General features: G+C 40.5%; 11 protein-coding genes, 2 long non-coding RNA genes and 2 pseudogenes across 20 annotated transcripts in view; 6 read left to right on the top strand and 9 right to left on the bottom strand.

Annotated features, from left to right (window-relative positions):
- Positions 1–1,793, bottom strand: part of LOC116306979 (uncharacterized) — a 9,461-nt gene extending 7,668 nt beyond the window's left edge. The window contains exons 1-2 of one of the 2 annotated variants that reach the window (XM_089025306.1): positions 1,653–1,793; positions 1,337–1,366 (exon numbers count right to left, since the gene is read on the bottom strand). In XM_089025306.1, coding sequence (XP_088881432.1) covers positions 1,337–1,366; positions 1,653–1,658 — 36 coding nt within the window. In that variant the 5' untranslated portion in view covers positions 1,659–1,793. The remainder of the gene's footprint in view (positions 1–1,336; positions 1,367–1,652) is intronic. The other variant, XM_089025307.1, reaches the window with a different exon arrangement.
- A 15-nt stretch (positions 1,794–1,808) lies between these two features.
- LOC148904658 (uncharacterized) lies at positions 1,809–3,664 on the bottom strand. 2 transcript variants are annotated; one of them, XM_089025314.1, is made up of 4 exons: positions 3,439–3,664; positions 2,355–2,537; positions 2,075–2,273; positions 1,809–1,985 (listed from the first exon to the last, which is right to left on the bottom strand). In XM_089025314.1, exons 1-4 carry the CDS (start codon positions 3,453–3,455, stop codon positions 1,809–1,811), a joined length of 576 nt encoding a protein of 191 aa, XP_088881440.1. In that variant the 5' UTR covers positions 3,456–3,664. The 2 variants fall into 2 exon arrangements, with proteins under 2 accessions (XP_088881440.1, XP_088881441.1); XM_089025315.1 differs by lacking the exon at positions 3,439–3,664 and adding an exon at positions 2,747–2,866.
- Positions 3,665–7,854: 4,190 nt separating this feature from the next.
- Positions 7,855–9,191, top strand: LOC148904657 (uncharacterized; annotated as a pseudogene).
- A 30,669-nt stretch (positions 9,192–39,860) lies between these two features.
- Positions 39,861–47,803, top strand: LOC148904656 (uncharacterized; annotated as a pseudogene).
- A 1,366-nt stretch (positions 47,804–49,169) lies between these two features.
- Positions 49,170–51,338, top strand: LOC148904655 (uncharacterized). Its single transcript, XM_089024462.1, has 4 exons — positions 49,170–49,301; positions 49,679–49,754; positions 49,902–50,136; positions 50,625–51,338. The coding sequence occupies exons 1-4, from the start codon at positions 49,170–49,172 to the stop codon at positions 50,638–50,640; spliced, it is 459 nt and encodes a 152-aa protein (XP_088880588.1). The 3' UTR covers positions 50,641–51,338.
- Positions 51,339–53,711: 2,373 nt separating this feature from the next.
- On the bottom strand, positions 53,712–56,927 carry LOC148904654 (uncharacterized). The gene is made up of 3 exons (XM_089024460.1): positions 56,817–56,927; positions 55,518–56,004; positions 53,712–54,713 (listed from the first exon to the last, which is right to left on the bottom strand). The coding sequence occupies exons 1-3, from the start codon at positions 56,925–56,927 to the stop codon at positions 54,187–54,189; spliced, it is 1,125 nt and encodes a 374-aa protein (XP_088880586.1). The 3' UTR covers positions 53,712–54,186.
- Positions 56,928–57,214: 287 nt separating this feature from the next.
- LOC148904653 (uncharacterized) lies at positions 57,215–60,778 on the top strand. Its single transcript, XM_089025305.1, has 5 exons — positions 57,215–57,588; positions 58,054–58,379; positions 58,725–58,872; positions 59,144–59,348; positions 59,862–60,778. The coding sequence occupies exons 1-5, from the start codon at positions 57,373–57,375 to the stop codon at positions 60,182–60,184; spliced, it is 1,218 nt and encodes a 405-aa protein (XP_088881431.1). The 5' UTR covers positions 57,215–57,372; the 3' UTR covers positions 60,185–60,778.
- Positions 60,779–68,676: 7,898 nt separating this feature from the next.
- On the bottom strand, positions 68,677–73,145 carry LOC148904652 (uncharacterized). Of its 2 annotated transcripts, XM_089025304.1 has the most exons (4): positions 72,587–73,145; positions 72,193–72,386; positions 71,901–72,064; positions 68,677–71,709 (listed from the first exon to the last, which is right to left on the bottom strand). In XM_089025304.1, exons 1-4 carry the CDS (start codon positions 72,600–72,602, stop codon positions 70,854–70,856), a joined length of 1,230 nt encoding a protein of 409 aa, XP_088881430.1. In that variant the 5' UTR covers positions 72,603–73,145; the 3' UTR covers positions 68,677–70,853. The 2 variants fall into 2 exon arrangements, with proteins under 2 accessions (XP_088881430.1, XP_088881429.1); XM_089025303.1 differs by having other exon boundaries at positions 72,193–73,145.
- Positions 73,146–74,523: 1,378 nt separating this feature from the next.
- On the bottom strand, positions 74,524–102,470 carry LOC116291449 (uncharacterized). 3 transcript variants are annotated; one of them, XM_089025309.1, is made up of 4 exons: positions 98,079–98,278; positions 79,704–79,972; positions 77,382–78,126; positions 74,524–76,525 (listed from the first exon to the last, which is right to left on the bottom strand). In XM_089025309.1, the coding sequence occupies exons 3-4, from the start codon at positions 78,085–78,087 to the stop codon at positions 76,137–76,139; spliced, it is 1,095 nt and encodes a 364-aa protein (XP_088881435.1). In that variant the 5' UTR covers positions 78,088–78,126; positions 79,704–79,972; positions 98,079–98,278; the 3' UTR covers positions 74,524–76,136. The 3 variants fall into 3 exon arrangements, with proteins under 3 accessions (XP_088881435.1, XP_088881436.1, XP_088881434.1); XM_089025310.1 differs by lacking the exons at positions 79,704–79,972; positions 98,079–98,278 and adding an exon at positions 102,139–102,470; XM_089025308.1 differs by lacking the exon at positions 79,704–79,972.
- Positions 102,471–106,906: 4,436 nt separating this feature from the next.
- On the bottom strand, positions 106,907–113,380 carry LOC116290168 (uncharacterized). The gene is made up of 2 exons (XM_031697162.2): positions 113,246–113,380; positions 106,907–108,901 (listed from the first exon to the last, which is right to left on the bottom strand). The coding sequence occupies exon 2, from the start codon at positions 107,932–107,934 to the stop codon at positions 107,011–107,013; it is 924 nt and encodes a 307-aa protein (XP_031553022.2). The 5' UTR covers positions 107,935–108,901; positions 113,246–113,380; the 3' UTR covers positions 106,907–107,010.
- A 75-nt stretch (positions 113,381–113,455) lies between these two features.
- On the top strand, positions 113,456–115,151 carry LOC116290170 (uncharacterized). Of its 2 annotated transcripts, XM_089025317.1 has the most exons (3): positions 113,456–114,440; positions 114,525–114,628; positions 114,789–115,149. In XM_089025317.1, exon 1 carries the CDS (start codon positions 113,894–113,896, stop codon positions 114,413–114,415), a length of 522 nt encoding a protein of 173 aa, XP_088881443.1. In that variant the 5' UTR covers positions 113,456–113,893; the 3' UTR covers positions 114,416–114,440; positions 114,525–114,628; positions 114,789–115,149. The 2 variants fall into 2 exon arrangements, with proteins under 2 accessions (XP_088881443.1, XP_088881442.1); XM_089025316.1 differs by having other exon boundaries at positions 113,456–114,628; positions 114,789–115,151.
- A 2,469-nt stretch (positions 115,152–117,620) lies between these two features.
- LOC148904651 (uncharacterized) lies at positions 117,621–118,806 on the bottom strand. The gene has a single exon (XM_089025287.1). It carries the CDS (start codon positions 118,801–118,803, stop codon positions 117,874–117,876), a length of 930 nt encoding a protein of 309 aa, XP_088881413.1. The 5' UTR covers positions 118,804–118,806; the 3' UTR covers positions 117,621–117,873.
- A 22-nt stretch (positions 118,807–118,828) lies between these two features.
- Positions 118,829–119,126, bottom strand: LOC148904650 (uncharacterized). The gene is made up of 2 exons (XR_016118915.1): positions 118,982–119,126; positions 118,829–118,873 (listed from the first exon to the last, which is right to left on the bottom strand). It is a non-coding gene; the product is annotated as an uncharacterized LOC148904650 (long non-coding RNA).
- Position 119,127: 1 nt separating this feature from the next.
- LOC148904649 (uncharacterized protein KIAA1958-like) lies at positions 119,128–120,372 on the top strand (the record flags this gene model as incomplete). Its single annotated transcript, XM_089024459.1, has 1 exon — positions 119,128–120,372. A coding segment is annotated over one exon (1,215 nt), but the record flags the coding sequence as incomplete, so codon positions are not given.
- A 3,356-nt stretch (positions 120,373–123,728) lies between these two features.
- Positions 123,729–126,700, bottom strand: LOC148904648 (uncharacterized). 2 transcript variants are annotated; one of them, XR_016118774.1, is made up of 2 exons: positions 126,131–126,700; positions 123,729–124,209 (listed from the first exon to the last, which is right to left on the bottom strand). It is a non-coding gene; the product is annotated as an uncharacterized LOC148904648 (long non-coding RNA). The 2 variants fall into 2 exon arrangements; XR_016118773.1 differs by lacking the exon at positions 126,131–126,700 and adding an exon at positions 124,385–125,103.
- Positions 126,701–142,966: the final 16,266 nt, after the last annotated feature.

Genomic DNA, 142,966 nt, shown 5'->3' with positions numbered 1-142,966 from the left:
TGAACTTAGCGAACACATCTAGACTCATCAAGCTCTGCCTACAAAAGCTCCAGCAAAAGATGTAATCTTTGCCTCAAAGAAAAATTTCTAATAACTCCACCGACCTGAACTCTCATCATTAGATAAACGAAATAAACTTGTATCTTCATGCCAACACAGAAACAAAGTGTTGCTAAGTCGCAACAGCTAATCTATTTATTATCTAATTAATTAATTATGTATATTTTTCCTATATGAACGATAGTCATGAATTTTCTTATCACTAAATCCCCTGAAGAGTGAAGTGATTCACGAAACAGGCTTGCCGGGAAAAATGTAGTCTTGACTTTTTCTTCTCACACATATATATATTCTGCTCTACTTCTATGTATTGAGCACTGTTTTATGGGAAAATCGATTCACAGACTTCTTATATATAAGTATATATATATATAAACTTGAATATAGATGGTAGATCAACGATGAACTTCCAGTAGAATATAATATAGAATATAATAGTAGAATTCCAGTAGCATATATATATGTATATTATATGTATATATAGAGAGAGAGAGAAGAGTGATACATAAATCATTAATAATAAAAAAGAATGAATGAAAGAGAAATAAAATAGAAGAAGAAAACACAAAAAAAAAGGAGAAAAAAAGTTGAAAAAGTTATAATTCCAATAAGTAGAAATTGAAGGAAAATGAAAGAAGAGAAAAGAAAAATTAGAATTACAATAATTTTTTGCCACCGACATTTTAAAAATACTTAAGTTGACTTTTCATTGTGTTCAGCGTCATGTGATGGTCTCGCGATTTGACGTCATATCCTGACGGTGTTCATTGATCTCGCGAGAGATTGCAAAATTGATGGCGCAATCGTATTTCCCCCAAAAAAATACGAATTGACAAAGATTTATATTCTTTGAAAAGAAATCCATCATCTTTTATGCATATAAATGTTTCAAAGTACAAAATTATGGGTATACGTAGAAAAATTTGAGAGCCTAGTTGAAAAGTACGTTAGTATTAACAGCTGACTCAGTGGTATTTACGTTTCCCGCGCGAACTTACTTAACTGAAACATATATCGACTTGAATTTTATTATGAATTATGAATTTATTATGAATTTTATCCTTTAACGGAAAAATCACTTAAATCATCTTAAATTCTTTGCTAAAAGAGTTTTTCAAAGCAAGAATTGTACGACATTGGTCATTTGTGATTCGAAAATTTAGGGAGATCGGTTGTATTGTCATAATAATACTACGCAACACGGATTTGCTCTACTTCACGTCATGAGGTTACCATAACACCTAAAAGTATTTGACTTTATTAACGCTCTACTCACCACTTTAGTGGAAGTAATATTCCAGATTGTCTGTAAAGAAAAAGAAAAAGAAATCAGTTTTTAATTTTAATACTGAGGGATGCAAACGTTTTCTTTTGGCGAAGTCGTATTTTCTAACTGGTTTGTGTTGCCCTTTACATACCCAAGAAATCGCATAACAGCATTTGAATAGCCTGCGTAGCCCGGCAGGCTACATTTGAATGGCAATGATGACCAGAAAAGAGCAAAAAATGCCGCCTAAACAAGTGAAACCTCAATTTATTTTCAAATACGTAGTTAGAATACAGTTGAAATTCCACTAGACGACTAAGCTTACCTTCATATTTCGCTTAAATCCAGCGCAACTAACTCGAAATATATTCTTGTCTTCAAGGCTTGCGGAATTTGTGACAGATTAAGAGCTTCCCAATTTTATTCGCCAAATATCTTCTTATGTGGCTAGAAAACTCTTTGTACTGACCAACACGCATTGCTACACTTCCGACGCTAGTATGAATGAGTAAGCATAGAACGCCGTGATTTGTTGCCAGCATTGTTCAAGTGGTGCTCCTTTATCATATATAACTTGTGAAAAGAGTTGTGTGTCAAGCCAAATGAGGTCAAGGGATTCAAGCAGATGCTTGAAGCGATCATAAATGTCGTCCAATACCTATAGAAAAAGGAAAGAAAAATAATATACAAAATTGCAGATTAACAAATTAAGGATGCTGACCAGTAGGTATGTGTTTAGAAACTTGCTTTGTTAAATATGAGACTAAGTTCAGACTCGGGTCTTCCAAATATTGGGACAAGATCACACCATCTATTCGGGTATGCTAGCCTTCGTAGCAAGATCATGAGTGCTTCCATCCCAGTTGCTTTAGTTCTTTGGCTGCAGACGAAATGTTCGGGAATCTGTAAGCAGTCCAAAAGGTGTTCCATGTCGTTCTTCTGAAACCTACGGAATATTTTGCGACATTTTATAAGAGAATGATTGGATGAACGAGAAAGACAAAATAAAACTTAATTAAAATCCTACCTAAACATCGTTTCACAGTCGGCATCGGTGATGTCTTGAAAATTCAATCTGGGAACGTCTTTATTCGTTTGGGGTGGAAACAGAGATTCAACTAAAAGTAAGTCAAGATCGTCTTCATCGCTACTGGAGTTATCACTGCTATCGTCGAATAGCAAAACCGTAATGATATCGTCAAAATTTCGCCTAAATAAACCCATATAAAATACACGTTTTCAATATATGAACATAGTTAATAGAGGGAAATGGTTAGGAAACCCTTTTGTTATAAGTCTTTGTTCACTTTTTTCAAGCGTGACCGTGCACAATCCTTTGTTTTACAATTGTTTTACCATTGTTGGCAATGGCTGAGTGAACAGACCAAAATCTTTCTCTTGGCTGCTAGTTCAAAATACCTTAAAGTGCACATGAACCCTTCGACAATACTTTCAGTACTGATTCTACACGAAGTAAATAGTTGAATGGTAAAATATTTCTTGATTTGAGTGATGCGTTTCTAAGTTATGAAGGTTTATACTTCCAATATGCTAATGATGTGACGTCTATTAAGGCTTAATCAAATATACAAAATCGAACTGGTTCATAGAAACAGTATTTAAAAAGCATCATTATTTTACTCATGGTTTACATGAAAGCTATTTACAATTTTTTTTTTTCAAAATGGCCAGCATTTAGTATTACTAGTTACAACAAAAACACTCAAATACCTTACCTGACGTCATCATCATTAACATATTGGAAGTATAAACCTTCATAACTTAAAGACGCATCACTCAAATCAAGAAATATTTTACCAATCAACTATTTACTTTATGCAGAATCAGTACTGAAAGTATTGTCGAAGGGTTCATGTGCACTTTAAAGATTTATAAGAGATATTTGAATATTCCTTACAATAATCCCATAGACGAAGTTTATGTTTACTTATTTTGCAATTTCGGATGAGCATAAATCAAACATTGTGCACGGTCAAGACCGGTTCAACATCAAAAGCGAACAAAGACCTGATAACAATAGGTTTCCTAACCATTCCCCTCTATTAACTATGATATGAACGATGAAAAATCTAGATTTATGTGATACCAACCTTGCAGCAGCGGCCATTTTGAGTGAAATATCCCATAATTCACTTGTTTTCTATGCAACCTCTGGGACCGTCAAGCTAAATCGATAAACAGGATCATACCTCTAACGACAAACGGCTAACGTCAAACCGCGGTTTGCCGTTTGCGGTTTCAGGAAAAAACGTGATGCTAAAGGTCTCTATTGCATTTCCGACGCCTTGCTGCTGTGTCGTCCGGGGATTCCCCTAATAAACAAAGCAGCACACAGGCAGCCCAAACAAGGTTCCTGTGTATGTGTACATTAATTCTGCATTCTGATTGGCCGAACGTGATACCAATCTCGAAACAAATTCCCCTTCCCCGACAGACTTGGGTTTGTTGCCAACATAGTTATGCCAATCAGAATGCAGTATGTAACGTGACCCGCTCAGGCTTTACAACGGCCATTTGAACACCATCGATCACACGCTGTAGAAGAAATCAAATATTACAGTTCGCGACCCATTTTTATTTGAATGAAACTGTGTCAGTTATTTAGAGTACCCAAGGGGCTATCTAAAAACGTGAAAAAATTTGGGGGTCCCCACGCATCCAAGTGAGATAATTGTCATTAAAGACCCGATGACGTGAGCTCATTTTGAAGCACTTCAAAAAATCACATATCCCTTGTGTTTGGCTAAAGTACATCGAAATTTTGCCTAAAATAATCTTAAACATAAATATTTTTCATATTAATAAAAAGATTTGAAGTTGCAAAGATGAAAGTACATTTTTTATCTGCTTTTGGGCAAAAGTAGGTGAAATTTCAATTTTGGACAAAAACACAAAATCAAAAAAGAAACCACTCAAAACTATTTTTATCTTTGAAATAGCGCATTCAAAATTATCTTAAGTGTTTACAAAACATACCAAGAAAATAAAAAACTGGGGTCACCATGCGTTTTTCGGAGTTATAATTTTTTGAATATCAGATCTCAAGCTTTTTTCCAGCGATGGTTACAAATTTACTCCACCCCTCCCCTGAGAGACGTGGTTGAGCATTGCATTATGGGATGGTAAACATGGCGGACTACTGCAAGAGCTACTGGATCAAAAATACGGTCACTAAATGTCCTGGAGAATGCAATAAGAAAACCTTGTAGGGATAACTGAGAATTGAACAAAGCCCCAAGATTTTCATAGAAGAAACTAAGTGGTTTATAGTAGGTGAAATTTCAGTTTAAAACTCCGAATTCGCATTGAATGTAAAACAAACTACCAAGAGTCCAAACTTTTTTTCGTCGATCAATTCATGAAGTTTAAGTGCCTCTTTACATTCACTACACTCACTTTTTAACTGCTCCATCAGGTAATCTAACTCAATAATTCGCTCTCCTTCAATAATATTTTGTGTTCGTTTTCAAGTTTTTCTCTCTTGATCTTTTCGTCTAGTTTTTGTCGCTTCACCGGTACTCTATTTCTGACAAATCTACCATCTAATCGTCGTTTTCTCCTTTTCACAACTTTGACTTTTATTTTTACAGTACTATTTAACTATCCTATATAGACACACATGAAGAAATTGCTATTAAAAAATAATAAAAAAATGATGACAATAATGATCACGCATTTATTTCGTTTTGTTGTTGTTGATATTTTTGAAAACATTGGAGTTCCTGTGGATTACGTAATGTGCGCAGTAAAAGTGCGCGCTGACAACTGTACCCACCATCCTTAAGCCAGGATTTTTGTGGAAATATTTGGCGTGGTGGCATTCAGAATACATGTTATGATAGAGAAATTATCGTTCCTTTGACATGTTGCATTTTTATTGCGGTTCAAGGGGAGAGAGAGAGTTTTTTTTGGATTTTCTAGCGTGATGTAGTCGATATCGGGTGCTAAGTCTCCAGCCTTCCCATTATTTTAGGTAGAGAAGAGCGGATTTTGAAAAAACCCACTAAACGGGCTCAAATCGCGCTGAAACTTCACCAGAAGACTGAACAAAGTAAAAGCAACAACTGCAGCAAGTTTTGAGGCTTTATTTCACGTTTCAATGATTTTATTGAAATTTTTGATGAATCTCCATACATTTCCTTATAGCAGGACACCACAGAAACCAAGCTTGGGCTACCTGTGGTAAAACCGGATTTTTTTTTTTTTTTTTTTTGTATGTGAGAAGCAAAACGTGATACGTCATGCCGTAACACCGAAATGGCTTTCCATGAGAATGGTTATTGTAACCTCTGATTGACTAGCGACATCAGCAAGACACAAGCATAAACATAAGGATCACAACGTTTCCGTTTTCTTATGCTTGGGCTTATATGTCACTGAATTTCACAGTGAGGACATACACTCTCGTATGCTTGTGCTTATGCTTATGGACTAGCGAGGACCGAAACCGGTTTTACTGTACCGGATGCAAAGGAATTTGCAACGAATGCATTTTCCTAGAGGTATATTGCTTCATATTGTGAAACTTCTATACACCACGTAATATTGATACTAGTTTAATACTAGTGCGGGACTGAACATGAGAAGGTTTCGGGGTCATGAATGATCTCTAAATATAGTCGCGAATGAAAAATGATGCCAGAATTCTGCTTTACTTTAACAACATTTGACACGTCAAGTTTATTCAATGTTAGCAAATCAGGTTTGAGCTAGTTCTAATAGTATAGATGCCTGCAAAATGCTGGCCAATCAGAGTTGGAGGTGTATAATGGCATCCATCGGCGAGATGACGCAATTACCGGATGATGCAAAAGTATGCGAACATTTCTTCATACACTCGGAATTCTTTTACTAGTAAAACTGTAGCGGAATGTAAATCAAAACGGCTTAATATTATAATAAGCTTTCTCGATTTTTAAAATGACATAACTAAATAATGAAAGACAAAACGTTTACCTACCTTTTCTACAGCGCTGCTGTCCGAATCAAAGCTGGAAAGGATGGGATGTGCGGTTTTTTTCCTTCATTCCTTCCTTTTTTCGCTTGACCGAGGTTTTTTTTTTGCGGGACTTACATGTTTGCAAATTTTGCAATTTTCTTTAACACTACTAATAAAAAAAGTTCGCAATTTTCTTGATACCGTATAAACATAATTAAAAACTATGTCATATATTTATTCATATAACCTGTCATATATTGCAAATTTATTAAATTCCATAATTCGCGAATTCTGGTACCGTATTGTGTCATATATTAGTCTTTTAATTTCATGTAGATGATGGCTAGTAAACACTAGCGTGGACTGCGTCGGTGTTTCTAATAAAACAGTTATCGTAGAATGATAAGTTATACACCGTAGTGAAAATAGTAACTGACGTTTCGGACGTTAGTCCTTCGTCGGAGTCAATAGAAAGTAAGAGTAAGAGAGATGTTTATATAGTAGAGGAGAGAGAAAACAAACCAATAAGAAAAAAGCAAGCCATTTAACAAAGGAAAACAAAAGGATCGAAAACAACAATAGGTGGGAAATAACTTAATTATAAGCGAAGCGTTCGTTCATCCCGTAGGGATTAACGGTGCCAAGTGAATGAATTAAGCGCATTTCTTTTGTTTTACGATGATTGTTGCTGCAGTGGGTTAAACACAGACCAAAAACAATAGCATTAAGCTCAGAGTGATTAGCAGAGTTAAAGTGCCGAGCAACTGGTTTAGATAAATCCTTCTTGCGAATGTCGTAAAGGTGGTCTCTAAAACGATCACCTAATCGGCGGCCAGTTTCTCCAACATAGAGCATGTTACAGCGTGAACATTGAATGCAGTAGATGACGTTAGAAGAAGTACAATCAAAATGATCTGTAATATTAAAGGTGGATTTGGGACCTTTAATAGAAGTATGTAAAGCAACAAAGGGGCAAGTGTAGCAACGTTTGCGAGAACAGCGAAAAGAGGAAGCTTTACGCCAACTCTCGGACACCAATTTTTACCTTGAAATCAACAAAGACCTCACACCTACCTACCAGCAAACTGTCAAAGACACTATTAACTCTTTTATTTCTGACGGCAGTCTTCCAGCTACTGCCAACAATCTTATCATTAACACTTCCCGCACCTCTCATGTTTACTTTTTACCTAAAATTCACAAACCTAATAATCCTGGCCGTCCTATTGTATCAGCTTGTAGTTGTCCCACCGAACTTATTTCTAGCTTTCTTGACTCTCTTATGTCACCTATCGTTCAGACTCTACCCACCTACATTAAAGACACTAATCACGCCCTCAGGATTTTTAATGACTTTCATTTTCAAAATTCTCAATCCAAGTTTTTATTTACCATGGATGTTAAATCTTTATATACCGTCATTCCTAATGATGAAGGTCTCAATGTTCTCAAACATTTTTTTGATCTTCGCACCGTTTTAGAACCTAGCACTCCTACTTTATTGCGTTTAGCTGAACTTGTTCTCACCCTTAATTGTTTTTCCTTTGGCGACCGCTTTTTTCGACAGATTAACGGTGTAGCTATGGGCACCAAAATGGGACCTATAGCTATGCTAATTTATTCGTTGGCTACATCGAGCAACAGATTTTTGATCTCTATCCAGGCATTAAACCTGAGCTTTTTGGTCGCTACATTGACGATTGTATTGGTGCTACTTCTTGTTCAAAACAAGACCTAGATTCTTTTATTCTCTATGTCAATTCTTTTCACCCAGCTCTTGAATTCACTTGGGACATTAGTGAAACTTCTGTCACATTTCTTGACATTTCTGTGAGTATTTCTGCTAATCATCTCAATACCACTATTCATTATAAGCCCACAGACTCTCATTCATATTTACTTTATTCCTCCTCACACCCTAAACACACTCTCAATTCTATTCCTTTTTCGCAATTCTTACGTTTGCGCCGTCTTTGCAGTGACGACACTGATTTTTCTCACAAATGTCAAGAAATGCGTTCCTTTTTTCTTAATCGTGGTTACCCTATTACCATCATCGACCGTGCTATGTTTAAAGCTTCTTCCATAGATCGTAACACTGCTCTCACCCCTAAATCACGCAATTCTAACCTTAACCGCATTCCATTCACTATCACTTACCATCCTATTAACAACTCTATCAAACCTGTCATTAATCGTAACTTCAATTTACTCAACTCTGATCCCACCACGTCCAACATTTTCAAAGAACGCCCTCTTTTTTCGTTCAAAAGGGACCGTAATTTACGCTCTTTCTTAGTTAAAGGTGTACTTCCTTCTAATAAAGAACCCGGTACTTTTCGCTGTTCTCGCAAACGTTGCTACACTTGCCCCTTTGTTGCTTCACATACTTCTATTAAAGGTCCCAAATCCACCTTTAATATTACAGATCATTTTGATTGTACTTCTTCTAACGTCATCTACTGCATTCAATGTTCACGCTGTAACATGCTCTATGTTGGAGAAACTGGCCGCCGATTAGGTGATCGTTTTAGAGACCACCTTTACGACATTCGCAAGAAGGATTTATCTAAACCAGTTGCTCGGCACTTTAACTCTGCTAATCACTCTGAGCTTAATGCTATTGTTTTTGGTCTGTGTTTAACCCACTGCAGCAACAATCATCGTAAAACAAAAGAAATGCGCTTAATTCATTCACTTGGCACCGTTAATCCCTACGGGATGAACGAACGCTTCGCTTATAATTAAGTTATTTCCCACCTATTGTTGTTTTCGATCCTTTTGTTTTCCTTTGTTAAATGGCTTGCTTTTTTCTTATTGGTTTGTTTTCTCTCTCCTCTACTATATAAACATCTCTCTTACTCTTACTTTCTATTGACTCCGACGAAGGACTAACGTCCGAAACGTCAGTTACTATTTTCACTACGGTGTATAACTTATCATTCTACGATAACTGTTTTAATTTCATGGTTGAGATTAGGGCAATACAGGGCATTTAGTATTGAGAAATTTAAAGATTGACAAGAATTGAAACTGAGAATGTGAAACAATTTAAATGCAAGGAATCCCTCCCCCCCCCCCTCCCCTCCCCACAAGAGTTTGCTGATAGACACAGAAAAACAAGTATCAAAATCCTGACCATGCAGTTTTCCAACTTTGGCAATTATTTACATAAAAGGATCAATCCTCTGACACGGAGAAAGAAATTCTTTTGCTTTGTCACCAGATTGGAAATTTAAGTGAAGAGGAACTTAAGTTTACATTTTTATTGCTTTTTGCATTGAATGCCATTTTCCAAAATCAAGTTCCTGTATCATTTTAGAGATGAGGGCAAAACAATTGTCATCTCACTGAACACGATTTAGGGGGGAGGGGTGGTGTTACCCGGTACCCACAACCTCTTGAAGTGAAATCTTAGATTTTGTCTCCATATATCTCCAAAACTAAAAGCCAAATCACAGAAATGAATGGACTGTCTGTCTGCATGTATGCTAAAATCATATTTGTGTATAGAAATTGCCACTGCAGACCCCCAGCATTTGAACAGGTCTCTGAGGGGGGAGGGGGTATAATAATAATAATAATAATAATAATAATAATAATAATAATAATAATAATAATAATAATAATAATAGTAATAGTAATAATAATAATAATAATAATAATAATAATAATAATAATAATAATAATAACCAGTGGAAATGAGCTGTCCGTGGGTTAACAACCGAGAAAAGAAAGACAAAGAGAAGACGAAGAAGTATGGAGCACTTAGACTTGAGCTCACAAAACAACACCCAGGATACACGATCTTGCAAGTGAACCTCATTTTGGACGCTCTTGGAGGATGGTCTAAAGAGATGGAGCCTGAGATGAAGAATATCTTTGGAGCAAGATACAAAGATGTATTACTCAGAATGCAGAAAGCGGTATAAAGCTGCACAGTGAACATTGCAAGAACATTCAAATTAATCACATCTTAAGGACATTTCAAACATTCCAAGTATTTAAACTGCATCTTAAGAACATTAATAATTGGTTTTAAGTGATTGTATATATTATTAATCCTGTCATGCTGGTAGGTTACGAAATTACGCCCTATCTAGCTTACCTAATTAGCATTCAAACGTGTTTACTGCTGATAATAATGTTATATTTATAACGCGCATATTTCATGTGGATATGTTCATATGCGCAGAAATTAACTATGCCATTCAATTAAATAAATTGGATAAAAAGAAATATAGATATAACATAATATAGTATAGTATAGAATAATATAAATATATAAAATAAATAAAACATATAGTAAATAGCAATAAAGATGTATAAAATTCTAAGTAAAAGCTAATTTAAAAAGGTATGTCTTAACAAGTGATTTAAATTTCCTGATACACAGTTCATTCCTGATTTCAACAGAAAGAGCGTTCCACAGTTTAGGGGCCGCAGATTGAAAAGCCCTGTCACCTAAAGTTTTTTTACATTTCCCACTAGCTGGATTTAGCAGAGTGCCCTTATGATTCCGGAGGTTATACCTAGAAACCTTACTTACTGAAACTAAATCAGACAAATATTGTGGTGCTAGCCCACGTAAACATTTAAATGTTAACAGTAGTATCTTAAAATGAATACGATATCTAATAGGTAACCAGTTTAAATCAAAAAGAACTGGTGTGATGTGGCAAAAACGAGGAAGCCCTACAACAACCCTGGCAGCAGAATTTTGCACTCTTTGTAACTTATTTACATGAATATCAGGAAGCCCATACAATAAACTATTACAGTAATCAAGTTTACTCACTATAAAAGCATGGACCAAAGTCTCGGTAGAACCACGTGAAAGGTATTTCCTAATTCTTCTAATATTGTATAGATGGTAAAACGATGAACTACAAGTTTTCTTAATTTGTTCATGCATATTCAAGTGGGAATCAAACCAGGCTCCCAAGTTTTTTACAACAGAAAATTGGTTAATCTTGGATTCTCCAACTTGTAGATTGGTGACGTTCACTTTCTCCAGCTGTTGTTGGGTACCGATCACCAAGAATTCTGTTTTACCAGGATTCAGCTTCAGTTTGTCAGATAGCATCCATTGTTTAATGTCTGAAATACACGCTTCCATAGCACTCACAGCCAACCTCTCATCAGTATCGTCGCCAGGCTTGAAGGCCAGGTACAGTTGTGTATCATCCGCATATGCGTGGGCTTGAGGCAGATGACTTTCAATAATTCTGAATAGCTTGCTTGAATACAATATAAACAGCAGAGGACCGAGGCAACTGCCTTGTGGAACACCGTATTCCAGATCAAACGAATCAGAAACAACACCCTCAATGGTGACACGTTGACTTCTGTTTGACAGATATGACTCAAACCAGCTTAAGGCCATCCCTGATATGCCAAAATCAAATGAGGGGCTGTTAAGTAGAACGTTGTGGTCTACTGTATCGAAGGCAGCACTGAGGTCAAGTAGGACCAACAAGGTTACGCATTGTTTATCCATGTTCATTAGTAGGTCATTCTTAACCTTAAGTAAGGCAGTTTCAGTACTGTATCCTGGTCGATAGGCTGATTGAAGATCAGGTATCAAGCCATATTCAATCATGTAAGTATACAGTTGATCAGCCACTGCTCGTTGAGCAAGCTTTGATACAAACTGCAAGTTGCTGATTGGGCGATAGTTCATGAAAACTGTGTCAAGTCCATTCCGCTTCAAAGTTGGGTACACAAGAGCATCTTTCCATGAGTCAGGGAATTCACCAGTTTGCAGTGATGAATTCAGCATTTCAGTCGTAGGTGGTAAAAGTTCTTCCAAACAGTCCTTCAGTAAAGACGTAGGTGAAGGATCAAGAGGGCAGGACTTCGTAGATGCTTTAGTTACAAGCTTTCTCACAGCATCCATATCAAGGACACTAAACTGAGAGAAAGTTGCATTCATTCCGAGAGAATCAGAAACAGGAGGCAAAGTCTGTTGAGCTGCACAGGTCATATCAAGCTCATCTCGGATGTCAGATATTTTCTTCACAAAGTAAGCTCCCATGTCATTTGCAAGAGACTGTTTATCACTATGCAGCGGGAATTGCATCTCATATTGTTGACCCAGCAACTTCTTTGTAGCAGAAAACAGTTTCCTCTGATCATCAGAATTATCGTTGACGAAATCAGTGTAAAATTCACGACGAACACTGTTCATAACATACGTTGTCGTGTTCTTTAGAGCTTTAAATGCAGCTAAGTCAGTATCAAGTTTTGTTCTTCTCCACTTACATTCAGCACGTCTACGTTGCCTCTTTATAGCACGGATCTCATCAGTGAGCCATGGTACACGAGGGCGTATGACGACAGAACGGGTTAAAAGAGGAGCATGCTTGTCAAGCAAAGATGACAATGTCTTGTTGTAGGAGCTAACCAAGTCATCCAGCTGAGAAGGTGTCTGTACAATGAGTTTAGAAGCACGTAGATCATCTTTGAGAGCTTCTAGATCAATTGATTTCAATTTCCTGTAAGATACTGTGTTAGTAGTAAATTTTGCTTTGCACAGCAATAGACCACAAAGAACTGTTGCATGATCAGAAAGAAAACTGTCTGATATAGGTGAATCCAAGATAATGTTATCAGAGACTTTTGTAATGATTAAGTCAAGACAATGGCCATGGATTTGGGTAGAGGTGCGTACATGTTGCTTCAGGGCCATCGTTTCAAGCAAGTCAGATAATGCAGTTGCGTAAGGATCAGATGGGTCATCGATGTGTATATTGAAATCACCACAAATAATTTGTTCAACAAGAAAGGAGAATTGCTTGTAAATTTTAGCAAAAAAGCCAAAGAAAACAAGCATTTAACTGCTAGAAGAAATGAAAATTCAAATACTGAAGAGTTGAAGAGAGACTGAAAAATTTATTGATCTTCAAAATTGGAAGAAAGCTAGCAGTGCAGTACTTGGAAATCTTGTTTTTTATGTTCACCCTGAACTATAGTAGTGTAGGTAGTATTTTGTAATCGTAGTCTCGGGCTATTGGAAAACAAATTACGGTAAAAAATTACCGTAAATTAGCGTAAAATTGACGATGCTAGTTTGTAAAGTAAGCTTAAGTTTCTTACAATAGATTTGTTCATTCCTGTTAGACTATGAAAAAAATTTGAATTTTTTTGGACTTCTCTAACACCATCACGAGCAAGCAAAAAGCTTCTAGTTTAGCGAAATAAGGTCGCTTTACTCATCGAAATGTAGTACCAATCAAATGTGCTTCAAAACGACATATTTTCCTTCATTAGAGGAAAGATATAATTCTTGATAAAAATAAATGAATATTTTAAATTTGAAATTTGAAAATGCTTTAATAAATTGAAAAGCCGAATTCCTGTGACGTCATTTCTATGTTTAATCTTGTATAGAAAGCATAGTTTTGACGTCATATCTATCATCTATGCTCTGATAAAACATAGCTTTTCAGCCAATCAGAGCGCGCGTTTGTGAAAATCTATTATAAAAATTGTAATCCTCTACGTTCGTATTTTGGAAGATAAAATTCTATTCGCCGAATTAAATCAAGCGAGTTCTCTTCTTGGTCTCATGGCAAAACAAAATTCATATGCAAAATTTTTCTACGTGTCTAGTACGCAATACTGGTGAGTTTCTTCTTGCCCACCTATTTCGAGCGAGAACTTCCTGCACATTCGCCATAAAACATTTTTCTTCATTCAAAAAATCAGGAGGATATTTCTTTCGGGATAAACAGTTAACAATATTATCATACTGTGAAACTTTCATGTTTTTTGAATTCGTTTGTAGAATTTAGATTTGAAGAAAATTCTAGGATTTAGCCGGTTTGTAATTTCCCGCAAGAGTCATTTATTGACCTGAGGGAGAGAACCAAGTCGTCCATTTTGAAGGGAACACGTATCACTGAATTGCTATTTTGGAGCTTCACTACCAATCAAACAATATTAAAATAGTTCCCAAATAGGAGTACAAGTATTTATTGAAGGGGGAGGGGGTAGGCGTGATTTAGCAGAGAAAAAATGGGATTCTTTGAAATTTTTACAGTGATCGAAATAAACAGGGGGGATCCTGAAAAACATTTGGTTGGAGGGGAAAAAATATGTAATTTTTCCATTTTCTCACCCAACGGCCAGTCTATAATTTTCCCCAAGACTCCATTATTATTGATGTCAAATATTTAGAGTAAACAAACAATCAGATATGGATTTTTCAAAAGTTTATTTCTTGTAGACTTCTAGTTATATTATCCAGTTTTATTATGTTATGTTATATTTATTACACGATTATCTATATTATGATATCATATATATATACCTGTCACACTTGTTGCTTTCAAAATCAGCTGAATATGTAATCTTAGGTCATTGATCTGGGGAGGCATTTGTACGATTCCCAAATAAGCACGATTCACCAGATAAAACCTTAAACTTTATTCCATGTAGATTTCAGTTGCAAGAAGCTTGACAAGAAATTATCCTCTGAATTTTATCTTTTGGATAACTATTCATAGGCCTTAAAGTTACTATTATATGCTGGATCTAGTGTTAAATTTAATGATGTTAAATTCATAATAGTTTGTTTTATCAACCATTAATTCAATAAATATGTTCCGAGCTTTCGGCCTACTCGGCCATCCTCAGGGAAATGAAAAACGTTTAAAAAAAAACGTTATCATTTCCCCGAGGATGGCAGAGTAGCCCGAAAGCTCGGAACATATTTATTGAATTAATGGTTGATAAAACAAACTATTATGCACTACTGGCTGAGAACATGTGAAAATCCTGTGAAAAACCTGTGAAAACACAGGTAACATCAAAATGGCCTGTGAAAAAACCTGTGAATTTTACACGGCCAATTTGATATCGATTTTTGAAAAAATCTTAATAATACGAAAATAAAATAAAACCTGCTCCATACTACCAGGATGCAGTACAATATTAGTTTAGTTTCCCAGAAATGTGTGGCAACATATACATATTTGTCAGTTTAAAGACCACCAAAACCCACTTTATTGTCACAATATATGATGGCAAATTTACAAAATAAAATCTGAAATGTGCCTTTCCAGAAATAATTTATTATCTTTGCCCCCCACCCCATGCCATGGGGGAATTTGGAATTTCCGAGGGGGATTTGTCTTTAATTAAGCTTGGTCTTCCTCTAGCTTGGTTATCATTACTGCATATGGGCATGCATATTAACAGGCCTGCAGAATGCAATGCTTGTCAGTCATCATTAATATGTAATTTAAATACATGTAGTTCTTTGGCTAGTTTTTTTGAGTGTGCATGCATGCAATTAGCCATATATTACAGCTATCAGTTGTCTTTGAAAATTACAATAACCAGTATTGGTTATTTGGTTAAAAAACTACATCCAAGTTTGTGTATATACAAAGCTATTCCTTAAAGAACCTGTAAAGCAAAATATTTACCTATCCAATCTTTATGCTATTGCGGGACACTGTGCTTAATAGCGAAGAATTAGGAGTTTTCTATTTCTCGAAATCTTGTGCAAGTTAGGCAACTAATGATGTCATTATATATAATATTGTGCTCAGATTCCTGAGCAAATAAACAAAGGAAAAGTAACTTTTCAAGATCAGATTCCATTGAAACTTTGCATGATTTATAGTACTGACCATGTGTATTACTAATCAATGTTTAAAAATGGCATTGCTATGGAAACGAGTTTGGTTCCAGACCTCCCCTTTATGAAAATCAAGACCCCTCATTTTTTTCTTTTTACATAAAAAGTTGCAGATTGCAAATTAACACATGTGACTTTTTTTTCACATGTAAACAATATTATTATATGGGTTTTTGAATTGGCAGATTTTTAAACATTCAAATGCAAAAAACGAGGGGTGCCAATTTCCATAAGGGGAAGGTCTAAAACAATAATACAAAATGCCCAGTTTTAGTGCAAGTACTCAAACATTAAACAGGTTGTGCATTGGTTATTCCTTGAGATTCTCCAACTCTGCATGTTTGCATTGCAGTGTTCAATTGTTTATCATAGTAATCCTTTATCATTTTAGCAATGTCCTTTCTCCCCAGATTTTCAAGGACCTTAACAAATTCAGTAAGTGTCAAATCTGGCTTCCAAGCAGCAGTATGGGGGACTCGCGGAGGGGGTACCGGGGGAGCCGGGTATTACCCCCGCCAAGTACCATTGGGCCCCCGCGGGTATTATTCGCGTTGGCCTTCTGGGTATTGCTCGCGCAATTTAAGTCAAAAAGCTGCGTATGGGTTTTATTGGTGCCCCGTATTACTAAGAGTTAAGATATTTGTTCTTAGTGTCACAAACGAGGGTTAAAATATTTCCTAGATATAGATGGACGACATCAGAAGCATTCGAAACAAAACTGTACGCAGGCTGCGAACCCAGGTGCTGAATCGTTTGGACGCCGACTTCGCCTTCACGACGTTTATGGAGGGAGATACGGACGAGACTATGGACGACGCAAGGGCTGAAAAGATAATCGACTTGATGCCCGAAGGCAACTACCGCTTAGAATTAACGTTCATAAAGTACCTAGACGGCGACTGGGTAATAGAAAGAGGCCGAAATCCTATCCGAGCGTCTGGTAAGCAGAACCTGTTTGTCCTAAACAAGAATACCAGGCCTGGAGCGCTGGTGGGAATCGACATGCTGTTCTACGAAGTTGCTTACCCTGTTACCGTCGTTATCTACGGTGCCTACAAGATTAAAGAACCAGACGTTAAGAAGCTCAAACCAATGCGACATCCTGGCAACTGCGTAGGAAAGTTGGTAAGAGAGTTCTTTGAGGATTCCTCCCGGGGCGGCAAGCTCACCCTAAAGAGGAAAGAAGCCATAAGGAAATGGGAGCATGCTACTCGCAAGGCTGGAGCCACGATAGACAACATCAAAAAACTAGAAGTCCTCTTAGAAAGGCGCATACACGTGAAAGACATCACAGACGGGTACATTTACCCTGGGACACATAAATACGGCGGCAGAGGTGCTCCTATAGTCATCTACCAGCATAACGGACACGCTTGGCGAGAACTTCGATTCCCGCGAAAGAAAGAAACCAAGGTCTACGAAACCTCCCCGTTGGTGGACTTGATTCATGAGAACTCAATATGGTTGATGGATTCGGAAGGAAGCCAGTTTATGACTCAAGAAGGCACTCCGTATCGCCCGGAAATTGAACACCAGCGCATCCAAAGCGCCTGTGAAACCCTTGGGGAAGACTTCTCAGACGAAGTCCTCAGCTCTCGCAGCTTGGACTTCTTAGCCGCGAAAAAGAGAAACGGCTGGAAACCCACCCCTAAAGAGTTCAAAGACATAGCCAAGGCCTGCGTAGAGCACGGCCACGGCGGTCTTTGGAACATGGAGTACGACGAAGAAGAATACGTTTCCCTAGACATGAAGCACTGCTATCCTGCGTCATTCAAAGGCCTTGGTGACTGTAAGGAATACTACGACCGTTACGGCCACCCTGATTCACAGTTCTTTCGCGTGTCCTTAAACGGCCACTACGACGCCCCAGCTACAGGATTCGTAAGGCTGACCAGTTGGAAGTTAGCAAAGGGCTTACACCCCATAATTTACTCTTGGTATGGTAAGCATCTGCAGGAGAAAGAATGGATACCCGTACCATTGTTAAAGTTCCTTGAAGAGCGTCAATTACTCCATTATACCGCCCATGAAGCCATACTTTGCCACAGCGCCTTCACGAAATGGCTGCCAGAACACAACCCAACCGCAAGAATCGTCATAGGAAAGTTCACGCAGGGTTCTAAGGAGGGCGAAAAACATATGCAGCGACGCCTAATAACGGACGAAGGCGAGCTAAGCTTCCTCATCAAGCGCGCCCATGAACAAGGAACAATGGTGTCTGTGGAGAAATGGGACTATTTCATAGAAGCCGAGCAGAGTGAACGTAAGTGGAATGCTTTGTGTTACTACCAGGACCATCGACCGCAGTATTACCATCTGCGTACCAGTATGCTCGCATATGCGCATATCAACCTCTTAGCAATGCTCCTACGGTTTGACAAAGAGGACGTTCCGCGCGTAGCTACGGATTCCTTGTACGTGAAACCGCACGTCTTAGAGAAGATGAAAGAATTCTACACAGAAGACGAGTTAGCGGAAAGTGGACAATGGCGCGTCAAAGATGAGGAGATCAAAGCTTGGAGAGGCCGCGTAGAATATCACGGAGAACACACCCGTGGTTCCGTAACCCCCACTGCGGACCACCTACCTTCAGTTGCGGACCCAATCTCTTACCAACGCTTCTCTTACCTCTACGGTACGGGAGGCAGCGGTAAGACGACGCGTGTGTTAGAACTCTTTCCTAAGATAAAGGTGCTAACGCCAACGCACCGCTTGGAAAGAGAACTCCGCGAAATGGGCCACGACGCACAAACCTACCACAGCTTCTTTCGCTGGAATGGTCAAAAGTGGGTACCGGAAGCTATCCACGACATACCACCGGTAATACTTTGGGATGAGATTTGCACCGTTCCTTTAGAAATCCTCAAAGAATTCGTAGAATTCCTAAGAGGAAAATGTCAAGTAATATTCGTCGGAGATCCCTGCCAGCCTCCTCCAATAGCCGGAGAGATGCCCCACGAATGGCTGAAAGATTTCGTAGAACACTCCGAAGAAATTAACACCGACTACCGCAGCAAAGATCAAGTAAGAAACCTGAAAGCAGAACTGCGGGGTCTTAGTGACGCCGACCAATGCAAGACACTGCGCAAACGCGTACGAGCGAAGAAATACGAGGACTTTCTATACGCCTGTCATCCTAAAGATCTGGTGCTGAGCAGCAAACGCGCAGCACAATCTCGCATACAGAAAGACTTACTAAAAATACACCAAGAGCGCTTCCCTACGCATCCCGTGCCCGTTTGCTACAAGCCCCACGACACCCGTATGCAGCGCCGCGACGTTTGCGTACCCGGTACCGACATCCAACTGCAGAACGCAGTAACGCACGATAAAGCCTGGGTACCCATAGAAAAGGTGGAAAAAATAACCTCCCATCCAGACTGGCGCTTGGGCTATTGCATGACAGTCCACAGCGCGCAGGGGCTTACCATAAAGGAAACCTTATGGATCATAGACCAGCGGCTGTGTTGGAGCAACCTTATCTACACCGCCGTAAGCCGTGTAGAATTTGCCAAGCAACTAAAAAGAGCCTGGGGTCCGCAACTGCGTTATGACCGCACCCCCGAAGACGTAGCTAAGGATAACATTGCTAAGAAACTCCTTCGCTACAAGCGGCACGACGAAGAAAGGGGGGTCAAATTCGACCTATGCGTGGACGACGTCTATAAGAAAGGGGCGCGGTGTGCCAAGTGTTACATACCGCTACTATGGAGGTTTGACCCGAATGACGATCAGCAGTTCTCCGTGGATCGTATAAATAATAAGCGCGGGCATTGCAGAGGCAATGTAAGACTGACATACCTAGAGTGTAATCGTGCGCGTGGAGCAGCACTACTCTGAGTCTTTGGGAACTATGAGCAGCTCTTCCTTGACGAATCCGCGACTTGGGCCATTTAGGTAATACAACACGGGTTGCCCTTCCTTGGTGACGGACTTCGAAATCTCATACGTTTCCAGGGACCAGTTAGGATCCGTGGCTCTCTTACTGCCACCTTCGAGTTCTCCCGGCTGATAGAGGTATCTGACCACTATGTCGCGGGGGAGCTTTTTTTCCTTCAGTCCGACCGCCCTCGAACTTCTGACGTAGGACTTGTGTTCCACGTGTTTCTTTTTTATGGCATCCTTGGGTTTCATTCCCGTAGCCCTGGCCGCCTCGTTGTTTAAAGCCGCGATGACCTGGGGGAGCCTCTGAGTCCATTCCCTGTTGCGTTTGGAGGGATCTTCCAGCTCTTTCCAATACTGGTATCCAAAGAGGCGCTCGGCCAGGGTCTTATTAAATCTTTCGACAATGCTTTGACCCCTGTGGTACTCTGCTTCGGCTCTCCTAATCTTAGTGTCGTGGTCTTTCAGGGTCTTGGTAACCACGCCCATGAACTCTGTTCCCGCATCCACTTGCAGCAGCTTAGGCCATTTCAAGACGCGCTTATAAATCCTACCTAGGGCTTCTGCGACTTCCCCAGAGTCCTTGCTGGTTATGGGTTCGGCGTCCTTATGTCTGCTTGCGATATCAACTACGGTCAAAGCGTACCTATAGGTCTTTCTTCTCACCTTGTCGTGCGGTAAGAAAAGCAAGTCCGCCTGATGAACTTCGTTGGGGGCATTTACGGTAAAGCTGGGCCTGGGAATGTACTTGGGCACGGGAAGATAAACCTGCCAGAGGGTTTGCTTTTTTAACCAGGCCTTAGCCGTTTCTTCTGATACCCTGGCCGCGGTGGCGAGTTTCTTGATAGCTGACGCTCCTCTCCAATAGCCTTCAGGTCCATAGTAAATCCTTTTAAGTTTGTCCTCAATTCGACCCATTATATGAATAGAATCGCGCTTCGCTTGATTCAAGCGAAGGATAGGACGAGATTGATCTTTCGCCCGTTAAAATCCACCGTGTCTCCGTCCACTTTAATGGTGATGTTTATGCTTTCTACCAATTCGCAAGGCAAGTCATAGTTTAAAGAAATGGGAGTGTATTCTACCAGGTCAAATGGATTACCTTTGGGCAGAAACTTGGACATAAGAGAAAACTTTTTTCCATTGCTGTAGCTATGGACCAAGTCGCAATAGACTTCGTAAGAGGATGCGACTTTCCATTTCACGGGTATGGCTGTGTCGGTAATCGTCTTGCCCGAGGCACATAATAAAGATCACAATGCGTCAAACTTTCCAAAAGTCATTGAATAGTTTGGCATATTGTGTTTGAGGGTCATTTCGTGCGGCAATCCCGTGGTAAGAGTATAACCGCGCTTGGCGAGCTCCTTAGCAAGGGTGATTGGCGTGTAATGTCCATTGGGCAGCATTACGGCTTGATAGTTAGATCCTCCTGTATGCTCAGTGACTATGCCCCCAATCAGGTTATACCAAGAATTGTACAAAGAGCAACTTATGAGCCGAACCTTATGTGCTTTAATGGGGGGATTCAAGTAAGTGGTAAAGTCATTCTTGTCGCTTTCCAAAAAGACGATCATATATCCCAGGCAACAAAGTTACCTTCTAGAGGCTAAGCGTAGCTTAGACTAAATACGCCAAAGCCACGCCTCCCGCCAGCCCTGCAACTCCTACGAATACCAGCTCATTGTCTTTTTGTTTCTTAGAAGGCTGGTAGTAATTCTTAAACTGAGGCCTTTTCAATCCCGTTAATGCCGCGGGGTGTGCTTGCGCATAAAGTTTAAAGGCGTAGTCTGTATTTTCGAAGTTCTTATCCGCCTGCATCTTGTCTTGGTAATTCTTGTCCAACCGATCCCTGTAAGCTTGTCTTTTTTCATTCCAAGCCGCCACGTCCCTTTGATACTTTTCCAGCGCTAAGTCGTGTCTCTTCCTTTCAGCGGCGCCGCTTTTGTCACCTCTGACTAATCTATCCAAATATTGACCACCATAATTAGCTCCAGTAAATGCTAAAGCTGCAATAACTCCACCTGCAACCAAGCTAGCCATTTATACATTAGGGAGGTACTTTTCCTTCCGTAGGTAATCCTTTACCATGATAGCCCCGCCTACGGCAGCGGTCATCTTAGCAAAGTTAGCGAAGCTCTTGCTTGGGTCTTCAGTAAAGTCTTCTTTGAGCACTTTCTTACCTACCCAACCAATGCCCGCAACGATGGAAGTAATAATAGCTGCCTCTTCAACAGTTTTCAATAACGCGGTTGACATTATATTACAGAGCGAGAAGGTTATTCCATTACGGGTATTTTGCTTCTCTTAGGGGGCTCCTGCGGTACGTGCACGGGCTCTACCTTTGGCTTCGTAGCCCGCCATTGTAAGTAGAGGCTGCCTGCTGCTATAGCAACTCCCAACGCGCCGATGACGTACCCAGGATTAATAAAGGATTCCTCTTCTTTCTCTTCCACCTTTTCCTCCTTCTTTGCTTTGTTCTTCCTGTTCATCTCTGCGAGCTTCTTTCCGGCAGCGACTCTGCCTGGGGACTTGGCCTTGGTGATCTTTTGCTCTGGGGTTTCCTCCACCTTTGGTTCGGCTTCACTCATTTATATCTAAGGACTTGAAGGATTTGATAAGTAACTTAATAGGACCTGAGCAAGTACTTAAGGACGACTTGACTAAGTACTTGAGGCGACCTGGCTAATTCCTGAGGATGACTTAAGTAAGTACTTAAGAAGGACTTGAGGCGACTTGATCAGGTACCTCAGCAAGTGCCGCCTGGAAGACCTTTTCAACGTCTCTGTCCTTCTTAAAGTCCTTCCAAGACATCGTAAGTTCCTTCAAGTCGACATGCTGAGCTACGCGAAGTGCCGCGGAGGCGACTGCCATTAACTTACTGCACTTCAAAGACAACCACCCACAGGTTATCTTAAGTTCTTGAGATATGACATAGTCATCTCTTATGTCCTTCCGTAGTTGCTCCACGTCGTCTATGGGCAGCGCAAGTCCAAGCAATTTAGTCGCGAACTTAATAGCGGAGTCTGCTACGGCGTCTGTGGTCTTACTTGCAAGGGCGGCCTCATAACTCTTATGGAACTTCTTAACCTCCTCCTCTGACAACTTATTAACCTGCTCATGGGTAAGTTCCTTGCCTATCATTTCCTTGCACTTCCCAGAAGACACCAGGATGTTAAGTTGTTCCTTGAGGTTACTTTCATCTAACTGCGTGGGGACTTCTATCAACTGCTCAATCTCCATATATGTTAGGAATCAAAGATTCCAACTGTGTAGGGAAACCTCAAAGAAAAGATCATCTTGGAATGTTGGTGCGTCTTTAGATGCCGCATGTATTCATGCAACTGTTCCTTGGATATCTCACCGCCGTAGTCGCTTAAAATGGTTTCCAGATCAGACTTGCTCGGAGTATAAAATACTACGAGAGATCCTATGTTTTCCCTAAAAGGCTTAGAGACGCTGGTAAGCTGCTGCGAGAGCAACCAAACGCTGATATTGTCGTGCCTGCCGCTAAAGGCGAGCTTAACGAGCTCTGATGTGCGTCTTTTTACGTCGTCCCCACAGGCAATGTCATCCAGTATGAGGAGTGTCTGTGTATCCTTAGGGAATTGTTTGTGCCAAAACTTCAAATGCCCCGATAGCTCGTTAGGGTCCAAAATATCCACAAAGAAGTCGTCATCTTTCACTCCTATGCCCGTCCAGGTGCGGTTATTCACGTAGGTAGGGCAGAGCAGCACTATGTAGTCAAATCAGTATCTAAAGGGTCCTAATAGCTGCTCTACCACGAACTGGGTCTTTCCGCAGCCGGTGGGGCCTACTATCAGAGCCTTACAAGGCATGCGATCTGGGTTCATATATTTCAGGCAACAAGTTGCCTTCTAGAAGCAAATTTATTGCCTGGTATATATGGAGCCCGTGGAAGCAGTCAAAGCAATGGTTAACGTCGTCAAAGAAAAGTCAGACCTGGAGAGGACGGTCGAAATGCAAAGGGAGGAGATAGACCGGTTGAATGGACGCGTAAAGGAGCTATATGAGGAAATGTGCGGTCTGAAGCGCGCAGAACGGTTTGGCGCGCTGATAACGATGGCAACGTGGGCCAAGGAGTCCGTCGTGGACTTTATGAAATACCCTTCGTGATTCTAATAAGGCTTATTAAATTCTTATTATATATGGAGTGCGCACACTGCAACAAGGAGTTCAGCTCCAAGCAAATGTTAAAATACCATGTTGAAAAGAAAGTCTGTAGAAAGCCGCGGGAGAAGCGCTGCGAACATTGTGATCGTCTGTTCAGCAGCAAGCAGATGTTAAAGTACCATGTGGAAAACAGGGTGTGTCTGAAGAACATTTGCGTGCGCTGCGAGGAGGATAAAGAAGAGGATTGGCATCGTTTACGCTGCTTAACGCGGTATGAATTAGACGGCGTAGCGTGTGAGTACCACGGCGATATCGTGGCGCGCTGCTGTCCTGAGGAAACGAAGGTGGAGTTAATACGTCGAAAGAAGAAGATTGACATGCGCTTTGCTATGTTTGACCGCGCAGAAGGTGTGCGCTGGGAAGACAGAGAATATTGGGAGGCAGACTGCGAACGCTGTGGATGTAGGAGGGACGGTCAACATATTTGGCAGTGTTTGTACGTGCGCGCCGAGCCAATTGCGTTCAAAGAATACATGGAGCGCATTAAGGAATGGCATGCTGATGCTGTGGAAGGTCGTCTGAGCAACTAGGGAAACTATTTCAATAAATGCCTCATTATTATTAAGATCTTATTACGGCCCCCGGAAACTATTTCAAGGAGGGGCTTATTTTTATTTATTATTTATTAGGGTTGGTCGGAAACTATTTTAAGGATGGGCTTATTATTATTTATTACTTATTAAGGGGGATAATAGTATTTTAATAATAATAAAGGATTTCCCGAAATACTTTCCAAATCCGCTTGTAGGTATGTATCATGGTAGGGCGGGGATGATCTACCATCGCTTCAAGGATGATCCAGCCCCCCCTGGTACATACATACAAACGAGTTTGGAAAGTTTTTTGAGAATCTTCCTTATTATTATTTAATTATTATTGGGGCCCTTAATAAATAATAAATAATAATAAGCCCATCCTTAAAATAGTTTCCAACCCTCCTTAATAAATAATGAATAAAAATAAGGGATGTCCTAAAATAGTTTCCGGGGTCCCTTAATAAATAATGAATAATAACAAGCCCATCCTTGAAATAGTTTCTGATATATGATAGCCCATCTAGCCGCGTTCCTGGGAGGATTCCTAATAACCCTTTCAATATATGGACTGTATTACGTGCGAACCCCCTGCAGACTGCATCGTTAAAAAAGTGTCGCCGAGCAGAAATACGACTGCCGACGACCCTATTTTGAATGCGCCTAACCACATAGAGGCGAAGGAAGGACGCACTTTGCGACGTCAAACGCCCAGCGGCCATCCTTCTTACCATACGACCTCAGATGCGTGAACTCCTGTCCTTCGATGACGTATCGGACGCGATCCGGCGCCCACAGGCTGTACGTGACACCCTCATGCGCCAATAACAACCGTAGCCTGTCAATATCTTCAAAGGCTACCTAATTTTTTATTTCATACGTAACACCCTCCTTTAAGTCTCTCCAGTGTATCTGCCTTACAGCCTCAAACGTCATATATTCTATGAAATATCTTTAAATGCGTTCCCAGAGTCTGCGTGCTTTTAAAGCGCTTGCAGCACCACCTACATGGTAAACGCATTCCTTGTGCATACTCCGCGATGGCTCTGCAGATATCGTCGTAATCGTTGCTGATCATTACTTTATAACCATTCTGCTCATACTGCTGCAGCAGCAGGCGTTGATCCTCAGATAATACCCCATTGCCTTTTGGAGTCTTCAGTTCGACGCAGAAACCACGGTATCGCACGTGTGCATTAAGGATTAACAAGTCGGGTTGACCGCGTTGATATCCTTTCTGCCAGCACTTTATGCGTTTGCCGTCGCTGTCCTGCAGTTCGCCTAGACCAGGGGCCACGAGCAATTGGGGGTAATACTTACGGATGTAATCCACTACCTTTTTATGTAGGTCGAATTCATTTTCGATCTTGAATACCAGCTTGTTCGCTGTATCAAAGCGCCGTTCTATTGCGTACTTACCAGTCTTTCTTAGCGTGGGTAGAACTTCCTCAAATACCCAATCGCGGAACTCTACGGCCTTGGGTAGTTTGGAGCTGAATATCAGTTCATACAACCCAGGCTCGGTTACGTACAAGGAATGTGGGTGCGTAGTAGAAGGGGAACGAATCGTTACCCTTAGCTCACCCAACCTTTTCTTGTGTTTCTCCGAGACGTGGTCACTAATAGCCTTATTGGTGTTTTCGTAGCCCAATGCGGCAGCTATTTCCTTCGCTTTAAAGTACAGCTCGTCGCCTTGCACTATGCATTGCAGTTTGGTGTTGTTGTTTTCGAAGAAGCGTAACATGGTATATTAGGAGGATATTCTTATGCTTTTTAGGATGAGGGAGCGCAGCGAGCGAATCAATATGCAACGCTTTTTAATTGGTTCATTTCTACGCTTAGCTGCGCGTCAGACACCACGAAGACGTAGCAGTTTACCTTAGTAGAATCGCTGGTATGTTTGGTGCGCTTGATTTCCAAAGTAATGCCGTCTTGAGTGTTTACCAGCCGCAGACCCTGACCGTGCATGGATTCATCGTTGGTAGTGCGCATGTCGGTCCATAACGCGTATTTGTCCGTGAAGAACTCCTTTGGGGCAATTTGGTCGCCAAACTTGCGTGCGACTTCCCTGTACATATCCGCGGGCTTTATTCCCTGGGAGTAGACCTTGTTAGGCACTCCGTTAATACTAACGCCTACGTTGGTAATGTTAGGATTAAAGAATATCTCAGAGTCACGCAATCCTGCGGTGTATGTCTTTGCGAACAGCAACATTAACCCCGTAAGGCTGCGTCGTGGTATGTTAATGCTTTGGTTAATAACCTCTTCGACGTTGTTCGTAAAGCTGAACGTCTTGTACATCACCACGTGGTCGTAAAGGAATGCCTTCCCTGCACTGTATTCCATGCCAGCGCTACGGGCCAGCTCTTCGCTGTATACCGTTTCGTACTGCAGCTCTAAGTTAGTAACGGAGTATGGGTGGACGGCTGAGGAACTTACGTCCTTTCCCTGCAGGATGTTCGTAGTGTCTGCTAGGGTCACTTCGAACTGCAGTTCACTTAGCTGCCTTGGGTAATACGCGCCATGGTTTGTGATAACTTCGAAGTCCAACGGGATAACATATTTAGTGCCGTAGGCCGCCTTTATCTCGTCTTCTCCTGAGGCGCCAGAGGCTGCGCTTCTTACCTTACGTATGGCATCACTGGCGATTCCCTGTTCTATCCTTTGCGCGCGGTCAAACGCAGTCAGCCATAAGTCTTTGTACGTGGTGTACAGATCGTACCTGTTCAAGTCCAAAAGGGATTCCCCGGCAAACTTGATTCGTTATTGACGACATGACGCGCGTCTGCGGTATCTGGCTGCACCGCTAGGTCAAACCTTAACACCAGCGTGCCAGGAACCAATACTAGGTTATCCGTTAGGCGGGGTACGCCCACGTACAAGGTTTCTCCTGGCTTTGCGCTGCTGGGGGTAAAGGTGACCCGGTGAAAGGTGCGTTCTGCTTTTAGTCCGCCAACCTGCTTAGGTAATACGTTGGGGTTTAACTTTGAGCTTATCATATATAATGGAAGTAGAAGGAACGGATTTTGACCCCCTTACCGAAGAAGGCCAGGTGGACATTAACGATGAAGAATTCGACGCATGGACCCAAGGTGCGGAAACCGACCCCCTAATGTACGACGCAGCTTTATATCACAAATATGGCGACAAATGGAGAAGCTTCAAGGCCGCCCTAAGACGCATGTGGCAATCAAAGAACCGCGGCAGCCCCATCCCTGAGTACTTGGAACTTTGAAACGTGGACCAGCCGGAGGAGGCAGCCGCGCGGGAAACCGTAGAGTGGGCAGCGCAAGAACTAAGGGAAGCCTATCCCCGTTTCGAGACCGACGACATAAGGCTCACGGAACGCAGAAACAAAGTCCTAATAAGCGTTAGGGATATGAGATATCCCTACGCCGACCGTTGGACCAAGCCACAACTTCTATTTGACGAAAATGGAGCTGTCATGGTCAACGTTGCAAGGTTAAGGGGCTTTCAGGCGGCTACTAGGAGTGACTTAGAGCGATTGGAAGCCCTAAACGATAGGATTAAACAGCAAAGATTCACCGAAGGGCTACGCAAAGCGTTGGAAGAAAGTGATGCTGATTACATAAGGCAAAGCCAAATACTCCACGATGCTCATTTAAAAGAAATGGCTAACAAGGACGAGCGCATCCTCGAATTAAGGGAGGAAATGGCCAATATTAAACGCCAAAAAGACCAGGCTGAAAAGGCCTTTGATCTTGCCCTGCGCGACGTGGACATGAGTAAGGAAGAAGCCAAGAACCTACGAACCACAATAGCTGCCTCCGTAGAGGAACGGCGGCAGTTGGTTGCCGAAATTAACACCAAGGAAGAGCAAATTCGGCAAATGAGCCAGGCCATTGAAGACCTGGAGAGGCAAATAGAACGGCAGCAGGAAATAATCAACGACCAGGCTCGTCCCGAAGAGGAAAGGGAGGCAGCCCAAAGGGAATTAGAGACCCTTCAGGTAAGACTTGCGGAATTACAGGCGCAAAGAGAAGTCGCCGAAAGGCGGTTGGGTTTAACCACCAAAGAAAAGATAAAGAGAGCCCTTGTGAAGTATGGCGTGCCGCTGGCGTTCGCGGTGGGCATTTCCAGCGTAGTAGGAGTAATCCTTAACGCACTTAAGGCTACGGGCGCAGGCGTAAAGGGGTTAGGCAAGGGCTTGACGAACTTGGGGAAAAAGATGGCAGCCAGCATTCCGGGGCTGCTTGGTGCTGTCATCTCCTTCGTGCTTAGAACCGGCGGAGAACTATTGAAGTTCGTGGGGAATAACATTTGGATCTTGGTAGTAGCTATTGGGGTGGTTCTTTTGAAGAAGGTAAAGGGATAAATTTGGTGAGTCCTCCTGAAGAAGGTGGAGGGTTAATCTTATCCGAATGTTTTTGTTTCAAGACGTGTTCGTGTTGGTGGGGAAATAGTTATGCGTATTTAATCAAACAATCACTTCTCTAAGTATCTAATTACAACTGCGTAAGCTAATATTGTAACATCTCCCCTTTTATAATGTTTGAAATACATGGCTGGGATGATATAGAAAGATTTTAAAGATTTAAAAAATAAATGACCAAACAAAATGGCTGACTAAACTACGAAATGATTATATGGATATTAAAGTTCAACTGTAACAAAATCAATGTCCTATAAATGTTCGGTAGTCAAGTAAACCGATCAGGTTTCTTAACCACTCTCTGACTTCTTCGCAGTACAGGTGGATTGACCGCGGGTTCTGACGCAGGTAGAACTTGAGGTGTCCTTGCACTGTCTGCCTCTGGTGATGCTTGTGTGTCACTAGCTGGTTCTTTCGGTGCTTCGTCGACGGGCTTTAAAAGCTGTCTGTTTCGGCGAAGTAACTCTCCGTTCGACTCGACTAGATATGACCTGTCTGAGAGTTTCTCTTTACAGTTCCCTACTTCCCAGGGCTTGCCTCTCTGGTTTGGCGCTACTCTTACCTCTTGGCCTATTTCTAGGTCTGGTAGGACCTTTACATGTCTGTCGTAGTGACTTTTGGCTTTCTGGCGCTTAAGGTGGATTTTGGTTGTCACACCTTCCGCTACTTTGGGATACAGAAGGTTAGTTGCTATGGGGACTAGTGTCTTTGTTCTCCTAGACATCAAGCGCTGTACTGGGCTGCTCTGCATTCCTTGAGTGGGGGTATTTCGATAATCTAGCAAGGCTAACCACGGATCTTTACGGTCGTGCATGGCTTTCTTGAGCAGGCTCTTGGCTACTTTCACTGCTGATTCCGCCTTTCCATTTGACTTTGGGTGGTATGGCGATGAGGTGACATGTTTGAACTCCCAGTCTCTTGCGAATTCAGCAAACTCATTGCTGACGTATTGAGGCCCGTTGTCGGATACCAGCACATCGGGTATCCCATGTCGACTGAACTGTTCCTTCAGAAACTTGGTAATGGATGCTGAGGTTGTATCTTTCAGAGGACTTATTTCTATGTAGTCTGAGTAGTAATCTACCAAGACTATATAGTCTCTGTTCTGCAGCGTGAAAAGATCTGTGCCTAGTCTGCTCCAAGGTCTGTCGGGTATTTCGTGCGACTGCATTGGCATGCTGGGGTTACTTGGTTGATATTCTGAGCACACATGACAAGCCTTTACTGCATTTTCGATGTCGTGGTTCATTGCTGGCCAGTAAACGCGATCTCGTGCTTTCCTTGCACACGCCTCGATTCCTTGATGACTTGAGTGTAACCTCGCGACTACTTCAGATCTGAGGGCTCGAGGTATGATGATGCGTTGATTCTTGAATAAGATGCCGTTGTGGAGTGTCAGTTCCTCTCGGAAATGCCAGTAGTCTCTGATAGCTACTGGTACTTTGTCACGTACGTCAGGCCATCCTATTAGTATAGTATTCTTAAGTGACTGCATTGTAGGGTCTTGCTCTGTGGCTTTTTGTAGTTGCGCTAACCTTTCACTTGTGACCTTTACATTGTCGAGGGGGTTGATTCCTTCTAGTTCTAGCGCAAACACTTGGAACTCGTCTCCTGGTTCTCCTTGGTCTGCGAGGAAGGCTCGTGAGAGGTGATCTGCCACGTACATTTGTTGTCCTGGCTTGTAAGTTACGTTCAGGTTGTATCGCTGTAGGCGTAATATCATCCTCTGTAACCTGCTGGGTGCTGCTAACAACGATTTCTTGAAGATCACTTGCAAAGGTTTGTGGTCTGATTCTACTGTTATCAGCTCTCTCCGTGTGATGTACTGGCTGAACTTTGCACAAGCGAAGACGATTGCAAGACATTCTTTTTCGATTTGTGCGTAGCGTTGCTCAACTGGTGTGAGAGTTCGGGATGCAAACGCTACTGGTTGGCCGTTTTGAAGCAAGGTTGCTCCGAGGCCTTTCTCACTAGCATCACATTGGATAGTGACTTCTTCGCTCATGTCATAGTACTTGAGTACTGGATGCGCAATCACGAGTTGTTTAACTTCTGAGAAGGCTTTGTCGTGCTGGCGTGACCACACAAATCTTGCATTCTTTGTGGTTAGTTCACGAAGAGGCAGTGCGACTTCTGATAGTCGAGGGAGAAACTTGGAGAGATAATTTACAAAGCCTAGTAGGCTGAGTGTCTCTTGCTTGTTGGTAGGCTTTGGCATTTCGGTCACTGCTTTGACCTTATCTGGATCTGGCTTGAGTCCGGTGGATGACAAGATGTGTCCCATGAACTTCACTTCTTTTCTCCGCATGATGAGCTTCTTGCTGTTCAGCTTTAAGTTGATCTGTCTTGCTCTCTTGAGCAGACGTAGCAGATTTTCGTCATGGTTTTTGTTGGCTTCTGCTAATGTGTCACCGTAACCGACCACTAACATATCGTCGCGGAGCACTTCCACGCCTTCTAGGTCTCCCAGTCGCTCGTGTAGGGTGCTTTCGAATTCCTCTGGGGCTGAGCTGACGCCAAAGGGCATGCGTAGATATCTGTAACGGCCAAATGGGGTCCAAAAGGTTGTAAGCTTACTGCTAGCTTCGTCCAAACCGATTTGGTAGAACCCATCCTTTGCGTCTAACGTTGTGAAGACTTTGGCCTTGCCGAGTCTGGGTAGCATCTCATCCATCGTAGGCATTTGGTATTTGGGTCGTTTGATCGCTTTGTTTAGATCTTTGGGATCCAAACAGATTCGTATCTTTCCAGGTTTGGCTACAACGACCATGCTGCTGATCCATTCGGTGGGTTCTGTCTCTTTGACAATGATTTTCTTTTTCTCGAGTTCAGCTAACTTTGTTTTGACTTCCTGGCGAAGCGTAACTGCGATTCTTCTAGGCGCGTGTTGAACTGGCGTGACATCTGGGTCAACTGCGATTGTAGCGTTACCAATGTTTCCCAATCCTTCGAAGACGTCTCGAAAATCTTTTAAGATACTTTCTTTAGTTAGGGGCAGAGTTCCGGTTTCTTGAACCGCGTGGACTTGATGATCGATGTTTAACTTGATTAGATCTAATTGTTGGCATGTCTCGGCTGATAAAATTGGTTTGTGGTTTCCGTTGACAACCTGAAATTTGAAGCAATGTTTTTCGTTGACCTTAAGTGTCACTTCACCTAATGTTTCCATGATTGATCCATCAAACAATCGTAGTTTGACATTGCTTTGCTTGAGCGTCGGATTACCGTCTTGGTTGATGATTGCTACATCCTTGTGGCTGATTACGTTACAGGTCGCTCCTGTGTCTAGTTGGCAGTCCAAATCCGTTTTATAACTGGAATTGGTGTTCATAAACTCAAGCTTTGCAAAAAGCTGCTTGCCCTTCGTTTTCACCGAACCAACTTCTTCAATCTTCAACGTGAATTCGTCGGATGAGTATTCTCCTTCTTCTGATTCTCCTGATTCAGCTGTCATCGCTTTGACATTGCTTGACCTCGATTTACACACAGACGCGAAATGGTTTTGTTTCTTGCACGTTTTGCATTCACGGCCATAGGCGGGGCAGTCTTCTAACTTGTGTTTCTGAGAACCACCACAGCGGTAGCACTTGTAACTGCTCGTTCGTTGACTTGTAGTTCGTTTACTGTCCTCGCTTGGCGTTCTGTGGGAACGTCTGTTGTTGTACTTGTCACTTGGCTTGCTTGGAGATTTAGGCTTCCGTTCTCGTATTTCATTGATTTCTTCGTTATTTGTCTTATCCACTAGACTCATGGCTTTTAACTGACTGCTAGCTAATTCACTTGAGCGGCAAATGTTGAGGGCTTTGTTGAGATCTAGACTGTCCTCTTTTAAAAGACGTAGTTTTGTTGCGTGTTCTCGTATACCAAGAACGAGTCGATCCCTGATAAGCTCTTCCGTTAACGGACCAAACTGACATGATGAAGCGCATTTTCTAAGGCGATTTACGTAGCCATCTACGGTTTCTTCTGGGCCTTGAGTACAGCTGTTGAACAGATATCGTTCGTACACCACGTTGCGCTTTGGTTTGAAGTAGGCTTCTAGCGCGTTTAAGCATGTGTTTACGTCGTTCTTTTCTTCGTCACTTAACTTGAGATTAAGGAATATTTGCAGACATTCCTTCCCCATTACAGAGCGAAACGTTGCTAGTCGTATCTTTGGGTCTTGCTGGTACAGTCCGGTTGCGACTTCGTAGTCCTCCCACTGTTGTTTAAAGAAGTCCCAATTGTTTACTTGATCTCCTTTGGTATTCATCGGCGTTGGTACCGGAAAATGCGACGTGAATATTGGTCCTCGTGGACCGCTGCTGGTCGAAGCTTCCTCCTTACTTGACATATTACTTCTTCAATGCCTCGGCAGTAGGAACTTGACGGTTTTTTTCAGCTACTTTGGAAGCGTTATTTCCAATTTATTTCTGACACCATGTTTCAAGACGTGTTCGTGTTGGTGGGGAAATAGTTATGCGTATTTAATCAAACAATCACTTCTCTAAGTATCTAATTACAACTGCGTAAGCTAATATTGTAACAGTTTTGTTGGGGACTTGTCATCAGGCTGCCTAGGCGTCTTGGAATAAGTGAAGACGGTGTTAGCTCCACCTTGGTAATTCGGCATTAGTGGCAGCACGCTCATGGTGCTAATGGTCTTATGATTCCAAATAGCATCCGCCACGGCACCGGATCTCGAATAGGCGGTATTTATCCCAACGAAACCTGGATACTGGGAGGGATCCGAGGGGTCAGCATCGCTGGGGCAAACTTGAAGCTTCGCATATTGACAATTGGCTATCATGTGAAAAGTCACCGACGTTAGGTTCTCCGCGCTCGCGGGCGTGGGCTCAAACGTGAAATGAGCCGGAGCCCTGTTATTCGTCTTTTTCCTGTAAGGCAATAATGGGGTGTTGGTCTCGTCAATGATCCTAAACCCGGCATTGCAGTTATTCCACCCGCTAATGGTAATGGTGCACATAATCAATCCCAAACCCCCGACGTTCAGCCACATCCCAGTGTCGCGCCAACTGTCACCCTTTCCATACCCCTCCTCCTCCAAATAATAAAGAAACCAATCTTCCTTCGCGTGTGGGTTATTCATATATTTCAGCAAACATAGTTTGCTTCTAGAGGCTAAGCACCGTAAGAGTGCTAATACTTTTGTGGTTATAAGCTGTATCTCTTTGATTTTCTATGCTATTTACCGTAACCTTTCCGGTATCGTCTACGCGCATTTGCAGCTTTACCTTTCCATGACAATCGGCAACCATGTGGAAAGTCCAAACGGAGTGATTCTCGGAGCTGCCAGGGTTCGGCTCTACGGAGAAATGCGCTGGTTCCCTGTTGTTTGTCTTCGCACGCATAGGCTGCAGTATGCCATTGTCATCCAGGAGCCTAAAGCCCACGTTGGCATGGCTGCTCGTGCCAAGGCAAATACTGCATATTATCAGCTTCTTTCCTGAGTAGTTCAAGTCTACGGACATCCCCATGACATCGACCCAAGATGCTTGGGTGTACTTTTTCTCACCTGCGTAAGTCGTATAGACACAATCTACTCCAGCTACGTAGGGGTTGTTCATCGCCATATATAATAGCTCAGACCAATGCTTGCGGTGGCTAGGCCGGCTTTTAGTAAGTTATGGTCATATTCCTCGGGTATTGTAGGCAGGACCTTCTTTGGTACCTTCTTTGATGGTTTTTCTACGTGTTCCTTTTTTGGCTTCTCTAAGAAGTGAGGAATGCCTTTGGTCATGTCAGAGTTCACGTCATTCACCCCAAACTTCATATCCTTAGTAGCTCGTTGAAGTTTGTTGTTGTATCCTACTACAGAACCAGTATTTATAGATAAATTACTAGGCATTAACCAACAACCCGGGGCTACTGCATAGTCCAACCTTGCCTTAGAATTATGTATAGCTAGTTGGTAACGCTGTACGCCCTTGCTAATGTCACCCTCCAAAATCGAACTTTCGAATAAGATCAAGGCTTCGGCTCGCGTCTCTTCTGCGGCACCAGTATTTCCAATCATACTTGATCGGGTATTTACCTGAGCTCCAAGGATAGAATACACGTAAGCTTCTATGCTGCGGTTCAAACGGGCAAGGCCAGCTCTAGTTAGTCCTTTGCCTACTTTGGGTATGAAATTAAGATATTGCTTTGTTTGCTCGTCGTTGGTAATCTTAATGATCAATGGATTGGCCCCTGCATACTTACCACCCTCGTCTTTGAACAGAGGGCCGTCTCTAACTGCCTTAGTGGTTTTAGCATTTGGTTCGAAGAAGGTGCCGCTGTCGTGGGTTTCCTTGTGATACCCAGTGTTCCATCGTAGCTGCAATGCATGAACTTCCTTATCGCTTAGCTCGTGTCCACCAATACCCCAATAAGCCCAAATATGTCCCAGACCATTGTTAGCACCGGCAGTACATCTAAAGTCTTTTCCCACAACGCCGAACTCCTTGCAAAGTCTGTCATAGGCTGGAACATCGTATCTGTTATCTCTAGGATAAAACGCAGAATCTCCTGGCAATGCAGTAACTCCCATCTCATGCAGTATTCTCCTAACCGTGAAGTGAAAATGAAACATAAATATCGAATTCTTCATCAAGTTCGCACTTACACCGCAGCCGCCAGTGGCGCACCATACTGCAAAGTTTAGTTGCTGTGGCCAGTATCGCATGTTAGGACCTACCAACCATTCGTGAGACTCCTTAGCGGTGGTATGAATAATGGGTACGTTTTTGAAGATATCTCGCACCTTTAACGGAAAGGAATGGTTGTTAGAGACCCGCATATTCAATGTTAGCCCCAAGCTTGGGTGTTCATCAAATGGAACCGCGGGTATCGGATAAGTACTGGTACCAAGCAATAATTCCTTTGACCAACTGGGTTTAGGTTCGACATGCGCGGGCTTATGTTCAACATAACCAGGCGGTAAAATCTTAGGATGCTTTAGCTGATCGTCTATCTGATCGACCAGCGTAGGTTTCAAATCCTCATTGCTGTACATTCTGGAGCCGTTGAAGTAAATCCCATCGGGTCTACGCTCAAACTTACTGTGGTCTGCATGTGGAAACATCTTCCTAAAGGCCCTCCAATTCCAGTGGTCCCGGTTGTCATGATGTGGCTGCTCCTCAATATCATTCCCAAAAGCGTCGTACATTAGTATATATAATGGATGTTATACCATCAGCACCTCCACTTTATCCTGAACTTCCTAAGGATGCCGAAAACTTCAGACTTAACAAAGCAAACTTAATCCTGGCTTACTTGGAAGGGCAGACGAAACACTACGAAAAAGTCCGAAAAAAGTACGTCAGAGCCCGTAGTACGCTACATAAGATTGCGATAACTTCGGGGTCCATATCTGTTGTGTTAACGGGCTCCGACGTTGCTACTTCGCTTACTGGACCGGGAATAATTGTTGGAGTTCCTTTGGCCGGCGTTGGGGCAGCCTGTGGTATCATTTCGGCTGTTGCTACGGGCATTATGAAACAGTTGTCAAGCAAAATATCCAAGCATGACACGACAATAGCTCTGTCAAGGGCTAAAGTAAATACAATTACCGATCTTGTCTCAAAGGCTTTGCGTGACAGAAAGATAGACGACGTAGAATTCTCGCTTATCTTAGCCGAAGAGGAAAAGTACGAGAAATTAAAGTCGGACATAAGAAACAAAAAAACAGTCGTAAAAGATCTTTCCGAGGAATCTCGCAAAAAGATCTACCAGGAGGCAAAAGAAGAGCTTCAAAGAAAACTCGCTCAGTAAACATTTGCTTTGAAAAAAGCAAGACAAGATTTTGTTTACATATTGAACGCCGGCTGTCTGGTTCATATGCAAATTAATTTCACAAATCTATTTCACAAATGTGAAACGTTTTCACAAATGTGAAAGAAAATTGTGAAGGTTTTGATTGGCTGAGAACATGTGACGTAATCGTCTTATGCCATAAGATTCACTATCTTCTTGGAATCCATCCCAACAGGGGGTGGTTGGGGTCTATTTTGTGAAATATTTCATAGATTACGTCAGGGTAATAAGGAATATCCTTATCCAACCGACAAAACATCCACTCGGCTCTGCTCATATCAGAAACCTCGGGAATAGGGTCGCCGGTAATTTCAGACAAAAGATAGGGAATAGCTTTGTAATATTTCCCTAGCTTTAATTTTTTCAGCGTTTTCCGTAGACTTTGCGGGGTTGGCTCTTCTAAGTGGTCTATGATTTTCTTCTTTACTTCGTTGTCTAAATATACCGGTCGATAACCTTGGATATGACTCATCCAGTCCCTAAAGTATTTTATTCTCTTATAAGGTGTTTTCTTACGACCTCCATTGGCATAATACTGCTCTCTGGTAGCATTTGGTACGGCATTACGAATATTCTTACCACACTCGTAACACTGTGCTGACGTGTCATCTTCTATTTGCATTTTTTTACCACAACAAACAAGCTTCCTTGGTGGTTGGGGCACAAACTTGGGTTTCAAGCACTTTACACAGAAGTCATAAACAAACTCTTTACATTCATGCATCGTATATGAGACAAATATTTTAACTTTTAGTAATACGGGGGCACCAATAAAACCCATACGCAGCTTTTCGACTTAAATTTCGCGAGCAATACCCAGAAGGCCAACACGAATAATACCCGCGGGGGCCCCTCGTACGTGAGGGCGGGGAATACCCATGTAATTCCGGGGGGTGACTGCGAGTCCCCCTACCTGCTGCTCTTCCAAGACCCAAGCTTTAAGAATAACTGAAGACCCTGATTTGTACCTTTCTTTTGACCAGCAATATCAATTGCTTGTAATTCATTTGGACTTAATTCCATCACTTCTCCAATAGCAGGCCAGTAATTGACAACTGTTGATTCGTTACTAATTAGGTTGGCGATATCATTAAGTAGGGTGCATGGAATATCTTTAAGGCGAAGGTCATTTGGCCATGGGACTTTGGAATATATAAAAGAAAACATTTATTTGTTGTGTTTTACACATAAGAAAAATTATTTGAAAGCTACTGAAATCTGACAATTATTATGAGTCTAGCTAGTAGGGGTGCCAAATGGTACAAAGGAGACATTTGCAAGACATTAATTCCCAAGCAATGAGAACATGATCAACAAAAAAAGTGAGGCTTACAAGACCCTGCTATTTCCCAGGACCAATTGATTGGCACCCCTTCTAGTACAATAAGCTGTCTGATATTAATGTACCAATTTCTTGAGAAGTTCTTGGAGATTCTCTACTGGTCAATGCCACTTTCTCATCTTCATTCCTGCCATTATCACGGTGAAAGCAGGAAAATGGCCTTAATTTCTTAATAATGCAGTACAGAAAATAACACTACTGCTGTGCTAATCAGTGTTAGCATGATTATCTTATTATCCCTGGAATGATCTTTGCTGTTTGACTGCCCATCTCTCCCAGACTTGTCAGAATGGATATTTGACTTTGTGGTTACATTTGAATCTCTTTGGTCTTTTTTGACTTCCGTTGGGGTAATGCTAGTTGTATTCTTGTGGATGGTTGTAGTCCCAGGCAATTGGGTGGTCAGTTTTATCTGTCGAGAAGTGGTCTTAAATGAGGGGTCCAGAACACATTCCTCTACAGCATGGTTCATGATGTATCCTACTCTGCACTTGGTACTACAGATGGTATCGCTGTTGGGTGTGCACTTGTGTAGGGTTTCTCTGCCACCACACTGATGACATAGCTGACAGGAGGCGATGCTGTGTTCCTTAGAATAGCTAACACCATTGGGGCAGGCTTCGCACTTAATGTTGGTGCCATTCCAGTATTTTCCACCACATTGGTGAGTTGGCCCAAATCCTTTTGGGCATGATATGCACATCTTGCAAAAACAGCCCATTAGTGGGTCACTTGAACAAAACTCTTCTTCCCCTGCCATACATTTTCCACTTGCTGGCATGATGGCACAAAGTGCCAGCACGAGAACTATATATACATCCTATGAATAAAAATGACATTTTTTTTAGTGAAAAAAATTTCAAAAATTTCAAAAACTCGCGAAAAGGAAGGAAGAAGAAAAATACTAAAAAAAAAAAAAAAAACCCAAAGGAAAGAGAAAAGGAAAAAAAAGTTGCAATAATTATTAAATAGTAATAATAATAACTAAAATAACTATAATTATGACAATGATAATTAAGAATAATTTCATAAACAATCTAATGATATGTGCCTTTGAGTATATATGTATATATATATATACATAGGAAAGGGTGACACATAAATCATTGATAATAAAAAAGAATGAATGAAAGAGAAAGAAATTAGAAGAAAACACAATAACAAAGGAGAAGAAAAGTAGAAAAAGTTATAGTTTCAATAAGAAGAAATGTAAAGAAAATGAAAGAAGGGAAAAGAAAAAGGATAATCACCATAATTATTTGCTACCGACATTTTTTAAATAGTTAAGTTGACATTTCATTGTGCTGTCATGTTCTCGTGATATTATGGGTATGGCAGGGGTCGCACTAGGCGAAAAAGTGTTTTTTTAAGTGCCGATTCTGTCATCACTTAACGAAAATAAATGCGACCCCGTTTCTGCCAAAATTTGGCGTTCGCCAAAATTTAGTGCATTCGCCAAAATCTTCAAAGAAGCCGAAGGGCTGCCTCAGGACAGCCTAAAATTTAGAAAAGCAAACAGACCTATTGTTTTAGTGTTTAAAGTGTCAATCTTCTCGTCATATGACTGGTATCATGTATCCTTTGAAGCATTCACTTTGGCGGGAGATTGCATCACTTGACCTTTAAAAGTGAGCAATAATGGACCGTCGAAACGCTTTTCAGCCGGTTCCAAACTGCAGTTTTTATGATTCGGGATATCAATATCATCCAGACCCATACCAAATGTATCAAGGCCAAAGCTACATGAATAGCTATCAATTTAACCCGGCTTTTGTGACAGAGCAGAGCTATGATCAACGACAGACGGAATCTCCGATTTCAAACTCGAGCACAACTTCAAGCTCAGATCATGTCCAAACTACTACTACTTCCAAGGAGAAGGCGCCGGCCTCTAAAAGCGCCCAAAAGCCGGCACAAAAAAGTAAAAAAATCTTACGACACATGGCCGCAAGACCACCAGAAACTACTGGTACAGCTATGGGCCGAGCATCACGAGTCGCTTGAAAGCAAAGATGCAAGGAACACATGGCGGAAAATCTGCGAAAAGCTAAACGAGCGCGCAGAGATAAACAAAACCGTAGAGAAGTGCAAGAAGAAAATGGCGTATCTAATAGACAAGTACAAGAACGCAAAAGAATGGAATAAAAAGCAAACTGGCGGGCATAAGCGAAAAAGCCTTTTCTATGACGAAATCGATGCAATACTTGGCTGCAGGGATGTTGTCACGATGCACAAAGTGTCTGAGGCCGGGACAAGCTCGCCAACGCTGAACACCTCAAGCAGTAGCATTACGGATGACGATACAGAAGTCGTACCCGCAAAGAAGGAAGAGAAAGTGGCAGAAAAAAAAGCCAAGCGAAACGAAAGGAAGGGGAAAAAGAGGAGGGCCTACGAAATATTCATTTACGTAACTTACCTAACTGAACTATATCGACTTGAATTTTATTATGACTTATGAATTTATTATGAATTTTATCCTTAAACGAAAAAATCACTAAAATAATCTTAAATCCTTTGCTAAAAGAGTTTTTTAAAGCAAGAATTGTACCTGCGACATTAGCTAGCCATTTGTGATTCGAAAATTTAGGGAGTTCTGTTGTATTGTCATATTAATAATACTACTACGCAAATACTACGCAAAACGGCATCATGAAGTTACCATAACACCTAAAAGTATTTGACTTTATCAACGCTCTACTCACCACTTCAGTGGAAGTAATATTCCAGATTGTCTGTAAAGAAAAAGAAATCAGTTTTTAATTTTAATACTGAGTGATGCAAACGTTTTCTTTTGACGAAGTCGTATTTCTAACTGGTTTGTGTTGCCCTTTACATACCCCAGAAATCGCATAACAGCATTTGAATGGCAATGATGACCAGAAAATAGCAAGAACTGCCGTCTAAACAAGTGAAACCTCAATTCATTTTCAAATACGTAGTCAGAATACAGTCGACACTCCACGGACGACTAAACTTACCTTCATATTTCGCTTAAATCCAGCGTATTTAACTCGAAATATATTCTTGTTTAAGGCTTGCGGAATTTGTGATAGTACTTGCTTTCAAATTAGATTTCATTCGCTGAATATTTTCATATGAATGTGAACCAAATGCGTATAGCTAGTAAACGCATTGTTCATATACCTATACGCATTGCTACTATGAGTACTAGTTTTCTTTTTTTGGTTTTTTACAACTATTAGTATGAATGGGTCCGTGTAACACTCCACAAAGAGCTTTTCAATTTAGTTGGCGTGAATTGGACATATGAAATTTGCCTGATTTTTGCATTTTCATTTTTTATGATCATGTCAAAATTCGAATATTATCTCATCAATGTCAATTTTCAATTTTCGAATTCAAAAATTGAAAATTAAAATAAATTTTTGAAATGACTTTTCGAAATTTTGATTTTGTACTCTGAAAACGAACTTTGGAAAAATATCCTGCAGACAGGGGGAGGTGAAGATTAGGCGGACTGATCGAGGGTAGGTGGGTCCACTTCCGCTTTCATCATTGTACAAATTGGTCGAAAATTCTTCCATGGTTTTCTCTCAAGGTTTACATGTTGTTATAACACCCTCCTTGGTGCCTCCCCTCCCTCTATGGTTTTTTTTATTATTGTCGTTGTTAGTGGACCCACCTACCCTCAGTCCGCCTAATCTTCACCTCCCCCTGTCTACAGGATATTTTTCCAAAGTTCGTTTTCAGAGTACAAAATCAAAATATCGAAAAGTCATTTCAAAAATTTATTTTAATTTTTAATTTTTGAATTCGAAAATTGAAAATTGACATTGATGAGATAATATTCGAATTTTGACATGATCATAAAAAATGAAAATTCAAAAATCAGGCAAATTTCATATGTCCAATTCACGCCAACTAAATTGAAAAGCTCTTTGTGGAGTGTTACACGGACCTGAATGGTTGCAACCATGTGTTGCCGTATAGACACGGCTTAAAAACGCGTGATTGGTTAATTCAAAATATTAACTGAGGATGCGCAGTGTGGTTTTCCGCTGAATTTAGCGCAGGCGGTCAGTACAAAATGAAAAATGACACTTAAGAGCGGATGTCCCTAAATGTCAACTACCGCGGGAAAATCGAAAAAATTCGAAAATTCCTAAAATATTCCAGAAGAAAGCCTTTGTGGTTCTTATTACCAGAAAAATACTTTTAGGATATTCCGCTTTTTAAATAGCGATTTTTTAAATGTTTTGTAATTCACGCCTAAAACGGCGATTTTGAGTGGCGAATAAGGCCGAGTTTTAACGATGTACCTTGCCCCAAATTTCTTCAAAATTTTTAACATTTTGTTTTCTACAGGTGATTTGAAGTTCGCCTAACCTTCTTCGCTTGATTATTTAAAATTGGCATGCAACGAAATTTTTTTTTTGATTTTTGAAGAAGGGCCTAATTTATTCAGTTTTGACAAAGTCAAATATTGACCATTTTCGAAAGCATTAAAAGTCAACTGGTACATCGATTAGCCTCATGATATTATATGCTGTGGATAAACAATCGTTTCAAGAGTTTATTACCGAAATCCAAATCTCGGGCACTTTAAATGGGAACTTTTGAGAGCTTTTTATGTACATAGTACTTTCACAACAATAGTGACCTTTTGACCTGTCAAGGGATACCAGGAAATTACATTACTTCAGAAAAAAAAATTATGTACACACTTAAGATACCTGATAAGATAAACTGAAACAAATTATATAGAAAAGAATCCCTTTTGGAATAAAAAGGAAGAAAGAAAACGAAATCTTTGTGGTAGAGAAACATACGGTTACATTTTTACGGCTTACAAGATCGACTGATAATAAACATAAAGTATGCATATCATTATATAAGGCCGAAACCGCGACAAGCACTTCTTGAAAAAATAATGTTGAAGTGGTAAAAAAATGCCAGCTTGCATACTTTAAAAAACCTCACACAGCAGGCCAAGCAATCTTGGTTCTGAATAGTCCTGTGCATTTTTCTTTATTCTTTCTTTTTCTTTTTTTCTTTTCTTTTCTTTTTTCTTTTTTTCTTTTTTGTGCTGTACCGCCGACTGCCACTCAAGTACACAATTAGTCAATCGTACTCGTGTAATTATTGACGCAACAACACAGGAATTCTAATTCTAAGCAGCTATACAGTCCAAAGTTACTTGCCATGGCCGTCGTTTGTGGATATTCTAAGTATGTAGGAGGGATTTGTGGCGCTAGTTCAGTTAATCCAGCAAACACAGAGTGTGTTCTCATTAATAAATGTAATCGAAACACTAAGAATCACCTGTGATTGTGTAACGTGTATGACGCGAACCTGGAAACAGAGTCAAATCTCCTTCTTGCACGAGCTGGTAAGTAAAATCATTTCTTTGTTAAAGCTGCAAGGCCACTAGTGTTTTATTATTGATCTTCAAATCATTCTCTTTCTTCAAGGGCTTTTTAAAGGTAATGATCAGCTGTATGGTGAGATAACCATATGTCCAAGACATCGAGAACAGTGTGGTGTTAGGTGGCGTTCCAACAAGAAGACTTGCTCGTGTCCACCTGAATGGGCTTGCCATAGCTCTAAACGACCTAGTGGAGATCGTGGGGTGACATTGTTACACTCCATACAAATATTCAGTGAAACCAACATTGTTGTTCCTGTTGGCTCTCGTAAGTAGAACGAAAAGGTGTATCAGAAAATTGAATGAATTGGAAATAGAATAACATGAAATAGCATTATAGGGATAAAATAAATTTTCATTCCAGTCACCAAGTTAAAGTTTGTTTGTGGCTTGATTTAGTTTTGTTTATACGCTGTTTATTTACTGATTCAGCAATATGCAGAAGGTGCAGAAGATGCAGAAGGGAAGAAGAAAGCGGAATGCGCTCTGTCGGCAAGTGATCCAAGGCGAACCCTTGGGAAAACTCTTCGTACTGTACTGCCGAACCCCCCCCCCCCCCCCCCCCCAAAAAAAAAAAAAAAAAAAAAAAAAAAAAAAAAAAAAGGAAAAAAGGCTTCGCGAAAAAAAAAGGCGGATGGAAAATAAAATGATGCCTAACCGAGTCAAGAAAAACTTTTCTAAACTTTCCCGCTGCGTTTGCCCAACGCTCATAACTGCAAAATCTGGGCGCACGTTTTCTATATCTTCAGAATCGACGAAAGGTCTTGCTTTGCGGAAAGTTGAAACTTATTCACTGAAGATCTTTTAGCAACGCTATCATTGCTTACCACACTGCTATTCAATAATCTGACAAATTGAATTTAATTTCTAATATAGGAAGAAAAACAAAGTGGTAGCAGCTTCGAAGATGATCTATGTAGCGCAATGATGAATCTTTCCATAGAGGACGCTGAGTACGTGCCGCCTAGCGATCAAGATTCTTCTTCCACTGGTTCTTCATGCGAAATCTCCAGCCTCAGTACACTGTCTATTCGAAGATTAAAGCTAAATGAATTTCTTTCAGCATGCAGCGTGTCAACAGTTTCTGAGCCTAAGAAACGATGGGTAAATGCCAGTATCAAAACCAAGACCAATCGAATATCTAAAGCAAAGGACACAGTGGTAGCAGCTTTAAAGGTAATTGCAGCAGAGGACGCCGCTCCCCTTTGGAATGCGTTGAAGGCTTCCCAACAAGTAGAAAAATCTCTCAATATACAAAACACAGACAGCAAGTACCTAAAAGCTCTGGCGGAGACCTACAATAATGCTGCAAGCTGGGACACTCGAAGGCAAGTGCTTTCGATAATGGCTGATCTAACAACATTTGAAGAGATTCAGTCTTACATACCAGGTCTAACTCAGTACAGGTTTAAGATTGCGCGTGTCCATAAGTTACAATATGGTCGTGGGGTACCTCTGCCTTTGCGTAAAAGTCCACGGATGCGTGTCGAGGAGAACCAGCTGGATCATTTCTTGTCATTCATTACCAGCCCGCACGTCGTGCAAGATCTTCCATTTGGACAGAAATACCTAAAATTATCATCTGGTGATATCCTTGAGACCCCAAATGTTATCCGAGCAATTATTCCTCAACAGATAGTACAACAGTACCAGCAGTTTTGCTCAGAGTCTGGATTTACTCCATTTGGAAATTCAACGATGCTTCGCATCCTGTCTTGCTGTAGCGCTACTGTCAGAAAATCTCTCCAGGGACTTGACTACATTGCGGCTGAAGGTGCAAAAGCATTCGACGATCTTGCCAGCATATTGGATCGACTCGAAACTTCGGATGTTCCAATTGAAAATGGCGTCCTCATGATCAGAGATTATAAGAAAGCGCTAAAGGAAGGAAAACAATATTTGAAAACAGATTACAAGGTAATATCAAAAAACAAATTTAGTGCTCTTAATTATTTAGTAAGCTCATAAGGAGAGCTGTCTCACTAAATAAATGAAAAAGTCACTCCCTCTCCTCCAGATACTTATGCACATTTACATGGGACTAGATTTGCGCTACCTGCGAAAAATGTTATATTAGTTTATTCATACTCTGAACATTAATCATACTCACAGACACGTCGCTCTTTAGGTCCATGTTTCAGAATCTTCGAGCATCGGAGATCATTGTCCTGTCTACGCTTTGAAAGACAGTAAAGATGAAGCCTTTGCATTGCCTTGCCCACACAACCACGATATGTATTGTCAGGAATGTGAAGCATTAAAAAAGACATTACAGTCCATAGAAAATGCTGTAAAGCTTGCTAGTTTTCCTGAAGATCAGCATGATGATTTAGTATATTCTTGTAGCCAGGCTATTCAAGCTATTGAAGCGTGGAAGTCTCATCAGCTGAGGTGCATTAGGCAAGACGTGGGTCGAACAAATGTCATTGAAAGCCTGGATGACCATACCATCTTGATTACACAGGACTGGGCTATGAAATTCTTGCCCCTTGCTTACAGAGAATCTCAGTCCGACTGGTTTGGAAAAAGAGGCATATCTTGGCACATCAGTGTGGTCGTTAGAAAGGTACAAGACACATTTGAACAACAGGCCTTTGTACACATTGCTCAAAACTGCTCCCAAGAAAGCTTTGACATTCTACGAATCATCCAGCATATCCTCTGCACACTGAAACAAGAACACCCCGAGTTAACGAAAGCCTTCCTGCGATAAGATAATGCTGGATGTTATCATAGCTGTATGATGGTAACAGGCTGCCTTGGAATGAAGTCTGAGACCGGTATTAGTGTAGAAAGGGTTGACTTCAGTGACCCACAAGGCGGGAAAGGTCCCTGCGATAGGAAAGCAGCAAGCATCAAAGCGCACGTAAGGAGATACGTCAATGAAGGCAATGATGTTAAAACAGCTCATCAGCTCAAGGACGCAATCCTTTCTAATGGTGGTATTAAAGGCGTACGTGTCGCTATCGTAGATTCAAATGTTACACAAGATGTCGAAAGTCTGTTTGAAAAGTGGGCCGGTATCAGTTTGCTTAATAATTTCCAGTACGCCAAAGGTTCAATAACTGCTTGGCGAGCCTACGGTATTGGTAAAGGAAAGGTGATAGAAGAAAAATACTTGAAAGGTAAATAATGTCACAATAAAAGAATTTTTATTTCATCAAGCGAACAAATACTTTTGCAGAACTAGATCCATAGTTCTGTCATATTTTATAATCATGTTGTATATAATTCATTTTATTTTCTCATCCCTTTTCTCACCCTGTTTTGCCGTTATATATTGCCTTTTAATGACAGCTAATGAAATATTCCAGCTGAAAGAAATTCTCGTGAATATAAAGCTACAGATATGCTTATTAAGTTAGTTAGTATTCATGGCATCATAATTGTTGTTTTCAGTACCAAGCCTAAAGACCTACGAGTTTGAGAGCCCTTTTTCTAACGGAGATTTTACAGTCGTAACGAAGGCTGACCAGAAAGAAAAGCAGAAGAATCCAATAAAAAAGGATGAAAAAGAAAGTCCCAATTCCAGCAGCGAGAGCCATGGTTCCCTTTTCTGCTGTCCCAATGAAGGGTGTACGAAAGTGTACCAGCGGTATACCAACTTGGAAAACCATATTTTTTACGGAAAATGTGATTTAACTCCAGAGAAGCTAACCCTTATGGATAAAGCCAAAGTGGCCTACAATACCAAGCTAACCGGAGTTGCAGGTGTCTACCCCAGTATTCAAGGCTCTACGTCAGTGACGGATTCCAGTGAATGTGACCCTCTTCCTGCTGGCTGGGCTTTGAAAGTAGGAAAAAAGTCTTCGCGTTTTAATGAAAAGCAAAAGGAGTACTTGGAAGATAAATTCAGAATCGGCCAAGAAAGTGGACACAAGGTGGATCCTGAAATCGTTGCCAAAGATATGCGTTATGCCCGTGATTGCGAGGGGAACAGACTGTTTGAAATGAGTGAGTTTCTAACGGCAAAGCAAATCAAGTCCTTCTTTTCTCGACATTCCGGAAAGATCCGACGTGGAGGAGTTGAAGAGCCGAATGCTGTCATCGAAGCTGGCCTTGTGGCAGTTGAGGATCAGCAGGAATATGAGAAGACACGCCAATTAATTTTGAGGGAAGTGCAACTGGTGCATCCTATAGTTTATGACACGTATAATCTGTGCAGTCTGCACTACTCTGGGAAGCTCTCTAAGCTTACTGTACCTTTACTTCGTTCCATTTGTGAATATTTTGATGTCTGTGTTGACCATATCAAGGTACATCGCAAAGCTCCTTATGTTTCGCTGATAAAGGAACTAATTCAATCATGTCCCTGCGCAAACAAGGAAAGCGTCAGACAGGCGTAACATAAACACTCGTTATCACTACCGGGTAAACATTACTTCCAAGTATCAGTACGATTCCACCGTCTCCAATATTAAAGACAAAGACATTTTTAGTTCTCGTTGAGTAAGCTTTAAGTATTGTTTACCAAGTTTCCCTTATAACAAGTGGAATAATTAAGGTTTCCTTCCTTCCTTCCTTCCTTTCACCCACCCACCCACCCACCCACCCATCCATCCATCTATCCTTCCTTTCTTCCTTCCTTTCTTTTTTTGCCCTTCTCTTTTTTGTTTTGTTTACAAACATATTTGGCCATTCCAACAATTCATATATTTTCACCAAGCGCTTGTTCCTGTTTCGGCCTTATATAATGATATGCATACTTTATGTTTATTATCAGCCGATCTTGTAAGCCGTAAAAATGTAACCGTATGTTTCTCTACCACAAAGATTTCGTTTTCTTTCTTCCTTTTTATTCCAAAAGGGATTCTTTTCTATATAATTTGTTTCAGTTTATCTTATCAGGTATCTTAAGTGTGTACATAATTTTTTTTTCTGAAGTAATGTAATTTCCTGGTATCCCTTGACAGGTCAAAAGGTCACTATTGTTGTGAAAGTACTATGTACATAAAAAGCTCTCAAAAGTTCCCATTTAAAGTGCCCGAGATTTGGATTTCGGTAATAAACTCTTGAAACGATTGTTTATCCACAGCATATAATATCATGAGGCTAATCGATGTACCAGTTGACTTTTAATGCTTTCGAAAATGGTCAATATTTGACTTTGTCAAAACTGAATAAATTAGGCCCTTCTTCAAAAATCAAAAAAAAAATTTCGTTGCATGCCAATTTTAAATAATCAAGCGAAGAAGGTTAGGCGAACTTCAAATCACCTGTAGAAAACAAAATGTTAAAAATTTTGAAGAAATTTGGGGCAAGGTACATCGTTAAAACTCGGCCTTATTCGCCACTCAAAATCGCCGTTTTAGGCGTGAATTACAAAACATTTAAAAAATCGCTATTTAAAAAGCGGAATATCCTAAAAGTATTTTTCTGGTAATAAGAACCACAAAGGCTTTCTTCTGGAATATTTTAGGAATTTTCGAATTTTTTCGATTTTCCCGCGGTAGTTGACATTTAGGGACATCCGCTCTTAAGTCCATAAACACCGCGGTCAAATGCCTGCGCATGCGTAGCACCATGTTAAGGCGCTCCATATTTTTATTTGTAAACATTAGTATATTGTCGGACGGATGAGTTCAAAGTCGATTTATAAGAAATTCCCTGGATATTTAAGCTCAATATTTTCCGTATATACTCTCTGTCATATCCTCAAACTATTCTCGGTTTGCACTTTTTTTATTCGTTTTACATTTTGAGAAAAACGCAATGAAAATTTCCTCCTTCGTGGTTTTAGTAGTAATCGCTACGAGTGTCAGCTTTGTGTGTAGCTACGGTTGTGAAAAAGCACCAAAAAGTCGGTCTCATAAAGATAACTGTTCTTCAGGAAGCCTTTTCAAGGTAAACTCGAAGTTAGCAAGGGCTGGAAAAATTCCAGAAAATTCTAGTCTGTCGAAGGCACAAAAATGAGATAGAAAAGGAAGACAATCGCTGCTCTTTTCCTTGCGACCAGCATTCTACAACTTTAGTCCCGATACCTAAAGAATTTTTCTGCAATTGATGAGCATGGGAAAGGAAAAAATAAACCAGGAACTATGTGGTGTACGAAGTGTAGAAAAGTCGTAGTTAATAGTTAACTGATTCAGTTTTCCCTGACGATGGGTTTGTAACCCGAAAGCTCGGAGCAGGAATATAAAACTAAAAAACGTGGATGAAACAAAAAATTAGTAAATTCTATATTTGTAAGGACCTTGTAGTGAAGTGTTCTTTTTGTTTAGAATATTCCAATGCTGTTATTTGAAGGAGGTAGTCTGTTGGCCATGCTTGTCATTTTTGAAGCAGAGTACCCTGGTGGTAATTGTTACAATGTGTTATAAATGATGCATCATAGCAGGGTACTCTCCTTCAAAAATGACAAGCATGGTCATCAGAAATGATCTGATTTCACTACTGTTTTTTATTAACTATGGTTTTTACTGGTGTTCAATTTTCTTTAAAAAGAAAATTCTTTTGAGAATCTTGTGGAAGCATTTCAACTTGCATTGTACCACCACAATGATGAAGAAGATTACACACTGTACAACCCTACTTTGATGAAAGACTTTGTCGATGAACATTCTCCTGGACTATTTGACATGATCCTAAATTCTATAATAAAACCTGAAACCAGCAAAGAAAGATGGTACCTTCAAGAACAGAGAACTGTTGTTCTTCTCCATATCATTGCTTACTTCAGGTAGTAAATATTACTTTACATTTTTTTCATGTCTAAAATATTCCTTTTACAATGAAGTGTTCAATTTCAATTTTACTATTATTTTAATAGATAAAAAAACTTCCCAATAGACCCCTGCACAGTTCCCTGCGCCATTGAACAATTATTCACATGTCTCTATCATTGCAAGCTCACCGTTCGTCTCGCTTCGATGCAAAGGCACGGCTACCTTTCAAGATGGTGCAGGGAACTGTGAAGGGGACTATTGCAAAAAGACATGGGAATTTTTTTGAATAACCATGGAACATCGGGCCTGTGCTGGGATACAGTATAGCTCCAAGAACTGTAGATCGCCACAATAGTCAACTACGGAAGGACTACCCCACTCTCCTGCATAGCAAGATTCAAAATGCTACTAAGGTTTGTTTTTCTTTTTTCTATTTTTTTTTAGATAAATCAATCTTATATTATTTTTATCTCCTAATTTTTTTCTATTTGTCTGTTTACAGAAACATTCCTTTATGATGCTCTTACTTGATGATTTTCACAATATCTATAACATTAGATTGCCAGACACCAGCCTCAAACTGTCTCTGTGCCACCATGGTCTCCTCTCTTTTAGAAATCCAACCTACTATTCCAGCTATTTGCCTATCTCTTGAAAAGGACAACATTCACTCTACACCTAATATAGTCATAAATGGTATATCTAGAAAATGTGTTTGCACATGTATCATAGGGACTGAGCAAACTTTAAAGAAACATTGTCCTCACTGCTCTCAGCCACTCATGAACAAATTGGATAAACTGACAAATTCTTTTAACACATCTCTTCTTTTGCCTACAAGTACATCTAACAGTATCAATAATATAAGTAATAATGAGGAAAATGAAGACAGTCCAGATAAAGTTCCAGATATAAACAGTCATGGCCCTGACTATTATGAATCCACAGATTGGAAGAACCATGTTGAAACAGTTTTAAATACATTTTCTGTCCCTCAACCTTCAAGAAGCTCAAATTCAAGTGCAAACTCTTCTGGCTCTCTATCTGGCCAAGGAACTCATCATGCCCATGTATTATCTGTTTCAACTCAATATGGGAAGTTCTTTTTATTTGAAAAGCAGATATCACAGTCCACACTTAATAGAAGGAATGGCTTAACAGCATGCACTTTCATCAATATCATTCTTTGAAAGTGTTATATAGCAAACAGAATGGTTTTACCAATCCCTGACCAAACAATGTCAATATTGTGGCAAATGGTAATCACATCCTGTATCAGAAAGGGCAACAACATACATGATCAAGTCACTGGTGGGCCCCCAATTCACTTTTCTGTATCTGAGGCAGTGATATACATCTGTCTAATCATTCATTTCAAGGAATTACTGTTGATGATTCTTTTGATGTAGATTTTATTAATACAAATCCAGCTGTCCCACAGTCTTCACTGGCATTCTTTTTGCAAAGACTTGTTCAAGAACTAACAACCCTAAATTTAAATTTGGATTTTTGGACTAGCCTAAACATACACATGATTTGAACAAATTTATAAGAAACATGATCATGTATATGGTTAAATGAACAAAACAGAATGTACCTTAAATTCAGGATCAATATTCTTTATTAAAATGTACATTTTTCAGCTTTTACAACATTTTACTTATCATCATGGATTTTTTTATGAAAAAATGTACAAAATTCCATTACATTGAGTTTTCCTTTATTAATTTTCTACTTTTATTGCAATTTTGAACAATTCTTGATAAATATGACAAGATGTCGACATATATTTCATATTTGTGTTCAAAACATGGGTGTTCAACAGAAACAATATTTATATGTGAAAGACTTTCGCTGTCAAGCATATTTATATGTGAAAGACCTTCACAGCCTAACATATTTATATGTGAAAGACCGTCGCTGTCAAGCATATTTATATGTGAAAGACCTTCACAGTCAAGCATATTTATATGTGAAAGACCTTCACAGCCTAACATATTTATATGTGAAAGACCTTCACAGCCTAACATATTTATATGTGAAAGACCGTCGCTGTCAAGCATATTTATATGTGAAAGACCTTCACAGTCAAGCATATTTATATGTGAAAGACCTTCACAGTCTAAGATATTTATATGTGAAAGACTTTCGCTGTCAAGCATATTTATATGTGAAAGACCTTCACAGCCTAACATATTTATATGTGAAAGACCGTCGCTGTCAAGCATATTTATATGTGAAAGACCTTCACAGTCAAGCATATTTATATGTGAAAGACATTCACAGCCTAACATATTTATATGTGAAAGACCTTCACTGTCAAGCATATTTATATGTGAAAGACCTTCACAGTCAAGCATATTTATATGTGAAAGACCTTCACGGCCTAATGTGTTTATATGTGAAAGACATTCACTGTCAAGCATATTTATATGTGGAAGTCCTTCACATTCTAACATATTTATATGTGAAAGACATTCACTGTCTAACATATTTATATGTGAAAGTCCTTCACGGTCTAACATATTTATATGTGAAAGTCCTTCACAGTCTAACATATTTATATGTGAAAGTCCTTCACAGTCTAACATATTTATATGTGAAAGACATTCACTGTCTAACATATTTATATGTGAAAGACATTCACTGTCAAGCATATTTATATGTAAAAAAGTCCTTTACAGTCTAATATACTATGGAAAACTAGTGAAAACTAGTGGTTTACTCCGATGAAGGACTAACGTCCGAAACGTCAGTTTCATTTTTACATACCATACGGTGTTACAAATTATCTATCTATCAACTGTTCTAATATACTATAGCTAGTATGTAGAAATTCATAATATTTGAAATCCGAAATCTACGTATTTTAAAAATATTCCGAAACAACATATGCTTTGTGGTCCGTGTACCTTCCGGCCATTTGATTTTTAAAAATAAGAAAATTGAATTTCGTTCACCAATTTTTTTGATTTTGTTGTTTTGAGAGTAAGAAATTACCAAAAATAGCATTTTTTAAATTTTTGATAATAAGAAACTAGCTTTTTTTGATTGAAATCTAAAAACTGAAATCAATTTTCAATTTTCAAAAAAACAAAAATTGAATCGTACAAAATTTACTCTAACGGGGGAGGGGTAAGACAAGTCGTGACTCTGTCCCAGGACCTTATCTGACAATACATAATGTGCATTCTGATTAAAAATGGCCGCACTGTTGTCAAACAGAGGTGTCATTCGTATGTTTTACTATTTGGCATTAATCCTGGAAAGTTTTTCGTGGATTTTAAACACAGCTGGAACCGAAATAGATGGCACAATGTAATTCAACGCTGGAACCTGAATATTCTGCCAAACGTTATAATCGTCTCGATGGTTCGGTGAAAGGAAAGGCTTGGTTTTTAACAGATTTTTGTATTATATGTCATTGGCCGGCGAGATACAGCATTGGAGATGCTTCAAGCAAGAATCAAAGCATTTTTTAAAGAGTATAATCGTTGGATTTGGCTTTTTTTTTTGTGTGTGTGGGTTTATTTGAAGTAAGCTTACGCAAGACAAGACAAGACAAGTTATAACAACAACAATTTCCTTTTTATTGCTAATAATTTTGGATTAACTGTGTGGGAAATATAAGCTTACAAGGCAAGAACGCAACAGGTATATATCAAAATGCTTAAAAAGTTCATTAGCATTTACTACGGTAGTACTACAACTTTATGCAGTACATCCTAATCAATCTACCAAGACTCAAAGGGATTCATGAAAACGAAATCCTGCTTCATGGATAAGGGTATTATAATGTTGATGTACTATGTGATTTGAAAATTGGCTGATTGTACAACCAAGTTATGATTAACTGATATACAAGCTAAGAACTCAACAAATATATATGAAAATGCAGTTCATCAGCATTTTTTTCCCATCTAGTCTGTCAAGTCCTTAGAGCTGATGTGTCTGGACTTTTATCAAGCCCAACCAAGATTTTATTAACTGTGTGGCAATGTAAACTAAACAATTATACATAGAAATCCATTTAAAACCATTGGCTCTTTGCAATTTGGACATGTTTAATCATCACTTAGTACTTTTTTGAACCCCAATAGGAATTCATCAAGCCCTTTTAGCTGATAAGTTTGTGCATAACCTCGAGGCTCCCTGCAGTTGGGACAGGTTTTATCAAGGGCCTCTCCTCCACTAAACCAGTCATTTAAACATGGGGTACAACCTAGAATAGTGTTGCAGCATCTTGCTGCAACAATAGGTGGGGCCATAGGCACACTTAAGCAAATTTTGCATTTAAAGCCATCTTTTACTAGCTTGACAACTGAAACTGGTAAAGGCATTGTTTTGTTGACAGTTGTGAGATCTTTGACCATTTCAATACAGTTTGACAGGTCATATCTTATAGCCATCAAATCCTCCTTTAAACCCTTAATGCTTATACTCATTCTTGAAAGTTGGGTTGATTTCTTCTTTGGTACCTCTTCTTCAGATTCTGAATCAGCATCAGAGTTATTTTTGCGACGCTTTCGCTCCCCAGAATAAATGGGAACAGCAAATATTTTTCTGCTAGGACATTTCCAGAACTTGAGACCTAATGACAAAGTAATGGAACAGAAAAAATATCATGTAATGTCATCTAGTGTGGTGGATGGGATAAGCTTAAGTGATGTTTTATCAAATTGAAATAGATCTAGAGTGCATGCACTAAACCTGTAAATAAACAGTAATAATTAGTACTAATTCATACAGAATCCTTTGTTTTCTTTTGTTTAGATATCACTATTTAGTACTAAAAGTTAGTGTTTGTTTCGCAGGTTTAATAATGTTGTATATTTAGTTAATTTAATTTACAATGATATTTTAACAGGATGCTTCTTCACTAAATTGGTTTTGAAGAAGGCCCTGTAAAAACTAATTAGATGTTGTACTGAAAAAATCGAGAAATTATATTTAAAGCCTAAGCATTGGAACAAGTTGATAAGTTAACATTATAATCATGTATAAAAAAGTAAAAATCCGAATCATATGCATTGAAAGGCTTTTAGGAAATAAGATTTAAACTGAGAAATCTTAATTAACCGTGTTAATTAGTAAATATTTGATTAATTTCTAGAGTTTAATTAATCATAATAGGCTACTTTTCTCATTATTCATATTTTTTTCTTTTAATACATATTGTCTAGGCAGGCTTTTGGAAGTTTCAGAATAAAAATCAAAGAATAAAAAAAAAAAAAAATTTTTTTTAATGTAAATATGCAAAATCTTAGCCTACATACCGGCAGGTTCGGAGCTTTTTGTCCCTCTCCTTCCCTCCCCATAGGGGAATTATATAGATAAAAAAAGAAGCGCGAAAAACGAATGCTCAAAAACGTCCTAAAAAAATTAATTGACTTACCGCTTGTTCCTTCCTCCTCGTCAACAGTTAGTCCATTCGCAGACATAAGATTAACTTCTTCTCCGACCTTTTCTTTCATCTTTTCTTTGATGAAAGAAACATTCGCTGTTTCCTCTGTCACTTTGATATAAGTTTGTGTCTTTTCTTCGAACTGCACCCCTTTGGGTGTACGCTTCGATTCTGCCAGTACAATCTTTATAGGGACACCTACAGCCGACGACTTCTTGGTAAATGGTCTTGTTACTTTGCTGGATAGCCCAGATGTGGATGAGATTGGGTTGGCATAGGCATACGAAAGACATTTTCCCTGTATATTTTCTGATTCTTTGTTTGAACCCATAATAAAGAAGGCGGCGCCGTCCCTGAAGTTGCTAAAATTGAATCTGCCGTTCTCACATGGCCAGACAGTCCTGTCATCCCATTCCTCCTTCAAGTACAAAGTTTCCTCTTTCACCTGTAAAAAGGGTAAAAGTTTTACTTTATTGGGAATTCATGATAAGCAAAATATACTGAGACTATGTTCGGGTCCAACGAGTCTCATGTGTTTTTCTGACGCCAAAGAGGTTGCTGTGCGGAATAGACACAGTGCACATTTTAGTACGAGTAATCAATTTCACCGTGTGAATGCATGGGGCTTTCTATTAGCTGGAGCATCTTTCCTTTCGATCAATGCACTGAAATTAAAGTATTTTCTTAAACGCTAAGGTTGCTTTCCAAAATTCTTTTAAATTAAACTTTTTCTTTATTTAGTTCTTGTATTAAGTTAGGGAATATTCAGGCGGCGTTTTGACTCGATGTGTTCAACGAAGGTTTCGACGATATTATTCACAAAGGACAACTGAAGAAGACGGCCAAAGGTCCGTCGGAACGTCGTTGAACTCGTCGAGTCAAAATACCGCCTAATATTCCCTAACAAAATATAAGAACTAAATATGAGCAGCCCGCGAAAAGAAGGCTTCAGAATTATGATAAACTTTTTCTTGCAATAAACGTTTTTCAGTTTTGTCATTTTAACTTCTGACAGGAAAAAACTTGGGGCGACTAGTCCGCCGCTACTAAATTAGGTGAGCGCGTAATTTTTAACTCGTGGATACGTGAATATGTTGAAATAATCGGGGGGCTCGCTTTACAGTAAAAAAATAAATAAGATTTGCGACTTGTGTCGAATCAAAAATTCCCTCGTACTTTCTTTGCATCAATTGTTTCAAAGAAAAGCGTAACTTTGTACGGTACCCTTTGTACTAGGTCAGTGGCATTTGCAAGAATGTGATTTTTTTAAACTGAGATTCCAATACTCACCTCAAAAGCAGTACTTAATCTGAGTACCGTAACGTCAGCTGACGATATGGACAATCGAAGGTCTTTCCCATCTCTTTTGAAATCAAAGTTCTTCTGACTCGAGCTTGCCATTCTAACTAACGCAAAAGTCACTCTGTCAAATCCCCTATATTAACTCTGAAAAGATATAACTAGCTAAAAACTAGTGTGAGCTGCGTCGGTGTTTCTAATGAAACAGTAATGATGAAAAGGTAAATTATACACCGTGAAAAGATGAAAAAACTTACTGACGTTTCGGACGCTAGTCCTTCGTCGGAGTACTCCGACGAAGGACTAGCGTCCGAAACGTCAGTAAGTTTTTTCATCTTTTCACGGTGTATAATTTACCTTTTCATCATTACTATATTAACTCTGGTCAAATGAACCTTCCCTCGCACGTGCACACCTCAAATCTGAATTTGCGTTGTCGTTGGCCTGCGGTTTTTACCCATCAGTTTCAAAATTGGCGCGAATTATTTCGTTCCGGCTGTTTAACTGGCATTTATTACTGTCAATATTAATATACGAATAGCAACAGATGGAGCGTGTGTCAAAAGAATACGTTAAAAGTCTGGTATGTGAGCAAAGCAAAACCCATTTGGAGATAAGTGAGCTTCTCAAGAAGCGATACCCTGGTGGAAAAGGCTTCAGCGAACGATCTGTAAGACGATTTTGCAAGGAAAATGACATAACAAGGAAATCTGGCGTTAATGATGAAGATCTAGATGTCGTGGTTCGCGAAGTTGTTTCAAAGGTAATAAGTGGCTACTCATCATTAGAGAGCCAAGGAAGGGGAAGAGGGGCGGATCCAGGACGCTCAAAAATGGGGGCCCAGAAAAATTCGGTGTTAGACGAATCTCACAGCTGACTACAACAAACGACATACGATACGCGAAACCAGAAGTGGAGTTCGGGGCATGCTTCCACGACAAAAAAAATTTTTTTTTTCAAATATGCTTATGCTATTTCCTGCATCGTGGGGATATTTTGGACCAAAAGGGTAAAAACATGCATCTTTAATTAACAAAATCAAAGAGAAAGTGTCATGTTCATACCCCTTTCTTGGTGGGCCAAGAGTAAGGGAGAGGGGAATTGAGATTGGAACTGAGATTGGCAAACTGGGCAAAAGGGAAGTTGCCCCCCCCCCCCCCCCCCTATTGGGCTGCTATGTATGAATTATTTTTATAATGATATTTTTTTATAAATTTAATTTATCCAGGTTGGTCCCACTTGGGGTAGGAAAATGGTAACAGGATATTTGCATTCAAAATCAATCTGTGTTGCTGAACGAAGAGTTGGCAAGTCCCTGATTAAAGTGGCTCCTAGGTACCACAACCAAAGAAAAAATAGAGCAGAGCAGCAAACAAATCCTTTGCCATATCATGCAGAATATTTTGGACACAAACTCCATGTAGACCAAAATGAAAAACTTGGTATGTATGGGGTAGTCCATGTATGTGCAATTGATGGCTACAGTGGGATGGTTGTAAGCCATGCATTAATGCCTGTCAAAAATAACCTTCTGATATATGATCACATATACAGGTGAGTACGTTTACTTTATAGTGATTGTAAATCTAATAATGAAGCTATGATGGTAAAACTCTATGTAAAGCTATGATTATGAAGCTGCTATTTAATGGATTAAATGGCTATTTTAGGAACATATACAGTACATTTTGAGTGTCAAATTTGCATTTCTCCCTAAACATTGTCACTAATGTTTATATAAAATGTGAAATGTGTGTGTTTAATGTCATGTCCCCCTAAAAATGTTCTGAGAGTAACTATCAAGTTTTGAATTGATACAATCCTAGTTACAGTTTATACAACTCATTCATGGTTATGATCTTTTTTGGTTTTCCTTCATGAATGTTATATTTGTTCTAGACAATCAGTGCTTACTTATGGCCTGTGGGATCAAATTAGAGTGGATAAAGGCAGAGAATTTTCATTGATGCTCTTTGTACAAGAACTGTTGAAAGAGCAAAGGACAAACCCTACTCGCCTCCCATATATACAGACAACCTCTAAAGAGGTAAGTGATTTTGGACTTGATATCTTACTCTGTATGATTTCTCAATATTGTATCACTATTTATTTTTCATTTTCCATTGTTGTTTTTTGATTCATGGAGAGATCTGGAAAAAAATGTGTAAAAAAATAATGGCCTGGTTCATGCGCATTACAATGTAAAGATGTTTTGCTTCAAGCTATGTCTGCTCATGAGCATAGGAATAATATCACTAGCTTTCTTAGTGAACCTAATAATTATTATTTGATTTTAACTGTTTGCTCATCTATTTTAGAACCACAGAATTGAAAGACTTTGGGTCGAAATCAATCTCAGAGTGAACTATCCTGTTAAGAGAGCATTGAACTCAATGGTGGATGATGAATCTTTGGACATGGAAGATGATTCAACTAAGTTCTGTGTATCCTGGGTTTCAATGCGGGTTTGTTTTGCTGGCTGTTGTCAGGTTATTGACTCCTGGAACTCACACAGAATTCCAGGTTGGATAATAAAATGGATTACAGTGTTTGTGTACATTATTGTTTAGCTGTAAATTTAAAATCATTGCCTGGTTTTAATTCTATGAATGTACCATATGCATGGTTCAGTAAAAGGAGTCAGAACAGCAACAACACAAAAGAAAACTACCGAAGATTGTATTCTTTTAGAACCTAAAAAAGCAAAATATGTAGTTCACTAAATACCATACATAACTGAAATATAATTTGTAGGATAAGCACTGGTCAAATTATGAAACATTTAAAAAAAACCACTTAATTTAGCATAAATTCACTTTATTATTCTTCACCATTATTTTAAACAAGCTGTGATGCCATATAGGTCAACCGAATGAATGATCCAAACAAGTTTAGTAAATGAACTGAAAACAATCAATAGCACTGAACTTCATGTCACATGATTTTTCTTTTAGAGTGTTTATTATTGTTTGCTTTCTTGGTTTATATTTCCCTCTGTGTATTATTTCTATTTTAACTTTTCTAATATCTCAACAGGAAAAGGTATACCGAAGGAGTTGCAAGCAAAAAAGGATAAAACAAAAGTTGTGCCACAACACCTCCTTCCAACTGCTGAGCAAGCAGTCAAAGTTTATGAAGAGGATGGGGGACAACTGACTTACTGGTCAGAGTTTGGAGCTGACCCCTTGCCCTCTGAAATGCAGATAGCACGTCAAAGGGATTTCGAACACCTATTTCCAAACATCGATATCATTTTCCAGAGACTTGTGAACAGTGATGTATCAATGTTTAGGGATGCAGTGAAGGTCTTCAGAAACTTAACACTTCACTACTCTTCAATACTGAATCATAGCCACTGATTCCTTCTGAATCCTTACTTCAAAGGTCGCTTACTTCAAAGGTCTCAAGGCATGATAAACTCCTTAATGTTGTATACACCACATAATCACTCAAAAAATATAATGCTGAAAAAAACTGCATATTTTACTGCATCTGATTTCAGAATTCAGTTGCTTCCATGATAATAATGGTGTTTATATTTTGAACATATCAAGCTATAGATCCAGTACATCTGGTGATACTATAATTCGTAAATATACCAAATCATTTAAAATTGAACAAAGTGTGATACAATTTTCAAATCACATAGTACATCAACATTATAATACCCTTATCCATGAAGCAGGATTTCGTTTTCATGAATCCCTTTGAGTCTTGGTAGATTGATTAGGATGTACTGCATAAAGTTGTAGTACTACCGTAGTAAATGCTAATGAACTTTTTAAGCATTTTGATATATACCTGTTGCGTTCTTGCCTTGTAAGCTTATATTTCCCACACAGTTAATCCAAAATTATTAGCAATAAAAAGGAAATTGTTGTTGTTATAACTTGTCTTGTCTTGTCTTGCGTAAGCTTACTTCAAATAAACCCACACACACACAAAAAAAAAAAGCCAAATCCAACGATTATACTCTTTAAAAAATGCTTTGATTCTTGCTTGAAGCATCTCCAATGCTGTATCTCGCCGGCCAATGACATATAATACAAAAATCTGTCAAAAACCAAGCCTTTCCTTTCACCGAACCATCGAGACGATTATAACGTTTGGCAGAATATTCAGGTTCCAGCGTTGAATTACATTGTGCCATCTATTTCGGTTCCAGCTGTGTTTAAAATCCACGAAAAACTTTCCAGGATTAATGCCAAATAGTAAAACATACGAATGACACCTCTGTTTGACAACAGTGCGGCCATTTTTAATCAGAATGCACATTATGCATTGTCAGATAAGGTCCTGGGACAGAGTCACGACTTGTCTTACCCCTCCCCCGTTAGAGTAAATTTTGTACGATTCAATTTTTGTTTTTTTTGAAAATTGAAAATTGATTTCAGTTTTTAGATTTCAATCAAAAAAAGCTAGTTTCTTATTATCAAAAATTTAAAAAATGCTATTTTTGGTAATTTCTTACTCTCAAAACAACAAAATCAAAAAAATTGGTGAACGAAATTCAATTTTCTTATTTTTAAAAATCAAATGGCCGGAAGGTACACGGACCCTTTGTATTCATTTTCATTTGAAGAATACTTTTCTCAATTGCTGTTAAATTTATAACGACGTTCTTGGACTTTCTTACCTGCAAAGCAGTTCGTAATTAAAAATCTACTTAGGTTTGCTTCTAAGCATTTAAAATATGTACCATAGTTCATTTTGATTTAGCTGGTTTCTTCAACTTGAACACGAGATGTTTCTCTCTTTGTCCACATGTTCCACGAGCATAAGTAATTTTACGCTGAATTCTTCCGTGAATAACTCCAAATTTGTCAAATTTCCCTAATAAACCTTTAGCTTGTTAATTCTTCTTTGGGCTTAACTACTTGCTGCTGTATTTTTTGTCATAATTCTGCTTTCATAAGAGTTTCTTTCTTGAAACGAACAAGCATCCGTTAACGTACTGTAACACTATCTTGTTGTGATTTGAATATTCCTTGCAAACAATGACAGGAAATGACCTTTGGACTTTTAATCCAATTATAAGTATCTAAACTGAATTTATACAAACTAAATTCCAAACCTAATGTTCCTAACTCAATAAACAACCGTCAAGCGATTGCATTTCTAGTTCTAAAACGAAAAAATTGTGCTTTGTTTGCGAATGCGATTTAGATACTTATAATTTCATATAACTTCAGTTTAGATACTTATAATTGGATTAAAAGTCCAAAGGTCATTTCCTGTCATTGTTTGCAAGGAATATTCAAATCACAACAAGATAGTGTTACAGTACGTTAACGGATGCTTGTTCGTTTCAAGAAAGAAACTCTTATGAAAGCAGAATTATGACAAAAAATACAGCAGCAAGTAGTTAAGCCCAAAGAAGAATTAACAAGCTAAAGGTTTATTAGGGAAATTTGACAAATTTGGAGTTATTCACGGAAGAATTCAGCGTAAAATTACTTATGCTCGTGGAACATGTGGACAAAGAGAGAAACATCTCGTGTTCAAGTTGAAGAAACCAGCTAAATCAAAATGAACTATGGTACATATTTTAAATGCTTAGAAGCAAACCTAAGTAGATTTTTAATTACGAACTGCTTTGCAGGTAAGAAAGTCCAAGAACGTCGTTATAAATTTAACAGCAATTGAGAAAAGTATTCTTCAAATGAAAATGAATACAAAGCATATGTTGTTTCGGAATATTTTTAAAATACGTAGATTTCGGATTTCAAATATTATGAATTTCTACATACTAGCTATAGTATATTAGAACAGTTGATAGATAGATAATTTGTAACACCGTATGGTATGTAAAAATGAAACTGACGTTTCGGACGTTAGTCCTTCATCGGAGTAAACCACTAGTTTTCACTAGTTTTCCATAGTATATTAGACTGTAAAGGACTTTCACATATAAATATGCTTGACAGTGAATGTCTTTCACATATAAATATGTTAGACTGTGAAGGACTTTCACATATAAATATGTTAGACTGTGAAGGACTTTCACATATAAATATGCTTGACTGTGAAGGACTTTCACATATAAATATGCTTGACTGTGAAGGACTTTCACATATAAATATGTTAGACTGTGAAGGACTTTCACATATAAATATGTTATACTGTGAAGGTCTTTCACATATAAATATGCTTGACTGTGAAGGACTTTCACATATAAATATGTTATACTGTGAAGGACTTTCACATATAAATATGTTATACTGTGAAGGTCTTTCACATATAAATATGCTTGACAGTGAAGGTCTTTCACATATAAATATGTTAGACTGTGAAGGTCTTTCACATATAAATATGTTAGACTGTGAAGGTCTTTCACATATAAATATGCTTGACAGTGAAGGTCTTTCACATATAAATATGCTTGACTGTGAAGGTCTCTGATTCACATTTCAAATTGTGTAGATAATGTACAAAATTCATGAATGAGCTCCAATCACAAAATGATAATTATCATACTCTGATGTTTATGCACATTTTGTTAAACTGAAAGTATTTAAATCAAAATAAATGAAAAAATGTCCAATTGCAATTGTTGTGTTTGATGATCTCATTTCTATGGTGTCAAGATCCCAGTTTTTCTTTCTTTTTATCACTTGATGATGGAATTGGATTAAAAATTGGTCATTTTAATGAAATGTATAGAAACTGAAAAAATGAATTATTCTATATGTACATTTTTTTAAATATTTTTAGCTGAAAAACGTATCATACAAGAAAAATGTGCAATATGACATGTCAAATTTAAACTTTTGCTTTCATCTTATCCATTTGAGACAAAAACATTATTGAGGTGTAAATTATTGTAATGGTTGGTTTCTAGTATTTCGAACATTTTCACAATGTGGAATTGTACAAGATCTTAATATGGGACATTTTTGTGCTAAGTTTATGATGATTTTGTTCAAATCATGTGTATATTTAGGCTAGTCCAAAAATCCAAATTTAAATTTAGGGTTGTTAAACCAAATATAGCAGCCATCATTATCATCAATGGCTAAATGTCTGTGTGTTTAATTGGCCAGGCAAATAACATTCTTCTCATGGACAGTCATCTTCATGGCAACTAATTTATGGAGCATTGGTTGGTATAAGACCACCCTGCAAGATTTAGATGGATTTTTGATAAATGCAAAACAATATATAAGCAATATATAAACAATATATAACATGTGTACAGTAACTTTTTTTAAAGAAATAATTATATCCATACAAAATCCATCGACATTGATATTACATAATAATAATAATAATAACTTTATTAACATGTCTTTCTTTCTAGCTTACAATTAAGAAACTAATTGGAGACACCTATCTAACCCTAATAAAAACCCTTAAAATCCATAGTTAATTGTTAGTTATTTCCTATTTACATTCCCACCCCAACACCATCTATTCCACCCCTCCCCCCCCCCCCCCCCCCCCCCCCCCCACTCTACCCTCTCCCCTCCAATATCCCTAGTGCAACTGGTATGTTATACATGAATTATATGTGTAGATAATAAAATAATAGCTGTGTACCACAGGTTTGCACCCCGGCCAAATCAGACGCCCCACGTCTATCCAGACACTGAAACTACTATCAGGACATCTGAGTTCGCGGGTATGGAAAACTGCAGCACACTGCATTACCCATAAAAATTAAATTATTCAACAACAAGTAGAGACATGAATTAATTTAGACACAAAAAGCAGTCTTTACACTCCTGAGTAGAGATAGTATGGCCAAGTCCAACTTCCTTACTTGATTTCTAAATATATTAGTAATGATGAAAAGGTCAATTATACACCGTGAAAAGATGAAAAAACTTACCGACGTTTCGGACGCTAGTCCTTCGTCACAAAAAGCAGTCTTTACACTCCTGAGTAGAGATAGTCATGGCCAAGTCCAACTTCCTTACTTGATTTCTAAATATATTAGTAATGATGAAAAGGTCAATTATACACCGTGAAAAGATGAAAAAACTTACCGACGTTTCGGACGCTAGTCCTTCGTCGGAGGACTTTACTCCGACGAAGGACTAGCGTCTGAAACGTCAGTAAGTTTTTTCATCTTTTCACGTTGTATAATTTACCTTTTCTTCATTACTGTTTCATTAGAAACGCCGACGCAGCTCACACTAGTTTTTAGCTAGTTATATCTTTCTAAATATATTAATTGATTCAGCCATTTTGAGCGATTTATCGATCAAGCTTTGACCAAATGAAAGGACCTACATATACCTTATACTGTGCTTCCCATATGTTATAGTGTTAAATCTTGGTATTGAGAAGTCATCTGCATTTCTAAGGTTATACCTACACCCATTGCCATGGAAAAGGTTTGATAAAGTTTTGATATCTTTACAGTTTTAGTAAAGTTCTTGTTTGTAATTGTAAATTTATTGCTTCGTGGAGTGCTTAATTAAGAATACTTTCTATGGATTCAGTGCTGGCTCTGCAGCCTTTAAAAGTCAAGTAAACAATCATATGTATTTGACTTCAATTTAAAAATTTTTGACAAGTATTTTCATTGAATGACGCTTCTTAGCACATAAAGGCTTAAGATAGTATATCATGTCCCAGCGGTACATATCTGCACTGTAGTACGATCGATCAATCCTATAAAATAAAGCATGATCAACTCACCTTCGGCAAATTGAGATTATCTTATACAAATATAATGTGGCCACTAGCTGAGACTGTATTTGTTCCGATTCCTGATTAGTTCAGATTCAGTTTCTCGACCATGCTTGTTAATAGCCAACTAGTTTGCCTCCTTGCCAGTTGGGATTCTTAACATCATTGCTTTATGTTCATTTAATCTTTCATTTCAGTTTGTTAATCGTAGGAGGGCCATAATGGAAACTACTGGGTCACCAGTAATGTATGTCACCCTCGTTAAATAAAGTCAATTTATTTATTTTTTTTATTTTTAATTTCCGTGGATCAAATATTTATCGAAGTATCTAGATACCCGGCACCCGGGAACCAATACACGGGAGTTTTTGATTTTTGAAAAAAATCATCAAATAAACAGATCGGTAAGAGCATGATACCAAAAGCACTCATTTCTTGACCCTCTTGTACATCACACTCTCAAGATTCACTTTTCCATTCCCATAACGGCCATGAATGCATTCAGGACCTACCACTCTCTTGTACTCCATCGCCAGCTATATTCTAATCCCATACATTGGTTGAATATCGTCCGTAAGAGCATGATACCAAATGCACTCATTTCTTGACCCTCTTGTACATCACACTCTCAAGATTCACTTTTCCATTCCCATAACGGCCATGAATGCATTCAGGACCTTCCACTCTCTTGTACTCGATCATCAGCTATATTCTAATCCCATACATTGGTTGAATATCGTCCGTAAGAGCATGATATCAAATGAACTCATTTCTTGACCCTCTTGTATCACACTCTCAATATTCACTTTTCCATTCCCCTAACAGTGATGAATGCATTCAGGACCTACCACTCTCTTGTACTCGATCATCAGCTATATTCTAATCCCATACATTGGTTGCGGAATATCGTCCGTAAGAGCATGATACCAAATATGAACTCATTTCTTGACTCTCTTGTATCACACTCTCAAGATTCATTCTCTATTCCCATAACAGTAATGAATGCATTCATGACCAACGACTCTCTTGTACTCCATCGCCAGCTGTATTCCAATCCTACGAGCACGGCTACCTCTGGAAGTGGGGGTAGGGAGCGCAAGTTTGGAAAATATAAGAGACTAGGGGAAAAAGTGGGAGAAGGATTGGATCGGAAAATATGAGATACTAGTACCTCACCCATATGTCACATATATATCACATGTGAATAGCGTCTATTCGATTAGTCTTGCCCATTATTCTAAATTCCAGTACATTACAATTAAATCTATTAGTTAGTTTATAGATACACTTGATTGCAGAAACGTTGTAGTATACATTCATACAAATATCTAATGAGATGCATAATGCAAAATAACCATTTTCAACGCTTAAAACCAACTGATTTATAATCATTAGACATGAAAAAATATTTTGACAGTCATTGAATGAAACAAACAATAAATAAAGCGATTAAATATACTGAAATACTGCAATCGAGTGTAAATTTGTATCTCCGCGCGCCCTTGAAATATCCTCTATTTGCATGACAATCTTCTTAGACTACATTGACGAATCCTTAGCCGGTAGAGCAGAGCATTGGTTGTGCTGTTTTTGCTTACGTCAGGACAAATACTTTTTCAAGCACTCTTTTTTACAATGTCTTTTCAGAGATTTTTACGCTTAGAATAACTTCAAAACGCTTTACATGATAGACTCTAGCTTACCACAGAATCAAGCATGTGTGTTTGAAGGCCACCTTATAATAATAGCTCTTTATTAATTAAGAAGACAAACGTCCTTAATGACAAATTGACTAACTAAACTAATTATATATGTAAAAATTATGATAAAATATAATTAATGATAGAGTGCTCACACTAAATCCGTGAAACAAATACTAATTTTTAGCACTAAATAGTAATATCAAACAATAGAAAACAAAGGATTATGCATGAAATAGTACTAATTAGTACTATTTAATGTTCACGGTTTTAGTGCGTGCGCTCTACAGCAAAAATAGATTATTAAATACTTATCGAAAAAGGCATTTATTTTAAGAAAACTTTCTTAAAACGCTCAGTTTTTGACGGGAGAATAAAACTATGTACTCTATCTCTTAAAGTGCTTGTAAGCCTTAACACAATATTTTCAGAATTGATTCTTTAGATAGTGAATAGTTGATTGTGAAAATAATTCGTCATTTGAATGTTGGGTCTTTGAAATACGAAGGTTTATATTCCCAATATGTTAATGACTATGACGTAACATAAGGGATCATTTAATATACAACACTGCACTCGTTCTGGATTACAGTATTTTAAAAGCATCACCCTCTTACTCGTGACTCACGTAAAGGTTCTTACAAATTTGTTTTCAAAAAATGTCCAGCGTTCAATATTAAAAGTTGCCACAGTCATTAACATATTGGAAATATAAACTTTGGTATCTCAAAGACCCGACATTCAAATTGTGTAAAGGCTTATAAGCACTTTAAGACCCTGGTCCTCTTGGGTGGAAGCAGATGGAAAAGAGGGTGATTAGGCTCGAGTTACTTTATCCCATAATCTTAAATCTGATTTTTCAATTATGTCTTTCACTGGAACCGTATTCTTAATATAACCAAACTTAAAAGCTCTATTCTGCAAAACATCTATTTTTATTTATTAAATATTTAGAGTAACTAGAGTACAAACACTATAAGTGTGTAACATAAATACCACTAAATACTGCTAAATCATGCTAATCCTATTGTTTTCTATTGTTTAATTAGCACTCTTTACTACTAAATACTGCAAGTGTTGCACACTTATTGTTTGTACTCTAGAACAGCCCCAAATTGAACTGGCATAGGTGAATAGAGACATAATGATAGATTGGAAAAGGTGATGGAGGCAGTCCAAACTATAACCATATTTCTTACAAATCCTTAGTATATACATTCTCTTCCCTGCCTTTTTAATTAAGTTATCAAATTGGATGTCCCAATTGGTAGGGTTACTATGGAAATGAACACCCAAAAGTTTAATGTTTTACTTGTTCAATACCCTGTATGGAATCAGGAATAGGTGCCACAGCTTTGCCCTTGACAACAAGTTCTTTAGTCTTAGATAAATCAAGGGCGGATCCAGGATTTTTTTGAAGGGGGGGTCTCAGGGGTAAATTTTGGTGGGCAAAGGAATCCCAGTCGCATTTTTACCACAGGAAGCCCATTTCACCTCAGGAATGACAGGGGGGGTCGTGACCCCCCCCGACTCTCCCCCTGGATCCGCCCTTGATAAATTAATATCCATTAAATTATCCTGAGCCCACTTCTTAATGGAGTCTACCTCTTGGATAGAACAATCATTATTACCAATCCTAAAGGTACTTAAAGTTAAATCATCTGTGTATTTAACCAAAATAGACTTAGAATTATTTATAGGTTTGATGTCATTCAGCATAACTAAAAAGAGCACGGGACCCAAAATATTGTTCCTTGGGGAACACAACTATTTATAGATACAAAAGGAGTAAAAATACCATCACTAATGACTCTCTGTTGTCTATTAGTAAGAAAATCCACTACCCAATTAAATATATATGGGTTAATAGGCAATTGTTTAAACTTATTCAGTAAGATAAAGTGATTCACTGAATCAAAGGCTTGCAAGAAATCAAAGGCAAAGACCCTTACACTATCAGCCATCCCATCCAACCATTTCATCCACATATGTTGGCACTGCAATAGTGCCAATGTGGTGTTACAACCTTGTTTATAAGCAAACTTATCCTGACCTATTTCTATTTCTATGATTGATGGTCTAATCTCTAAGTTATAAATTATATGTTCAAAGAGTCTGATAATAATGTCAGTCAAAGATATTGGATGCAGTTGATTGATAGTCTGAAGTGGAGATTCTTTAGGTATAGGAGTTATGCTAGCAACTTATTCCATGGCAGTGGGACTGATTGAGCTTCAATAGATAGGTTGAATAAGTGAGTGATAACTGGAGCCAGTTCTAGTGCAAATTCTTTCCAGAACCAGTACTGAATACCATCCGGACCTGAAGCTGTTTTTTATCACTTGATAGGAATGTGGTAGATTCATCAACAACAGGCATTCTCATATGTTCCGTAATTTCCAATAAAATAGGAGTTTTATATTTAGTATCTGTGTTAATTCCTTGAAAAAAAGTATTTATATCTTCCAGACAGAAGATCGAACTAAGTGGGTCATCCTTTGCCTCTCTACCAGTGATAGTGTTTACTGTCTTCCACCACTGCTTAGTAGTGGATCCATGCTTCTCATTTTTGCTTTTGACGGAGTTGATCTGATTTTCAATAATTATGAGTTCACTTACCCTTGGCAGAAGTGAGTTTGCTTCAACAATCATACCTTTCTGGGAAAAACCTTCGTCTTTTCTTTAACAGATACTTTACAAGAGGTGTAATAAATACAGGATCATTCGATGACATCTTAACCCTTTTCATGGGGAAACAGATTTCAATCGCAGGGCATAATGCAGATTAAAAATGAGAAATTGCATTGTTTAAGTCTCTTATAAATAGCTCACTCCTCCAGTCAATTCCTTTCAGGAAATCAATCATTGCTAGTTTGCAGTGTGATCGAGTATCCCGAAATTCAACCCATTTTCTTGCATGTGGCTTTGGTCTTTATTTTGGGATGAACCACCACAAACTTGTGATCAGTGTTAATCAGGCTATTTGTGCATCTTACAGATCCAAAGTCTAGTGGTGCATTAGTTAGCAAAACATCCAGAATTTTGATGCCACTAGTTGGTTTCTTGAAGAGTTGAGAATAGGAAAACTGATGAATTAATGGTTGTAGATTAGTTGATTAACATCGCCAGCTAGCATGAACTTACAATTTGGATTTTCCGACAAGAGAAATTCAAGTACATCAGCAAGACATTCGATTTAAGTCGTCCGGGTTGCAAACTTGATCTGGTGGATGATAAAGTACAGCAGCATAAAACAGTTGATTCTTTGAAGGGCATATCTCAACCCACAGGCATTCAAAGTCTCTACCATCATTGAAAGGTTCAAGCACTTTTATTTTCCAATCATTCCTACTTACGATAGCAACTCCACCTCCAATCCTTTCTTTTCTGTCTTTAGTTATGAGATTAAAACCACGTGGAGAGACCAGGTTCTTGTCAAAACGGTCATGTAGCACGTCTCGGACATAAAACAAAGATCTATTTGGTGACTGGATAGATCTCCTTGAAGAGCTTGAACAGCTCCAGTTTCATTGTCTCCTTCGGTGTCATTGCCTTTAGTTAATATTATTGGCTTTCTTTTCTGGCCGAAAGCCGAAAAGTTTGTTTCGTGTGCCTTTTACGAGCCTTGAAAGTAAACTACTTCTAGAAAGGGGTAAACTGCTTCTATCTAAGTTCTAATTCCTATAAGTTCTTATACAAGACACAAGTATCCAGGTATAAGCTTCGACGTATAACAGCTGACAGTAAATAATGAAGGCTCATGATATAGGGAATTAGGGGTAATGCCTATCAAACCCTTGAGTGTAGTATTACTCTTATAACTAGAATAAAGCTGCGACTGAAGTAGTAGGGAGGTAGGTGTTTGAACAAAAATCTCTGTACAATCTAAAATGACACGTGTGCTTGCATAAAGCTTTTTAAAACCTTCTGGCATAAACCTATCAACATCTTGCCTTGAAGGCCAGATCACTTGACTACCAAGAAGAAAATACAAAAAATTAGTCCATGTGATCAATTTCCTGCAAACTGACGATTTATGTATTCGGAACCTATGAGCTAAATCCTGTCCGAATAGACCTTGTTTGAGGCGTACACAAAACATAAACAATTCATCCACAAGAAGCATATTTCTTGAGTCTGGTCTACTTTCTCTTTCTCCAGAGGCATAACAATATGTCATTTGTGCAGCACATGGCTGCAAAAACTTAAAAAAGAACTGAATATGTAAATAGGATGGGAAACCTGTATAAAATCTTATGATCTCATTGTCTGTGCCAAATCTCTCAAGCCCAAATTTATTAAGTGCTAATTGTTCTGCAGCTTGCCTCTTAATGTCCTCAATTTCTTTTGCAGCTTCAACTTTAACCCTTTTTATTTCAGTGAGGGCAGCTGCAGTTTCATTTCTACTTTGTTCAAGTTGCTTTTGTGCATCTTGGAACTGTGCTCTGAGTGACTGGACTTGTGCTTGTAGGTCATCCATGCTGAAGGTTGTAGAAGTGCTGGGACTATTATCTTCATTGTCATCACTTTCATCTGTCTGAGTGTCTCTGTAAAAAGGTTTTGAAATTATGATGACACTCAGTTCACACTCAGTTCACACTAAATAAAAAATTATAAAAGACTAAATTATTAAAATTATAAAATTATTTTGGTTTAAACCAAAATAAACATCAAGTACAATTCCATCAGTCAAGTCTAAATGAAATGTATTGAAGTAGAAATATGTGATATTCATTACCTATCTACTTGTCGAATTATCTTTCTTCTTGCTTTGGATTTGGTTGACCAGTCAAAGATTGATGGTACAGCTTCTCTTTTTAGCAACTGACGTCCAGAATCAGTGGGAGGATTGTAATCTTCCTCAGTGAAGTGTTTTGAGCACACTCTGGTACTTTTGTTAACCTATTATAAATCAAATGTCCTTTTAATAACAATGTAACTGTATTCAACTATTTTTATCTTCATTACAGTTTTTTAAAGATCCACAGGCAATTCGTATTGTGCATTGATATTGTTAGATTCCTATATACCTTGAAGTGTGGGCCCACATCTCTTCGTATCTTCACCAGCCATTCCTTTTTCAATTGCTCATCCCTTGCACGGCCTGGTAAGCGGTGAAACTTTAAATCAGGATGATATCGAGAATCTCCGTTACACAAGGGAACACAACAATGGTACGAAGAATTTTTCTTGGTATGTGATGGCTCGTCGGGAGTTCTAACATCTACAGCGAATATATGTAAACATGGGTTAGTCTTGACTTTAGACGTGGAATCACTCTCACAAAAAATAAACAAATCGTCCATTAAAATGCCGTCCAATTACAATCGATCACCATTCACAATCTAAACTGTTATTTTAGAGATTTTAGAAGTCCAATAATTGAAAAGAAACCAAAAAAAAGGAGAGTTTTGAAGTACATACCTTGCGAAGTCGCCATGTTTTTCAGCCGTCGAGCGGGCCGGCGGTGACAATTTTTTCGCGATAACGCGAAGAATATCGTTACTTCGAACCAAAAATCGAGTCCAAAGGAGAGAATTTAAGATTATCTTACTGTGTTTGTAGATAGGGCAAAAGGATTAAGCGTTTTGAACGATGAAACTATCGTATAAAACCACGCGTGCTTGACCTATTACAACTTTTGTTTACTGGAAGGCTTGCTCTCCAGTTTTGTGTTGCTAAGCGGTATCCAAGCACGTGACCACTAGCTGCAAAGGGCCTTAATTGGTCCCTTTTTCCGCACATATCATGATAAAGAACATGATATGAACCACTTTTATACCTCAAATGGCGGACGAAGAAAGGATTCCTGTGAGCGTTTTTAATTCCGAAAATCGCAGTTTCTATCTAAACGCTTTGATCATATGATTATATGCCGTAGTTTATCAAGAAAACGAAACAGATGAGTAACACGATGTCCGATAGAAGGTAAATGGTCAAGTTTTCAGTCTGATTCGGACAAAAACAAGTCATCGAGTACTATAAAAAAACAGAGAAGGAAATAAGTTATTATTGTATTGTTTTCTTGTTCCAAGTCTATTTCAAGATTCTGAACTTGAAAAGCTCATCGATTGTCAAGATATTAATCAAGTAAATATAGTCATGGGACGTTACTTATAACCACAGGCTAACCACTCTAATAAATGAAGGAAATACTAAATGATGTCTTGTCTTTGTCTTTTTATGCGCGCGCGCTATCTCACCTACCCCCCTTGGTAACAATTTTGTTTTTCTACTATACAATATACTAGTATATTGTATAGTAGCTGTATAGTAGAAAAATAAAATTGTTACCAAGGGGGGTAGGTGAGATGACAAAAAATCGATAGCGCGCGCATAAAAAGACAAAGACAAGACACCATTTAGTATTTCCTTCATTTATTAGAGTGGTTAGCCTGTGTTATAACCGAGTGGCTATTTGTACGTCACCCGTACGGCGACTAGTATTTTGCTCCCGGATTTTGCTATTCGTACGGGAGTCAAAAATTTCATCGATTTTCTCAGGAACTCTGTATTCTTTTCCAGCCTAAAAACGATATTTTTGTTTAGGCCAGTTAGGCGATTCATGTCAGTGATGTTATTTTGATTCAACTTATTAGTTATATCTGACGAGTCTGTACTCAGTAGCGAGCAACTGACTTTCGCGTCTTAGAATTTTTTTCGTGTAGTCTGAGGTCAGTGTCACGGCAGGAAATGTCACGCAATAGAATTTGTGACAACTCCCGTATGAATTATTCACGATTGTTTATATTCATACTAACTGTGCTAACCCCTTCTCGAAGGCGAAGTGAATATCGGGAAATATTTACTCATTCCCGACAACTCGTCCCCGACAAACTGTTCCCAACAACTCATTCCCAACAACTCATCACCGACAATTCGTTCCTGACAACTTGTTCCCGACAACGTGTGACCCCTATCGGCTTCCATAAGAGTATAAATACACAGGTGAATATTTCAAAAAAAGAAAAAAAAGAAGATGAAAGACACATTTAAAGTTAGGAAAAATTTTAATTGAAGTGACAAGCGTGGCTTTCAATTACAACACAGGCGAACTCCGACTTTGCGAATCAAAACAGTTTGTTTGAGCTTATTTGATTGTTTTAAGTCCGAACAAAGTTAGTGCAAATTTGTTAGCCTCTTTAGTCCTTTTGGAAACAGCATTTTCTTTCATTATTTCTAATTCCTCTCCAGTAACAGCAACAAAGCGGCGGGCCGCCATTTTGGATTATCGCTGGATGTGATTATCGTGTGATAGTGTGAGCTTCTCGACCAATTAGCATGCAAGATTTTCAATAATCACCTGTGTATTTTTACTAAACCAGCATATTGGGCAACCCAGTGCACACTCCAAGAGCGTCTTGTTTACACAGTCTTTTTAATTTTTAAAAAAATTGTTCATTTAAAGTGTATTTACATTTGATATAAACATCAATATAATACATAAATATCACCCATATGAGGGAGTATTTAAATACCAAGCCGCAAGTTTTGAAGCAGCCAGCTAGGTAAATATATAGTTCCCCATATTCACTGAGCTTAAAGTGAATATATAATTGTTTTGGTATAATTTTAGACTTAAACATCAGAGAAGTTTTGAAGCAGCCAGCTAGGTAAATATATAGTTCCCCATATTCACTGAGCTTAAAGTGAATATATAATTGTTTTGGTATAATTTTAGACTTAAACATCAGAGAAAAGACAAAATTGAGGATAGAAACGTTTTAGTATTACTACTGCTCTACTGGCTTGGGAAACCTCATAATAGAGTCCCTGGTTGCTCAACCAATCATGGCATGTGTGATGAAACTCTATATTCAAGTCTAAAATTACTAAAATTTGTTATATTTATAATAACTAGCTAATGCTTTTTACTGGAATAAAATTTTAAGCCATTCTGTATGGCTTAAGTCCATGCCAAGTGTTTGAAAAAAAAACACTTTTTACTCTCGAATATATATACATAGCATGACATCATGGTACATAATATAAAATGTGCATAAATATTCCAATGCTGTTATATTAGTAGCAAGCACTAACAAAATAATATGCACTAGTCAATTGAAACCACACCCCTTAGACAGGGCAGGTGGGAATTTAACAATTCCCTTTACTGATCAAAATATGTACATTCTCTAAAACTGCACATGCATAAATAACTGGCCTGCAGAATAATGCTTGTCATATTGTAATTAATAATAATAATTAATGCATTATCATAATATACAAGAAAGCATGTCACTTAATTTCATTAGCCCTAGAAAAAACAAGCCATATACTACGGCTCTCACATGTGTTGGATACTAATTTCCATTTAAATGGTAAGCATGCATGGCAAGGATGGATTGAATATATACTACTATATAGGTTATCTTTAAAATATTTTGGAAGCCAGATTACACCATCCTATATATCCGTATATACACCATTTTTGTTGCAGATGCATGAATAAGGTGTCAACCCTCAAAAGCAAGATTGACTTCAAACTGGTACTCTAAAGAGTCAGCTCTACTAATAATCATTATACAATACATAAGACCAAATAAAAAAAAACCTGCAAAGTACAAAAGGGTGTCAAATCCTTAGCAGAATTTTTCCAATCCACCTTGCATAATATTTATTACTGAGCAAAAAGCCTAACTTTAATTTTAAAAGCATAACTATATAACAGTATACATAATAATAAGTCTTATCTTAGCTTGATAACTTTAATTTTTACAACACAGTTGTAGTGGATTGGAACGACGTTTTGTGGCGATGTATTTGTGTAGTACCCCTCTCATGCATTGGATTCCCCTCTCCACCATACCCCTGGATCCAATGTTTATCAAGTTCAGTAGAAATTCTAGAAAAATCCTCAGCTAAAAATTGTCTTATTCAACCCACTTCTTAAACTAGTATATTATTGTACGAAATATTCTTAATTTCTTATGTTTAATATATTACAAGTTGGCCAGTAATCTTATAGTGCAATTCAAACATCATCAAGTTGGTCATTTTGAGATTCTTGATCTATTTGGACTGCATCATTTATTTTAATTTCATTATTATAGAAATTATAGATAATATCAACAACGTCTTTTCTTCCCACATTTTCAAGGACCTTCACAAATTTCATAAGTGTTAACTCTGGCTTGAAAGATGCAAGCTTTATCAACAGCTCCTCACCCTCATTTGTACCTTGCTTTTTACCAGCAATCCTGATTGCTTGTAACTCAAATTGAGTTAAATTGATCTGACTATCTTCTCCAATGGCCTGCCAGCCTTTGACAACTGGTGAGCTTTCGCTAATATAGTTGGTGACATCTGAACGCAGGGCTTGTGGAATAAGACTGAGTCGAAGGTCAATTGGCCATGGTGGAACTGGAATATTGAAGACAGAACATTAATCAGAGGTGGTACGTAATATATAATACATGCAATGAGCATGAGACTATTAAGAAATGGTTTTTGTGTGGAAATGTACATTTTTGTGCTCTTGAAATCTATTCACAAGTATTTGGCCATGCAATGAAATATATAATATATTATACTCTAGTGTTTTCAATTATTCCCAACTTTACAGTGCTAATTGAAAAACTGTGGGCACCTAGAAATATTTCAAGAATGTTTCTTAACCAATCAGAAGTGTTAATGTTATATTTCTGTTATGTTGTTAGAAAGTCAATTCTGATGGCCAATAAGCAATAGGATATTCCTTGTATATTTCTAGGTGCCCATGGTTTTTTCGATTCACACCGTAAAATAAAAATCATTCCAAAATTCAGCAGACATTTTAGCTATATAATAAATACCTAATGTTTTCCCAAACATTCTGGGAATTGGAAATCATTTCTGTTATATTTCATCATTATTTGTAAAAATAGTTTTGGTATGCCCCCACTTCGAGTTCACCTTTGCTCAGCCCTTAGCCTCGATGGTGTGCAAATGTATTATTTTCTTTTAATTCATGATATTAAGACCCACTATATAGTAAGGAATGTACATACTATGGAAAGTAAGATACGAGTTAATTAAAATTTCAGGGGTCTTGGTCGAATGGCTCAATATTTTAACACACAACCGAAGCTAAATTAAGGTTGAACTCAAAACTGGAGTTATTATATATATATGAATATCAGTAATTGTAAAAGAAATTCTTTAAACCTATTAAAATGCAGAAATCTGTAAATATATATTTATAACTGTCTAGTACGTATACAAAACAAAAAACATATACCAATTTCTTGGGAAGATCTGGGAGATGTACTATTTTTATCAGTTAATGCTATTTCCTCATCTTGATTCCTAGCATTGTTACGTCGGAAGCAGGCAACCTTTTTTAGGCAGCAGTACAATATAAATCCCACTGTTACTATGACAATCACTGTTCCTATGACAATCACTGTTACTATTATGATTTTGTTATCCCTGGAATGATCTTTGCTGTTTGATTGCCCATCTCTCCCAGACTTGTCAGAATGGATAGGCTTTGTAGTTGTAGTAGTTCCATGTGAATTCTTTTGTGTATTCTTGTGGATGGTTGTAGTCCCAGGTAATTGGGTGATCAGTTTTGCTGTATCTATCTGTTGAGAAGTGGGGTCCAAAACACAGTCCTCCACGGCATCATTCATGATGTACCCTACTCTGCAGTTGTTACTACAGATGGTATCGCTGTTGGGTGTGCAATTGCGTGAGGTTTCTCTACCACCACACTGACGACATGGCTGACAGGAGGCGATGCTATCTTCCTCAGAATAGCTAACACCATTGGGGCAGGTTTTGCACTTTATTATGGTGCCATTCCAGTATCTTCCACCACATTGGTGAGTTGGTCCAAATCCTTTTGGGCATGATATGCACATCTTGCAAAAACAGCCCTCTGGTGGGTCCAAGCTTGTACACATCTCTACTTCCTCTGTCTTACATTTTCCACTTCCTGGCATGGCACACAGTCCAACAAGCACAAGAACTGTATATACGGCCTATGAATAACAATGACATTTATCTTGAAAAAAAGTTGCAATAATTATGAAATAGTAATAATAATAACTAAAATAATTATAATTAATTATGACAATGATAATTAAGAATAATACATAAACAATTAAGTGCCTTTGAGTATATATATATATATATATATTATATATGTGTCCACAGCCATTTGCAAAAATTATGGCCGCTTCCATATATATGTACATATCAAAAGCATATCAAAAATTATGGGATATCATCCCTGATATTTTTTTTCGAGTTGTCTATCTCTTGGGCTTTCCAAAAAAAATATTGAGAAAGATATCTCGCCATGTCTGGTATACCTGTATGTATATTTGAAACGGCCATAATTTTTACAAATGGCTGTATATATTTATATATATATGTATATTTGTTTGAGAAGAAAAAGTCAAGACAACATTTTTCCTGACAAGCGTGTTTCGATCTGCTCTACTTCTATGAATGTATTGAGCACTATTTTACGGAAAATTGATTCACGGATTTCTTTGTATATATATACACTTATTTCAATAAAGTTAGTCACCAAAAACCTAGAAAGCTGAGATCCCTGAGGATCATGGGAAACTTTAATATCAAACAAGTAAAGCTTTTCATACAATTTGCATCTTGAGGAAGCTCAGAAGAGGTGTGACTGTAAATGGTAAAAGATCTAAAATCCATCAACAGTTATTAAAGCGGTTGAAACATGTAAAATGTAACTACCCATAATCCTTGTTGGTCTCAGCTTTGTAGCTTTTCAGGCGACTAACTTTATTGAAATCTGTATATATATGTATATGTATACAAACATCGGACTCACAGCGAAAACAACTACAAAACAAGTAGTTAAAGATACAGAAACCACAACTCCACTGAACTCAGCGAACACATCTGGACTCTCAAGAGCAATAATATTGGTTACTCTATTTCATGGCGCATTCTAGATCTATCATCAAGCTCTGCCTAGAAAAGCTCCAGCAAAAGATGTAATCTTTGCCTCAAAGAAAAATTTCTAATAACTCCACTGACCTGAACTCTCATCATTAGATAAGCGAAATAAACTTGTATCTTCATGCCAACACAGAAACAAAGTGTTGCTACGTCGCAACAGCTAATCTATTTACTATCTAATTAATTAATTATGTATATTTTTCCTATATAAACGATAGTCATGAATTTTCTTATCACTAAATCCCCTGAAGAGTGAAGCGATTCACAAAACAGGCTTGCTGGGAAAAATGTAGTCTTGACTTTTTCTTCTCACGCATATACATATTCTGCTCTACTTCTATGTATTGAGCAGCAGCAGTTAGGCGGACTCGCGAAGCGCCGGCATTGCCAAAAATCGAAAGTCGAAAAACACCAGGGGGGGGTGGGTTTTTGGAGGTCGGTAACCCGCGGAACAGGGGGTCTTGCGTGATCCGCCGGCAGCGCGAAAGGTGCCTAACTGCTGCTCTGTTGGGGTCGCAAACAGAGGGAAAGATATTCTTTAGATATACGATGCATGAGTGTAAGAAGTTCGTTAACGACTTCTGTGTGATTTGTTTAACGCCTAAAGTTATCGTACCTAAGCCAGAACTCTTTTGGTGTTGTGGTAAAAAAATGCAGATAGAGGAGGACACGTCAGCACAGTGTTACGAGTGTGGTAAGAATATTCGTAATGCGGTGCCAAACGTTACCAAAGAACAGTATTACGCCAATGGAGGTCGCACGAAAACGCCATATAAGAGATTAAAATACTTCCGAGACTGGATGAATTATATCCAAGGTTTACATCCGGTATATTTAGACACGCGGGAGATCATAGACCACTTAGAAGAGCCCTCGCCGCAAAGTCTACGAAAGACATTGAAAAAATTAAAACTAGGGAAATATTACAAAGCTATTCCCTATCTTTTGTCAGAAATTACCGGTAAGCAAATTCCGGATGTGCCAGAAATGGAAAGGGCTGAGTGGTTATTCTGTCAGCTAAATAAGAAGATTACGTATTATCCTAACGTGATTTACGATATATTCCGTGAAATAGACCCCAACCACCCCCTATTAGAATGGATTCCGAGAAGATGAAATGTGCAGTCGAAATCCCCCTACGTTCTTTTCAAAGCAGATGTCTACTGAGCGAGTTTTCTTTGGAGCTCCTCTTTTGCCTTCTGGTAGATCTGTTTGCGAGATTCCTCGGAAAGATCTTTCACGATGGTTTTTTTATTGCCCGACTTTAATTCGCCGTATTTCTTTTCCTCCGCGAGGATCAAAGAAAACTCCGTGTCGTCTATGCGGCGGTCCCGCAGAGCCTTGGAGACCAAGTCGGCGATGGTGTTAGCCTTTGCTCTTGCTAGGGCTATGTGAGTGTCGTGCTTGGATATCTTACCGGACAATTGCTTTATAATGCCTGTCGTAACAGCGGAAACAATGCCGCAGACAGCTCCAACGCTTGCTAAAGGAACGCCAATGACTATTCCAGGCCCCGTTAAAGAAGTAGCAACGCCGGTGCCTGTTAACGCCACGGACATGGAGCCGGAAGTTATCGCGATTTTATGCAAGATGCTTCGGGCTCTAGCGTACTTTTTTCTAACCTCTTCATAGTGTTTCGCTTGCCCTCCCAAGTAAGCCAGTATTAAGTTCGCTTTATTCAGACGAAAGTTCTCGGCGTTTAATTCTGTAGGACCTATGGTGGGAACATCTGGGTACAACTGAGGTGCTGAAGGTATAACATCCATTATATACTAATGTACGACGCTTTTGGGAATGACATAGAGGAGCAGCCACATCACGACAACCGGGATTATGCCAACTGGAGAGCATTTAGGAAGATGTTTCCGCACGCGGATGCTAGTAAGTTCGAAAGAAGATCCGATGGGATTTACTATAAAGGCTCCAGGATGTACAGCAATGCGGACTTGGAGCCAAAGGTGACCGTTAAGCATAAAGAAAAGCCGAAGCCCAACTTCCCAGAGAATTTACTGCTTACGGATGAAGAATATCCATTTTACGATAATAAAGACACGAAGGGTTTCGAAGATTTGGTTACCACTTTAAAAATACCCGTAGGTAAGTCTTCCTTTAAGATGAAGGTTAGAGACATCTTCAGAGAAACGCGCATCAAGCATACGTCAGGTAAAGAAGCCCGCGAATGGCTTGCAGGGCCTAACATGCGGTATTGGCCGCAGCAGTTAAACTTTGCTGTCTGGGCTGCGACGAAAGGATGCGGAGTAGCCATGGATATGCTGCATATTCCATTTTTGAGATTTCATGTTGCTTTTACCATCCGCAGAATATTGTTTGAACTAGGAGCATCTCTCCCTAGTGATACTGTCTTTAACGCGAAGGGTAATAAGTATGATAAAGTCGCATGGGAGCGTTTAAAAAATGAATTCAACCTAACGAATCCTGACTTTCGTAATAAAGAAGGTGCTGCACACGGACTCGGAGAAACTTACACCTACACTGCATACATCGGAGCCAGCATAGAAAGGGCCGGAATGGGATACCCCAGCAGATGGGAATTCTCTGACCTTGGTGGAAAAGCATCGAAGGGTACTTTGATTTACTTTATTGAAAGCAAAGAAACCCATCCATGGGCACCATTCGTTGCTGCGAAAGGAATTGGTTTAAAGAATTTAGCGAGAATTAACCGCAGCATTGAAGCCTTCGTTTACTGCGTTCTAGGTGCGCAAGTTAGTACCCGCAGTCCTATCGTAAGTGCCTCTGGGGCATCGAAAGAAACACAGCAAGTATTCCTTGTTCTCTTCGACGGCGCTATTGTTGAGAATGAAATCTCGAAGTCAGTGCAGAGATATCAATTAGCGGTGCAGCAGTCTAAAGTGAGGTTGGATTATGCCTTGAGTCCTGGTTGTTGGTTAATGCCCAGCAATTTAGTCATAAACGTTGATTCCGTCGTGGGTTACAACAACAAACTTCAACGAGCTACTAAGGATATGAAGTTTGGTGTGAATGACGTGAACTCTGACACCCTCAGGAATATCCCACATTTCGTGGAGAAGCCAAAAAAAGTGCACGAAACAAAGCCTGCCGTACATGAAAGACCTAAGAAAGCACCTGTAAAGCCCGTGAGGTTACCTAAGAAAGAAGAGGAATCTGACCATGCCTTATTGAAAGCCGGCTTGGCAGCTGCAAGTGTTGGTCTGAGTTATTATATATGGCGATGAACAACCCCTACGTAACTGGAGTAGATTGTGTTTATACAGCTTATACAGGTGAGAAAGTATACGACCAACCATCTTGGGTTGACGTTACCGGAATGTCCGTAGACTTGAACTACTCGGGGAAGAAGTTAATACTTTGTAGCTTTTGCATTGGTACGGCGAGTAATGCAAACGTTGGATTTCGTTTTTGTGATGACAATGGAGCATTACAACCTATGCGCACAAAGACGAACAATAGAGAGCCCACGCATTTCTCAGTAGAGCCGCCCTACACCAGCCCCGAAAATTTATCGGTTTGGACTTTTCACATGGTTGCTGATTGCCATGGAAAGGTAAAGTTACAAATACGCGTAGATGACACCGGAAGCGTTTGTGTGAATAGCATAGACGACCAAAGAGATGCAACTTATAATCATGCGACCATTAGCACTCTTACGGTGCTTAGTCTTTAGAAGCAAATTTATTCACTAAGGATATATGAATTCGCATATTCACTACTTAGACGTGAAGGAGTATGAAGGACATGAGTGGTTCGATATGGGAATGTGGGTTAAAGTTGGAGGACCCGCGTTAGTCATTTGCACCATTTCTATTAAAACTGGAGCGAGTGCTAACGTGGGGTTTAGGCTCGTTGATGAGAATGAAGAGCCTTTACTCCCCTATCGAACTTCCTTGAACAGCAGAAGAGCGGTTCACTTTTCGATGGAGCCAATTAGGATTAGCACAGAGGACTTAACGCCGGTTACGTTTCATATGATAGTTAATTGTAAATATGCTAAGTTGCAAATATTTCCCGATGATGCTACTAGCAATGGGTCAATACTGGGTAACGTAAGAATAAATAGCATTGGCACAGGCAGCAACATTGCCGATGCAGCTTGGAGCCATAAGCCCATTTCTACTATGAGTGTGCTGCCGCTAGCCCCAAATTATCAGGGCGGCGCGAATACTATCTTTACTTATCCCAAGTCGAGAACACCTCGGGCGACCGACGACGATAAGCCACCAGTAATACACAAGGATAAGATTAAGCCTTCATCTTCTTCATGAGTACCATTACGATAGCTACCACGAGGAGCCAGACGTTATTCCCGACGAACTTTAACAGCTCGCCGCCGGTTCTTAATATTAGACTCAAAACGCTACCAAGCAGCCCAGGAACGCTAGCTGCGAACGTTTTTCCCAGGGCTATGAGACCCGCGCCTAATTTTTTACCCATCGCCTGTATTCCTTTTCCCACTTTGTTTCCCATTTTTTCCATTTCTTTTTTCTCTTCTTTTCCCATTTTTTCCATTTTTTCTCCCATTTCCTTTGTTCCTTTGTCCATTTTTTCTCCCATTTCTTTTCCTATTTTTTTTCCCATTTCTACCATGTCTTTTCCGAGTGCTTTTGCACCTGAAGCCACGCCGTTAATTGCATTCATGATTCCAGCAATAGCGCCTGCGAGCGCTACGGCGAATGCCAGCGGAACGCCATACTTCACCAGAGCTCTTTTTATTTTTTCCTTGGTGGTAAGCCCCAGCTCTTTTTCCAGGTTTTCCTTTTGCGCCCGCAATTCTGCAAGGCGTATTTCGAGCGTATCTACTTCCTTTTGAGCTGCTTCCCTTTCTTCCTCGGTACGAGTTTGGTCCTCGATTACTTCTTGCTGCCGCTCTATTTGCCCCTCCAGGTCTTCGATGGCCTGTTCCCTTTGTCGGATTTGCTCTTCTTTGGTATTGATTTCGGCAACCAACTGCCGCCGCTCTACTAAAGAGCCCTCTATAGTGCTTTGTAAGTTCCTAACTTCCTCCTGACTCATGTTTAGGTCCTGAAGGCAAGGCGAAAAGCCTGTCGAGCTGTATCCCTTTCATCTAAAGCCTTTTCAGTTTCTTGCGTAATTATTCGTATATTTTCATTTTTACTTTGTCTTAGCTGCTGTAATTGTTTTTTATAGCTTGTTTCCTTTTCCTTTAGCGCTTTTTCTAACACCGCCGTTGGAGCATGTGATTTCTTAGCCTCCTCCAACTCCCTTTCTGCTTTATCCCGATCACGTAAAGCCTGATCTAAGTGCTTTGCCATTTCTTCCATTCTTACGTCTCGTTGACTAAACTTTTTCTCAGCATTAGCAAGTAGTTGACTTTGCTTTTCGTACGCCGCCTCTTTTTCTTCCAGCGCCTTTTGCAGTTCCTCGGCGCGTTTTTCTGTCGTGACCCTTTCGGTTAGGGCTTCCAACCTATCTAACATGCTTCGGGTGGCCGCTTGGAAGCCCCTTAACCTTTCCACGTTATTCTTAACTGCACCATTTTCGTCGAAGAGGGCCTGTGGTTTTGTCCAGCGGTCTTTGTCGGGAGACCTCATGTCTTTAACGCTTATGAGGACTTTGTTTCCTTTTTCCGTGAGCCTTATCTCGTTGTCGTCAAGGTGGGGATAAAGCTCATTTAGTTCTTGCATTGCCCACTCTACGGTTTCCCCCGCCGGCTCGCCCATGTTTTGAAGCCCTATGTGCTCACGCGGAAACGCGTACTCGCGTGCTTTGGGATGTCTTAGGGCCTTTGCAATCCTATCCCTTAGGGAATCGTCGGTGGGAAGCAGCGGTTCTTCATCACCGTCGTTAATGTCAGCCTGACCTTCTTCGGTAAGGGGATCAAAATCCGTTCCTTCTACTTCCATTATATATGATAAGCTCAAAGTTAAATCCCAACGTATTACCTAAGCAGGTTGGCGGACTGAAAGCAGAACGCACCTTTCACCGGGTCACCTTTACACCTTCTAGCGCAAAGCCTGGAGAAACCCTGTATGTGGGTGTTCCCCGCCTAACGGATAACCTAGTGTTGGTTCCTGGCACCTTAGCGTTAAGGTTTGACCTAGCAATACAACCAAGCACCAAGGACAAGCGCTATACCGTCAATAATGTGGGTAGGAACCTCGTCTCTAAGATGAGAATCAAGTTTGCCGGGGAATCCCTCTTAGACTTAAATAGGTACGACCTGTACACCACGTATAAGGATCTGTGGCTAACAGCCTTTGACCGTGCACAAAAGATAGAGCAGGGAATCGGAAGCGTTATCCTTCGTAAGCTTCGCAGTGAAACCAACCCAGCGCCTACGGACTCCAGCGGAGCAACCGCAGTAGCAGACGCAACAAGGGTAGTAACTGCGTACGGTACCAAATACGTTATCCCTTTGGACTTTGAAGTGATTACGAACCATGGCGTGTATTACCCCAGACAATTGGCAGAGTTGCAGTTTGAAGTAACCCTGGCGGACACTACGAACATTCTAGGAGGCATGGACAGCGCAATTAGCGGGACTGTTGATCCTTATTCTATCACTAATCTAGAATTACAGTACGAAACCGTGTACAGCGAAGATTTAGCACGCAGCGCCGGCATGGAATACAGCTCCGGGAAGGCATTCTTGTACGACCACGTAGTAATGTATAAGACATTTAGCTTCTTGGATAAGACGGATGAGGTTATCAACCAAAGCATTAACCTCCCGCGAAGAAGTCTCACGGGGTTAATGCTGGTGTTTGCCAAACCCTACGAAGCCGGTAAGCGCGACTCTGAAGCCTTTCATAACCCCAACATTACCAACGTGGGGGTAAATGTCAACGGCGTTCCAAACAAGGTTTACTCCCAGGGAATAAAGCCCGCAGACGTCTACAGGGAGGCAATGCGCAAGTTTGGCGACCAAATTAACCCCGAGGAATTCTTTAAGGATAAGTATGCGCTGTGGATTGATATGCGCACCATTAACGACGAAGACCTACATGGTCAGGGTCTGCGGTTGGTAAATACGCAGGATGGCATAACATTGGAGATCAAGCGCACCAAGAACTCCTCCGCGGGCGACAGCGACAAGATAAACTGCTACGTCTTCGTCGTGTCTGACGCGCAACTGAGCGTGGAAATGAACCAACTTAAAAGTGTTGCATATTAAGGTTAAAATATTTCTTAGATATACAATGCTGCAAATATTTGAAAACAACGGTACGAAACTGCAATGCATAGTGCAAGGCGAAACTTTGTACTTCAAAGCAAAGGAGGTGGCTTTGGCGTTGGGCTATGAGCGCCCTAGAGATGCAATTAAGGATCACGTCTCTGATAAATACAAGAAAAGGTTGGATGAGCTAAGGGGGGCTCCAAATCACCGCTCCCTTGCTAACGCACAGCCACATTCCGTGTTTATATCCGAACCTGGTTTGTACGAACTGATATTTAGCTCCAAACTACCCAAAGCTGTGGAGTTTCGTGATTGGGTCTTTGAGGAAGTCCTACCCGCGCTGCGTAAGACGGGTAAATATGCAATAGACAAGCGCTTCGACGGTCCGAACAAGTTGGTATTCAAAATAGAAAATGAGTTCGACTTACATAAGAAAGTCGTTGATTACATCCGCAAGTTTTACCCCCAAATGCTCATAGCCCCTGGCCTAGGTGAACTGCAGGATTCAGACGGCAAACGTATAAAGTGCTGGCAGAAAGGATATCAACGCGGTCAACCCGACTTAATGATCTTGAATGCGCATACACATTACTGTGGATTCTGCATAGAGCTAAAGACCCCGAAAGGCAACGGCAGGTTATCTGAGGATCAGCAACTGCTCTTACAGAGGTATGAAGAAAACGGCTATAAGGTGCTCGTAAGCAGCGACTACGATGTCATTTGCAGGGAGATCACTACGTATGCTGAACACCTACGAATTCCCTGCAGGTGGTGCTGTAAGGGCTTTAAAACCTCGGAGACTTTGGCGACACACTTAAAGATATTTCATAGAATATATGGACAAGGATAAATTTAACGAGTTAAAGTTCATACAAACATACTGGAGGGATTTGCAGGTGGGGGAGATTTACGAGATAAAGAATTATGTGGTCTTTGAAGACTTGGACCGCCTGCGCTTGGTCTTAAAGAATAAAAAAAGAATATACACCCTTTGGGCGCCCGATAGGATAAGGTACGCCATCGAAGGGCAGGACGTTACCCATGTTATGAGTCATGGTAAAAAGGATGGCAGGTGGGCATTTGACGTAGTCAAGTATGAGCCTGAGAGTCCTCTGCATTCGTAATGTCTGCCGCGGAGCACCAATGGGATCCTTCAAGAAATACCTTGCCGCAATGAAGGCAGGTGTATTTTTTACGCGGCGGCGTAATGCAATCGGCTGGTAGTTCGCACGTAATACAGTCCATATATTGAAAGGGTGATTAGGAATCCTGCGGCTGCGTAGGCTAGCATATACCTTTAAAGGGGTTCTTATTTTTATTTATTATTATTAGATTATGCAAGCGCCCTTAAAAGGGGTCTTTATTTTTATTTATTATTATTCATTATCCTTAATAATAATAAATAAAAATAAGAATGGGATTTGAGACTCTTTGCACAAACCCTACTTTACTATTTTAAGCCGCCTACTAATCCTTACGGGCTTTCCTTGCGGCCTCATTGCCAGCATGCCAAGCTTCGAAGCGATCTAAGTACTCCTTAAAGCCGCCTTGACCCTCGTAGAGGCACTGCCAAATATGTTGGTCACTTCTTTGACAGCCGCAGCGCTCACAAGTTGCCTCCCAATATTCCCTATCTTCCCACCTTACGCCTTCTACGAGGTCAAACTCCGCAAAGCGCTGGTCAATTTCCTTCTTCCGGCGCGTTAACTTCCTTTGGGTTTCCTGCGGACAACATCGTGCGGCAACGTCGCCGTGCTTCTCGCAAGCCACGCTTAGCAGGTCGTAATTACCGCGGCACCGATGTCGATGCCATTCGTCGTTCTTGTCCTCCTCGCAGCGCTCACATACGTTCTTTAGGCAAACGCGGTTATCCACGTGGTAATCCAACATCTGCGCGCTGCTAAAGAGTCGATTACACTCCTTACAACGCCTTTCGCGTGCCTTCTTAACGCATACCTTCTTTTCCAGGTGGTATTTTAACATTTGCTTGCTGCTGAACTCCTTGTTACACCGCTCACACTCCATATATAATAAGGATTTAATAACCCTTATATGGGATACCGCATGAAATCCTTAACGGCCAGAAACTATTTCAAAAGTGTCTTAGAATGTTGACAATAAGGTTAAATCTTTGTTAAGGATACCTGGAAACTATTCCAAAGAGTGTCTCAGAATGTTAACGATAAGGTTAAATCTTTGTTAAGGATGCCTGGAAAGCCCGTAATGGTTAGTAGGCGGCTTAAAATAGTAAAGTAGGGTTTGTGCAAAGAGTCTCAAATCCCATTCTTATTTTTATTTATTATTATTAAGAATAATTAAGGATATTTAATAATAATAAATAAAAATAAGAACCCCTTTTGAAGGGCGCTTGCAGGATTCAAAATAGTAAAGCTAAGACACTTTCTTAAATAGCATCCTTAACAAAGATTTAACCTTATTGTTAACATTCTAAGACACTTTTTAAATAGCATCCTTAACAAAGATTTAACCTTATTGTTAACATTCTACAGCGGATATCGCATAAAGTCCTTAATGCTTTCTTTCGCCCAACCGGCCATCGTCAACAAGGCGCCAAACCTTTCCGCGCGCTTCAGACCGCACATTTCATCATACAATTCCTGCACGCGCTCCCGCAGCCGATCGATCTCCTCCCTTTGCATTTCTATGGTGTCTCTTTTATCTCTTGCGTCGGCGGCAATCCTTCTTACTGCTTCCACTGGGTCCATCGTATATATAATGGATCCGAACCATATTCCCTGCAATGCTCTGATCGTAGGACCCACCGGCTGCGGAAAGACCCAATTCGTCGTGGAGCAGCTATTAGGACCCTTTAGATACCGCTTCGACTACATCGTGCTATTATGCCCCACCTACGTGAATAACCGCACCTGGACGGGCATAGGAGTGAAAGATGACGACTTCTTTGTGGATATCTTAGACCCTAACGAGTTATCCAGCCATTTGAAGTTCTGGCGCAAGCAATTCCCTAAAGATACGCAGACTTTACTCATATTGGATGACATTGCCTGCGGGGACGACGTAAAAAGACGCACTTCCGAGCTCGTTAAACTCGCCTTCAGCGGTAGACATGACAATATCAGCGTTTGGTTGCTCTCGCAGCAGCTTACCAGCGTCTCTAAGCCCTTCAGGGAAAACATAGGCTCCCTGGTCGTATTTTATACTCCGAGCCGGAGTGACCTGGAAACCATCTTAAGCGACTATGGAGGCGAGATAAGCAAGGAACAGTTACACGAATACATGCGGCATTTAAAGACGCACCAACATTCCAAGATGATCTTCTCTTTGAGGTTTCCCTACACGGTTGGAATCTATGATTCCTAATGTATATGGACATTGAGCAGCTCTTAGATGAAGTCCCCACACAGCTAGATGAAAGTAACCTTAAGGAACAACTTAACGTCCTGGTATCTTCGGGGAAGTGCAAAGAAATGATAGGCAAGGAACTTACCCATGAGCAGGTTAATAAGTTGTCAGAAGAGGAAGTCAAAAAGTTCCATAAGAGGTACGAGGCCGCCCTTGCAAGTAAGACCACGGACGCCGTAGCAGACTCCGCTATCCGACTTGCGACTAAATTGCTTGGACTTGCGCTGCCCATAGACGACGTGGAGCAACTACAGAAGGACATAAGCGAGGACTATGTTATCGCCCAAGAACTTAAGATAACCTGCGGCTGGTTGTCTTTGAAGTGCGGTAAGTTAATGGCAGTCGCCTCTGTGGCTTTGCACGTAGCTCAGCATGTCGACTTGAAGGAACTTGCGGGCACCTTTGGTGCCTCTTGGAAGGACTTCAAGAAGGACAGAGAAGCCTTCCAGGCAGCACTTGCTGAGGTACCTGATCAAGTCACCTCAAGTACTTAGTCAAGTCACCTCAAGTACTTAGTCAAGTCACCTCAAGTACTTAGTCAAGTCATTCGTAAGTACTTAGTCAAGTCATTCGTAAGTACTTAGTCAAGTCATTGTCAAGTACTTAGTCAAGTCATTGTCAAGTACTTAGTCAAGTCATTGTCAAGTACTTAGTCAAGTCATTCTCAAGTACTTAGTCAAGTACTTATCAAGTCCTTCAAGTCCTTAGATATAAATGAGTGAACCAGAGCAGCCCGAGCAGAAGATTACCAAGGCTAAATCTCCAGGCAGAGTTGCCGCGGGGAAGAAGCTCGCGGAGATGAACAGGAAGAACAAAGCAAAGAAAGAGGAAAAGGTGGAGGAAAAAGAAGAGGGATCCTTTTGGAATCCCGGCTACGTCATCGGCGCGTTAGGAGTCGCTATAGCAGCAGGCAGCCTTTACTTACAATGGCGGGCTACGAAGCCAAAAGTAAAGTGGGAGGCCGCAACATATCACGCGCCCGTGGAGGTTAGAAAAAGTAAGATCCCTGAAATGGAGTAACCTTCTCGCTTTGTAATATAATGTCGACCAAATTAATTGACGCCGTCCAAGAAGCTGCTATCACAACCTCCATCATCGCCGGTATTGGCTGGGTAGGTAAGAAAGTCCTAAAGGAGGACCTTACTGAGGACCCAACTAAGAATCTGAGTAACTTTGCTAAGATGACCGCTGTCGTATGCGGGGCTATCATGCTAAGAAATTACCTACAGAAGGAAAAGTACCTGCCTAACATATAATGGTTAGCTTAGTCGCAGGTGGAGTCATTGCAGCTTTAGCATTCACTGGAGCTAATTATGGTGGTAGATATCTGGATAAATTAGTTAGCGGTGATAGAAACGCAGAATCTAACGCCGAAAGGAAGAGGCACGACTTAGCGCTGGAGAAATATCAGCGAGACGTGGCGGCTTGGAATGAAAAAAGACAAGCTTACAGGGATTGGTTGGACAAGAACTACCAAGACAAGATGCAGGCAGACAAGAACTTCGAAAACACAGACTACGCCTTTAAGCTCTATGCGCAGGCGCACCCCGAATTTAGGTTAAGAAAGCCTCAGTTTAAGGATTACTATCAGCCTTCTAAGAAACAAAAAGACAATGAATTGGTCTTTGTAGGAGTCGCAGGGCTGGCAGGAGGCGTGGCTTTGGCGTGGGCATTGTAAAATGCCCCTAATATAATGATCGTCTTTTTGGAAAGCGACAAGAATAACTTTACCACTTATCTGAATCCTCCCATCCGCGCGGAAAGGGTTCGGTTGGTTAGTTGCTCTTTGTACAATTCTTGGTATAATTTAATTAATGGCTTTGTCATCGGAACTTCCGGCACCAAACCAAAAATGCCAGATTCCCATTACACCCCCATAACACTGGCTAAGGAGCTAGCAAAGCATGGATATACTCTTACCACAGGATTACCCCATGAAATAAAATTCAAGAAAAATAGTGGAAGCGCTAATCTAAAGGACAGTTCATTGGTAGAACTCCTGGGCCTTACTAGTACCACGATAAATAGCGGCAGTACATATGACGTAAAATGGAAAGTCGCATCCTCTTACGAAGTCTATTGCGACTTGGTCCATAGTTACAACAATGGAGAAAAGTCTTCTCTTATGTCCAAGTTTCTACCCAAAGGTAATCCATTTGACTCAGAAGAATACACTCCCATTTCTTTAAGCTATGATTTGTCTAATTTGGTAGAAAGCATAAACATCACCATTAAGGTGGACGGAAAGACGGTGGATTTCAACGGGCGAAAGATCAATCTCGTTTTGGAATTCATATAATGGGCCGCGTAGAGGACAAACTTAAAAGGATTTACTATGGACCTGAAGGCTATTGGAAAGGAGCGTCGGCTATTAAGAAACTCGCGACCGCGGCCAGGGTATCAGAAGAAACGGCTAAGAACTGGCTAAGAAAGCAAACCCTCTGGCAGGTTTATCTTCCCGTGCCCAAGTACATTCCCAGGCCCAGCTTCACCGTAAATGCCCCCAATGAAGTTCATCAGGCGGATTTGCTTTTCTTACCGCACGACAAGGTGAGAAGAAAGACCTATAAGTACGCTTTGACCGTAGTCGATATCGCAAGCAGATATAAGGACGCCGAACCCATAACCAGCAAGGATTCTGGGGAAGTCGCAGAAGCCCTGAGTAGGATTTATAAGCGCGTTTTGAAATGGCCTAAGCTGCTGCAAGTGGATGCGGGGACAGAGTTCATGGGCGTGGTTACTAAGACCCTGAAAGACCACAGCACTAAGATTAGGAGAGCCGAAGCAGAGTACCACAGGGGTCAGAGCATTGTTGAAAGATTTAATAAGACCCTGGCCGAGCGTCTCTTTGGATACCAGTATTGGAAAGAGCTGGAAGATCCCTCCAAGCGCAACAGGGAATGGACTCAGAGGCTCCCCCAGGTCATCGCGGCTTTGAACAACGAGGCGGCCAGGGCTACGGGAATGAAACCCAAGGATGCTATAAAAAAGAAACACGTGGAGCACAAGTCCTACGTCAGAAGTTCGAGGGCGGTCGGACTGAAGGAAAAAAAGCTCCCACGCGACATAGTGGTCAGATACCTCTATCAGCCGGGGGAACTCGAAGGTGGCAGTAAGAGAGCCACGGATCCTAACTGGTCTCTGAAAACGTATGAGATTTCGAAGTCCGTCACCAAGGAAGGGCAACCCGTGTTGTATTACCTAGATGGCCCAAGTCGCGGATTTGTTAAGGAAGAGCTGCTCATAGTCCCCAAAGACTCAGAGTAGCGCAGCACCACGCGCCCGATTACACTCTAGGCATGTCAGTCTTACGTTGCCTCTGCAATGCCCGCGCTTATTATTTATGCGATCCACGGAGAACTGCTGATCGTCATTTGGGTCAAACCTCCATAGTAGAGGTATGTTACATTTGGCACACCGTGCCCCTTCCTTATAGACGTCGTCCACGCATAGGTCGAACGTCATGCCTTTCCTTTCGTCGTGTCTTTTGTAGCGAAGGAGTTTCTTAGCAATGTTCTCCTTTGCTATATCTTCTGGCGTTTTATCGTAACGCAATTGCGGACCCCAAGCCCTCCGCAACTGTTTGGCATGCTCCACACGGCTTACAGCAGTGTAAATCAAATTACTCCAACATAACCGCTGGTCTATAATCCATAAGGTTTCTTTTATGGTAAGCCCTTGCGCGCTGTGGACTGTCATGCAATATCCCAAACGCCAATCTGGATGGGAGGTTATTTTTTCAACCTTTCCCATAGGCACCCAGACTTTATCATGAGTTACCGCGTTTCGCAGTTGGACGTCGGTGCCCGGCACCCACACGTCTCTCTTCTGCATGCGGGTATCGTGGGGCTTGTAGCAAACGGGCACCAAATGGCTTGGGAATCTTTCGCGGTGTACTTTTAATAAATCTTTCTGTATTCGCGATTGTGCTGCGCGCTTGCTGCTCAACACCAAATCCTCTGGATGCCACGCGTGAAGGAAGTCCTCGTAAGATTTTGCCCGCACATGCTTACGCAAAGTCTTATTTTGCTCTGCATCGCTGAGGCCTCTCAATGATGCCTTTAAGTTTCTCACTTCGTCCTTACTGCGGTAGTCGGCGTCGATTTCCTCTGCATGGTCTACCATTCCTTTTAACCATTCGTGGGGCATTTCTCCGCAAATGGGAGGAGGTTGGCATGGATCTCCGGCAAATATAACTTGACACTTTCCGCGGAGGAAGTCTACGAATTCCTGCAAGATTTCTAATGGCACGGTGCAAATCTCATCCCATAATATCACCGACGGTATGTCGCGTATTGCTTCCGGCACCCACTTTTGACCGTTCCAGCGAAAGAAGCTGTGGTACGTTTGCGCGTCGTGGCCCATCTCCGTCAATTCCCTCTCCAGACGGTGTGTCGGCGTTAACACCTTCACGCGGGGGAATAATTCCAAAACCCTGGTGGTTTTACCGCTGCCTCCCGGCCCGTACAGGTACGAAAAGCGTTGGTAAGAAATGGGGTCCACAACGGATGGCAATGGTTCCTCAGTGGGGACGGTGGCACCTTTTACGTGTTTCCCGTGGTATTCCACACGTTCTCTCCAGGCTTTTATCTCTTCATCTTTCACACGCCATTGACCACTTTCCGCGAGTTCATCGGCTGTGTAAAACTCTTGCATTTTTTCTAACACTTCGGGCTTCACGTAGAGGGAATCCGTAGCCACGCGCGGGATATCCTCCTTGTCGAACCGCAACAGCATTGACAATAGATTGATATGCGCATATGCGAGCATGCTGGCGCGCAAATGGTAATATTGCGGGCGATGATCTTGATAATAGCACAACGCATTCCATTGTTGCTCACCTTTACCTTCTATGAAATAATTCCACTTCTCTACGGACACCATCGTTCCTTGCTCATGCGCGCGTTTTATGAGGAAACTCAACTCTCCGTTGTCAGTTATCAAACGCCTTTGCATGTGCTTTTCTCCTTCTTTTGCACCCTGGGTGAATTTGCCTATGACAATTCTAGCAGTGGGATTATGCTCTGGCAACCATTGCGTAAACGCGGAGCGGCACAATATGGCTTCATGCGCTGTGTACGTGAGCAGTTCGCGCTCTTCGAGAAACTTCAGCAGGGGTATGGGAATCCATTCTTTCTCCTGCAGATGTTTCCCATACCACGCGTAAATTATCGGATGTAAGCCCTTTGCTAACTTCCAAGTGGTCAACCGCACGAACCCCGTAGACTTGGGAGCATCGCACTTACCGGGCAAAGACACACGAAAGAACTGCGAATCTGGATGCCCGTAGCGGTCATAATACTCCTTACAATCTCCGAGGCCTTTAAAACTGGCAGGGTAGCAATGTTTCATGTCTAAGGAGACGTATTCGTTCTCGTCATACTCCATGTTCCACAGACCTCCATGGCCGTGCTCTACGCAGGCTTTGGCTATGTAGGCGAATTCCTTAGGCGTGGACTTCCATCCATTTCTTTTCTTCGCAGCTAGGAAGTCCAAACTACGAGAGCTAAGGACCTCGTCTGAAAAGTCTTCCCCTAAGGTCTCACAAGCACTTTGAATGCGCTGGTGTTCTACTAGAGGTCTGTAAAGAGTACCATCCTGCGTCATAAACTGACTTCCTTCCGCGTCCATCAACCAAACGGAATTCTCGTGGACCAATTCTGCCAACGGCGATGCTTTATAAACCTTAGTTTCCTTCTTCTTAGGGAACCTAAGTTCTCGCCAAGCGTGTCCATTGTGTTGGTAGATGACAATAGGGGCACCTCTACCTCCATATTTTTTCGTCCCTTCGTAAATGCAACCGTCCGTGATGTCCTTCACGTGTATGCGGCGTTCTAAGGCCGTCTCTAACTTCTTGATGTTCTCAATAGAGCCTCCAGTCTTATAAGTGTCATTTTCCCATTTCCTGATGGCTTCTCTCCTCTTGGGCGTAAGCTTGCCGCCACGAGCAGCGTCTTCAAAGAACTCTCTGACCAATTTCCCGACGCAATTGCCCGGATGTCGCATTGGTCGCAACTTTCTGACATCCGGCTCCTTAATCTCGTACGCGCCGTAAATGACAACGGTAACCGGGTAAGCGACCTCATAGAAGAGCATGTCAATTCCCTCCAATGCCCCTGGTCTCGTATGCTTATTCAAGACGAACAAACTCTGCTTACCAGACGCCCTGATGGGATTACGGCCCTTTTCTATCACCCACTCGCCGTCCAAATACTTCACGAACGTCAACTCCAAGCGGTAGTCACCGTCCGGCATTCTGTCGATTATCCTTTCAGCCATCTCGTGATTCATCGTCTTGTCTGTCTTTCCCTCCATGAATGTCGCAAAGACAAAATCTGCATCTGAGTTATCCATCACCTGATTTCCCAGCCTGCGCACAGTTTCGTTTTGAATGTTGTCGACGGATGCCATGTATATCTAAAGAATATCTTTCCCTCTGTTTGCGACCCCAACAGAGCAGCAGTTAGGCACCTTTCGCGCTGCCGGCGGATCACGCAAGACCCCCTGTTCCGCGGGTTACCGACCTCCAAAAACCCACCCCCCCCTGGTGTTTTTCGACTTTCGATTTTTGGCAATGCCGGCGCTTCGCGAGTCCGCCTAACTGCTGCTTGAGCACTGTTTTATGGGAAAATCGATTCACAGACTTCTTATGTATAAGTATATACATATATATATATACACTCGATTGCAAAAACGTTGTAGTATACATTTATACATTTATACAAATACCTAATGAGATGCATATTGCAATTTTACTTTTTTAACCCTCTAAACCAATTGATTTATAATCTGTAGGATATAAAACACAAGAATAAAATATTTTGACGTTCATTTAATGAAACAATAAATAAAGCGAGTTTTCTGTTTTGCATATCATTAAATATACTGAATAAATTAGGTATTTGTATAAATGTATACTACAACCTTTCTGCAATCAAGTGTATATATATATACGAATATATATATACATATATACCGTAAATCCTCTATTTAGCCCCCCGGGGGGCTTAATTATTTCAGGCACGTTTGAGGGAGGGCTTATTGGAGAGGGGGGGCTTATTGATTTAGTCGAAACGCAGTATGTAATATGATTGTAACTCAGTATTAAACAGAAGCATTACTATTGACCGTCTCGCATAATCTGTAGTGATGTACATGGCACTTTTATTATTTGATTCACCTGCGTTAGTCTCTCAAGTATAATTTAGGATTATTGTGAATAGCAAAACTAAAACACGGTAACATTAACGAAGCAAGCTAAAGAAATGTTCTGAACAACCAAGACTTTAATAAATCACCTGAATCGCATGATTCTTTAGTTGTGAAAGGCGGAGGGGGGGGGGGGGGGCTAAAAAGAGAGGGGGGGGCTTAATAAATTTCTTCCTTTAAAAAGGGGGGGCTTATTAGAGAGGGGGGCTCATTTGAGAGGGGGGGCTAAATAGAGGATTTAAGGTATATATATGAACTCGAATATAGATGGTAGATCAACGATGAACTTCCAGTAGAATATATAGAATATAATAGTAGAATTCCAGTAGTATATATATATGTATATTATATATATATATAGAGAGAGAGAGAAGAGTGATGCATAAATCATTAATAATAAAAAAGAATGAATGAAAGAGAAAGAAAATATAAGAAGAAAACACAAAAAAGGAAAAGAAAAGTTGAAAAAGTTATAATTTCAATAAGTAAAAATGTAAAGAAAATGACAGAAGAGAAAAGAAAAATTAGAATTACCATAATATTTTGCCACCGACATTTTAAAAATACTTAAGTTGACTTTCATTGTGTTCAGCGTCTTGTGATGGTCTCGTGATTTGACGTCATATCCTGACGGTGTTCATTGATCTCGCGAGCGATTGCAAAATTGATGGCGCAATCGTATTTCCCCCCAAAAAATACGAATTGACAAAGATTTATATTCTTTGAAAAGAAATCCATCATCTTTTATGCATATAAATGTTTCAAAGTACAAAATTATGGGTATACGTAGAAAAATTTGAGAGCCTAGTTGAAAAGTACGTTAGTATTTCGAAGATTAATTACAGTGTATTAACAGCTGACTCGGTGGCATTTACGTTTCCCGCGCGAACTTACTTAACTGAAACATATATCGACTTGAATTTTATCAGTCTTTCAGATTTTTTCCTTAAACGAAAATTCACTAAAATAATCTTAAATTCTTTGCAAATTTTTTTTTTCAAAGAAAGAATTGTACGACGTTAAGCATTTGTGATTCGAAAGTTTAGGAAGTTCTGTTGTATTGTCATATTAATAATACTACGAAACACGTTTTCTTACTGATTTGTGTCAGTGTGCTTTAATACATGCATCGCATAACAGCACTTGAATGGCAATGATGACCAGAAAATAGCAAGAACTGCCGTCTAAACAAGCGAAACCTCAATTCATTTTCAAATACGTAGTTAGAATACAGTTGACATTCCACTAGAGGACTAAACTTACCTTCATATTTCGCTTAAATCCAGCGTATCTAACTCGAAATATATTCTTGTTTAAGGCTTGCGGAATTTGTGATAGTACTTGCTTTCAAATTAAATTTCATTCGCTGAATATTTTCATATGAATGTGAACCAAATGCGTATAGCTAGTAAACGCATTGTACATATACCTATACGCATTGCTACTATGAGTACTAGTATGAATGAGTAAGCAATATTGCATCCGAACCGGGGATTCCCCTAATAAATACAGCGCAGCCATTCGCTGCTGTGTGACTGCTGCGTACACACCTCCCTGATTTTCCGCGCTATTAGTATCCCTACGGATCGAATTCCCTCACGTACGCGTGAAAACCTGTTTGAGCACCGGCCTAATTTTGTAACAACACATGGCTTTTAGTATTGAGAAGTTTAAAGATTGATGAGAAACTGAAAATGTGCGACGATTAAATTTCAAGGAATCCCTCCCCTCCCCTCCCCACAAGAGTTTGCTGATAGACACAGAAAAACAAGTATCAAAGTTCTGACCATGCAGTTTTCCAACTTTTGCAATTATTTACATAAAAAGATCAATCCTCTGACAAGAGAAAGACATTATTTTGCTTTGTCCCCCAGACGGGAAATTTAAGTGAAGATCGAGGAACTAAAGTCTACATTTTTATTCCTTTTTGAATCGAATGCTATTTTCCAAAATCAAGTTCCTGTATCAAAACCCATTTTTCCCGATCTAGATGAATCCCATTCCCATTCTAAAAAAATCCCATTTTCTCATTTTCCCATTCTAAAAATAAAAAACATCTTCTACATTTTATATTTTACATATTTTATTTCCCACTTAAATTGATGCATTCTATGTTTTAAGTATGGCATTCATTTTTAATTATTACTTAGGAGCCAGAATACAATGTTTAAAAAATACGCAGAAATTTAAGGAGTTAATTTAATAAACGTGCTCTGCACCTAGCTGATCTAAACTATAATATAATTGATTGATGGTTGGTTATAATATTAGCTGATTATATATGCCTATGAACTATTACTAATATATACAATATACATGCATCAACATGTGAACATAAACTATGACTACTCGATTTGAAATGAAAACTGAAATTCTGGTTCTGATTTTACTTTTTTCAGACTGGGTCATTTTCCATTTAAAATACTGTAAAACATTATCAACATTCTACTACTACTATAATACTTATACCATTAAATTAATGGGTAACCTGACCATTACAGTGCAACAACCCTAACGATTGGCCACCCTACTTATCTTTTTACCATTGCTATTAAATCCTTCCCTGCCAAGTAGTAGTAGTAGTAGTGGTAGTGGTAGTGGTGGTAGTGGTGGTAGTGGTGGTAGTGGTGGTAGTGGTGGTAGTGGTAGTGGTAGTGGTGGTAGTGGTAGTGGTGGTAGTGGTAGTGGTAGTGGTGGTGGTGGTAGTGGTGGTGGTGGTAGTGGTAGAGGTAGTGGTGGTAGTGGTAGTGGTAGTGGCAGTGTTAGTAGTAGTAGTAGTAGTAATAATAGTAGTATAGTCTCTTTATTTAATGAGGGTAATACTTAACAGTAACTAATACTAACAAACCTGTGGCCCAAGTGTTTCCATCAATTAACAGAAAGACTGTTTTACAAAATAATCCAGTGTTAGCCGGCGAAGGGACTCAAATAGGTATCACCTAGGGAAATTCCTAGCCTTCTATTTAAGTTTTTGTTGCAAAGAGTAAGAATAAATTGAAATATTTGCAGTCACGCTGAGTGATTTCATGAGGAAATTTGTCTGATTGGCTAACTAGTAAAAAAAATAAGTTGGGTGGCCAAGGTTGGCGCATCTCGTTATAATGCATATAATGTCATCATTTATAGAGCAATGGGCACATTACTTGTTTGAGTACTTCCACTTGGTGAACCATTCAACAAGTGCAGTGGGTACTTGTAGTACTCCAACTACATGTACATGTGTGGACATTCAGTACATTATATTAGTACAAATTGTCTACTTGATAGTACTTCCACCTATTGTTATTTACACTCTAGATTATTAGATCAATGAGTACATATTGTGTACTGGTCAGTACTTCCACTCTACTGTGGATATCTTTATCTATACTCATGATCATTAGATCAATGAGTACATATTGTGTACTGGTCAGTACTTCCACTCTACTGTGGATATCTTTATCTATACTCATGATCATTAGATCAATGAGTACATATTGTGTACTGGTCAGTACTTCCACTCTACTGTGGATATCTTTATCTATACTCATGATCATTTGATCAATGAGTACATATTGTGTACTGGTCAGTACTTCCACTCTACTGTGGATATCTTTATCTATACTCATGATCATTAGATCAATGAGTACATATTGTGTACTGGTCAGTACTTCCAATGTGTGGATATCTTTATCTATACTCATGATCATTTGATCAATGAGTACATATTGTGTACTGGTCAGTACTTCCACTCTGTGGATATCTTTATCTATACTCATGATCATTAGATCAATGAGTACATATTGTGTACTGGTCAGTACTTCCACTCTACTGTGGATATCTTTATCTATACTCATGATCATTAGATCAATGAGTAAATATTGTGTACTGGTCAGTACTTCCACTCTACTGTGGATATCTTTATCTATACTCATGATCATTAGATCAATGAGTACATATTGTGTACTGGTCAGTACTTCCACTCTACTGTGGATATCTTTATCTATACTCATGATCATTAGATCAATGAGTACATATTGTGTACTGGTCAGTACTTCCACTCTACTGTGGATATCTTTATCTATACTCATGATCATTAGATCAATGAGTACATATTGTGTACTGGTCAGTACTTCCACTCTACTGTGGATATCTTTATCTATACTCATGATCATTAGATCAATGAGTACATATTGTGTACTGGTCAGTACTTCCACTCTATTGTGGATATCTTTATCTATACTCATGATCATTAGATCAATGAGTACATATTGTGTACTGGTCAGTACTTCCACTCTACTGTGGATATCTTTATCTATACTCATGATCATTAGATCAATGAGTACATATTGTGTACTGGTCAGTACTTCCACTCTACTGTGGATATCTTTATCTATACTCATGATCATTAGATCAATGAGTACATATTGTGTACTGGTCAGTACTTCCACTCTACTGTGGATATCTTTATCTATATGTAACCGGCGGCAAGGCGCTCAGCTATGAATCAGATTGCAAGTGGTTTTGACAAAAGAATTTATTGAAAAATTCACACAACTTTACAATACATGAAAAAAAACGGGAACGAGATTACAGGATATCTCTAATGAAAACAAGAAAAATATTTACAATGAGATAAAATAAATTTGTAGCTTATCTAAATAGCTAAAAAGTTATGAATAAAATACAGTTTTGCTAGATATAAATAGAAACGGAAATACGTAAATTACGTCACAGGTAATTTGAATATTGCATACTGATTAGCAGTGTTTACAATACGCGAGTGAAAATTACTAGGTTGCAAAGTTTAATGTACAAGTCGGTAAACCGTTTAAAATGAACTAAACCAATGGAAAAAGCAATAGGAAAAATTGACTAGAGGTTAACTATGGCTTTAGGTAAGTATTTTAACCTTTGTTTATGACAAACTAAGAATTACACGGTTTACTGAACACGCGGTCGCGACAATGACCTTGAGTGTAGAGTTTAAGTAGCGAACAAATTAAAGGTTGGAAAGAAAAGGTCTTTTATCCCGCAGTTAAGGCTATTTATCGTAGTAAAAAGGTTAAACAAGCGAGTAAGGCGGTAGCGATCCTATAGTAAACGTTTTAAAGAGTTTAAAAGACAAGATACACTCAGCGTGATTACTAAATTACTACTGCGTGAATAACTTTGTACTAAATTACGCGCTAATGCGACTAGAATTACTACAACATGAAACGAATGCTTAACAAATATGTAGAAAATCTAAGCTATAAAATATAACGACTAGTTAACGATATTAACATAGATTTGTCCTAAATCTATCCTAGGTATAAGTGTAAAAGGCTTCAAAGATTCATACCTTTACATCGTAGAGAATTCCTTGTCTTGATATGTGCAACGTCTTCAAGAACTTTTACTACACTGATTTAAGCTTAGTTTGGGCCTATTTTTATGGAAAAACCTGCATTCTTAAGACCTTACACATCCTACGCAATATTGCACGCCCTAGGCGCAAACAGGATGTCCCAAACACGAACTTACGTAAACAAGCGCCAAACCTAGGCATGACTCACTGTAATGTAATTACGTACGGAAATTATTTCTTGCTTACGCATTTTCCACGCAAACAGTTAACTAAAGAATTACATTCCTATGTGTACACGAGGCATTCCTAATTAAAAATATAGATTTATGTCTGTGGTGTATTTTCTAAATAATAATCAACTACACTAAACCATGTGCTTTGATGCTCGTCTCTTTATTACACACATGCGCACTCGCACGCTTGCAAACCTAACAGGGGTGGGGTGGGTAAATCCACCAACACTACATCTCTCCCTTTTTTTAAAACATGAGTTCACACATGATTGAGCAAAACAACAATAAACTAAGATGCCCAAAGTCTTTAACTGTCATAACATTTAAACATCATAAGCTTTAGCAAGCTCACAGTCAGACAAAAGTTATAGGCCCAACATAGCCCAGTACATAGTCATCAAACCTTGCAGGTAGCATCCTTGCACGAGTAGGTCGAGTAGCTTGAAGGTTAGGATTGCAGGGTTGACCCGGATGGTCAACCTGGCTGGCTTGGGTAGGTGACATTCCTACTGCTGTGGTCGCCTTGAAAGTTCCTCCAGGAGGTTGATCATCAAAGCAGGGGTCAATCTCATCAAGCTCTGAGGTTGTGGTCCTGGGTTCAGGCACATTTTCTCTGCTGCCGTAGAATTTCTTTAAATGGGTGACATTCCTGTGATACTGAGATCTTCCATCACCAATGAGAACACTGTTTCCTTGCTTCTGAATCACTGTGAATGGTGATGGTTTGAATGGTGTAGATAGCTTGTTCTGTCTCTCCTGTTTGACCAGCACTTGATCACCCTCCTGGATCTGACTGTCTTGTGCTCTCCTCTTGGCGTCTGCGTACTGTTTCCCCTTCTCTTTCCATTCACTGTCTCTATCTCTCACCTCATAGTCCCAACTGGTTTCAGTCAGTTGGGGTAGTTTTGTGCGAATGTTCCGCCCATATAGAAGCTGTGAAGGGCTTATTCCTGTTGTGCTGTGTGGTGTGCTACGGTGCATTATCAGAAACTTGTTCATCTCTCCTCTCCAGTCCCTTCGTTCCACTTGAGCAATGCGTAACCTCTTCAGGATACTGCGATTCTGACGCTCAACTTCTCCATTGGCCTGGGGCCAGAGAGGAGTGGTTCTCCTATGTTCAATGCCATTCTCACGCAAATACTCCTCGAACTGCTCACTTACAAACTGTGTTCCATTGTCTGTTCTTAATGACAGTGGTAGGCCATGAGTAACAAATGCTTGGTCCAGGAGTGATATGATCTTCTCGGAAGTTATGGATTTGGTGAAATCTATCTCAAAGAATCTACTGTAGTAATCCACCACGACAAACAGGTAGTCACCAGAGGGTAATGGACCCAACAGGTCAGCAGCTAAGTGCTCCCATGGAGCAGAGGGCAACTCAGTGCGGGTCATGGGCTCGGGTTTGTGAGGTTGGCTAACCAACTGACACCCATAACATTCTTTGCAGTGCTTTTCAACTTCCTTGTCTAGTCCCGGCCACCAGACTTTAGACCTGAGTCGTTGCTTCATGGCTACAATACCTGGATGGCCTTCATGGGCTAGCTCTAGTACTTGACCTCGGAGTTGTTTGGGCACTACAATCCTTGCTCCTCTCAACACAAGTTGACCAACCGCTCCTAACTCATTCTGCACTGGCAGGTACTCTTTAAATTTGATGTCATCCCATCTTCCATTAAGCAGACACTCCCTGATGCACATCAACTCTGGATCATGTTCTGACACTCTTTCCATCTCGCGTGTGGTCAAGGCACATGGGGTCGCCTCCCGAGCTACAAACCTAATATAATGTTCGGTGGTATCATCTGAGCCAGTAACTGATGATGGGGACAGAAGTCGTGACAGTGAATCAGCGATGTTGCTTGGGCCAGGGATGTACTTAACAGTGTATGTGTAGGGCTGCAGTCTTAGGAGCCATCTCTCAATCCTTGCACAGGTCTTTGACTTTGGTGTAAAAATACACTCTAGTGGCTTGTGGTCTGTCCACAGTTCAAAATCAGCACCAAAGATGTAGGCATGGAACCTCTCGCATGACCAGACTATGGCCAAGGCCTCTTTCTCCGTCTGTGAATATCTCTTCTCAGTGTCACTTAAACTGCGGCTGGCATAACTAATTACTCTGAGTTCTCCTGCTTGTTCCTGTACCAGAACAGCTCCCAATCCGACCGGACTGGCATCTGCAATCACTTTGGTGGGTGCACTTTGGTCAAAGTATCCCAGGGTCTCTGCATTGGTGAGTCTCCTCTTCAACTCCTTGAATGCTCTACTCTGCTCTGGACCCCATTGAAATGGCTCTTGTGCCTTTGTAAGCTTTCTCAAGGGTGCAGAGATGGTAGCTAGGTCTGGGATGAACCGTGCAGTGAAGTTCACCAGTCCTAGGAAACTCCGTACTTCTGCGGCATTTGTAGGCTCTCTAGCCTCAGCAACTGCTCTCACCTTTTCATCTGCTGGTCCAATTCCTCTTTCTGACAATACATGACCCAGGAATTCTATCTTTGGCATTTTGAATTGACACTTGGCACGGTTGAATGTTAATCCCCTTTCTGCTAGCACCTTAACTACCTCTGCGACTCTTCTATCATGCTCCTCTTCTGTTGATGCATGCACAATGACATCATCAATAATATTCTGAGCACCATCACATCCTTGCAGGACTTGCTGGAGAACTCTCTGATACATTTCCGGGGCACAGCTGATCCCAAACATGAGGCGTTTGTAGCGGTATAGGCCTTGGTGGGTTGAGAATGTAGTAATATCCCTCGATTGTGGAGCTAACTCAATTTGATGGTAGGCTGACTTAAGATCCAATTTACTAAACACTTTGCTTTGTGTCATGTCTTGGATGACTTCATCAATGGTAGGTATAGGGTACCTCTCGCGCTTCACAGCCATGTTTGCCTGCCGCATATCAACACAGAGTCTGATATCCCCTGTGGATTTTGTAACAACTACTACTGGGGATACCCAGGAACTTGGACCCTCAACCCTCTCTATGATATCAAGTTCCACTAGCTCATCAAGCTTTTGGCTCAGTTTATCCCGCAGGTGGTAGGGTACTCGACGCATTTTTTGGGCCACTGGTGTGACCTCTGGGTCTATGGGGATCTTTAGTTGGAAATCCTTCAACTTTCCAATACCTTCACAACAATTTGGATGTTTATCCAGAATACTAGACTGTCCCTGGGACCCATCTAAAGACATGTTAAGGGCATTGATTTCTGGTCCCAGCTTTAACACTCCAAGCAATATTGCTGTATCCCGACCAAGGAGTGCTGGACCCTCTCCTTCAATCACAATGAAGTCAACACCACTTGCAAGTCTTTCCCCGATGGACACTTGGGCTGTAAACTTCCCAGCAACTGTCAGAGGTTCTTTACTCCCATATGGAAAGAGGTTCTGTGGACTACGGGTGGAGGTACATTGAATCTTGCTATCTTTCAGGTGTTCCCACAACTTCCTGTCAACAACATTACAACTAGCACCAGAGTCAATGATCATTTCAATTGGTATTCCTCCCACTTGAACCATTACTCGACCATTAACTGTACCATCGGAGCTACCATGAATACTAAATGCATATTTATCTTTACCTGGTCCTTGGTCATCATCATCATATTCAACTTGCCTTACATGTTGTCTCCCACCTTTGTTTCGCTCACTTGGCTGGGTCCTACACACTCTCTCGAAATGTCCAGTTCCTTGGCACTTCCTGCACTGCTTACCAATAGCTGGGCATTTAGGGTCTTTGGACCTGTGTCCTTCACGTCCACACGAGAAGCAGGTGATCTGACCCTTTCTTCCATCTCTCCTTTGGTCCCGCTGTACATAGTTTGTCTCAACAGTCACCTTATTGACTTCCTCTGATTTCCCTTCTATAGCACGGGCTTGCCTCTCTGACTGTTCCATAGCTCGAGCAATCTCTTTTAACTGTGCGAGGGTCAATCCTCGGCCCTTTTGGAGTAGCTTCAAACGAAGATTGTGCGATGAGCACTTGCTAATGACTTGATCCCTTATTTGCTCGTCCACTGCTGTATTTTCTCCGAATTCGCAGGTTTGGGCCTTCTGTCGCAGTCTGGTGATAAACTGATCCACAGTTTCATTAGGAAGTTGACTCATTTCGCGAAAACAAAGTCTCTCGTACGGCACATTTGCCTGAGGTTTGAAGTAATTATTCAATGCTCTAGTCGCTAGAGTATAAACACTCGCTTCATCATTCGTTTCCTCCATCAAGGTGAAATAAATATCCTGTACATTCATTCCAGCAGTGTGTAGAAGTAGTGCTTTCTTCTGTTCCGGGTCAGCGACTCCCTTGCCCGTAGCAAACAGCTCAAATGCACGTAGCCATCTTTGCCATCGGGCATCAAGACCAGCCGAGTCCGTGCAATCAAATGGCTCCAAGCCACCTAATTCAGATAAAAATCTGGCCATGTTGTCTTAAAACGATCAATCTATATCTAAGATTATCTTTGTGGTGATCCTCGTCGCCAAATGTGGTGTATTTTCTAAATAATAATCAACTACACTAAACCATGTGCTTTGATGCTCGTCTCTTTATTACACACATGCGCACTCGCACGCTTGCAAACCTAACAGGGGTGGGGTGGGTAAATCCACCAACACTACAATGTCTAAATAATTACTGTCCAAAATAGTGTCTTTTGACTCTGTCACATATACTCATGATCATTAGATCAATGAGTACATATTGTGTACTGGTCAGTACTTCCACTCTACTGTGGATATCTTTATCTATACTCATGATCATTAGATCAATGAGTACATATTGTGTACTGGTCAGTACTTCCACTCTGTGGATATCTTTATCTATACTCATGATCATTTGATCAATGAGTACATATTGTGTACTGGTCAGTACTTCCACTCTACTGTGGATATCTTTATCTATACTCATGATCATTAGATCAATGAGTACATATTGTGTACTGGTCAGTACTTCCACTCTACTGTGGATATCTTTATCTATACTCATGATCATTTGATCAATGAGTACATATTGTGTACTGGTCAGTACTTCCACTCTGTGGATATCTTTATCTATACTCATGATCATTAGATCAATGAGTACATATTGTGTACTGGTCAGTACTTCCACTCTACTGTGGATATCTTTATCTATACTCATGATCATTAGATCAATGAGTACATATTGTGTACTGGTCAGTACTTCCACTCTACTGTGGATATCTTTATCTATACTCATGATCATTTGATCAATGAGTACATATTGTGTACTGGTCAGTACTTCCACTCTACTGTGGATATCTTTATCTATACTCATGATCATTTGATCAATGAGTACATATTGTGTACTGGTCAGTACTTCCACTCTGTGGATATCTTTATCTATACTCATGATCATTAGATCAATGAGTACATATTGTGTACTGGTCAGTACTTCCACTGTGTGGATATCTTTATCTATACTCATGATCATTAGATCAATGAGTACATATTGTGTACTGGTCAGTACTTCCACTATGTCCAAAGTCCAATCCCGATAATGCTTCACCCACACTACTTTAAGTAATATTTCAAACATGCGAGAGAGTTCTTCCTCCGATTTCCAAACACTGAAAAGTGAGTTGAAAAAAGGAGGCGCAGCCGAGTTTTTTTAACTGACTTTGAGGTGTTTGGAAATCGGAGGAAGTATATATTCAACTCTCTCAAGTGTTTGATATTACTTCTCAAACTAATGAATATTTCTTGGAGAAAATCAAATAAAAAGTTTTTCCGAAATTTAATGCAAATTAAGAACACATATCCAAACCACCGTCACAGTATAGTAGTGATTTGCTTTGTTTTCTCCTCATTAAATATTCATGAGTATGAGAAGCAATAATCTATTCAAAAGCTGAAAAATAATTGGTAAACTGTGAACTGTCCCTCTTACCAAAAATAGAAGATGTAATTCTAATCCAATTGCTCTTATGTTCAGCGGTTGGCTGTGGGGTTCTGAGTGATGTTCTTATTATTGGGGTAGGTTTGGTGACAGGTTCATTTGAACCTGAATCCTCATTGCTGGATGCATTAGAGGATGCTAGTGTTGGCTGTACATGAGTTGATGGTCTTGTTGTGGGTTGAGGGCTGGTTTTCTTTTCCTTCCTTGGGGTAATAGGTACTTGTTCACACCTTTCAATTATAGAACTCCACTGAAACCCATCCATACAAGACCCTTTCTTGCATATGGCATTTTGTATTGTCGTACATTCTCTTAGGGTCTGTTGTCCAACAGTTGCACAAAAATGGCAGGGATGACATGCTCCAAAATCGCTTTGGTCTGAAAATGTCCCCCTTTTGCAAGGTATGCATTGCATGGTTGTGCTTCTCCTTAATGCAATAGACCCACATTGTGGATATAGCCCTTCTCCAGGTGGGCAATCAAGGCATTTGATGCAGCTACAATCGCTGAAATTACTATTCTTGCAATGAAGCACTTCATCGTATCGACATGAACTTCCATTAGCAGCTTGCAGCAACTTTAATATGAAGATGAAGACGATCAATACCTGTTATTAAAAAAAATTAAAGGTTTTTACTTTAGAACAACATGCATTTTCAAGGCACCTTTTATTCTCTTTCAACTCAATTTATATATTCACCAATTTCAATTAAATGAAACATTTCGGCTTGCGTAATGTTTTCCTATTTGAAACCAGTCATGTCAATCTCTTGAAAATAAAAAGCTTTGCTTGAGTTCATATTCATCATGTGTCTTCTCATGTGCAACTGTTCAACAAAGAAATTATATTCTAGGAATGACACATGGTCTGAAATGGGAAAATATTATGCCAATGGCATGGTCAAAGGGTCTATTGCCCGGGGGGGGGGGGGGGGTGTACTACCACCCCAACTTGGGTAGGGGTGTGCCGCCAGGACCTCAAAACCCTGACCCTATCCCAGACCTAAAATTTTGATTTTACATACCCTACCCAAGACTAAAACTAAGAATTGTATACCCTATCCCAGACTAAATGACAGAAAATACGGTTTTACAATCGATTGCAATCAATATTTACTAACGTTTTTATTGTTTTTGGTCGGCAGAAAGCATAGCCTATTCGCCAGACAAAAACGACCAGAACCCTATCCCAGACTAAAATGATACCCTATCCCAGACAAAATGTCAAAAAATGATACCCTACCTCAGACCCAAAAGCCCAAAAACCATACCTTATAGGGCGGCACATACCCGTATAGCAAATATAGGAGTACCCCCCCCCCCCCCAGGGTTTATTGTACATTTAATTAATCATACCCTTAGTGACTAATGTCATTTAGCTACTTCTCTCTACCCCAAAAGCGGATGTAAGACGTGAGCAGGTTCCAACACAGAACAGACCTTTCTTATCTGCCTCTCTAGTTCAAGTTATTATTGTTTATTTATTTATATATTCTATTTACTGGGATAATTACAGCCTTTCTCAATCACACACACCTTCTAGCGATTGTTTCTATCACAACAAAACGTCAATCAAGGGGTTTCAATAACATTGTTGGAAAATACAAAGTTTAAGTTTTCAAGAGGATTTGCCTATGGAATGTTGTGAAAACAGTACAGAAATTATAAGGATGAGTCTTCTTTTTCTTCTTCAATTTTTTATGAATTTATTCTGAGCTTTCGGCTCACAAATTGACAGTTCACAAATACTCCATTTTACAGTTCCATTCAGTGACCACAAATAATAGTTCCTAGCCGAGGCTGGAGTTTCCGCGCATAGTAAAACTACAGTTTATCATGCAGGGTAACTCCAGCCTCGGCTAGGCAACTATTATTCATGGTCACTGAATGGAACTGTAAAATGGAGTATTGGCAGTTCACAAATTCTTAAGATCAAAATTGGAATGCACAGAAATTTTCTTAAGTGTGCTTAGTAAAAGAATGATTTTTTTTCTAGATGAAATGCTTGTCAAAGACTTCCTACAAAGCTAGATAACGATTTGATTACAGCTTGATTTTGAGTGCTGGTAGCAAGTTCTAACCGGACTATGTGGCAAATCTGGTTCTAGGGTAGTTACTAAAACAAGGAACGACCTGAAACCACCTGGAACAGCCTAAAACCACTTGAAACCACCTAAAACCACCTGAAACCACCTAAAACCACCTGAAACCATCTTGGAACCACCTGAAACCAGCCATAACATTAAATCTCCATCGAGTTTGTCGTCCAGTTGGTGTATTTTATTGTTTTTTATCGATCGATCGAGTACTTTGTTTTCATTGGAAGGTATGTACAGCATGATAGAATGCCATATAGTCGCCCATACGTATATAGTCTCCCATAGAAGTTAACATACTTATACCTCACCACTTCCTTGCTATGATTACCTGTTCCTAGCTATGAACAGCCGTCCCTAACTGCCATCAACAGACTACTGTCCTTAGCTATGATTACAATTTGAACATTTTTTACATACTTTAATGTGTAAATTTGTGAAACTAAAACATAGGCCTAGCTAGGAGGGTTCAGAGGTGCCCATGACCCCCTTTCAAAACCCAAGATAAAAAAGTCTCACCATGATGCAGTATGTAATATGATGCCATAGTGACAATTTGGTATGTTGTGACCCCCACGCCCCCTGCCCCCCCCCCCCCCCCCCCCCCCCTCCTATGACAAATCCTGGATATGTCCCTGCTTAACGTAATTCAGCCATGTTGCCTGCAAGTTTTTAAGTTAATTAAAGTATCTATATACACTTTTTTCAATAAAGTTAGTCATCAAAAACCTAGAAAGCTGAGATCACTGAGCATCATGGGAAACTTTCCATATCAAAAAAGCATATATATACAAAGCTTTGTTAATACAAACTGCAGCTCGATGATGCTCAGAAGAGGTGAGACTGTAACTGGTAAAAGATTCGCAAGTCCATGAACAGTTATCAAGCGTTTGAACATGTAAAATGAATCTACCCATAATCCTGGTTGGCCTCAGCTTTATAGCTTTTCAGGTGACTAACTTTATTGAAATAAATGTACATAGGGAAAGTTAATCTATATATAGGTACAGGAAACCATTAGCAGAGAATGCTGATAATAGCTAGGGACAGTTTATGATAGCTAAGGACGGTTGATCATAGCTAGGAAGAGTAGATCATAGGTAGGGACGGTTGATCATAGCTAGGAACAGGTAATCATGGCAAGGAAGTGGTGAGGTATATGTATGGAATACTTCTATGGGAGACTATACGTATGGGTGACTATATGGCATTCTACCATGCAGTAACGTAACATACCTTCGAACGAAAACAAACACTTGATCGATTGATAAAAGCCAATAATAAAAATACACAAACTGGACGACAAACTCAATGGAGATTCGATTTTTTGGCTCGTTTCAGGTGATGGTTTCAAGATGGTTTCAGGTGGTTTCAGGTGGTTTCAAGATGGTCTCAGGTGGTTTCAGGTGGTTTCAAGATGGTTTCAGGTGGTTTCAGGTCGTTCCTTGTTTTAGTAATGCACCAGTCGTTAGACATCCCCCGCACCCCCCCTGAGGCATACCCGGGGGCATAGCAGGGATTTCACCCTATTTTCACATGTATTTGGTTTCCTGATGGTTGGGGAAAGCGCTTCAATTCACAGCTTTGGCTGCAACCCAGGGACTGACCGGGGACTGCACTTTTCCGTTTTGGGGACTGGGACAGAGTGAGCACCTCGTGTGTGTTTACGTAGTCATAATGAAGATGAAGACGGGAAGATTTTGGGTTGTCCTTCACGAATTAGCAAGATGTGATCCTATTGGAGGGCACACATGTGTAGAACAATAGAAAACAATGACCTTTCCCTAACCCTGCCCCTAAACCTAACCAATCACAGGGGACGTTGCAAATTCGTAAAGCCCAACCAAAGATTTTCATCGCATATAATATTTATGTTTTTCTAAGCCATCGATGGGAAAATGGCTTTTCCATTCTCTATGATAGAGAAAAAGACAGAAAAAGAAAAAGACAAACAAAAAGGGAAGCAAATAAGCTGGTACTACATGGAATAATTATTGAACATTTAAATCTATTTCTTTGTCGGTAAACACATTTCTGCTGCAAAAGATATGAAATATCCTGGCAGTTGACATTAAGATTAACTGCTCAAAAGATGACGCGGGGACTTCACTTTTATTTTCCCATGGGGCGGGGCTTTCATTACCTTTCACTGAGGGAAAAAGTGAAGTCCCCGGGTATGCCTCAGGGGGGGTGCGGGGGATGTCAAATGACTGGTGCATAGCTTCCCAGGTTCTAGACCAACAAGTCAAACCGGTTATCGATCTTCAATGAAGCATTTTCAAAAATTCTCAATGGTATCATTTACAGTATTTAGGAGCAAAAAAAAAAAAAAAACATTAAAAAAACATTTAAAAAAACAAAATCGTACTTCCAAAGACACTTTTTTGGCGAAACAATTCAATTCTGTTCAAAAGATCTGCGATATCATGGATTTGAACAAGTCATCCCGCCATCTTGACAGTAAAACTACTGAGATAAAAAAATCGGTAACTTATATTTCTGGATCGATTCTTCCCTAAAGTATAAAAAAATCGACTAACAACAGTTTCTTTTTTATTACTATCGACTAAGAATAAATCCTAAAGACTGCATTCGAATAAAAAGATTTGACCGCCGGCCGGCGCCGCCATCTTAATGGAGACTCGTCAAGATCAAGAAAGACACTCGAGAAAGCAAAATTTTCTCTTATTTCTGAATTGATTCGTCTCTAAAGTTAACAACAATCGCCCACGAAAGGATATTAATCGTTACTATAAAAAACTCTCGAAAGGCAGTCCAAAAACAAGGAAAAATGCCCGTCCTTCAAATATCAAATGAATAAGCAAAAATGTAGGCTTTTTTGAGGTATGTCTAACCTTGTAAGTTGTAGGTGGTCTACACGTGAAATCACCTTCCCTACGACTAAACTTCATCATGAAAATGTTTGCCAAGGTCTTGATAAGCTTCTTTAGGTGTTTTGGAACAGTAAAATTAAAATTTGTAGAGAGCCTTTCGGTTCCTCTGCGAAGTCTGTGATTCTTCGAGGAAAGAGAAAAATCGCAGAAGTGACGACGTTTCTTAAACAGGAAGTTCCGGTATAAAAGGGGAGGCTCCGCCCCCGGCCCCTTTCACGTCAGTTTCGAGATTCAAAATTTGAAAATGGTACATCCAAAATGGCAGACGACAGCTAGCGGACAGAAGTCCAGTGCTCAAAAAAACATCATCATTGTTTAAATTTAACAAATATATATTCCCTAATTTGTTAATAAATACATTTATAAATGAAAAAGGAATGTTATAAGCATGATTTTATCGAAGTTGTGACCCAAAAAGTTGAAATATACCCGTACCGAAAAACGTAAACAAAGCGTAATGTGTTTAGTTGTGCCGTGACAAGAAACTCACAAAAAGCAACATAGTGTTCCCGCCTTTTTCTCCAAGTTTTGACACACGTTTGCGCGGGAAAACACTGGCAGCTTTGACACTTTATAAGTTTTCATGTTGTCTTCCTGTTGGTGTCAAAAATGGCAGCAAAAGAAAGTCGAAAAAGATCGAGATTCACTCTCCAATTTGAAGATAACGAGGAGAAACTCTCCTTACTTCGCGCCAGAATAGCGGAATCGAAAAAATTACTGGGCGAATTCAATAATTATTCATGGATTTCGAAGCTTATAGATTTTTACGACTCCCATCGTGAGAAAAAGAGTGATGCCGGTCGGCCGGAGACGTCTGGGACAATAGATGTAAAACTTCCAGTTATCGCTCCGCCTTCTTCTTCCTCTGGTCATGAGCCTTCAAAAGTAGAAATCCAAACAGCTCTGGAGGACGACGGCGGAAAGTACTTTATCGCTTGTAAAGCTACAATTCGTAGCCTGGTGAAGGGCTTGACGGAGTCCAAAGGATGCTGTTCTGTTTGTGGTGGGTTTTTACTTCTCGATAGCTTCCAGATGGAAAGAAGAGGGCATTGTGGCCGTATTAGCAGGTCCGTATTAGCTTCACATGCGAAAACAACCATGAAACTGTCTGGTTTAGTTCGCCAATCTTGAAGTCCAAATACGTTGCAAACCTCAGGTGAGCACTGCATTTTTTAGTAAGCCAAGCTAACTTGCTTTTTCGGCTCTCAAAATAAGTAATAATAATGTTCTATTGCTATAGAGTAATTCATGGATTCATGAGCTCTGGGCTAACTGAAACCCAATATCGTGGTTTCACCGAAGCAGCTTCTCTTGGCTCAGTTGAACATACATATTTAGATTCAGGTAAGCTTATAATATTAGATATTTTGTTAGTTTACAAGCTAATATGAAAAGCTAATTGCACTTCATTTTATAAACTTACTTTTATGCACGCATGCATGGTTATTTATAGCATTGGTATGGTATAACCATTATTTATTATGCCATATAATTTATCTTTCAGCTCAGCTCAAAAGCATTCGTATGATGGGTTGATATAATGTTGAACCAGAGATATCCGTGTGATCCAACTCACTACATAACAAGACAAGTTTATTTCTGTTTACTTTTGTTATGTTATAGTTTATTTTTCTATTTGATCCTATTTTGATTTCATTCTTTTCCTACATGCATGCGATTCACAAACCATTTCATTCATTCATAAAACTTTTTGTGACATTTTAATATTTTTTCCTCAATTATTTCCTCATTGTTGATCTTTTTTTAGTTTTCAATAAATTGGGTTATCTTTCTGCATGTAATAATTTGTTTATTACACATTTAGGCTCGATATATAACACACACAAAAATGTTTTATTGTCTTAAATATCCTTAACCGACTTACACCATTTCAAAATGTTAAAGAATTATACGTTTCCAATTCAATATCATTCAAGATATTAAAGCTTATTAAAAATGTAAGAAGCACAAAATTCATCTTGAATTTGATAGAAACTAGACGCCCTTATTGGCGTTTACTCGGGCTACCTATGTCGAAAACAAAGAAGGTGAGAAAGTAGTAGAAGTGTGAAAGTAAAGGAGCGCAATCGGAGAGGATGTGTTTATGTTGGTCAACCCCGAAAACATGAGAGGGTCTCGCGGGAACCGTTGTTGCCAGGCGGTTTGCTTGGTAAAAAAGATAAAAGAATATTGAGCATTTTGTAGGGCTAATGCTTTGGCATTTTCGCTTCCTGATCCAAATGCTTCACGATTGATAGCAGATGGTAGTGGTATCTTACTTGCGGACAGCTACTGTCTTCGATATTGCAGGCTCTGTACGAATCCCACCTATGCCCTACCCCCACGGGTAACTTGAAAGTTTTTTAACTCGTGGATACGCGAAGCGTAGAAACGAGTTATTGTGAGGGGTCTGAATGTCACTCGCTCACTCGCTCACTCGCTCGCTCAATCATTTGTTAGCAGATCGATTCTTAAACGTTAATCGATCGTCCTACGTCATTATTTACGAACACTACCCGAAACTCGAAGTTCTTTTACGAATGCCGGGTGAAGCTCCTTGCCATATAAGGACTTGATCGACTATTTGTATAAGAATTTAGAGCTTTATTTTTCAATGTGGGATAATCTATCTAGCTAAGCACTTAGAAATTAGATTGAGTATGCGCACTCTCGCACATAGCTTTTACTTCGGATCATTATATATTTCTGATGGAAAAAATATAAAAGAAGATTCGGTTTGGGGTGAGATAATTAAACTGAAATGCCTAACTTAGATTTTCAAAGTGTGAAATCTTAACTTCAAGTAAGCAAATCGAAATCACTTATTTACAGTCGTGTTGTCAACATATATGTTCCATATTTACCAAAATGAAGGCCCAAAAACAAAAGCAGTATTCCGTAATATATGAAGCAAAGGCCAGACTTCAAGACTTGGAGGAGTTTATTTTCTTTAGAGAAAGGTCAGAAAGCCACAGTAAGCAACAAGAGAGTTAACGCCGATTGAAGTCTTTTAAAATTCTTTTGAATTGAAGTTCAAACGGAATTCGCTTCAAAGCTCAACAAAATGACAAAGAACTAATCAAAGTAGAAATTGGAATGGAAATCAAGGCAGATTACCTATCTTACCAGTTAGATTAAGGATATAAAGTGGGATATAAACGATCTCAAAGGTAAGTTGGAAGCCGTTCAAAAGCCGTCGATCGTGTAGTAGTTACATTCAAAAACTAAATGTGATTCAAATTATCGATTTATTAAAAGATTCATCTCAAAACTCAACAAGATAACAAGAAACTAAACAAAATAGAAGTCCAAAGGGAAATATAAGGCCGATTGCCTATCTTACCAGTTTAGATTGAGGATTAAAGCGAGCGAACTCAAAGGTAAATACTTCGAGTAACGACACAGGGAACCCAATCTCTAAACAATGCAAGTTTATGTCACGTATTAAACACAACTCTGTTTGATTTTGGCACCTATTGCTTAGCAGTGAAAATCGCAAGCCAAGCTAATGCCCTATGCTAGACTACCGGTTATTTTCGTCAATTCTAATCGCCATATATTTAATAGCTACAGCTGACTTTCATAGCGTTCCTCTACTATTCCTGCATGAGTTCAAATTCACGTTTGCATAGCTTAATTTGCGTTTCTCAGCATTAACCTTTTTTTGTGCATTTGATTTGTGTTTCCTTATGATACCTTGTCTTGCAGTGTTTGATAATTGAGTTGAGCAGGATATAAATAAAATATGGTAATCTAACTCATTTTGAAGTGTTTGTGTTGTTATACCAATCATTTTCTGTACTAAGGTGGATACACTGGTTACTTTTTCAAACATATCAAATTCCCCATTGTATAACACTATGAGATAAAAGTCGGTGGTCCGGCATTTATGGTGAAAAATGCAACAAATGCAAGAATTGGACAGCCATGCTAAAAATCCAGTATTGCCTTTTGTATTATTTGTTATTATCTTCTGTAGTTCTAATTTGCTTGTAGCAGATGTGCAGCACAATTTGCCTTGTTTTTGTAAATTATTTTTAACACTTATATCTGCATCATATATCTGAAGGCTTGCTGGTAAATCATTGATTGTAAGGCACTCTTTGTTGAGGCTCCGAGTATAAAACATGTTTCCATGATCAGAAATTGATTCCAATGTATCTGAATTCCAATAGTTACAGGCTTTTAAAACAGAAAAACAAATACAATAAAATGATATAGCGCAGCAACGTTTCAAAATTATACCATTCATATAGGCATTGAAACTTGTATTATGACTGTTGTGGCTTTGTTGATCATCATCTGTGTCTTTACCAATCACTTCACTCTGTTCAGTTATGTGGGTTGGTAGATTGTTTGGTCCGTCAACGGTGATGGTGACGGACGCTCTGGGGTGTTCTCTGAAACGAGCTCTTCTCCATTCGCCCTTGGAGAATATGTGATGCTCTAGTCTCGTTGATGGGGGCCTATGGATTGTACTATGTGTTATGGTCAGGTCCCGTTTATAGCGTTGAGAGTGCTGTCTTCTTCGGCGCCGATGACTGTTGTGGGTGCTGTGTACGCTGACTGTTGTGATTTGGGCGATAGGCTCAGATTCTAGTGCCTGGATGTTGGCGGGTTTTTTGGCGTTGCTTTCGTCTTCGGGCCCTGTAGCAGTTTATGCACACTTGATGGGGCTTGGTGTTCCATCCTCGCGCTCCTTCTGTAAAGGTTTTGAAGGGACTCTTACAGTCGGGGCAAGTTGCCTCTTTGGCTTGATCTGGATGTGATGGGGCCGCAGAGGGTTGTGTTCTTCGTTGTTGCTGGAATGATGACATGCCAGAGAGGGTTGATGGTGGGAGTGCATTTCGGGCCATTTCTTTGTTTTCCACCAAGGCAATAACGTCGTTCACCGCTTTCTGCAGGATGTCTTTGGTCCCGAGTACCTCGCGACGTATGTCGGGGTCGTAAATGCCGTTGAGTAAGACGTCTCGGAGGATGTGGTCTGTGTAGTTAACGGTTTTGCCGCACTCGCACCGTGTGCTGTAGGCACAGGTTTCGGCCTTTCCTCGCGCCCGAGCTGTGAAGGCACGGAATGCCTCGTCGCGTTCCTGATGTAATTGCAGCAACTCGGTGCGTATAACGCACGTGGCAACCGGGATGACGGCCAGTGAGCGCATAGCAGAGAGAAGATTTCCGAGGGATTCCGATGTTGCCTTGTGGTTGGCCCTTAGGATGCTATCTCCCAATGCAGGTCCAGCACACTGAAAGAGCTGAGATGGGGCTGAAGCATCGTCTATGCCAGAGCCAGAGCGAAATACTTCCCAACGGCGGACGAATACGTTCCATTCCTCTATTGAAATGCCGATGTCTACTTTCGGCCGATCTAGTTTCGGTCCTCTTGACGCTGGGGCCTGGAGCGTTGTGGCAGTGTCTCTGTGTGCTAGCCCATGGTTATTTAGTAGTGCAACGGCGACGGCGTCTGTGACATCCTGTGTCTTAAAGGTGCAGCTAGGAACAGAACATTCAACTACAACCATGACTCTATCGTGAAGAAAGAGATGCTTCTCGATGTCTGATAGTATTTTATTCTACAACGATGATAGAGTCCTAAGATACAAATATATAAAATCTAAGCTAAATAATAGCACTTAAAGTAAATCATGTATAGATAAATGTGAAGTAAACGATTACACATATAATAAATGGAAAACTTACATAAATAAAGATATACTGGTGCTGAATAGTCTTGTATTATAGTTCTGTCCTAAAACGTAATCTTAACGTAAACAAGATGGCCGCTCCTACTGAGCCGGTCAGCGGTATCTAACTCGTGTCCAGGCCCTAGTGGCCAGTAGAGAACTCTTCAGAAAGAGCACAGGGAAGTTGAAAACATTCCTCCAGCTGAGCTCAATGAGTTGCTGAGCGAGTTCATACTTACCGTTCGTACAGTAGAGGGAAAAAATTATGAGCCAACGTCCCTCCGAGGCATGATTGCTAGCTTTGAAAGATTTTTAAAGCGCAAAAACTACCAAGTCAGTATTATCAGCGATTTGGCATTTGAAAAAAACCGTAAAACCCTGCAGTCTAAGCAAAAAGCGCTAAAGAAACGAGGCAAAGGTAATAAGCCAAATGCATCAGTGGCATTGACAGAAGATGAGATGAAAGTCCTCTATGAAAAAGGTCTCCTTGGAATTTCAAGTCCTGAGGCGCTTCTTAACTCTCTTTGGCTGAACAATACTCTTCATTTCGGACTTCGTGGGATTCAGGAACATCACAGTATGTGCTGGGGCAATGTGACTTTGAACAAAACAGCGGGTGGCGTCGAGTATCTAGAATACAACGAAAGGCAAACGAAAACACGTACCGGCGCAAACGCAACTGATGTGAGGCCGTTTCCACCAAAAATGTTCGCCACGGACAGTGAAAAAGATCCCGTCAAAGTTTACAAACTGTTTGCACAGAAAAGGCCCGGTAATACTAAAGAACGAGACAGTCCTTTTTATTTGGCCGTAAATAACGTTAAAGTCAGAAGCGCTTCCTTAAGCAAACTTTGGTTCAAAAGCAACAAGGTGGGTGTAAACAAACTGGGCGGGTTGATGAAAGAGATGGCAGAAAAAGCTGGCATAGAAAATCCTAAACTTAGAAATCATAGTGGAAGAAAAACTATGGTTCAAACATTAAGCGACAACGGAGTTCCACCGGCCCATATAGCACAGCTTTCCGGCCACAGAAATCTAAAAAGTATAGAAAATTACAGTTCGCTTTCTACAAAACAACAACAATCCATGTCGAATATGCTGGCAAATATATCCAACGAAAAAGTTTTGAGCCTGCCAAACGCAACTTCCGTCCAAAATCCAATTGAAAATGCTGGATTTCGTTCCCTAGCACAGCCTCAGCAATCTAGCAGCAATACAGGTCAACAGTCAGTAGCATTATTTAGTGGAGCCGTTATCCAAGGAGGACAGTTTTCAATCACAATAAACACTCTGAATAAATCGCCAACCATACCATCCCAAGAAATCCGTCCACAGAAAAGAATTCGTGTATTATATAGCAGTTCTGATGAAGATTAAATTGAACAAATTGAATTGTAAATTGATTCTACTTTGTGTCTGTTATTTTTACATCAAGATTTAAGCTAGCTTTTAGTCTGTTGTAAACGAGTTTTCACTTGAAGCTCGTATATAGACTTCATTTTCAAACTTGAGAAATTATGATTTCAAGGACACTTCATAAATAAATTAAATTTATCTATATTTATCTATTTATTTATGTTTAAATATTTACATTATTTTATTTGTTTGCTTCATTCGTTTTTCTAATTAAATTGTTAAACAGAAATTGTCGTATTTTTTGCATAATGTCAGTGTGTGTTATTGCACTCGAATGGCTTCCTGCCTGCGGCGCGGCCGTAGATGCACGTACATAAAAACCCAGAAAATCTTAGTATGTATGAAATAAAAAAATTACACCACGGAAAGTGCCTGAACGATTTTTATTCACTTGTTGCTACGCACCAAAAAACTCACTCGTTCGCTGCGCTCACTCGTTCGTTTTTTGGTGCTGCGCAACTCGTGAATAAAAATCGTTCGTGGCACTTTCCGTGGAGTAATCTCTATTTACGTGAAACTTTCAATTTAATTCAGGCTTTAAGTTACACTTCGGGGCAGCCTCCAAACTGAAGATTAGATAAAAGCAAAATCTCACCAGTGTTTGCCCAAGAAAGTAACTGCTCAGCTACGCGACGAAGGGTTGCTTTAGCTTCCTCGTCTGCCATCTCTTCAAGCTACAGTAAGTGTAGTTCGTGCAGCACTAAGGCACGTGTGATGAGCCCACGTCATCACTGTACATCTGCTTACTATGGCATAGGTCAAACGCACTCGTGCGTGAAGTTCAATGGTAGAACTTGAATGTTGGATTGCAATCCAGCAATGACGGAAAGTATATGTCTTTGTATCTAAAAACTTTAAAACCTTAGTCCTTGAACGAGAAACTCTAATGGTTCATTTTAATATACTGTTTAGAAAATAACGTTCTCAAAGTTGAATGTTGAAATTGATGTATGTCAAAAGAACAATGTTGAATTTTGTCCAGGCACGGAAAGCTATTAACGAATGTTCAATCGTGGAACTCGAATGTTGGACGAGATTACAGCTAAGTTGAAATCGAAATCTTCAATGTCGGAAAAGCAACTAACAATATTGCATTGCAAGTGAAACACTGAATTCTTTATTAGAATGTTGAAAACATGATATTGAATTTTGTCGGGCTTACCATAAACCACGAAACGAAACGAAACGAAACGAAACGAAACGAAACAATAAAATGCGAAACGCGGATTTCGCATTTTACAGATCTGTAAAATGCGAAACGACAGACTGTAAAATGCGAAATGTATATTCAGTTTAAAATATATAAATAGATGAAAGTGAAACTGGATATAAACTTAACGATTGTGTTACCTGAGGCTATGCGATCCCATGTTTAACTGTCCCATGTTTTACTTTGAATGTCTGTGGGAAGAACAATGGAAACTTTCGTTTACAGTTTAGTTAAACTAAGGGCGCTAGGGCAAAAATTGGTGGTTTTTTAGCCGTTAGACTCCGTTATATTGGTGTTTTTTTAGCCGTTAGAAACTGCTTAAACTGTTACTCATCTGTTCTGTTATGTGCTGGCTTGATTTATTCAAAATACTGCTGTGACCAACGGTCCAATCGTACGTAACGAACTACTGTATCCTATACCTGCCTCGTGACCGCTTACGTAAGCGTACGCGTCGGTTAATAAGTTAATAAGTTAATAAGTTAATCCAAAACCCCTAGAATAACCAAAAATGAACTGGGGTAGGAAAAGAAAGGCCAATCTATTGTTCTCTCGTCTGCTCGTGTAATAGGATTAAAGTGAAAGGTACGGTGGCAATTTGTTTACTCAGCGATGACAGATGTGTAACCAACGAAACCTAACGAACCAACTTCGAATCCAGCCGAACTGGCCTCGGCCAAACTCGAACCCCGACTTACTTGTCAACTTACCGTTTGCATTTAAATTCAGGATAGGTTTCGCTATGGCTGTAAATTACAAACAGTTTTAAAAAAACAGTTCCATTCGAACAGACTCCAAAAAATCCAAGAAATATAAATAATAACTGTACCTTCTCTTAGTATTATGGCTGTCCGCTGTATAAGTAATTGCTAGTAAAAGCGATTGCTGCGGAATACAATTTTGCATGATCTTGAGCTAATGGATTCTAACAGTCGTCTGACACTGCGGTTGGGATTTCCAAACAGTGGATCCTATTTCAAAATTAGTACCATATGTCTGGAATCTTTTCGATACAAAAACTGTCTTAGAAATAACTTTCGAAATACATTTGTAAGGTTTATCATATTATTGGTAATCGTTCAAAATTATCAAAGACGTCCTGGGAAAGCATTAAGCGGATTAGAGAGGTACCATCTAACACGACACGTGAACGTTGTAAAAGGTCACGGCCGGGGTCTGTCATTGGAAAAGATTGTTTGGGTCATAAGTCGGGGTTCGAGTTTGGCCGAGGCCAGTTCGGCTGGATTCGAAGTTGGTTCGTTAGGTTTCGTTGGTTACACATCTGTCATCGCTGAGTAAACAAATCGCCACCGTACATTTCACTTTAATCCTATTACACGAGCAGACGAGAGAACAATAGATTGGCCTTTCTTTTCCTACCCCTGTTCATTTTTGGTTATTCTAGGGGTTTTGGATTAACTTATTAACTTATTAACTTATTAACCGACGCGTACGCTTACGTAAGCGGTCACGAGGCAGGTATAGGATACAGTAGTTCGTTACGTACGATTGGACCGTTGGTCACAGCAGTATTTTGAATAAATCAAGCCAGCACATAACAGAACAGATGAGTAACAGTTTAAGCAGTTTCTAACGGCTAAAAAAACACCAATATAACGGAGTCTAACGGCTAAAAAACCACCAATTTTTGCCCTAGCGCCCTTAGTTTAACTAAACTGTAAACGAAAGTTTCCATTGTTCTTCCCACAGACATTCAAAGTTAAACATGGGACAGTTAAACATGGGATCGCAAAGCCTCAGCTAACACAATCGTTAAGTTTATATCCAGTTTCACTTTCATCTATTTATATATTTTAAACTGAATATACATTTCGCATTTTACAGTCTGTCGTTTCGCATTTTACAGATCTGTAAAATGCGAAATCCGCGTTTCGCATTTTATTGTGTCGTTTCGTTTCGTTTCGTTTCGTTTCGTTTCGTTTCGTTTCGTTTCGTTTCGTGGTTTATGGTAAGCCATTTTGTCGGGAATATAACGCCATACTGCTCGGCGGTCTGCGGTCTGCTCGGCGGTCTGATAAGAGAAAACAACTTGGACGCCATATTGGAATCTCTCTAGAAAACAAATGCGTTTCCAGAAGAATATAATCAAGAAGTCTTGGACTTACATCAAAAACAGTGAGGATAAGTTTTTTGTTTATTATTTTGTTTGCAATTTTGAACAGTTTCTTCAGCAGTTTATCGTTCGTTCAGCTATCATTACGAGTGTGTTGATCGTTGCCAGTTGTGCATGGTTTTGGTTGTACAACATTTCATAAATGTGCAACAAAGACTTTGGCAAACTCTCTACAGCATAACTGCGATATATTCAAAAAAGCTGTACAATTATCTGTATTTGTTCATCCCAATAAAAAGTCACATTTATCAAAGGAATGCAGGTCTCGTTATGCTTAATTCATTAATCATGTTGAGCACAAGCCTCGTGTTGTTTCGCGTGATCGAGAGCCAAGTAGAGTTCCATTCAAACAGCTCACTGGTCTTTTGCACAAAAGAAGTAGCTTTAGAAGTACTCTTACAACCAGACTTGTCTTTTGCGTAATTTTCCACGAACGCAAAGGTTAACTCAGGCAGGGAACTTATATCTTGTGAAGAGTTTTCGGCTGGTGTAAACAAACAAAAAAGAAAGTTTAAGTAAAAATATCAATCATAGCAGTGGTATGGACTCGAATTTCTCTTTCCATTTAAACCCTCTTTAGTATGAAGTTAACTTCTTCGTTTTTTATCATAAAAAGCCGCCGATTAGTTTGTTTAAAAGATAGTTTTTTTCAGACATACCTTCGTTAGCAGCCATTTTGTTTCTACTCCGACGCCGAAGCCGGCCGCAAAAGCGACGAACTCCACTCGAAACCGCGACGAATTCCACTTAGAACCCTCACTTTACAGACAAGTTCGAGTTGTATTAACTGAATATCTAGAAACGGAATGCTCTTGGGCTTGTGTTAACTATAATTCTTTGTTTGAAAGCACGCTTGTATGACCTTTAGATCTCTGTTGTTTACTGGAGAGCTTGCTCTCCAGTATGGCGTTGCTATGCGGTATCCAAGCACGTGATCTCTAGCTGCAAAAGGCCTATAGCCGCCATGTCTTTGTCTTTTGACTCTCTTGGGAATGCTTGCAACCCATCAATACCAATGGTATTCCTTTGAGAAGTTGCTGTTTCCCATCATGCAAACCGCACACCAAAAAACTTGGCTGGGGCTCCAAGTGCTTATACTTCATCAAATACACTATGGTAGCCCGAGTTCACGCCACGAAGGGCGTCTAGTTTAAAATGATACACATGTGGTGTACAGCTTGGTCCTCGCTAGGCGCATGAGCACAAGCATACAAGAGTGTACGTCTTTACTGGGAAAATTCAATGACATGAGCATATATAAGCCCAAGCATAAGAAAACGGAAACGTTGTGATCCTTATGTTTATGCTTGTGTCTTGCCGATGTCGCTAGTCAATCAGAGGTTACAATAACCATTCTCATGGAAAGCCAAATCGGTGTTACGGCATGACGTATCACATTGTTTCTCACATACAAAAAAACGGTTTTACAGGATCCAAAGGAATCATAATTTTTTGCTCCCGTTTAATGTGCATGTATATTTATTTTATTTTTACAATTAAATGCATTTCTCCTTTCATAACATTTCTACTAATTTAATTATTTGTTGCTCAGTGTTCTACTGCCTTACGGTAACCGAAACCGGTTTTACTGTACCGGATGCATAGGAATTTGCAATGAATGCATTTTCCTAGAGATTTATAGCTTCATATTGTGAAACTTTTATACACCACGTAATATTGATACTAGTTTAATACTAGTGCAGGACTGAACATGAGAAGGTTTCAGGGTCATGAATGATCTCTAAATATAGTCGCGAATGAAAAATGATGCCAGAATTCTGCTTTATTTAACAACATTTGACACGTCAAGTTTATTCAATGTTAGCAAAACAGGTTTGAGCTAGTTCTAATAGTAGACTCTATAGATGCAGTAGTATAGGGGATGGGGGTTCCAGCGCAACGACCATCGGAGGATTACCCGTCTAAAGTGAATTCCTCGATTCGTACCGCGATTACCCGCATCCCGTGTTTATATAGTTAAATATGTTAGTCTATATATGGAGTGCGAAGAATGTAAAGAGTTTGCTTATGATTTCTGTGTAAAGTGCTTGAAACCCAAGTTTGTACCTACTAAGCCAAATAAGTATATTTGTTGTGGTAAGAAAATGCAAATAGAAGATGACACGTCAGCACAGTGTTACGAATGTGGTAAGAATATTCGTAATGCCGTACCAAATGCCACCAGAGAGCAGTATTACGCCAATGGAGGTCGTAAGAAGACCCCATACAAAAGAATAAAATACTTTAGGGACTGGATGAGTCATATCCAAGGTTATCGACCGGTATATTTAGACGATGAAGTAAAGAAGAAAATCATAGACCACTTAGAAGAGCCAACCCCGCAAAGTCTACGGAAAACGCTGAAAAAATTAAAACTAGGGAAATATTACAAAGCTATCCCCTACCTTTTGTCTGAAATTACCGGTAAGTCTATTCCTGAGGTTTCTGATATGACAAAAGCCGAGTGGATGTTTTGTCGGCTGAATAAGGATATTCCTTATTATCCTGACGTAATTTACGAAATATTTTACAAAATAGACCCCAACCACCCCCTGTTAGGATGGATTCCGAGAAAATAAAAATGCAAAACTGGCGTTTATTTTGCCAGAAACCCCACTGGGGAATGCATCGCGCAGAACACCAAGCTATCCCCAGTGGGGTTTTTTGCATTTTGGGCTTACGGGGCTTATTTCATCCCGCGCCAGAGGCCCTCTAGTACATACACATATATCTTTCTTACGACCCACCAGAGGGTGAACTCCGGACAGCGTCCCGAGACACCCCCTGACTTTTCCAATCGCGAAACCCCCCATCGCGGGGTTGAATCGCACTTTCCACCCCTCCCCCCACGGTTGCTGTGAGTGGGGGAGGCTTTTTTTTCACTCACAGCAACCGGTCCAAATGCGTCTACAGCGAGGCTCGAACTCGGGACTTTAGGCCTCCCCAGCTCCAAAGTCCACGATCACAAGCGAACGCCAGACACACCTGGACGCTTATGTATGTGAAAATTATTATATTTAATTTGCATATTTTCTAGACTGACGTTCGATATGTAAATAGAATCCCGTCACGCTTTTTTCGAAGCAGATGTTTACTGAGCAAGCTTTCTTTGAAGCTCTTCTTTTGCCTCCTGGTAGATCTTTTTGCGAGATTCCTCGGAAAGATCTTTTACGACTGTTTTTTTATTCCTTATGCCCGTCTTTAATTTCTCGTATTTGTCTTCTTCGGCCAGAATAAGCGAGAATTCTACGTCGTCTATCTTTCTGTCACGCAAAGCCTTTGAGACAAGATCGGTAATAGTATTTACTTTAGCCCTAGATAGAGCTATTGTCGTGTCATGCTTGGATATTTTCGTGGATAGCTTTTTCATAATACCCGTAGCAACAGCAGAAATAATACCACAGGCTGCCCCAACGCCGGCCAAAGGAACTCCAACGATTATTCCCGGCCCAGTAAGCGAAGTAGCAACGCCGGAGCCCGTTACACAACGGATATGGATCCTGAAGTTATCGCAATCTTATGTAGCGTACTCCGGGCTCTAACGTACTTTTTTCGGACTTTTTCGTAGTGTTTTGTTTGCCCTTCCAAGTAAGCCAGGATTAAGTTCGCTTTATTAAGCCTGAAGTTTTCGGCATTCATTTCGTTAGGTCCCTCCCTAGGTAAATCAGGATAAAGTGGAGGTGCTGAAGGTATAACATCCATTATATATACTAATGTACGACGCTTTTGGGAATGATATTGAGGAGCAGCCACATCACGATAATCGAGATTACTGGAATTGGAGAGCATTTAGGAAGATGTTTCCGCATGCAGACCCTAGTAAGTTCGAAAGGAGACCCGATGGGATTTACTATAACGGTTCTAGGATGTACAGTAATGAGGATTTGAAACCTACGCTGGTCGATCAGATAGACAATCAACTGAAGAATTCTGGTTATGTTGAACATAAGCCTAAGCCAACGCCAACATATGTTGAACACAAGCCCGTGCAAGGTTGGTCAAAGGAATTATTGCTTGGTACCAGTACTTATCCGATACCCGCAGTTACGTTTAATGAGCATCCAAGCTTGGACCTAACGTTGAACATGCGGATCTCAAACAACCATTCCTTTCCGTTAAAGGTGCGAGATATTTTCAAAAACGTTCCCATTGTTCATACCACCGCTAAGGAATCTCATGAATGGTTAAGTGGTCCTAACATGCGTTATTGGCCGCAGCAACTAAACTTTGCGGTTTGGTGTGCCACTAGCGGCTGTGGTGTAAGTGCAAACTTGATGAAGAATTCAATATTTATGTTTCATTTTCACTTCACGGTTAGAAGAATACTGCATGAAATGGGTGTTATTGCGCTGCCGGGAGATGCCACGTTTTATCCAAGAGATAATAAATACAGCGTGCCGGCTTATGACAGACTCTGTAAGGAGTTTGGCGTTGTAGGGAAGGATTTCCGATGCACTGCCGGCGCTAACAATGGTCTGGGACATATTTGGGCTTATTGGGGGATTGGTGGACACGAGCTAAGTGATAAGGAAGTTCATGCGCTGCAGTTGCGATGGAATACTGGGTATCACAAAGAAACTCACGACAGTAGCACCTTCTTCGAGCCAAATGCCAAAACCACTAAGGAAGTCAGAGACGGACCTCTGTTCAAAGACGAGGGCGGTAAGTATGGTGGAGCTAACCCGCTGATTGTCAAAATTACCAACGACGAGCAAACAAAGCAATACTTTAATTTCATACCCCCAGAAGGTAAAGGACTAACCAAAGCCGGCCTTGCCCGTTTGAACCGCAGCATAGAAGCTTACGTGTATTCTATCCTTGGAGCCCAAGTAAATACCCGATCAAGTATAATTGGGAATACGGGTGCCGCAGAAGAAACGCGAGCCGAAGCTTTGATTCTATTCGAAAGTTCAATCTTGGAGGGCGACATTAGCAAGGGCGTACAGCGTTACCAACTAGCCATACAAAATTCTAAGGCGAGGTTGGACTACGCAGTAGCCCCGGGTTGTTGGTTAATGCCCAGTAATTTATCTATAAATACTGGCTCTGTAGTAGGATACAACAATAAACTGCAGCGAGCTACTAAGGATATGAAGTTTGGGGCGAATGACGTGAACTCTGACACTCTTAGGAACATTCCTCACTTCGTAGAGAAGCCAAAAAAGTCACACGAAACGAAGCTACCCGTAGTTAAGAAACCATCAAAGAAGGTTATGCCTGCGATACCCGAGGAATATGACCATAACTTACTAAAGGCCGGCTTAGCAGCTGCAAGCATTGGTCTGAGCTATTATATATGGCGATGAACAACCCCTACGTAGCTGGAGTAGATTGTGTCTATACGACTTACACAGGCGAGAAAAAATACACCCAGGCGTCTTGGGTTGATGTCACGGGCATGTCCGTGAATTTGAATTACTCAGGAAAGAAATTGATCCTTTGTAGTATTTGCATTGGTACGAGCAGCCATGCCAACGTCGGCTTTAGGTTCCTGGATGAGAATGGCGTACTGCAGCCTATGAGAAATAAGACAAACAACAGGGAGCCTGCGCATTTCTCCGTAGAGCCCACCACGACCAGCGCAGAAAATCTATCTGTTTGGACTTTCCACATGGTGGCCGATTGCCATGGGAAGGTAAAGCTGCAGATAAGAGTAGACGATACGGGAAAGGTTGCGGTAAATAGCATAGAAAATCAAAGGGATACAGCCTACAATCACGCTACCATTAGCACTCTTACGGTGATTAGTCTTTAAATATATGAACCCACACGCGAAGGAAGATTGGTTTCTCCATTACCTGGAGGAGAAGGACTACTTAGAACAGCATTGGTATGACACCGGGCTGTGGGTGAAGGTTGGGGGCCTGGGATTAATCATGTGTACTATTAGTATTTCAACGGCGTATTCATGTAAAGCCGGGTTTAGGATTGTCGATGAGAATGACCATCCATTACTACCTTACAGAAAGAAAGATAATAATAGGAACCCAGTTCATTTCTCGTCGGAACCCCCACCACCGACTGTAGAAGACTTAACACCAGTAAGTTTTCACATGATAGTCAATTGCCAATATGCGAAGTTACAAGTTCTCCCCAACCGCGTTGCCTACCTTCGGATAAATGCCGCCACAGTAAAGGCAAACCCCCCGACTGACGCAGCTTGGAATCATAAGACCATTAGCACCATGACCGCCATACCGCTAGTTCCGCATTATCAAGGCGGCGCGAATACTATCTTTACTTATCCCCAGTCGAGGACGCCTCGGGCGCCCGACGACGATAAGCCACCAGTAACATACAAGGATAAGATTAACCCTTCATCTTCTTCAGGAGTACCACTCCAATAGCTACGACTAATGTCCAAATGTTATTCCCCACAAACTTTAGCAGTTCTCCGCCGGCCCTAAGTGCCAAGGAAACAACCGAACCCAGCAGCCCAGGAAGACCGGCTGCCATCTTTTTTCCTAAGTCCGTCAGCCCATTGCCTAATTTCTTTACGCCCGCGCCTGTAGCCTTAAGCGCGGACAAGATCACGCCTACTACGCTCGAAATAGCGACCGCAAATGCCAGCGGAAGACCATACTTCAAAAGGGCTCTTTTTACCTTTTCCTTGGTGGTAAGTCCCAATTCTCTTTCCAGGTTGTCCTTTTGCGCTTGTAATTCCGCGACTCTTTCCTGAAGGGCTTCTAATTCCCTTTGTGCTGCCTCCCTTTCCTCTTCGGGACGAGTTTGGTCATTGATTATTTCCTGCTGCCGCTCTATTTGTCCCTCCAGGTCTTCAATAGCCTGATCTCTTTGCCGGATTTGTTCTTCCTTAGTGTTAATTTCGGCAACCAACTGCCGCCGTTCCTCTAAAGAGCCAGCTATGGTGGTACGTAAGTTCTTGGCTTCTTCCTTGCTTATGTCTAGGTCTTGCAGGGCAAGTTCGAAGGCCTTTTGGGCTTGGTCCCTATCGCGTAGGGCTTTGTCTGTTTGTTCTCTCATTTCTATTATTCTTTGGTTTTTATCGTTAAGTTCTCTCTTTTGAGCGTCGAGGAGTAGTCGGTTTTGTCGCATGTATTCTGCCTCCCTTTCCTCCATTGTTTCCTTTAGTCCTTCGACTTCCCTTATCGCTTCGATGCCTTTTTGTTGCCGCTGCATTAGGGTCTTGAACTTTTCAAAGTCTTCGCTGGTGTTTTCATCGTTTTCTCTTAGTCTTTCCACCAAATTAGGTCTTCCTAATGCGTTTTTGATTTCTTTTGGGAGATTACTGGTGAGCCTGTCGGAGTCTCTCCTTTGGTAGAGATTATACCACTTATCCCTTCCTTGATACTGGATTTGAATTTGCCCCTTATCTCCGGTTTGGAAATTAAGGCGGGTCAAGTCCACATTTGGAAATTTCTCCCTTACGTCGTCTAAAAGCCCCCTTAGCATTTCAGTTCTTAGGTCCGTGGAATCCAAGTTTTGCAATTCCAAATATTCTGGAATAGGTCGCCCTAGGTTCCTTGATTGCCACTTATCCTCTAAGGAACGCCAGGCCTCGCGGGCCCTGCTGCCATATTTGCGTCTTAGCTTGTCAAAAAGGCCCCGCCCGTCAACGTTGTCATCAGGAAGTAAAGACTCGTATTCTTCGTCGTTAATGTCTACTTGACCTTCTTCGGTAAGGGGGTCAAAATCCGTTCCTTCTACTTCCATTATATATGATAAGCTCAAAGTTAAACCCCAACGTATTACCTAAGCAAGTAGGTGGGTTAAAAGCAGAACGCACCTTTCACCGGGTCACCTTTACCCCCAGCAGCGCTAAGCCAGGGGAAACCTTGTACGTAGGCGTACCCCGCCTAACGGATAACCTAGTCCTAGTACCCGGTACCTTGGCTTTAAGGTTCGACCTAGCGGTACAGTCAAGCCCCACAGATGAAAGGATTATCGTTAACAACGTGGGTCGCAACATTGTTTCTAAGATGCGCGTAAAGTTCGCCGGGGAATCGCTATTAGATTTGAATAGGTACGATCTGTATACCACGTACAAAGACTTATGGTTGACGGCCTTTGACCGCGCGCAAAGGATAGAACAAGGAATTGGTAGTGTCATTCTACGTAAGGTACGCACACCTACGAAAACGCAACCTACTGACGGCAGCGGAGAAACCGCAGTGGCAGACGCAAAGCGAATAAAGACCGCCTATGGTAGCAAGTATGTCATACCACTGGACTTTGAAGTAATCACGAATCACGGTGTGTATTACCCAAGACAGTTATCCGAGTTACAGTTTGAAGTAACCTTAGCAGATGCTAATAACATCATTGGTGCGCTAAGCACTGCACTTACCACAACAACCCCATACTCTATTACCAACTTAGAGCTACAGTACGAAACGGTGTACAGCGAAGAGCTGGCCCGTAGCGCTGGCATGGAATACAGCTCCGGAAAGGCATTCCTTTACGACCACGTAGTGATGTATAAGACGTTTAGCTTCTTGGATAAGACGGATGAGGTTATTAACCAAAGTATTAACCTCCCCCGAAGAAGTCTCACGGGGTTGATGTTGGTGTTTGCCAAACCCTACGAGGCTGGTAAGCGCGACTCCGAAGCCTTTCACAACCCTAACATTACTAACGTAGGGGTCAACATAAACGGCGTTCCAAACAAGGTCTACTCGCAGGGAATAAAGCCCGCAGACGTGTACAGGGAGGCAATGCGCAAGTTTGGCGACCAAATTAGCCCCGAGGAATTCTTTAAGGATAAGTATGCGCTGTGGATTGACATGCGCACCATTAACGACGAAGACCTACATGGCCAGGGTTTACGTCTAGTAAATACGCAGGATGGCATAACATTGGAGATCAAGCGCACCAAGAACACCGATGCCGGCGACGGCGACAAAATAAACTGCTACGTCTTCGTGGTGTCTGACGCGCAACTGAGCGTAGAAATGAATCAGCTAAAGAGCGTTGCCTATTGATCCACTCGCTCATCCTTTTGATAAAAAAATATCGTTTGGTATATAATGCTTCGCGTATTCGAAAACAACGAAACCAAACTGCAATGCATAGTGCAAGGCGATAAACTATACTTCAAAGCAAAGGAAGTGGCGCTGGCGTTGGGTTACGAACGCCCAAAAGATGCAATTAAGGTGCATGTTCGTGAAAAGTATAAGGTAAAGCTTAGCGAACTTAGAGTGGAGGTGAATCGCCTCCCCTCGTATTCACAGCCTAATTCCCTGTACGTAACCGAATCTGGGTTGTATCAACTAATATTTAGCTCTAAGATGCCAACGACAGAGACATTCCAGGATTGGGTCCTCGAGGACGTTCTTCCCGCATTGAGAAAGACAGGTAAGTATGAAATAGAAAGGCGGTTCGATAGTCCTAACAAGTTAGTCTTCAAAATGGAAAATGAGTTTGACCTGCATAAGAAAGTCGTGGACTACATACGCCGCTTCTACCCACAGATGCTCTTAGCGCCCGGCTTAGGGGAATTGCAGGATTCTGACAGCAAACGCATAAAATGCTGGCAGAAGGGTTATCAAAGGGGTCAACCCGACCTCTTAATACTGAACGCGCATTTAAGGTATGAAGGGCTTTGCATCGAATTAAAGACGCCGAAAGGAAATGGCATACTCTCCGCAGACCAACGCAAGATAATTTCGCAGTATGACGCGAATGGTTACCTGAACATGGTTAGCAACGATTATGACGTCATCTGTCGTGCCCTTAGCAACTACGCGGAAGGCATCCGTATTCCCTGTCGGTGGTGCTGCAAACGCTTCAAGACTACGGAGACAAGGGCAACGCATTTAAGAATATTTCATAGATATAATGATCGTCAACCAAATACACTGGCGTGACCTGATTTGCGGTAAAGCATACGAAATAAAAAATTACGTCGTCTTCGAAGACATCGACCGTTTACGGTTAGTCCTCAAAGACTTAGAAGGCAAGGAATATTCCCTTTGGGCGCCGGATTGCGTGCGGTACGTAATTCAGGGCGAGGAATTCACCCACTTACGCAGCTATGGTAAGGTAAATGGCCGATGGAAGTTTGACATTGAAAGAAGAGTCACTCCATCTCCTCTTTGTAGTTAAGCGCGTCTGCTAAAGTCCGCTGCGCTTTAGGATCCGCGGAGCACAAATGCCCCACAAAGGATCCTTCGGAGAATACCCTGTCGCAATGAAGGCAGGTGTATTTTTTACGCGGTTCGGGTATCGGTGGCTTACGAGGGGTAATGCAGTCGGCAGGTAGTTCGCATGTAATACAGTCCATATATTGAAAGGGCGATTAGGAATCCTCCCAGAAAGGCAGCTGCGTAGGCTAGCATATACCTTTAAAAGGGGTCCTTATTTTTATCGTTGATTTGTTGAGGTATTGTTGATCCCTAACAAACAACAATAAAAATAAGATCAGGATTTGAGACTCTTTGCACAAACCCTGCTTTACTATTAAAGGCCCCAAGAAATGCTATTGCGTATCATATATTTCAAAGAGTGTCTCAGAATGTTGACAATAAGGTTAAATCTTTGTTAAGGAAACTATTTCAAGGAGTGTCTCAGAATGTTGACGTTTAGGTTAAATCTTTGTTAAGACACCCCAGAAACTATTTCAAAAGTGTCTCAGAATGTTGACGTTTAGGTTAAATCTTTGTTAAGACAGTTGAAGATATGTTCCTCTTCTCTAACACAACCACAACGATCGCACTCCTGCCTCCAATACTCCCTTTTAGTCCACGGAACGCCTTCGGCACGTTCAAAAGAGGGGAAAGTACGGACTATCTTCTTATGGTAATCTATGCGATTCCTTAAGTAATCCTCTTTATGTGGGCAGCGACACATCAAATCCGCACATTGGTAGCAATCCACGCCTTCCAAGTCGTAAGCGCGGGAGAGAAACCTATAATTCACTTCATGCGTTCTCCGGTGCGTCTGTAAACGTTGACGACTACTAAGTATCTTATTACAGAAACTACACTGTCTGGTTCGCCCCTTTTCAGATGCTGCTGCATTTCGAAGGGGTTGTGGAATTCCTTATTACAGTCCTTACAAAGCCCACAAATGCGTTTATCCTGATGTTGTTGCATCTTTTGAACGGTGCTGAATTCCTTACCGCAATCCTTACAAGCGCGGCTAAGGGGTTTCTTTGTACAAACGCCGCGACGAACGTGGTATTGAAGTCTTTGTTTGGTGCTGAACACCTTCTTACACAACAAGCAGTCCATATATACTTAACAATATCTTAGCCTCCATTTAACATCCTTAACAAAGATTTAACCTTATTGTCAACATTCTGAGACACTCTTTGAAATAGTTTCCACATATACTTAACAAAGATTTAACCTTATTGTAAACATTCTAAGACACTTTTTAAATAGTTTCCAGGCATCCTTAACAAAGATTTAACCTTATTGTCAACATTCTAAGACACTTTTTAAATAGTTTCCAGGCATCCTTAACAAAGATTTAACCTTATTGTTAACATTCTACGGGGGATATCGCATGAAGTCCTTAACGGACTCCTTAGCCCACGTCGCCATCGTCACCAGCGCGCCAAACCGTTCTGCACGCTTCAGACCGCACATTTCATCGTACAATTCCTGCACGCGCTCTTTTAACCGGTCTATCTCCTCCCTTTGCATTTCTATGGTGTCTTTTTTATCCATTGCGTCGGCGGCAATCCTTCTTACTGCTTCCACTGGCTCCATCTATATATGAACCCAGATCACATGCCTTGTAACGCTCTGATAGTAGGACCCACCGGCTGCGGAAAGACCCAGTTCGTGGTAGAGCAGCTATTAGGACCCTTTAGATACCGATTCGACTACATAGTGCTATTATGCCCCACCTACGTGAATAACCGCACCTGGACGGGCATAGGAGTGAAAGATGACGACTTCTTCGTAGATATCTTAGACCCTAACGAGTTATCCAGCCATCTTAAGTTTTGGCACAAACAATTCCCTAAAGATACGCAGACGCTCCTCATATTGGATGACATTGCCTGTGGGGACGACGTAAAAAGACGCACTTCCGAGCTCGTTAAACTCGCCTTCAGCGGTAGGCATGACAATATCAGCGTTTGGTTGCTTTCCAAGCAGCTTACCAGTGTCTCTAAACCCTTCAGGGAAAACATAGGCTCTCTCGTAGTATTTTATACTCCAAGTAAGTCTGATCTGGAAACCATCCTTTCTGACTACGGCGGTGAGATATCCAAGGAACAGTTACACGAATACATGCGGCATCTAAAGACGCACCAACATTCCAAAATGATCTTCTCTTTGAGGTTTCCGTATTCCATTAACATATATGGACATTGAGCAGCTCTTAGATGAAGTCCCCACGCAGCTAGATGAAAGTAACCTCAAGGAACAACTTAACATCCTTGTGTCATCTGGGAAGTGCAAGGAAATGATAGGCAAGGAACTTACCCATGAGCAGGTTAATAAGCTGTCGGAAGAGGAGGTTAAGAAGTTCCATAAGAGGTACGAGGCTGCCCTTGCAAGTAAGACCACGGACGCCGTAGCAGACTCAGCCATTAAGCTGGCCACCAAGCTTCTCGGACTTGCGCTGCCCATAGACGACGTGGAGCAACTGCGGAAGGACATTAGCGAGGACTATGTTATTGCCCAAGAACTTAAGATAACCTGCGGGTGGTTGTCGTTGAAGTGTGGTAAGTTAATGGCAGTCGCCTCTGCGGTACTTCACGTAGCTCAGCATGTCGACTTGAAGGAACTTACGACGTCTTGGAAGGACTTCAAGAAGGACAGAGAAGTCGAAAAGGTCTTCCAGGCAGCACTTGTTGAGGTACCTGATCAAGTCGCCTCAAGTACTTAGTCAAGTCGTCCTTAAGTACTTGGTTAGGTCGCGCCCAGGTTATTTCCAAGTCGTCCTTAAGTCATTCTCAAGTACTTATCAAGTCCTTCAAGTCCTTAGATATAAATGAGTGAACCAGAGTCGAAGGTAGAGCAGCCCGAGCAAAAGATTACCAAGGTTAAATCTCCAGGCAGAGTTGCCGCGGGAAAGAAGCTCGCGGAGATGAATAAAAAGAACAAAGCCAAAAAAGAAGAAAAGGTGGAGGAAAAAGAAGAGGAATCCTTTATTAATCCTGGGTACGTCATCGGCGCGTTAGGAGTTGCTATAGCAGCAGGTAGCCTTTACTTACAATGGCGGGCAACGAAAAAGGTAGAACCGCCAACATATCACGCGCCCGTCCACGCACCCGTGGAGCCGGCTGTTAGAAAAAGTAAGATCCCTGAAATGGAGTAATAACCTTCTCGCTTTGTAATATAATGTCAACCGCGTTATTGAAAACTGTTGAAGAAGCAGCTATTATTACTTCCATCGTTGCGGGTATTGGTTGGGTAGGTAAGAAAGTGCTCAAAGAAGACTTTACTGAAGACCCAAGCAAGAGCTTCGCTAATTTCGCCAAAATGACCGCTGCCGTAGGCGGGGCTATCATGGTAAAGGATTACCTACGGAAGGAAAAGTACCTGCCAACGACATAACTCGTGAAAATCCCTGTGATTTTCTAATATATAATGGCTAGCGTGGTCGTAGGTGGAGTCGTTGCAGCTTTAGCATTCACTGGAGCTAATTATGGTGGTCAATATTTGGATAGATTAGTTAGAGGTGATCGCAGCGGAGATTTAGCCGCCGAAAGGAAGATACACGACTTAGCGCTGGAGAAATATCAGCAGGACGTGGCAGCTTGGAATGAAAAAAGACAAGCTTACAGGGATTGGTTGGACAAGAACTACCAAGACAAAATGCAGGCGGATAAGAACTTCGAAAATACAGACTACGCCTTTAAGCTCTATGCGCAAGCACACCCCGCGGCATTAACGGGGTTAAGAAAGCCTCAGTTTAAGAATTACTATCAGCCTTCTAAGAAACAAAAAGATAGTGAGTTGGTATTCGTGGGAGTTGCAGGGCCGGCGGGAGGCGTAGCTTTGGCGTATCTAATATAATGATCGTCTTTTTGGAAAGCGATAAAAATAACTTTACCACTTATTTGAATTCCCCCATTAAAGCCCATAAAGTTCGGTTGGTTAGTTGCTCTTTGTACAATTCTTGGTATAATTTAGTCAATGCCTTGATCACTGAGCATAAAGGCGGCGGCAATTATCAAGGCGTAATGCTGCCCGATGGACATTACACACCAATCACCCTTGCTAAGGAGCTCGCCAAGCGCGGTTATACTCTTACCACGGGATTGCCGCACGAAATGACCCTCAAACATAATATGCCAAACTATTCAGTAACTTTTGGAAAGTCTGACCCATTGGGATCTTTATTATGTGCCTCGGGCAAAACAATTACCGACACAGCCATACCTGTGAAATGGAAAGTCGCATCCTCTTACGAAGTCTATTGCGACTTGGTCCATAGTTACAACAATGGAGAAAAGTCTTCTCTTATGTCCAAGTTTCTACCCAAAGGTAATCCATTTGACCCAGTAGAATACACTCCCATTTCTTTAAGCTATGATTTGTCTAATTTGGTAGAAAGCATAAACATCACCATTAAAGTGGACGGAAAGACGGTGGATTTCAACGGGCGAAAGATCAATCTTGTTTTGGAATTCATATAATGGGCCGCGTAGAGGACAAACTCAAAAGGATTTACTATGGGCCTGAGGGCTATTGGAGAGGAGCGTCAGCTATCAAGAAACTTGCAGCCGTGGCCAGGGTATCAGAGGAAACGGCTAAGAACTGGCTAAGAAAACAAACCCTCTGGCAGGTTTATCTTCCCGTGCCTAAGTACATTCCCAGGCCCAGCTTCACCGTAAATGCCCCCAATGAAGTTCATCAGGCAGATTTGCTTTTCTTACCACATGACAAGGTGAGAAAAAAGACCTATAGGTACGCTTTGACCGTAGTCGATATCGCAAGCAGATACAAGGACGCCGAACCCATAACCAGTAAGGATTCTGGGGAAGTCGCAGAAGCCCTAGGTAGGATTTATAAGCGCGTCTTGAAATGGCCTAAGCTGCTGCAAGTGGATGCGGGGACGGAGTTCATGGGCGTGGTTACTAAGACCCTGAAAGACCACGACACCAAGATTAGGAGAGCCGAAGCAGAGTACCACAGGGGTCAGAGCATCGTCGAAAGATTTAATAAGACCCTGGCCGAGCGTCTCTTTGGGTACCAGTATTGGAAAGAGCTGGAAGATCCCTCCAAACGCAACAGGGAATGGACTCAGAGGCTCCCCCAGGTCATCGCGGCTTTGAACAACGAGGCGGCCAGGGCTACGGGAATAAAACCCAAGGATGCCATAAAAAAGAAACACGTGGAACACAAGTCCTTCGTCAGAAGTTCGAGGGCGGTCTTCCCCCAGGAAAAGAGATTAGGTGATGTCACGGTTCGATATCTCTATGAGCCGGGTGAATTAGAAGGAGGATCCAAAAGAGCTACGGATCCTAATTGGTCTTTGGAAACTTACCAGATCCGAAGTGCGATAGCTAAGAAGGGTCAGCCCATCTTGTATTATCTTCATGATGGTCCCACGCGTGGGTTCGTCAAAGAAGAACTGCTTATCGTGTGATGTCCGAATGCTATCGTATGGATACCATCATCACACATCCACCTCTTACCGTCAAATGCAGACAGTGACACCTTCTCCTGTGTAACGTTGTGTATTTGATGTCCGTAGCTGCGCAGGCTGTTCATTTTATGTCGCTGTTCCTTACGCGTACGCAGGACCTTTAAGTAGGAATCGTGGGTTATGTCCTTCTTAACCACGTATTTTTTTACGCCTTTAGCTTTCTTTTCTACACCGTCCAGCTTTAGCACGCTGTACATCTTGGGTTTCAGGCCCACGTATTCCACGATGGGTTTTCCTTTCATCTCATCCTTCATTTTCCCGATTACTTTCTTGTTTTTAGGGGAGTAAAGAAAGTGGTCGCGTGGGTAATCGCTGGTGTCGTATTCATCGATGTCGGGAACACAGTCTTCGTAAATGTCTTCCGTCTGCACCTCTAGTATCAAGGAATCGGTGTCGGTGTATAAGAGGCGGCACTTATCACCGTATTTCGGTTTTAGCTTGTCGTAGTAAAACTCATACATGAGCAGCTTTGATAGGTCTAACACTGTAAACCCCGTGTATACGGGTTTATTCAGGAATAGATTCGCTTTCTTCATGTGAATCACGTAGAAGTTTAACATTTCTACGTATCTAACGAACCCGGGCTGTGACACGTATGCTTCTGCTTCCTCTCTGGTGCTGGCTATCTTTATGCTTACGCGCTTGCGGATGTTCTCCATTGTCTTACCAAATACGCTATTGTTCATTAGTTTAAACAGGTTCTTTTCGAAGTCATTCTTTGCCTGCGTACGCTTTTGTGTGTTAAAGTCAATGTAGGAGCGCATCCATGGTTCCTGCGTGAACTTCAAAACGCGGTGGATCTTCTTCACGCGTAAGCCGTGGCGCACATAGAACTGCAGGTTGCGGTAATGCACCACGTACTTCTTCTTGTCCATTAGGTTCATCGTTAGCTTCCTGTACGGTTTGTAGCCAGGGCACATTTCCCTCTGCAGCGGACTCAGCTGCTTAAATGGTATTTCTATTGCTTCTGGTGCTAATGGGAACTCATCGTGCGCTTCGTGCAAGTGCTCTGGGTATTCCAAATTAACCTCCAGCACGTAACCTTTGTCGTCTTCTTTACCTACGTTTAGGTAAAACTCTATGGGCTTTATGTTGTCCCATTCGAAGTCGCGTACAGGTAAGTACTGCGACATTGCCCAACCGTAAAGGTTGTTTGCGTCTAAGTAGAAGATGTATGTGGTTGGCTTCTCCGGGTCGTACTCCACCGTGGGATTGTTCGCTTTTGCGTATCGTCTGCTGGGTCCGCAAACACCGCCGCGGATACCGTCTTCCATAAAGCGGTACATGTCGTATTCCGTTAGGAGATCCAGTTGCGCGTTTGTCTTCTTTAGCAGCGCACTCCAACTAAGCCCAGGAGCCGTGTAGAAGTTCGCTGGATCCAACCCGTAGTATTCCATTGCCATCTTTCGAAAGCTTTGGAAAACATCTGCGAGCAGCACTACGTCTGAACGTAGGTAGATGTCGTGGTATTCTCCCATATTCTCACAGGAGTACTTTTCCCACACATCTAACGCATGCTGGTACTCCTCGTCCTTTATACCGGACTCGTTTAGGGTGCTGTAGAATCTCTCTTTGGGTGGTAGGGGTTCTTTGAATCGATCCCAGGAGTCCATGTATTCGTATGGGTACACTCCTTTCCTTTCCGCGCCGTATTGGCTGGAAATGGGGAACTCCGTGTTATACCTTACTAAGTTTGCTAAGGAGTCCGCCATGAACTGCTGCGAGTCTAAGAACTTCAGCTTGCCCACAGTTACGGACATGTACCTTTCTTTGTTGTTGGGTATGCACTTTACTTCGGAGCCGTCTGTTCCTTGTAAAAGTAAGTGACTGTCGTAACCCCTTAAATTGTGAAAGAATACGGGTATTTCCATTTCTGGATCTACTTTGAAGTTTATATTGCATTTCCAATGAGCCGCACCTCTGTATTTACCCGTGATGTGGCAGTGATCTCTAACCTTATCCACATAGAAATCCTCAACGAATGCTTTATGACAATGAATGCAGTGGGTGGAAGGCTTGTTGGGCTTTTCCCCCTTCCTTGCATAACTGCCACATTTGAAATGAGCTTCTCCTAGATACTTTCCATCTCTGTCCCACGCTTTCTTGGCTCGTCTTCCAAACTGGAGAAGCGTATGTTGGCAAATGTGGCATTTCTTTGCCTTGGTAAAAGCCTCCTGGTTCTCTTTGGTAAATACCATCTTCTTTGGGCGTCTTAATTGTTCTCTCATCTCTTCCTCCTCTTCTCGCAATGCTTCTAGAAACTCATTAGCTGCGTTCTTACCTCGGTAAATTACAGGAGGGTTGGCCTTACCATCTGATCTGACTACTATGTAACCAAAGGAGCAGATCTCGTGTAATCCCACCTTATTCGTGGCACCACTTTTCTGCTCTTCCTTAGTTATCAACGCTTCAAAGTCTGCATATATCACGTAAGGCACCTGCATCTGCTTTTGATGGTCTGAGTAGGATAGGTTCTTATCTGTGGGCATCTGGATCCGTTGCGCCACTTCTTCGACTCCGCGACATATTTCGTCGTGATCCTTTAGAGCTTTAACGCTGGTAAAGGATAACAAACAACAGTCGCAGAAGTATTTCTTGCCTTTGTGTTTGGTGTGTCTGTAAAATAGTCTGCTAACATGTTTGACCCACGAATAATGTCCGCCGTGGTAGAAGAGGTGTATTCGTTCTCCTTTACTCTTTGACAGCACTAGTGGCACTATCGTTTGGTCTCTGACTCCGTAAACGTTAATGGCTAGGTCATTTTCCTGCTCGAATATCGGTATGTCTATCAACTGCATTGGGAACTCTACGCCATCCCACTCCAAATCATCTGTTGGGTACTTGCTTGGTCTACATGGATCCTTATCTACTGGATACAGTGCGGATCGTATTGCCCACATAAAGCATCTGTTGTCATCATTTTTTACGTTCACTATGGCTTTCTTCCTTCCTACCCACGTTGGTAGGGGGACGTAACTTCCTCCTCGTATTGGCACGTACCTTGCCATGCTAACCTCCATACCTTCTACCTCCTCCACTGTCCAACCTGATCCTTCTTTCGTGTAGTTAGACAGCGACTCCATTATTGCTTCTAAGGCTTCGCTGAGTGACCTATCCAGATTCGTGGACTCTAATATAACCAGTGACTTTGATCGCAGCATTGCTGTCGTCGTTACCTCATCTTTTGACAAACTTACTTCTACCATTATACTCACTTTTAGGGCTCCTAATTCTTCTATACCTTTTCGAAGCGTTCTCTTGACCTTCCTTTCTGACTGACGCCAAAACTGTCTAACGTCAATCTCACCGTTGCCGGGTATTGACACCGTTTCGAAATTGCTTTGGGATTCCATCTATATAATAGGAAATATCTTATACCTAATTCCAGACCCTTTTCAGATCGTCGTAGTCATACTCACAATCCTGACAATGCCAAAACAATTTAACCTTAGTCTCAAACTTCTTACCACATCCACAATCATAGCTGCTCATACATTTCGTCTTCATCTTCAAATGCTTCTTCAAGTCCACTTCTTTCTTAAAAGTTCTCTTACATTCTTCGCACTCCATATATAGACTAACATATTTAACTATATAAACACGGGATGCGGGTAATCGCGGTACGAATCGAGGAATTCACTTTAGACGGGTAATCCTCCGATGGTCGT

The sequence above is a fragment of the Actinia tenebrosa genome, unplaced genomic scaffold, assembly GCF_029948245.1.
Source record: "Actinia tenebrosa isolate PJP-AT-01 unplaced genomic scaffold, QUT_ActTen_1.0 PGA_scaffold9__36_contigs__length_13948895, whole genome shotgun sequence".
Lineage (NCBI taxonomy): Eukaryota > Metazoa > Cnidaria > Anthozoa > Actiniaria > Actiniidae > Actinia > Actinia tenebrosa.
This window is presented reverse-complemented; position numbering and strand designations above follow the sequence as displayed.

Coding starts and splice junctions, on each gene's coding strand:
- LOC148904655 (XM_089024462.1), top strand. CDS start 49,170: ATGAAAATTTCCTCCTTCGTGGTTTTAGTAGTAATCGCTACGAGTGTC. Junction 49,302..49,678: donor CTTCAGGAAGCCTTTTCAAG/GTAAACTCGAAG, acceptor CTTTTTGTTTAG/AATATTCCAATGCTGTTATT. Junction 49,755..49,901: donor TGAAGCAGAGTACCCTGGTG/GTAATTGTTACA, acceptor TTCTTTAAAAAG/AAAATTCTTTTGAGAATCTT.
- LOC148904658 (XM_089025314.1), bottom strand. Junction 2,274..2,354: donor GACTGTGAAACGATGTTTAG/GTAGGATTTTAA, acceptor AATATTCCGTAG/GTTTCAGAAGAACGACATGG. Junction 1,986..2,074: donor TTAGTCTCATATTTAACAAA/GCAAGTTTCTAA, acceptor CTTTTTCTATAG/GTATTGGACGACATTTATGA.
- LOC148904652 (XM_089025303.1), bottom strand. CDS start 72,468: ATGGACGATTTGTTTATTTTTTGTGAGAGTGATTCCACGTCTAAAGTC. Junction 72,065..72,192: donor ATGTGGGCCCACACTTCAAG/GTATATAGGAAT, acceptor GATTTATAATAG/GTTAACAAAAGTACCAGAGT. Junction 71,710..71,900: donor ATAATTCGACAAGTAGATAG/GTAATGAATATC, acceptor ACCTTTTTACAG/AGACACTCAGACAGATGAAA.
- LOC116290170 (XM_089025316.1), top strand. CDS start 113,894: ATGGCAGCAAAAGAAAGTCGAAAAAGATCGAGATTCACTCTCCAATTT.
- LOC116291449 (XM_089025308.1), bottom strand. Junction 76,526..77,381: donor CAGATCTTCCCAAGAAATTG/GTATATGTTTTT, acceptor TCAATATTCCAG/TTCCACCATGGCCAATTGAC.
- LOC148904654 (XM_089024460.1), bottom strand. CDS start 56,927: ATGGCAAGCTCGAGTCAGAAGAACTTTGATTTCAAAAGAGATGGGAAA. Junction 56,005..56,816: donor GATTAAGTACTGCTTTTGAG/GTGAGTATTGGA, acceptor TTATCATGAATT/CCCAATAAAGTAAAACTTTT. Junction 54,714..55,517: donor CGAGGAGGAAGGAACAAGCG/GTAAGTCAATTA, acceptor CTTTGTCATTAG/GTCTCAAGTTCTGGAAATGT.
- LOC148904653 (XM_089025305.1), top strand. CDS start 57,373: ATGGAGCGTGTGTCAAAAGAATACGTTAAAAGTCTGGTATGTGAGCAA. Junction 58,873..59,143: donor TACAGACAACCTCTAAAGAG/GTAAGTGATTTT, acceptor CATCTATTTTAG/AACCACAGAATTGAAAGACT. Junction 59,349..59,861: donor GAACTCACACAGAATTCCAG/GTTGGATAATAA, acceptor ATATCTCAACAG/GAAAAGGTATACCGAAGGAG.
- LOC116290168 (XM_031697162.2), bottom strand. CDS start 107,934: ATGTTTGAAATATTACTTAAAGTAGTGTGGGTGAAGCATTATCGGGAT.
- LOC148904651 (XM_089025287.1), bottom strand. CDS start 118,803: ATGGTTGTAGTTGAATGTTCTGTTCCTAGCTGCACCTTTAAGACACAG.